The sequence below is a fragment of the Camelus ferus genome, chromosome 6, assembly GCF_009834535.1.
Source record: "Camelus ferus isolate YT-003-E chromosome 6, BCGSAC_Cfer_1.0, whole genome shotgun sequence".
NCBI lineage: Eukaryota > Metazoa > Chordata > Mammalia > Artiodactyla > Camelidae > Camelus > Camelus ferus.
The window spans coordinates 56,889,169-57,033,347 of NC_045701.1; the positions used below are offsets into that span (position 1 = coordinate 56,889,169).

The 144,179-nt window shown below is 35.8% G+C and overlaps 2 protein-coding genes across 3 annotated transcripts; one reads left to right on the forward strand and one right to left on the reverse strand.

The window, feature by feature from the left end:
* Positions 1 to 29,868: 29,868 nt before the first annotated feature.
* EXOC5 (exocyst complex component 5) lies at positions 29,869 to 79,728 on the reverse strand. Of its 2 annotated transcripts, XR_004320722.1 has the most exons (19): positions 79,468 to 79,728; positions 63,136 to 63,230; positions 62,361 to 62,508; positions 60,318 to 60,512; positions 56,888 to 56,952; positions 55,801 to 55,829; positions 54,513 to 54,622; positions 53,149 to 53,193; positions 52,856 to 52,996; positions 51,388 to 51,470; positions 50,219 to 50,428; positions 48,717 to 48,864; positions 44,475 to 44,583; positions 40,527 to 40,647; positions 39,245 to 39,331; positions 36,519 to 36,627; positions 36,109 to 36,324; positions 30,790 to 35,454; positions 29,869 to 30,091 (listed from the first exon to the last, which is right to left on the reverse strand). XR_004320722.1 is itself a non-coding variant. In XM_032482094.1 (18 exons), the coding sequence occupies exons 1-18, from the start codon at positions 79,492 to 79,494 to the stop codon at positions 35,266 to 35,268; spliced, it is 2,127 nt and encodes a 708-aa protein (XP_032337985.1). In that variant the 5' UTR covers positions 79,495 to 79,728; the 3' UTR covers positions 29,869 to 35,265. The 2 variants fall into 2 exon arrangements, 1 of the variants encoding a protein (XP_032337985.1); XM_032482094.1 differs by having other exon boundaries at positions 29,869 to 35,454.
* A 137-nt stretch (positions 79,729 to 79,865) lies between these two features.
* On the forward strand, positions 79,866 to 95,125 carry AP5M1 (adaptor related protein complex 5 subunit mu 1). The gene is made up of 8 exons (XM_006180803.3): positions 79,866 to 80,231; positions 82,800 to 83,445; positions 87,120 to 87,347; positions 87,933 to 88,072; positions 88,791 to 88,876; positions 88,970 to 89,088; positions 91,939 to 92,035; positions 94,429 to 95,125. Exons 1-8 carry the CDS (start codon positions 80,158 to 80,160, stop codon positions 94,509 to 94,511), a joined length of 1,473 nt encoding a protein of 490 aa, XP_006180865.1. The 5' UTR covers positions 79,866 to 80,157; the 3' UTR covers positions 94,512 to 95,125.
* Positions 95,126 to 144,179: the final 49,054 nt, after the last annotated feature.

Here is a 144,179-nt window from a genome sequence, read left to right on the forward strand (position 1 = left end):
TATTTTATTAAATATAGATAATTTATGGAATATGTATATCTTTATTTTATCACACATCTAAACATTGCCAGCCCATCAACCTACACCCAGACATGTGCAATTATAATTAAATTCAGTTGTTTTTTGACATTTTGTCAACTTTCAGTCACATATAAACCATAGCTTCACTCACACTTTTCTATTTTTTAGTATCTTTCTTTTTTGCTTTTTGAATATCTATTGTATTTCAAACACTTTTTTTTTCTCTAAAGATTTTATTTTTAATTTTAATTTTACTTGTTTTTTTGTTTGTTTTGTTTTTGGGGAAGATAGAAGAATTTTTTATTTATTTATTTAAATTATTTTATTTTATTTTATTTTATTTTATTTTATTTTATTTTATTTTATTTTATTTTATTTATTGATGGAAGTACTGGAGATCAAACCCAGAACCTCCTGCATGGTAAGCACGCACTCTACCACTGAGCTATACCCTCCCCCGTCAACACTTTTCTGTTGTCTCATTGTGAAGGTATTATTTGAGCAAAAGGGAACATTTTATTCCATAGATTGTGAGCTCAATCTTTAAAATAACTTTTAAGTATTTAGACATGGGGTGTATGGGCCACTATTATTTTACTCCTGTTCTGGGTCCCTCAAATGATAAGGGCAGGCCTGGATTCCAGAGACATAAAAAAAAGATATGAGGAGCATACAGGGTGTAGGGTATGGGGAGCACAGGAAATGAAGACATTAAGAATAAAAATGATTATGAGCCTGGTTGTCCCACTGACAAGAAGATGGAAGTTGAAGAGGGCAACTTGGATCTACCTCTCTTTTCATAAAGCCTGGTGAGTGTTAGTAGTTGCAATCAGTCAGCAATTGGTCAGGAGTAACAGGAGATATCCTCAGGGCATCATCCCCGGCCGGACACCACTTGTACAGCAGTCCCGGGTGGGCAGTGACTAAACAGCTCTGTTGGGTGGAATTAGATTTCAGTATTTCTACTATGGATAATCGCAGAGTGATTCTTTGGTTGAGATTTCAGAAACATAGGCATTACTTCAGAATTTCTGAGTCATACCATGGGGTTTTTAGAAGCAAATTCTACCAAACGCTGTACTCTGAAAATCACTTCCTTTTCTCTTAAGTGGCCTGTGCACCTGGGCATTGTCTTACATTACATTATGTGGGCTCTGTTGCCCTTATCTTCATGTTTCTACATTTTATATTGAGGCTACATTTTTTTCTTAGGTTGTCTAACACTTTAGAAAAAGGAACCATCCACTGTCTCCTTGGCCTCAGGTCTATGACTTGACTGGTCAATTTTTCTTCCTCTCACATTCACCACCTAAGTGGCCACAGCCAGTGGCTGTGATGGCCTCAGTCCTGCTTGTCTGATTGATCTCAGTCTCCTCTAGCTTTGTCGCACACGAGGCAGGTCTGGATACGGTCTCCACAGATTGCGGTGGAGGAAAAAAGAGGATCTCAGCAAAAAACAATGAGGAAGACTACTCCCACTCAAGCACACAACTTACAACTTATAAGTTATAAACATATAACTTAGCCTTTTCCTTCCTTTCAGATCCCCTTCTCCTCACCCCAACCCTAACCATGACCACAAAAGTCTTCAGGAATCTCCCAGGGTCAAAGCAGTCCTTTGGGCAACTCTGACCCACATAGGACAGTCTTTCAATACTTTTAACCCTTTAATAGACTGTTCTACTCATTTTTGAGGTTAAGATGTAGCATCCCTAATCTACATTCAATTTATGGGGTGTGTGTGTGTGTGTGTGTGTGTGTGTATTTAATTCAGTACAAGTCAATTAACCATTTCTGGGATCAGCCTTATTAACGTGAGTAGTCCCAGTCTCCACCCCCACTCTCTCACCCATACAGACACATACCACCACCCCTCAACCAGCTAAAAGAATGTTGTCCACCTCTCCCCACTCGCTCATCCTCTAAGAATATTTTGGCATTTGCCAAACCAGTTTGGGCTCTTTGCGAGACAGAATTTGAGGAATGAGTAGACAGGAAAAGGACTCAAAGAGGAAAATGGGGAAGAACCTTGCTTCCATTGCTCTCCTTTGTTGTAAAAAATCTAGGGGATGGGAAAAGCTGAAAGGAAATAAATTTTTTTAAAGAAGCATGAACAGTTTAATTGGTCTACACAATATAGAGAAAAAGAGGAGGTACAGAGAAAGAAAACACCACAGTGTGAGGTACGTAGAAATTATTTCTGGGGCAGGGCTGGTAGGTGGGAGTGTCTAGAACTGCTGCGGGGTATGGAGAAGTGAGAAGAAGGGGAAAGGGATCTTTGTCACTGTGGGATATGAAATATACCTCCTAAAATGTTTTTTTTTATAGTGATTTAGGTAAGAATTGGCATTCTTTCAATTTCTTATGGTTGCTGGGCTTCTCAGAATGTAACCCCTCACAGACACCAGGTTCCTTGAGCCTTAGTTAGCATTCAAGTTTCATAATTATAAGCCTCTGGTTAGAAAGGTATTATCAACCCCTTTCTACCATCCACAGGGTGAAGGCTCTCCACGTAGAAGGACGAGCAGGGGCAAAGGCAAAGAAACACGTTCAGGCAACAAGGCAAGTTCTAGCTGGTGTCGAGATGAGTCCTCAACACCTCAACGAACTCAGTTTTCCCCACTGACATACTTTCCTTTTTTTTCTGTCTTAAGAATCTTTCAAAAACCAGCTTCAAATATTTATCTTCTTACTTTTCCAGGAAGAAACATAGAATTTCAAAATGATAGCCTTTTTCTACCAGAAGAATCTTGCTTGCCACATTTTATTCCTTGGCCCGGTGGTAGGTCCACAAATACTAATTGTGATAGATCACTGGACTAACCATTATTTATTTTTGCAGTTTTCTATGGGGGGGGGGTTGTTTCACAACAAAAAAAGCTAAAAATTATTAAAAGCATTTCTTACTGCTGTGTTGGTCACTAATAATTGAAACAACTCAAAATGCTGGGAAAAATGAAAGAGCACCTTTATTCTCCTTGATAATCTGAGGGTTAGGGGAACCACTCCTAAAGCTGGAAACACCTAGCAGATTTTCACTTTCACTGTTCCTCTCTCACCCAGTTGAGAACACCAGAAAAAGACTGACTCATTTTAAAGCTACTGCTTACGCATTTAAAATTGAGGAAAATCCTAGAAATCCTTTACCAAATACTACCCAGCCTCATTTTTGTCACTTCATTACTGAAATGCATATATATTTTTAACTTAATAAGGTGATATAGATATTTGCTTATAACTCTGCCATGTTTATTATTTCAAGAAGTGTGGATTTCCACCTCAGAGAGTTTGAAATCAGATTCCAAAACAGGCCTAACTCTGAACAAGAACCCATGGAAATTGTTAAGACCTATTTTCATGAGGACATAATCCATCCCCAGCAGCAGCCAGGGTCTAAGTATGCCAGATTTGGGGATAAAAATCCCTTTTGGTTTGTGAAGAGGGTTGAGATTTTAATCAGCTATTTTCTAGCTCATAGACTCCCATATGGTGTTGGGTCATTTTGAACCTGGGAACACTCTGATGCTCCATGTCACTTTTGTTCCTCCCCCTAAAGGAAAGCACCTTCTACGTGAGGAGCTGCATTGGGTGGAAGTGACTCCCAAGAGCCCGCTGATATCTGCTGGCAAAGCCACCCGGGCAAGTCACGCGTGACTAGTTTCCTTGCTAATGTTTTGGCATGTCACGGTCATGCACTGCTAAGTCTTTGTCAGGAACAGACCTGTTGCCAGTGTTTGCTGTTCACACCTGTTGTTATCAGTTTTCTTTCTTGCCCTCCCCTATAGCAATCGTGCTCTATTGTAAATGGGAAGGAGAATGAGCAAGGAAGCTAAAGGCTGCTGTCCTTCTACTGGCTTGCAAGAGCAAAGAGAGATGAGTGCAGGAGAGGGAGAGAGGAGTGTATCAAACAGCATCAAGAAAGGGAGCTCACTGGCATGATTTCCTCGGCCTCAAGCAGTTGTGCTCCACCTTGGCTGTGTATTGGAACCCCTGGGGGAGACTTGAAGAGACTGATGCCTGAACCCCCTCATGAGTTGATGCATCTGGGGAAAGACCTAAGTTTTAACTTCTTTTTTAAGCCCACTAGATGATGCTCATGTGAAGTCAAGGCTGAGAACCTCTCTTCTAGACTCAGTGGGTCATCACAGTGATGATCGCTCTTGAATCATTCCTTATCTTCCATTCGGACTCACTGAATTGGACCTTCTCAGTCATCATGGGAACACGTTAAGTTAGAGCCATCCAGGTCTTGCAAGATCAGCTAGCCTTGCCCTCTTCCGAGGCAGCTATGATGCGACAGAAGGAGCACTGAATCTAGGTCCAGGGATTAGACTCTTCTGATCACAGTTACATGAACTATGACACACCTTGAACAATACATGCCATCTCTCCGAGTTTCCTTTTTCTAAGATACTGGACTTTGGGAAATTCAGTGACCATTATGAAGATATCTAACTCAGTTTCAGGCATATGGTAATAATATACATTTGCTCAGTAAATATTTTTGTCTTTGTTTCTCTTTTTATAGATGAGGGCACTGTACCCTAGAGGGATAAAGTAATTGCCCAAAACGCTTTCTGTTATATCTGAGACCATCATCAGTTTTCTTGTTTGGGTATAGATTTTTTTTCTCAATAATTGAACCAAGTGAAAACATACCATTTAACTCTATCCATTAGTCACCCCTCATCCCCTTCCCCTAACAACTCACAAACACATATACTCACAGATGTAGTTCAAGAGGATCTACAATCCAAGAGCAAACAGATATGTTAATGCTGCCTCCGGATTTCTAGGGCTTGGACTGCTCATCAAATCCCAGCTCTGAAAACATTCCACTTTGGAGTCTCAGACAATCTATCTACATCTCCTCTGCTATCTCCTCCATCTACAAAATGGAAAAATTCCACCAGAGATTAATTCTTGCCTGCATGGCACTTTAAAGATTAAAATGCACTACATCAAAAAAGCAAAGCATTAACCATAGGGAGGAATAGGAAAATCACCAAGGGAAGAGGTAGTAGCAAGTGAATCAACCAGAAGGCAAGCCTTTGCTAAGAATGAGCTACACAACTGATATAAACTTAAATTTACTATCTAGATCCCTGGAGTATCTGTAGTTTGCCTGATTGAGACTTAACTGAAATAAAATTTCCAGGCAAGGCTGCTGTGTTTATATAAAGAGCTGTCCCATTTTTAAAACTGGAAAAATCCAGGGTAACTTAATTCTTAGGTGAACATTGGGGCACTTTTCTCTCTCTCCATCTCTCTCTCTCATTGATCTTCACATTCAAACATGTCACAGTCGATGGTGTTTTAAATCACGCATTAGAACAGCTAAACAGCTGCCTGTGAAAAGCAGCTTTTCCACTAGGGCCAGAAGTGCTTAGGAGCCATCAAATATTTTGAAAACAGCAAACACCATCAGACACCAATGTAGACTCTTATCCCTTACTACCACCCAAAAAGACCCCGAAGTTCCCCAAATATATCTCATTTGTTCAAATACATGCTAAATCAGGTACATGTCTTCTAGAAAACTGCAGAATCAGCTAGGAGAATATTCTTTACTTGATACTGTGAAGTTTGTCTTCCCTGACAAACTGCATTTCGCATTTCCATAAAGGTGTGAGCCTAACTTCTTTCAAGAAATCTTTTGCTGCTACAACTTGCATTGGAATAACTCCAAGTTTGTAAAGTTAAAAAAAAAATTTTAAAAAAACCAAAACAGTAAAAGGCACATTTGAATATGACAGGAGCAATGACTGGCTGCCACTGCCTGCCCAGCCCTGTTCTCAAAGATGTTGGTTGGTAGGAAGACAGGCTGCTTGGAAGGGAAAGAGGAAATCATGCAGGTAACCCCATCAGGAAGCAGGGAAGCCAAGGGTGGTCTCCACGTCCGCCGTTTCCCTGGATCAAGCTAATGAAATGAATGCCAACTTTCTGGGAGATTCCTGGAATCACTGCCTCTTTTCTGGAAGTCCCGTCAACCACAGGGCCCAGAATCACCCCATGTATATTTAAGCAGGAGTGGACAACTGCCACCAGGTGGCACCAGACTGCGGCCAGGACCAGGGTGGATTTAGATGGCAAAGACCCCTGAACTCCCAGATGGCTATTTGGGCAACCTCACTCTGGTCATTTCACTAATCTCGCAATATGATGCCAGGTTTCAAGCAAATGAATTTGTTGGCGCATGCTTCTCTCATCATGAAGAAAGTTTTACTCTACTTATTATCGTACTAAACTTTACTGTGTTAACTTAGAGTTTGTATACTTGAACCTCCAGCCAGATGCAAGCTCACAAAAGAGGAGTCATGTTTTCTACCACTCTTTATACCCCGCAGTGTCTAGTGTGGTATGGATGAGGGGTAGATATTCAACAACTGCCAGTTTCATCACGTTGTTGAAGCTTTAGTACCGTGTGAAGTGTCTCAATATAGATTTCTTAACTGCCTCGATATAAACTTCTCTACCGCAGACACTCTTCCCGCAAAAACATTTCCACATACACAGATGGCCCTGACACTTGACTCTTATCATTGGCCAGACTTGCAGGATACAAGCAGTTCATTCCTTTATCAGAGAAGTAAACAAAGGAATGGAATATCCTTATTCAAAATATCTTTGGATCCCATTGCTCAGTTATAAACACAACTTTCTACTTCTGGTTTTGCACGTATGAGCTACTTATCAAATTGCTATGTATTTTTTCCTATCTATGCTTAGTGGCCATGGAAAATAGAATACACACACACACACACACACACACACACACAGAGAGTGTCCTTCTCAGGAGGAGTCACCAGCACAAAAGTCTGGAATGTGCTTGGCTTTGCACCCATCACAGCAAGGCATTAGAAATATTGGATTTAGTGTTGTGTGTCCACAGATATAAAATTAGGCCGACAGAAGTCTGGATCTGGGCCTCACTCCATACTGCTAACTTGCAGCGCCCTGGTAGCCAAGAGGGTTTGGAACGGTTGTCTCTCTACAGATGCTGCCATTCATTTCTGTGGGAACAGGACCACTTACATCTAATTACAGTTTCTGCTTAAATTAACAGGACAGATGACAGCAAAAACTTCTTCAGACTAACTGGTGGGGAGACCTTTAGCTGACACAGCTTATGAAGTAGTTGGCTTGCAGCAAAGTATGTCAATTTTAAAAAGTAATTTAGAATTCACGTGATTTCATCCAGCAATTTGTGGCAGCCGAGAAAAATATGTATGTGGGGGCAGGGCGGGCTGGGCAGCAAAGGAGGCAGGCAGGAGCTCACATCGTTTCAGAAGGAAAAATAGATGATCTTACAGAGTCAACAACTTTAGACAGACTAAGTTATTTCACACAGCACCATTACCAGCTAATCACTGCTGGGGCTGATGTTTGAACCCTGACAGTTGAACTTCAGAGCCCTTGTTTTTAACCTTGACTGCCTCTAAGGATATCTAAAACCCAACTCATGTTGAAAATGCCACTAACAAACAATTAAAAAGAATTCTGTGCTTAATGCTGGTTGGATGACAGTTTTATTGGTCTTCTTTCTGGCCAGTCAACTTCATGCTGTAGGATCCAAGGTGAATTGACCCTAAAGGACTCCACAAATCCCTAAAATGGGTCACTAAATAGCCCAGAGTTCATTCGCTGTTAAAATCAGCCTCGAATCAGCAAAAAGTGCCAGAATGCTCTTGAGAAAGGACATCTTAGCAGATGCCCAAGGCTCAAAGAATTTGCCTCCAAGTTGCCTTCTTGCCTGTTCTACACCATCTCTCTTTTAGTGCCCTGAATCTCTCCTGTCTGTCTACCTAACCTGCCAATTCCAGCCTTCGTCTTTGTAACCTAGGCTCTGATTACCATCCCTCTTTACCTTGATCAAACACTTTGGCACAGGGGAGCCTGAGAGCCACAGGTACCCATACACTTCCCCATGAACAGCTCTCGTCTGGAACAGACCAACTCTGGAATTACTAACAGACATACTGTGGATCTGGGATGCTTGTTTCACTTGGAATCTAGAGAAGGACAAGGAGGGGACCAGTCTTGCTCTTTGTAAAAGTAGTACTAGAAATAAAGTTTGAAAAAGTTGTTGTAGGGTATCACAGCATGCTAGATGTAAGTATAGAAATATTAGATATGAAGATATAAGATATGAATATGTACACAAACATGCACATATATATTTTCATGAGGAATATACCTCATTTAAAAATTGTATTTTAAAACGAAGCACTTAGATTAAGTTCTCTTAATTGCCCATCCTAATTCCTAATGTGAGGACAGGCGGTCCATCATTTAAAGGCATAGTTCTGAAGACTAAACCATAGGAGTCAGAATCATAAAGATTGTCTACAACTGACTGACCTTTTAATTTTTTAATCTGATATAACTTCCTACAGTTCAGAATAACAAATTTATTCCAAGAAGCCCCTAGATCAGAGGTCAGCAAACCACAGCCCTTGAGCCAAATTCTAGCTCACTGTCTGTTTTTGTAAAGAAAAATTTTATCAGAACACAGCCATACCCTTTCATTTACATACTGTCTATAGTGACTTTCACTCTACAATAGCCGAGTTAAGTACTTGCTACAAATCGCATGACCCACTAAGAGAAAACTGCTTCCCTTTTCTATTCATAACACTTCTGACACCAAATGTGTGGGCATTTTTCCCCACACCAACCAATTCTCCAACTCGGTGCCAGCATTAGTGTAGATCCCCAGGTTAAGGGCTCAGTCCCATGAGACTTCCCTCATTTCAGATGCCCATCACAAGTCCCAGGTTGTTACTTATGCTTCTGACCAAGACGTTATAAACTGAGGTTTTCTGCAAACCCTTCCTCAGGTTCAACAATTTGCTATAATGGCTCACAGAACTCAGGGACACACTTAGTTTTTTATATAATAAAGGATACAGATGAACAGCCAGATGAAGAAATACATAGGGTAAGGTCTGAAGGGTCCCAAGCACAGAAACTTCTGTCCCCACGATGTTGATGTGCACCACCCTCCCAGCATGTAGATGTGTTCACCAACCCAGATGTTCTCCAAACCCTGTAGTTTAGAGATTTTTATGGAGTTTTCATCATGAAGCCACGATCAATTATTAACTCAGTTTCCAGCCCCAGAGGATGGAGGGTGGGGCTGAAAGTTCCAAGCTTCTAAACATGGCTTGGTCTTTCTGGTGATCACCCCCATCCTGAAGCTATCTAGAGGCCCCCAGCCACCACCCTCTCATTAGCATACAAAAGGACACTGGTACCACTCCAGAGATTCCAAGGATCTTAGAAGCTCTATCAGAAACTTGAGTCAAAGACCAAATATTAAAACAAAAGATGTTCCTAGCACCCCTGTCACTCAGGAAATTACAAGGCTGTGAGCTCTGTGCCCAGAACTGAGACCAAATACATCTCTTATTATACCACACCTGCAAGACCTGATATACTTACTATTCTGGCCCTTTACAGAAAAAGATTGACACCTGCTCCCCCGCCCCCCCAGCCTAGATGAATAAAACAGGTCAGCTCATTGAATAGCTTTGCAACAACCAAAAAGAAGCCTCTTGGTAGGTCTACTCTAACAAAAACACTGTATCTGATGTCTGAATTCAGAACAAACAGTTTCAAAGAGCTGATTTTTTTAATTCATACACTTCACAGTCAAATCATTAAAAACACAACCTTGAACTTAAATACCAAGACATTTTTTGCCAGTTACTCTCTCCAGGGGGTACTCAAGTTATAAAATTATCATTCTTTATTCACACAGTCTCAGACTAGCAAGGGTACATATTTCCCCGGTTGATTTAAATAATGAAGAGTAACTGAAAAAAAAAAGAAAGCAACTAATAGGGTTAATACAAGAGCTCCATTTCTTTGGAGGTAAAGAAAAAAGAATCGGGCAAACAGTGATAAAATTTTATTTCTCATTAGAGGAAGAAAAATACTGCTTCCATCTAATTTTAAAAAATTATTTAAATAGCATTTGACTGTGTAATAATGAGATAGGTTTGTAAGTTAGTGGTTCCTGCCCCTTTAAAATCTCTTCTAGATATAGAAAATAATTCTAAAACATGCACAATGAAGCAAATAAACTCACTTTTATCTGTGAACTTAAGGAGGACGTAAAGGGAGCTTTCCAAGCCCACACTGTACCAGGGGGGGAGGAGCAGAGCAGTTAGTTCATAAAGCATGTGCTGGGTTCATGACTCCAAAATAAATAAAACCGTCTCCAAAACCTTGGGAACCTGTATTAAAACTGTCCTCTTTTGAGGAAAAAAATTGTCCTTTTTTTTGAGTCTGATTCTCATTTTGTTCATTTTATTCTCTTTTCAAAAGGTGTTTCTGTTTTATTGATACTAGACCCTTGTTTGGATTACTGTTTTGACTGAGGGGCAGGAGAACAAAGTTTGCAGCATCTCAGGTATATGACTGGTATACTAACACTCATTGCTTCAAGGACGGCAGAAAAGGGTTTAGGTTGGAGATCACAAGCACTGATTCGGGTCTCACCCCCACTTCTGTCCAGCAATGTGATCTTAGACCATTTGCCTACTCTGTGCTTCAGGTTCCTCATTTTAAAAATGCAAATCATGAAAAAGGTCCCAACCTACCAGAATGCAAAACTGCAGGAATAAAATGAGGGTAGAAGACAAACAATAATTCTTAAAAAGTTAAAGGTTTAATAAAGATTCAATAAATCTCCCAGGGGTATGGTACCTGTATTTTTAATTTAAGCTATCAAACATATCAAACATAAATTGAACAACTTACCTCCAATGTGCTGACAATCTCAATACAGAAAACCCCAATTAGTTTGGATGTACCAAGATTCACAATTGACTCCTGTCCTCTCCCAGCACTCATTCTCACCTTTTGTGGTATTAAAGTTCTAACCTTTTGTGGGGAGAGGGTGAGGCTTCAAGAGGAAAAACTGGGGAGCTGGGAAGCAAAGGGTGGAACCTTACAATCCCAAATCCTCCCAGCCCAATCTCCCACCCACTATTGGGTCAATGCAAGAAGTAATTATCTGGGAGGTTTCTGGAATTGCTTTCATTGTCTTGTCAGTCCCAGAGAGCTACAAGACCCAGAATTATCCCCACTGATATATAAGTCAGAGTGGAATATTGCCCCTTGTGGTGCCAACCAAAGTTTGGAAAGGAATGGATTTGGATGGTTCATTTTCACCCAGTACCTAGCAGCTAGCTGAACAGGCTTGTCTTCGCCATTTCCTTGTAATACTGCGACTCACATTTCAGCCAGTTAATTTTTTCAGCCTTCATTTGTCACCTTATGATGAGTAATGATGAGAAAAATTGGCTCAATAAAATGCGGGTGAGAGTCAAAGATCACTGGCTCTCCCCTGAAGTATTCAGTGGTGAGAAAATAAAAATAAAGCATATTGGCTTTACTGTGAAAGCTCAGGTGAAGACTGGCTCATCACCACACAGTAGAATCTTGAATTTGTGACCAAAAGAAGAGGGGATCTTATTTAATAGGGGGCCCATCTTACTGAATCTTGGGGCTGAATAACAGAAACCACCATTAAATTTGTAGTCCCTAAATGAGCCTTTCCTATTAGAACCAAGAAACAAACTTTTAGGGCTCAAGACCAAAAACAAGGTAAGGAAAAGATTTTTCCCATGTCTCCCTATTGTGCCTATTCAGATAGGATACCGGTGATTCTATGCAAAACAAGAAAATATACGAAACTAGCTATTGGTAAAAAAACAAATCTAGACAGGTCTCCAGCACATTTTGAAAGCAGAAACTGACACAGACCCTACTTAGAGAGTGAGTATGACCAAGAGTCCCTCAGATAGCCACTCCAGTGGGTAAAGAAAAAGTGATAGAAATGGAAATTTTAGCCTTCAGCACACTGGTACTATCCTCCTTCAGGCCACCAATATGCGTTATGATCAAAGGGAAGGCAATTTAAATTTGTTGGGCAGAATTTTTTTCCCCAGCCTATGGGCAAGGCTGTTTTATTTGCTTGACCCTCTCTAGTCCTAAAACTATTTATGGTCAGATATTACCAAACGTGTGAAGAGCCACAGAACAAAATTACATTTCTTTTAACCAAGGGTATGGGAAATAAGTTAATTTCATGCTATTTCTTGAGGTCAGATAACAAAATGCACATTTACCCAGGAAGAGAAATCATACGCTTTTTTCCCCCCAAATTGTTAGGCCTGAAAGTAAAGGCAGCTGAATCTGGGAAGCTGATGAAGCAAAGCTCTGAGAGAGCAGTTAGCTGGATGGATAACCCAATGCCAGCCAGTCAGGCTGCTTCCAGAGCACAGGGCCATTGATAATGGCTTTTTCACTGGGTGACAACAATGAGGGTACCTAAGAAAAGCATCCTCATTTCTACTTCCAGTGAACCCAGGAGAGAACACAGGTGGTCACAGCTTCCCAGGCAGCTGATTTCTACACTGGCGGTTCTCAGACTTTAGAGAGCATCAGAAATCACTGGTAGGGCTTCTTATAATACAGATTGCTGGGGCCCCACCCCCAGAGTTTCTAATTCAGAAGGTCTGAGGTGGAGCTGGTAATTTCTTTGCATTTTTAACAAGTTCTCTTGGTAATGCTGTTGCTGGTTGGTGGCCTGTGGATTATACTTTGAGAATCACTGTCCTAGACCAAGATAAGGACAGCCTAGAACAGAAGAGGATAAATAAGCCCCTGTATTTCTTACTGAATTGTATTTGCATAGCAAATTCCATCATTCAACATTGATGAACAACCGTAAGTCCTACCCATCAAGCTCTTGCTCAGAGATTGCCTTGGACTGATGCTTTGGGAGAGTACCACACCTCTGAAGAATTATGGACCAAGAAAGGGGCCCTTTAAGTGTTCAGAGGCTGATGGACCCAAAGCTAAGATGATGATCTTGAGACAAAACTCTGGTTCAGTATCCTCAAAGCCCCATGGCTCACTCTGGTTATCACAAACTAAAATGGCTTAATTTAGAGCCCTACCCAAGGTCAGATCCACGAACCCACCAGTCCATACAAAAACTCTCTGATGTCAGATTCTGGGGCAGAGCACCCAATAATGGATGTGTCCAGAGGCTAGTAATGATGGCTGTTGAGCGGTGGCTTCAGGAAGGCCAGGAGAATATCTTAGCACATTTGTTTTGAAATAATACATAGACTAAGAGCAGATGTCTTAAAAATATCCCCTAATAATCCAGCCTCCTTTGATCTTATCTTGAAGAGCTTTGACAAGCCTTTCATGCAGGAAGACAATAGATAGGGGGAAAAAATCACTTGCACAGCATGTTATATAGTTTACAAAGCAATTTTCACATATATTGCCGTTCGAGGCATATAATCCTGCCAGTGTATGAGCATCGTTCCCATTTCACAGATAAGGAAATGGATATCAATAAGGTTTTCCTAAGGTCAAAGACTTGAGATTCAAACCCAGGGAGCACAAGCTCAGTGCATGATACCACACTGCCTCTCAGAGGCCGTGGACCAGATGTACTGCAGCAGCCCTGGAAAATGTTCTAAACAAAAGTCAGGACAGTCAACAGAACTAATTAAAATTCTTCATGCCAAGAAAAATGACACGTGAACGGGGCAAGGGGTGGGGGGCTGTTTGGCTAGCAAACGATGGAGAAGAAAACTAAAGCAAGATAAACTGAATTGGTGTTTAAAAAAGATATTTACAATGTAATTTCACAATAACAAAGTATTTCTCTGAGGGCACACTTCAAGATTCTTACATAAACTATCTTAAAGGATCCTTAAGCAAATACCTCACTCACCACTACTCCCATAGACATATTTTAATACTCAATTTTGCACTAGTTTCTATTTTAGGATTTTCCAGGAAGAATCAGTAGTATAGGAATTTAAAGTGCTTTGTTAGAGGTGGTCAATTTCTAAAACCCAGTTATGTTAAGAATGCTCATTGAGACAGTTTTTAAACATGTATTCATGAAGATGCACTTCTCTCATAAGCTCATTCTCCTCCTCACTTATCTCTCTTATGTCCTGGGTCAGAGCCAGCCCTAGGCAAAACTGACAAATAGAAGTTTATTTACAGCACCACCTCCTCGTTCCTAATCTCTACTATCCCCATCTTCCTATAAAAACCCCAGGTATTTCTTCCTACCTCCCTTTGCCAAAGGACTCAGTTTTCTTTCCTTCCCAATCAAAATCTGCCCTCCAGAAAGGATATGATCAAATTTTTCACATTCTAGACCAGTGATTTCCAACTTTGGCTGCACATTAAAATCACCTTTCATTTTTTAAAAAAATATACTAATGCCTAGGCCCTTCCCTAGACCAAGTGAATCAGAATCTCTGACAATGAAGCTCTGGCTTCAGTATTTAAAAAGAAAACAAACCCCTCTCCAAGTGATTCTAACATGTAGCCAGGGTTGAGAATCACTGTATAGACATTAGTGGGAAGGCTTATTACCCTTTCTAGAGATACTTAGTTGTATTTTATGTCAAATAACAAAGTCTAAATGGTGAGATTTTCAGGCAGGTCATAAGACTGATGCAGAGTAGAGAAAGAACTAGAAAAAGAGAGGACCCCTGTGTTGAAATTGTGGTTCCTTGCCCCACTCCCATGGTTCTCAGATCCACTAATGGGCTTCATGGGGCTGGACACCGGGAGGTCCTTCAGACAGGTGCATTTGGCTCAGGATCACTCCATCTGCCCTTTGGTGTTCACATCTGCACCTAGACCCTTCAGTTATGTCTATTTTCTTTGCAAGCTATCAGATTATTTTCCTTCTTAGGCCTGAGTCAAATACCTGCCCATGCATTCAGCTAAGGGAGTAAGAAGCCCTGATTTATTTAACACGGTAAGTGCTATGGGATGATCTCTGGGTCTTTCTATAAAGGGATGGATTAAAGCTGGCTGCCTTTTTCTGCACAAGTCTCGTGGGGTGGCAATTTGGTAGAGTCACTAAGAAAGCAGGGTCTGGTTCTCAGCTTGGGGGCTCTGCATAACAGTTTTATCATTGCACTTGAGAATTATCAGGCATTAATCTACCGCTCAAATTACAGTACCAACATACTCATTTTTACTGAGAACTCTAATTGCCAAATGGACTACTCCTGTTGGCTAGCCTACACCTTAGCTTAAGAAATTTAACAGGTCAAGAGCTTCTTAGAAAAAAGGTAGCACAAAGGTGCATAACAAAGAAGTGCCTGCACAACATGCTTCCGAGATCCTACCTAGAAATTCTAGAAAACCAGAGATTCCTGCATTTTAGCCATACTCACTGCCTCTCCTCCTCCATGCCTCCTCCATGCCTCCATGCAGAAACAGAGACCTGCTTTCTGAGAGTTAGACTCTGAGAGTGGCAGGAGGGTCAATCCAAGAGGATACCCTTGTTGAAGGGATGTTGCAGAGTCAATTATCCGACATCTGATGTAGTCACTTCAACCAGACCACCGGTTCTCAAATTCTTCTGCATGTTAGAATCTTTTGTGAGCTTTAAAAAATCCTGATACCTAGGTCACACCTCAGACCAATAAGATCAGTGCCCCTAGGGGTGGGAGCCCATGGCATCAATGTATTAGGAGTTCTAAAAATACCACAGAATTGTGCTGCCAGTGAACTCAGGTTATTTTTTAAAACTGCCCTGGGATAAGTCAAAGAAAAGTCGACTTTGTGAACCACTGAACTATATCTGTTACACCAATTAGCATATCCACAATCAGATTCCCTTCTCCCTCAGACAGGGCTGGAAATGAATCACTACCCCCTTTTTGTCTGTTACCCTGCTTAGGAAGGTTCAGGGTAAGGATATTTATATGCCAGACATAGACGAGGTCTTTATATGCTTTGTCTTTTTAGTTCTGGCCATGGGCTGCACATCCCAATCCACAGCGCTGAGCTTCCTAAAAATACATATGTCAACCACAACTCTCCCCAGCTCTCCTTAATCAGAGACTCTTCGATTGGGTGCTGGGAATCTGAAGATTTTTACAACTTCCCAAATGAGCTGATTCAAAACTAGGGTTGAGAATTGCTGAGCCATGGAGATCACCTGGAATTTGTGACATCTTTTGGCATTTGTCATAACAATACCCCTTGTTATACAGAACCAGATCATGGAATGGACCAACCGGACCAATGCCTGTGGCACCAATATATTAGAAGTGTTAAAAATACCACAAAATGTGTTGCCAGTGAACTAGGGTCTCTATACATGCCTGCTAACATAAAGGGCAAAATGTAACATAATCCCATTTCTACTGAAGTAGATAAGCTTTTAGAAAGGGGAAAAAGAAAGCATTCTTGCCAGTGTTGACACCTTCGTCCCCACTAAAAAAATGTTGAACAAGCATTTTCGACATCCACAGTGCTCACATAGATCAAGCCAGCCCTAATTTCGAGTCAGATCTTCATTGATGCTATTTGGGTTGGTTGCTTCACGACAGACCAAATGATGAAACAACACAGCCAATGGCTCGGCCATTTCTTGAGCACTTATACAGCTCACAGGTAAGGGGCAGACAGTACATAAATAGTGGAAACTGGGGGTGATGAGAGCTGCAGTGGAGGTGTGTGTGCCAAGAGCCCTGGCAGTGCAGAAGAAGGCACCAGGGACCTTGCCAGGGGCAGGAGGCAAAGGTTTCATGGCGCAGGAGACATCTGAGCAGCACCTCCAAGGAAAAGTGCAGCCAGTGACGTGAGGGTGTGAGGGAGCGAGGGGAAGAGCATGCCAGGGAGAGAAAAAACCACGTGACAAGATAAGTTTCTGGGATGATAGCCATCGCTGACTGGAGAGGAAGGTCCTTGACTTTTCCCTGGATTTGGCATTCTGAGGGGTTGGGATTCAACTTTTGAGCCTGTAGATTTAGGTCTACCTACTAAACTTCTCAGAAAATCCTCGTTAAGATTGGAAGAGTTAACCCACGCAATTCTTATGAATAAACTGAGCAAAGCTGTAGGCAAGTGGTGTTTTCATTTTCACAATCACTCAATCATTTACTGGCAAGAAACTGAAGGTCCAAAGGCAAAAAAGAAATTTGGGTTTAATAACTGCAATGGATATTCCAATCTGATTTTCATACTATTTTTCTATCACTTGGATTTATTTTATTAGCCTTTAAATATCAAACACATGATTCTCCAGCAAAAAGGGGCCTTTGAAATGTTAACAGAAAGAAGTATTATCAACATTCACTAACGGTTGGAATATATTCTAAACACAAAGGTTCCCATCACTGGGGTTTCTATGGGAAGGAAGCTCTGCTAATGCAGCTACGAAACACAGACCAAACCTGTAGCACTTTGTGTCACTTACCCCACCTCTAGAGGCTGCAAGGGACCCTTTCTGAGTGCTTCTACACTCTCCCAGCAGCCAGGATATCTCCTGGGAGGTATATTTTAGCCCTTAAACCTGGATATTTGCAAGATAAGGGGAAAAAACTGACAACTTTACAAGACAGTGATTGTCTCTGAGAACTGGAGTTGAGGGTAATATTTTCTTTTTATATTTTGCTGTATTTTCCAAATTTTCTGTAATGAATGTGTTTACTTTTTAACCCACCTCCCCAAATTACATAATTAAAAATACAATGAGAACACAGGTCAAACACGAAATCATTTGAGCTTCACATAGAGCTCTCTCTCCCTTCTCATAAGCCCAATTTGCTTTGTTTAATGCAATTGTGACAGAGACATTAACGTTAGAGCTTAAGTGCCTCCGTGAAAACCACTCTTTATTGTTACTGTTGTAAAATTCATCTCTCAAATTTCATTCCTGTGCATTTCCTTTTCTTAGCTGTATCTTGTTTTTGGAGTTTATAACTTAATTATGTTTTAATAATACGTGCTTTAAAAAAATTTATTGCCACAAATGATAAAACAATAGGAATACAACAGCTGAACATTGATCTTTTTCTTACAAAAGCTTCCCTAGAAGCCTTGAAATAGGAGCAGGAGACCTGGAAGTAATTCACTAAAATTTCTCCCAAGAACTTAAAACCACACGAAGCCAGTAATGACAACATTTTAATCATTTGGAAACACCAATGGCTAATACTATATTTTAAGAATCAAATCAGGATTACAATATAATCTTATAGACTGCTTCTTTTCCCAAGAAATTAAATTATAGGGGAAAAACGTCATCTCCTGGTCATAGTCTTACACAGCAAGAAACATTTTAATTGTAAATGTGCCTTTTAGAGCCTTTAAATTTCAAAAAGATGATGAGGAGGACGGATCTTGTGTACTTGCTAATCTGTAAATAGAGTACCAGGCCAGGAATCAATTCTGAAATGCGGCATCAATTGCACAGGCTTCCATTTAGTTTTAGTTGAATAAAAGCCCTACTAGACACGCAAATAACATCAAACTTGCCAGATTAAAGAGAAGCCCCTCATACTCTAAATCATGATTGTCAATCATCACCCAGGATTAAGGGATATATTTTAAAAACCTAAAAGCAAGCGCTTCCTTTTAACTTCTGCCTACTGCGCATTTTGGATTATCGCCCAGAAATAGTATTACTTGAAACAAGACTGCCTCCCTCCTACCATCTATGAGAAGTGCATTGTTACCATCTGCTGTTGTCTGTTTGCAATAAAACTCAGCAAGGCATGCAGCTTAATGTTCAGAGCCCTTCAGCAGACTCTACTTGTGTTTAGAATGCAGCTTCACATTTAAATGGAGCTGATTTTCGGTTTAGTCAGTGTTTCCTCAACTCTGCTATCCTCCCTACCAGAAAGCAGCACATTAGTCTGAGGACTAAGACGGCCACAACATATTCACACTGTAAAGTGGAAACTTCCTTTAAACCCTGCAGTGACCAGCGAAGCCTTACTTGTAAACTCTCCAGGTTTATTCAGGTGAATAATTTTTCCCATTTTGTATTTTCTCATTAGCATTACCCTCTCCAGACATCCGTATTACTTTCACTATTAGAAAATATTTTTTAAAAGACATGTGCTCTTAGTGAATAATACCCCAAAGATGTGATCATCAAAGGGCCTTGAATATAAATATGATAGGGAACTTCTTAGAAGAGTTATAACAGATCTAACAAACAACAGATTTTGTGAATTTGCATGAAAGAGATATGAAAATAATCTCCCTAAAGTATACACAAGAAACTAATCACAGGTTTCTTTAGTTAAAATGAGGGGTGAGGGGAGACAGTCTGGAGCGGGAAAGACTTATTTGTCCATATCATTTTGTGCTTTTTATTTTTAACATGTAAATGTATTAAATATTTTTAATAAACAATAATGTGGTTATTTAAAATTGTGAAAAAGACAGAAAATATATGCTGGTTCTTTACATTTAAAATAAAATCACATTCTAGGACTAATCTAATCAAGAAATAAACTTTTAATAAGATTACTAAAACAAAGTGTTAATTTATGAAAAGTTCAGCATTCTATTAAATTGCTAACAAAACACTGAATGACAACCCAACAGGTTGCTTCATTGAATTCATTCATCCACTCTGGCAAAGACATTCCGAATTTGAACTTAATTAATATTCCTTCTCCTGGTTTCCATAGTTTCTTTTTAAACATGACTACCAGTAGAAACTGGCAGTAACTTTATCCATATTCTCAATAATAACCCCCTGTGGCTGTCACGATGTATGAAAAGGAAATTTTTTTCCATACCCTGAAGAGCCAGCATTTTCATGTCTATTGTTTAAAAATTTGCTGGTAACATTTTTCTCCCTCTTTTTTATTTTGTGTATGCACTTTAACATACTTAACTCTTTCCCTGCCTGTGGTTCTCAGCTGAAAAATGAATGCTCAAGAGTAGAATTGCCATTCTGGATCCAAATAACAGCCTCCTATCCTACCTTCCCAGAACTTCAAAACAGCAGTGGTTGGCGAAACGGGCCTGACAATTAAGTGTTCTGGTAGAAACCAAAGTTGTGGCTTAAAATTTAATTGGGTACAAAAGATTCTTGTTTCTGTTCTGTTCTAACACTTGAATGAAGACCTCCCTTGGCCACTGTAAATGAAAGTTTACAACAAATTGGCCACTTACCAATCCCTTACTGGTAAGAAACTATATCTATATGAATAAACGGCATGTAGTAGGTCCACTAAAGTGGTTTGTTTGGGCACAGCCAAGTCACTATATTCCACATACTTACCCTAAGACCAGGCATTTCCCTATGGCCCAAGGCAGACAGAAGCCATCTCAGACCTAGTCTGGTACCTTCTCTCTGCCTCACCTCCTCTTAGATCTATGCTTGTCCTTGCTGGGCTGATTGTCTTCCTCGAGTCACAATGTCTCCAGCAGTATGCTGCTGGGTTGTAGCTGCATACCAAAACATCTGTGTCCACTTAATTTTAGTCTAGAATGTTCACCTCTTTCTGCCATGAGGCTGTTGCTACTTTTCAGATTTTGCTCTTATTTTACATCTAGCAGCTCCATCTCTGTGCATTCACACATCCTACACTGCTGGTGAAAATACTGATGCTGATTAAACATGTCCGTTGTGATTTACAATGAAAACAAATAAAATTTACAGTCTTCTTGATCTGGGAAGAGCTTCGTTTTCCTTGGTTTGCACAAATCAGGCCTGGACCACACATCACATCAGCCCCTGTGGCCCCTGCTTGTGCTGCTCTTCACACTCAGTCTTCAGTGGCCACTCGTGTCAAAGGTACATAGGTAGACCCTACCCAAGAGGCCATGGGCTTACTGAGCTCTCTGGCTACTCCTCTGTGGCCTTGCTGACAGCCATGGCTATCCCAACAAGTAACACCCAGAGCAGTCTTCTCATGACCAGCTTCACTGATCCCTCTGTTTTTCCCTGAAAGGGATTATTTATTCAATTTCAATGGGTATGAATGAGAAGAATAAACTTGCAAGCGAAGGGTAGTTAGGAATACACATCAGGAAACAAAAGACTGTTTTGTTTCTAGTTGTGTGTTTCTCTAGAACTCTTTTCCTTCTATGATTTTAAGTCAAAAGACAAAATGCTAATTTTTAATATGAAAAAGGTGTGCCTTGCATCAAAACTGCTGTCCCCCCAGAAAAGTCCTAGGAATAAGTTAAAATAGATTTTAAATTCAAATAAATTAAAAAAGAAATGTGCTGACCCTAAGTAGAAAATATCTATATACTATCACTGGAGGACAACAAACCAGATAGAAAAGCATATCATCTTCTTAAATGGAAGGAACCTAATAATCTAAAAATGCCAATTTTCCCCAAATTAATATACCAATGTAATGCAGTTTCAATTAGAATCTCAACAGACATGGAAACCATGCAAATTGTGCATCTCTCCCCTGCTTATACAAATACTCCCTTGTCCCAACAGATTTCACTTAAAAAACCTAAGTTCAAAGATAAAATTAAGAATTTCAAAATGATGTCAGCAGAGTAGCAAACCAAGTGTAATCCCTTCTGAGCACGAGCCTTGTGCAGCTGCACAGATTACACACATAGGAAGCTGACCCTGCCATCCTGACCACATTTAAAATGGAACCTTTCCTGCCAACTTCTTTTCTGTACCCTGATCTAGTTTTATTTTTCCTCAAAGCACTTTCACCTTCTAATGTGCTGTAGAATTTATTAATTAATAACTTATTTATATTTATAACTTAATTTATAATTAATAACTTATTAATAGTATTGATTGGCTTCTGCTGCTAGAAGGTAAGTTCAACATCTGAGACCTTGTTCACTGATGTATCCCATATGCCTAGAATAAAGCCTACTTCATAGTAGGTGTTCAGTAAATATTTATTGAATTGAGTGAATGATAAAATAAACCCTTGAGTCCTTACAGGGCCTTCATCCTAGGCTAATTAGATTCTATGAAGTAGAGTTGTATGGTGATTCATCGCTGGAAAACTGCTGTTTTGACTTCTGAACTTTGGGCATCCTTCCACCCTCCTTCCAAAGGAGACACTGAGGCCTCTCCACTCACATACTTGTATTACTGCTCATTTGCAGGGTTGTTAATTGGGTCAAAGTAACCTTAAAATGAGTCCAGTCGTCTTTCTTGTCCATCTTTGAACTTGGATCAGGCTTTGGGTCTAGCCTAGCCCCAAATTTAGGTAACATTATTACCACCAGGCCTATGAATTCTTACCCATTGGCTCTAAATAAAAGGAAAGGCTCACTCCCTGAACTCTTCATGTTGGTTCAGATATTTTCAACCTCTGCTCATGCTCTAAATGGCCACATCAATGTTCAACTTGCTGCATATTAAGTGTAGAAAAGTATGGATTTCTTTAGCATTAAGAGAAGCTACCCCAACCAAAATACATGGCATGACTACTAACAGAGTGGAGCTCTGGGCAGGATTACTGGGATTTTTCAGTTTTAAATGTGCTGGTTTGTTTTGTGAAATGATCTGGCTTTGGGGGGGTTGCTGGATAGTTTGGATTTCCGTAGTGGTTAAATCCATTATATTCTGAGATGTACCCTTTGGGGAAAATTATCCAGGAGTCTCTTGTTACATGAAATTAATAGTTCATCAGTTGATCTTGGAGAAACACGTGAAGTTGTCAGAAGCTCAAATCCAGATGTTATCATCTGGGCAGCTGGTTGTCCAAGAAATGTAACATAGTGGTTAAGAGTACAGGTGCCAATGGCTGACTGCCTATGTTCAATCCTGGTTCTGCCGTCCCCTACCTGGGTCGATTTGCTTTGGGTTTCTCCATACCTCAACTCTTTCACCCATAAAAAAATGATGACAATATTAATATCTACCTCAGAGAGTTTCTGTGTAGACTGAATGTAAAATCATTAAGATAACATCTGGTATAAAATGTTCCATGAGTGTTAGCTATCATCATATGAGGAGTTCTGTTTAGCAATTACATGTGGTGTTGGCTGTTGATGTGGTGTTGATGTGATGTGGTGTTGAAGCACAGGAGAAATACTTTCCTATATGTATATTTAGATAGGACTCCCAGTGCTCCTCTGTGGTGTTATTAAAATGAACTACCTTGGGCTTTGAGAAGTCCACTCTACTGTGACTGGCCTTTCAGTTCTCTCAATCATTTTAAAGCAGAAAAATGAATGGGCCTTGGAATCAGGAGAGCGAGGGTGGAGCAGAAAGAGCCTCTTTTGAGTCTGGATTTGGAGCATGAAAGTTCTTGAGAGTTTTGTTGATGGGCGTTAAATTAGCCTCAACATCTGGTAGCCTGATAGAAACTCCACAGGGCTCATGAACCTGAGAAAAATCACTACCAATGGCAGAGTAAATCACTTTTGGAACTGTTCTTTAGTTATTCCCCTAAGCATGCAGTAAAGCTTTATTAACCACTACAAACTACGTAGTGGAATGAGGGGAATTCAAGGTGTAGGATTGGAACTGTTAGAATTTTAATATTTTTAAAAAATTGACCTTTTGTAGACCAAGCCAATAAAGCAGTGTATGTATATACATATATATACACCCAATACATATATATACACCCACACAGACTCTCTATTTCTGGTTATACTACACCATATATTTCTGTAATGTCTGTATTTACAGTATGCATACATTCCCTTAGAAATGAGAAAAGAGAAAAAACATTATATATGCACACATGTATTTTAATCCATCTATAGAGAAATTCCTCTAGTAGGTCTTATCCTCTGAGGTCATATGATGTAAATTATTTAACAAAATGAATTAACTCTAAGTTGCTAAGCTTAGCAAGCTGTATATGGTAGTAAGCAGGGAGGAGGGATCAAGATTCATATATTTACTATTCCTCAGCACCAATTTTATCATAAATCAAGTAACCATGATAAGGATTTTATTAAATCTATAGATTTACTTTTCTTCGTGGATAATTGATTTATAATATTGAGTCTCCTGATCCATACATAAGTTTGGCCTTTCATTCCCTTTAATTTCTCTTTGTAATGTTTTATAGAATATGCATAGAGTTCTTACATGTCTTTCTCTAGTTTTATTCTTAGGTATTTGATGTTTTTGTAATAGGTATCATTCGTAAATTTTTTATCTTCAAATTGTTTATTGGTGTAAATAATAATTTGTAATAGTTAATCTGGAGTATACTATGTACACAATCACGACACCTGCAAATAGTGAGATTTATTTCTTCCTTTCTGCCTTATAATTCTTTTTCTTACATTACTGTATCTGCTAGGATCTCCATACAATGTTAAACAAAAGTGGCGATGGCAAGCATTTACTGATCTCAGGAAGACAGCTTTCAGTATTTTATCATTACTAATCAAGGAAGTCATCTGAACCTAAGTTTTCTTCACAGGAAAGTCTTTAATTATGGAATCATTATTTTTAAAAGATATAGAATTGTTAATATTTTCTATTTCACCATATCAGTGTTAAGTTTTTCTATTTTCCCTTATTAGTGTTAAGTTTTTTAAAATTTTTGAAGTATAACCTTAACCCATTTTTTTAAAGTTTATTGGCAAAGAGTTGGTAATATTAACCTTTCGTTCTTTTAACGTCTGCAGAACATGTATAGAATTTCCCTCTTCTTTCCTGAGATACTATTTATGCTCTTTTTTCACTTGATCAGTCTTGCAGAGGTTTATCAGTTTCATTAGTCTTTACAAAAAAATCAAATTTTGTTTTCTTTGATCCTCTTTCCTGTTTCATATTTTATTATTTTGTTATTTTCCTTCTTTCCTATGTGTTTAATATGATGCTCTACTAACTTTTTGAAACATTTAAATAGTTTTTTCCTGCTTTCCTGCTTTTTTAATATATTCACATTTAAGGCTTTGGATGCTTCTCTATGCATTGCTTTAGCTATATCCCACAAGTTCTGATAAAATGTATTTTTACCATTTAGTTCAAATATTTACTAACTTCTGTTATAACTTTTTTGACTCCTGAGTTATTTAGCAATTGATTGTTAAGTTTCCAAGTGTAAGAAAAATTTAGTAAACTTTTATTTCTAACTTAACTCCACTGTGGTCACAAAACATACTCTAAATAATTTCAAATTTTTGAAAATTGTTAGGACATCATAGCCCTAACACATAGTCAATTTTGTAAATTTCCACGTGCACTTGAAATGAATGTGTATTCCCTGGTTATGTGTGTCTATCACTTACTTTTTTATCATCTCCTTTATAGAAAAATAAAAATATTAATATCTATTTTAAAGGCACATATCTCTTTGATGACAGTTAAATATGCATTAAAATTAAAATCTTTACTTGATATATTTTCAAAATTTAAATGAAATTTGTATCCATAATTTTCTTAGTTAATGAAAGTATTCAATATTCTGTAAATGCTCTCTTTTGATCAAAGCCATCAGTAATCACAATGAAGATAATTTTATTTCATTGCATCAATAAAATTACTAAAGCAGAATAGAAGGAATATGAAATATAAAGATGACAATGAGGTTCTTTTTTTTAAGATTCAGAAATAAATTACATCTAGAGGATTCTGCTAATCCTCCAGTTAACTAATAGCCTATTTTAGACAACTCAGTTATGTCAAACTTTCAAAAGATCCAAAAACATGCTTTCAAAACCTGTATATCCATAATTTGTAATTACACTTTCCACATACTATTGCCAAAGAATCATTTTTGCTAACCTGAGATAAACATGTATCCTTTGGGATTACAGTTAAATATGATGGCTGGGAACTATGTTTTAGATCTGCAGTGTCTTTTCAGAAGATACTTGACATTCTCAAGGTTAAAGGTTAAAATTCTGGCTTGGAATTAGGAATCAGGGTGTAAGGCATTTGTAACATGTAAACAGTCCAACTACAGAAGTCATACTTACCAACTTAAATATTCTAGAGGACTGGTGTCATTCCATTTGAGCCCACCCATTATATCTATACACTAAAATGCTAGATTTTTTTTTTTTTTTTTGGTTTAAGTAAAAAAAAAAAAAGCTTAACAACTAGACATTTATCAAAGTATTATTCAAATTTTAAAATAATTCTTTTTCAAAGCTGTACAGAAAGAATAGATTTTTTTCTGCTATAATCCAGTATTTCTGAAAGAATGAAGATTAAGTTTTAAAATTTTTACATGACCTTAACCAAATTCTCCTGGGGAAAAAGCAGATATTCTTCCAACACTCACTGATATTCCCCCAAACCTACTTTTGCTAATGTATATAATGTAAGTCAATAATGTTGGTATTCACCAAGATATGTAAGCTAAGAATTTGGAATCATTTGATTCCTTCTTTTCCTTGCCATCTACATCCAATAAGCAACAATAGATAAGCCCTACTGGCTTAGTCTTCCAAGTGTTTCCTGAGTCCATCACATCCTCTTCATTCCTGTGCTGCTCCCGTAGTTCAGGTCCTCACCATCCAGATTAATGCAGTAGCCCAGTTTCTGCTCTCTTCTGCCCTCTCATCCACTGCACACACTCCTATCAGCCATCTTTTTAAACAGTTGTTCATGTCATTCACCTACTTAATCATTAAACAGTTGGTTCTCTATTATCTTTATGATAAAGCCTAAACAATTAGCACAGCATTAAGACTCAAAAGTAACCCTGACCCAAGTATTACAGCTTTACTTGCCTTTTTGATAGACCACATACCCTGAGCTTTACTCACAGGAGTCCACCCATTCAGTGAATATACCAGTGACTCATGCACCACACCTTTGCAAGCAAGTATGAGTCACTTCTACCTGGAGTGCCCCTCTACATGCTCCATTTCCTGAAATGCTCCTTGCCTTTGAAAAGCCTAGCTGAAATCTAACCTCCGTTTGTGAAATCTCAGAGGTGACAGAACAAAGTGCTTAAAGCGCTGGCTCTGGAAGCCTGAGGTGATAGTCAGAATTCTGACTCTACTATTTTTTAGATATTTAACCTTGGTCAAGTTATGCAACTTCTCTGTGCCTCAGTTTCCTCATTAGTAAAACGGGGATAAAAACAGTACGTATCTCCCACTGTATTAAGCTCAATAACAATAGTACTACTAGTAAGGTGCCTGACATTCAGCAGGTGCTCGATAAAAGGTAACCTTAATAGTTTTAATTACCTACCCTCCCCACCAGCCCACAAATTTAATAATAGCTCCCTGTGGGCTCTCACAGCACCTGGTTCCATGCTACTATCACAGCACTTATTACAGAATACTACAATTGGTTCCATACATCAACTTTCTCACTAGGCTAGCCTCTTGAAGGCAGGATATTTTTATTTATTAATATCCCTAACTTCTAATACAGTACCTGATGAAGGACAGAATTTCAGTAAATGTCAGATGAAAAATGAGTGAATGAGGTGATCCCAATGAGACTATGAACACCTTCAAAAAGCTGACAGAAGTGGTGAGCATTAAAAATGATCACAAATGTCTTCTCCCCACTTTACAACACTTGCACAAGGTCACATAATTAGCAAGTGACAAAGCTAAGATGCACATCTGCCATTTGTCTGATTCAAGAGACTTAGCTCTTGGTCAAAGTGTTGTATGATCACTGCAAGCTGGAAGCGCTGGGGGAAGATCCCCCTCTTAGATATTTTCAGTTGGGCTCACACATGATTTCTTAAGCTAATCTATTTCTAATATCACTAGAAGCTCTTAACAGAATGTCTGCATTTAGAATTATAAAATTTTAGTCGTAGCATGATCATAAAGAACAAGGAAACTGAGAGTTGAGCAATCTACCCATGCACAGGCTCTTACTTCACGCGAAGTTTATTTTAACATGTATTAAATCCAGCCTGTTTCAGACTCCTTTCTTACATAAAGTCTATCTTACTTAAATATATTTTTATTTGTTGGCCTACAGAACAATTTTATGATCATTTTCCTTTGAATTTTATTATAAAAATATCCGATTGGTATTCAGTCCTTAATAGAAAGATTTCCATTCCCCAAATCAGATTCTCTTATGTACTTTATCAGTTAACAACTACTCATAGTAGCAAGGACATGTATATTTCATGATATTTCAAATTTAATTCCTTCAAAATGTAAGTTCCATCTTTTTGGCATAAACGCTTTACCATCCTCAATCCAGCTTTACTAATTTGATCACTACAATAAAAGAAAATACACCAAAATATAGTTGTTTCTGAATGATAAAATTATGAGTGATTTTTTTTAGAATTTAAAAATCTTTACATGTTTTCTGTAATGATTTTCATTCCCCCAACTCTGTCCTAAAACCAAAGTCTCAGAGGCTCAGTGGAGGGAGGAAGCCTTCCTCCTGAGTGCTGGAGAGATACACAATATACGGTATTGGAGCTCAAATAAGGTGAAAAGAGTGTCACACAGGAGAGTGTATGTGTATGTAAATTTAAAACATATACATGTACATACACACATAAAACCTCCTAGCACCATCCACTGAGTAGTAGCGGAGGCACTGACATCCCAATTATAATAAGCACATCTCATGTACAAATTATGGCTTCTAAATACCAATTTCCACTAAAAGGTGGAGAAACAGCTAATTCCAGAGCAGGGGCAGAAAAGTATGAGTGTGGAAAATCCTATGTGCCCAAAAGTAAAATAGTACTCTGAAAATGATGGCAACATATCAAAAAGACACAGACACCAACTTGAAAGGGGCTCCCATTGGCCAAATGTGGGACAATTTGAGATTCAAAATAAGTTAACAGATTATCATCCATTGACTGGAAAACGATGAATTCATACTGCTATTAGTAAATTTTAATTTTGATTAGGAGCAGGATAGATAGCTTCAAACTGCCTTCCCACAAAATACCTACAAAGGGGAAAAGTAACTTTAAAGTGGAGAAGCCTGATAGGTAGTACCTTAAGCAAGTGCTAAAAATGAGCATCACCAGAAATGGGGCAAACTGAAATTGTTCATTACCTCATAGGACACAATAAGGAAACAGAATTGCTTTTGCAACACCCCTGCTAAAAAAAGCGAAACTGGAATCTATTCACGGAGAAACACATAAATCCAAATTTAGGGACATTTGACATAATAACTGGCTTATAACCTACAAAAGTGCCAAGGGTAACAAAGGTCAAGGAAAGCTTGATGGACTGTTTCATAGTGAAAGAAACTACAACCTAAAGCAACATATGATTTTGAAGTGGATCCTTAAAAAACGTTATGGGGACATCTGGTGAAACTTCAATGGGGTCTTAGGATTAGATAGGAGTAATATATCAGTATTAATTTCCTGATTTTGATGGTTGTATTGTGGCTATATAGGAGAATGCCTTCTTTTTGGAAATACAGAAGTACTGCAGGGTGACGGGGCATCATGACAGCAACTTACTCTCAAAGTGGAAAAATTTTATTTGCACAATATTTACAACCTTTCTGTAAGTTTGAGATTGTTCCAAAATTTTTTCTTTAGAAGGCAGAAAGCGGAAAACTAATAAATAGATTCTTATTATTCTTAAAGAACTGATAAAGGAATTCAATGAGATATGTAACTCTAAAAAACAATTTTAATTATGATGAATTCTGTTCAATTCCTGTGTCCACTGTGCACATACATGTTCTTCAAAATTGTTTAGTTTTGTGTCATTAATTCACCCAGAAATTCTTCTCACATGACTTTCAGAATCTTAAACACACACACACACACACACACTCTTCCTATTAGGATAGTGACGTGTTCACAGGTGCTGTTTAATAGAGAGGAGCTATGTGAGTTCTATTTTTTATCAAACAAAAATATAAGTATTACTATAAAAATAACTTCTCCCCCTTGTGGCAAAAACTGAAAATACATTCTACTGAAGAATTCTAATATAGAAGCACTAGTATTACTCCTTATAAAGTATTTTCACACAATTTCATGTGAATCCCCTAAACAGGGTACAGCATTTGCAAACAATATACTTAGAGGTAGTTTCACCGTTCTGTTTAGTTCAGCATTGTTCAGATTCTATTTGGATAATATTCTCTATACCAAAAAAGCTGCAGGTTTGACAGAATGTCACAACAAGATGCCAGAGTTCAAAGAAACCAAATTTACTCACAGTATAAAGATTAAAATAATAGACAGGTAAAAAGGGATGACCCCATTCAAAGGCACTATTAATGATTACAGGGGCATCAAGAAGGCTTCCTACCTCTCAAAGTTTAATCTAAAAAATCTGAAAGTCCACCATTGGAGATTAATTCCTTGGAGCTGGTTCCATCCAGTCTTCAGACTTAGTTTATTAATATGAAGATACTCTGGAAGAAAGACATTTTCCTTCATTTAAGACTGCCAATGTTGAAAACAAAAGGAAGTCACTCATCTGAGCCATAAATTAAACTTAATATACTTATTCCACATTCTTACTCCTATTCTTAAAGGTACCCCTATTCTTAACCCTCCATACTTCTTCCTATTAAATCACCAGTCACTGATAATTCTATATTTTATTGACCTTCCAGTGATTATAAAGTAATTTAAGTGGTTTTTGAAAGTAAACTTAATTCCAGTTTCAGACTTTAAAAGTGGCTCAGCTAGATACTGTCTCTTCAACACAGTAATATAAATATTAGTAATCTTGGCTAAAATGAATTATTGACAATTTTAATACATGTTGCACAGTACATATTAATATAGAAAAATACATGTTATCAGCAGCATAATGTTGACCATGTTCTAATCCATTCCACCTGCTCAAATATTAGTGCAAATAATTATATATTTGTAATGCACCACTGCTGTCTAGAGCAAATTTATGTCTTCTGAATAAATGACTTTTCTCTGAGGCTGTTTGCTGTATGGAGTATGATTGTGATATATTCATATTTAAATTGGCTTTGTATGGTGAAGCAGACTGCAAACTTCTAAACCACTTAGAAAATGAGCTAGTATAGTTAATCACTTGTCCCTCCCTTCAAAAGTATTATTAGTCACAAGAACTGAAGTTTAGTGTTACCTCCCAAGTAACGATGTTAAAGTATACAGGGCCTAGTTTTAAAATATCAATCTTGTTAAGCCCAGGGTTATCAATCTAGCTGCTCCAAATCACCAATTAAAATTCTTGCTCTCTAATGTGTCAAGTTTCTCTCCTATATACATTTGAGGGTTGTTTCTCTCCTAAATTTGGAAAGAGAAAGACTGATCAGTGGTAAGAATAAAAGTTAAGAAGCTAAGGCAATTTTTAAAAGATTAAATATGCAATTTTTAATTAAATGAAAATGATACCTATTGCTAAACACTGAGTATACTTTTCTGTTTTTCATTCCAGCATTAGCCATTTAAAAACTACCAATGCACTAAATAATCAACAGAATTGGCAAACTTATGACATTAAAATGGTCTGTTTTTGAAGGTAGAAATACTGATTTCCTTATATCTTTCAAGGTAGAGTTTTCATTCTCTCCCATGTTACAAAATACCTGGATTCTTTCTGTTGCAAAAATTATTACTGAGAAACAGTATTATGATTATGCAAAATAACACTCACTAAAGAACTTTTTGATGGAAAGATTTCTATTAAGTACAAACTTAACATTCAATTAAAATTTCATGACCACTTATAAAAGTTTAAAAACCAAATTTTAAAAGTAAGATCATACTGGACACATTTTTTAAAAGTCCAATAGTAAATTAGATATTAGCCTTGGCTATCAACTTCATAATCTAAACACTACAAAGAGAACCAAAGAGAAGACATTAGATTAAGCAAAACTAATGAGCCTATCAAACTCAAGGACCTGTTTAATGTTACATAAGGAGAACAGCGTACAGAACATGATGAGTGAGAAAGATTTAGGTTTCAATCTGAGTCTTTTACTTAGCTGTAGACCTTGAGCAGATCTACTTAAACTTTTTGTGCGCTGGGTATCTCCATCTGTCAAATGCAGATAATAGTACTCTACTCCTAGGGCTGCTTTGAAATCAAGTGAGATAAAGTATGCAAAGGACTTAGCACAGTGCATGGGACTTAAGTCAATAAATGTAGCTGTAATTATCTTTATTATGCATCAAAAAATTTTAAATGCCTTTTTCACTTTATGTAGAATTATTTATAGTAACAATATGGACTGTTCTTTTCCTCCAAAGTACACAATGTATTTCAGGACATACTTTCTCAAGCAGAAAGAAATACTACAGGAACTGAATATAGTTAAACTAATTGGATGAAAGCACAGAAGGCGTCATATGTCAAATTCTCCATAACAAATCAGGAGAAATCACTATGCTTCTAGAAAACATTTCACATTTCTGAGTCAAGGGGCAATATATGGGTAATACATAAAACATTTTTGCATTAAAAAAAAAAAGTTAAACTCCCATAAGTGAGTTTTTAAAGTCACTAACAAATTATGTACCAGATGAACCTTGCTTACTTTCACATGTGGTCAAACATGTCTTAAGGGGTTTTGTGGCATTTCAGGAACAAAAATCTCTTTATCTAGATACATGTAAACATTCACCATCACTGATGAGGAAAAGGCATTTTAAGAAAGCAGTAAGTTCTCCACTTCGAATCCATCTACTGGATGATAATTAAATTATTTTACTGCAAGCCAGATATTCAGAGAGTGAAATATTTAAAGTCAAAGGGGAAAGTGGATGTCTAAAATATATAATAAATCAACCTACCTAGAAGCTCTTTTTAAAACAAGAAAGTAGCTGCTAGGGATTGCAACCATGGTGATACTCAAAGTGAGGCTAATAACTGTCTTGGAATAGTCAGATAGTCAACTGTCTAAAGATGCATCCCAGTCATTATTTAATAATTCTTCATAAGAACTATTCATTTATTTTGGTTAACTGTCATTTTCAATATCATTACTTACAGAAGTTAGACTTCCTTCTTAAACTTGTGTTCTGTATTTCACTTTCTGTACCATTTTGTGAAAACACAATACACTCAAGTTTTTTGAGTGTTTCTGCATTTTCTAAAAATGCAGTGTTTCAGAGCACATTTTCAACTTCAAAACATTATCTAAATATTGCATGTGAGCTCATGTGGGAACTATGGAAAATTGTAGATTCTCTTTATTCAAATGTTGACTAAAGTTATTAATATACAAAGTTCCAATTTCACTACCTAAAATTTTACCATGTGCATATGAAAAACATTTTACTTACTGATCATCTCTTTTGAGCCATATATTTTGGGCAAAATTGTGTAGTGTCCAGTAATATGAAAAATACTTAAAAAAAATCAAATACAAAGAATGCATATTGCTTTATACAACAATTTTTTTGTCCTTAGAGAAAGACAATCTGTTCCTAATTTTGGTTATATAGTCAGTATTTTTCTGTTAAAAAGGTAAGTGAGAAGACCTATGCTATGACAAATAAAAATCATCTTAAAAATATAAATATAAATAATTTATAAAATTCAGTATGGACGTCCTTAAAAATGTAAAAATGGAGTGAAATAAAAAAAAAACAATTGCAGGGAATTTGTTTATTGAGCATTAATGTTAACACTTCTAAATTAAGTATTCACTTAGGAGTTTTCTTTGTTATTGTCCTGTCAATGGACATAATGGAAAATATTGCACAGAATTCAAACATGGAAATAATAATTAACAAAATATCTAAGCAACAAGTATATGCTTTACATTTTAAAAATTAATCCAAACAAAATAATTGAAGCTCTTCTCTGATTTGGAAGTCTTAAAATGTTCTCTCACATTTTATTTGATTTTTTTCCCTTTTTTTTTTTTTTTTACAAATTGACACTGTGTACAAAGAGTTCAAGTCGCCAATAAAACTACTGCTTTAAAATTGTTGGCTTTAAGTAACAGAGGTATAATTTGAATTCACATCAGAGCTTTCTAAAATGGCAATAGTACAAGCATATGACTTTCTCTAGCATCCAAAACCTGTTCTGGCTCTCCTTTGGCTAAGGAATAGAAAACTAGACAGCCTTCTAAAGCTGCCACAATTTCCTAAAATGCTTTGATAAAAGTTGGCATACTTCATTTCTCTTGCTTACCTTGATAACACTGGGCTAAACAGAAAATGAAGAAAATCCAGTCAATAGTAACTTAAATAGTAGCTAGTTCTGGACCTGGAAGTTTTGGTAAAGTTGATGAACGCATTCTTAAAAGTAGTTTTCCAAAATTAGGCCAAAAAGTCTACATGTATAAAGGGGAAAAAAGCCAAGAATGAGTTGAACATTAAAGTTTATCTGTTCCTGGAAGGCTATGAACACAACAGAAGCTGAAACACTACATATAGCTAAGAACATATTCTCGCAGAGCAAGTTTATAGTTCTTAGAGTATAGGCCTTTCTAAATTTCCAACTGATGTTTAAAATTTTATAAGTGATTTATTATGTCACCATATTAAGCCAATTCAATTAACTATATTCAGCAGGAATCGCTTCAGAAATGCCTTGAAAAAGGCAATGACAGAAACTATAGATTTAAAAAGCAACTATTACTTACAAAACTCATCTCAAGACTTAGAATATATCGTGCTATCAACTTCCAATTCCTCTGAAAATAGATTTCCTGCATGTTTAGCCATCCCATCTTATTACAGTTTAGCACAAGGGTAGAAATCTTAAAGCACTGCGTTGTTGCTAAACATTGTCAATACTTCTCATATGCACCATTTAGACTATACTTCACTTTTTTACTTCCCTTATAACAGTAAAATAACGAATAAATATGGTCCTTTAAAGGCCCTTCACCTTATCTTAAGTGATATATAAAATAAGGTAGTTTTATTAATTTCTTGTTAGCATTGGCTTAAAATCTGTTTACCAAATAAGAAATTGTAAACTTTCTTAAGTTTTCTTTACCCAGAAAGCAGATGTACTCTGATCCACCACTAATAGCTACATAAAACATTTCATCATTTTAGTTTTGTTTATAACATTTTTCTTGGAATAGTAGTATTGTTGTACCTCAGAAAAAATTCAATCAACTACAGAAATTATGCCCAATTGTTAACCTTCTGAAAGAGGTAAAAAGTTCTTCAGGAAAACCTAAAATAACTTGGTTAACAATTACCAGTGCTGAAAAGGTCATTAAAAATGATAAATAATAAATGCAGTTTTGCTGTATTTTACCCATTATTAGTGCAAAATAGGATGCTGAAATTTTTCAGTGGAATATATTAAAGACATACTGGAACACTGGTAAGGATCTCATTTGCCGTCTAACACCAACATTTTCCAGGATTAAGACAATAACATGTAGTTTAACAGAATCTGAAATTTGTAAGTTCAAAAAGGGAATTAAAATTCAACTTAAGGGAAAAAAGCAAAATATGGTTAGTATTGTCCATATTTCAAATAAAATCTCAAGGGCAAGTATGGCTGCTGTTTTTCCAAACAGTCATTTTTCCATAAAATGTTGGTTGTGTCATAAGAAACCTCCTGTGCTTTCTATCAACAAAGGCCTGCTGAAGTACAACACATTTCCCTTTAAATTCAACCTCAGCTGAAATGTCGAGCAAGGCGGGCAGATCTATAGTCAGCACGAAGTTGTACGAAGGAGTGAAGAATGTTCTTGTCCAGATTAGCAAGTTGTTCTCCTGAGCAGACTTGCTTTAAATTATCTGGGGCAACTACCAGAAGATTGCAAAGTGCATGCAGAGTATCAAAAAGCTGTAATACCAGTGGAATCTGAATTGAGATAAGAGAGGGAAACAAATAACATTGAAACAAAATAATTTCTAGTTTTACAATCAGTTTGTAAATTCTTCTCACTTATATACTGTTAGTCAGGACTTACTAATGTTAGACAGTTCAATATATTAGAATTTTTAAAAGCTCCAGAAGTGTTAAAACTCAAAATACTTCAGATGTTACGTGAACATGCTATAAGCTTTTTGAAAAGATTCATATTACACCAATAATCTTCAATAGTAATAATCATTTATACTTTTGTGGACTAGAACTATTTATCATTAATTTAGCAGTTTTCTTAAATAATTTAAACCTTAAGGGAAACTAATTTCAGAGAGATATACAAGAAGAAAGAACCTATTTTCCTAGTATGTGATATATACAACATTAGTTATGGATGTTAATAAGGTCATTTTGACCATGGAACTGAAATATGGGCTTGTCTAAGATAAAGTTCACAGCAAAATCATGTTAATACTGAAAATATGATTGGAACAACACATTTTCAGTTAGGAAACGTTAGAGCTGTCTCACTACAATGATTACAAAAGTTATAAACTTTTTACTAATGATTATAATTCATACACATTTTTAATGATCTGACTTATGTTCTTGAGCCTATTTACAAGTATGATATTTGTGAATACATACCTTGAAGTCTTTGGCACACTTCCTATATTCAGCTACATCACAAATTGCTAACATGCCACCCATACAACTATAGGAATATTGTTGAAGATGCTCATAAATAAGTCGATGAAAACGTACTCCAAGTTCCATCAAAACTGTGTCCACATTCTTCCCATCCATGGAATTTTTAATCTTCTCCACTTGTTTTCTTACATAAGCACAGACTTTAACACAGGCCTGTAAAATTTTTTCTATACTTATTACATAGAAATGTGTATCAACTTAGCTAAGGAGAAAATACATATAGTTTCTCATTTAATTTCTAAGTGTAAAAGAAAAAAATTTGGAGCATAGTAAGACACATCAAAGAAAATGTTAACAGAAGTATTAAAGCAAATATTCTTACTAGCATATTGAATCATTTTACTCACATTAGTATACTGAATCAAAACATTGTTTTCATCTTCTGGCTTAAAATCTGTTTTCTTTTGTTCTGCAGCCAAGATATGCTTCATTTGTCCAATCATGCAATTTAATGTCCTACAGAATTGAGAATACCACATATTTGATTGCCTTAATTTACTTTATATTTACTTTTATTTATATTATTTATACTAAATTAAATTTAAATTGTTTAATTTCATGGCATCATAAAACTGTTTTACTATTGTTTTACTTTAGATTTTAAATGAAGTAAATTCTGAGGTACTTCTTTTAAAGGTCTTGATATCAAAGAGCTCTTAGTTTTATCAGCTTCCTGCTCAAAATGCAGGGCAAAGATTAATTTGCCCATTATTTTATTTGAGGAAATCTTAAAGATCTTAGAAGCCTGTCACTAATTTATTTCCTTAACAACTATATTTGGAGAACATTCAGGAAGAGGGTAAAATAAAGAGTTTAAGAAGAACGGCCAAAGTTTGGAAGAACATGAGTTTCACAGTCTAAGGACAAGCAGGAGGCTGAACACGTGGTACTGAAGACCCAGCTGAGAAATGGGAGCATGGGTTTGCAACAGCACCAACAATATGTGAGTTATGTGATACTCTCCAACAGCCATCAGCCATCCGGTTACGGGAATAAAAGAGTTTCCGCTGACCCAGAGTTTAGGGCCTGTGAGATAGTTATAGTTAAGGGAAATGAATTCTAGGATAATCTTGAGGGAGTAGTTAAAGATGGACCAAGCAATCTAAGCACAACAATGAATAAAATAAAGCTGGGAAAAGGATAATAGAGTGGCAGAAGACAAAGACACTAAGGGCTAGATTTCCTGCTCAGGTCAGAAAACAGGTATATGGAGTTGGAAGAAAAGGAGGTTGCAGGCACTGAATGTGATATTCAGGCGCAAGGCTTTTGTTACCAATGATATCAAGGTCTAACAGGAAACAGGAGTAGGTAGCGAAGGTGAAGATGATAAAGAAAATGAATGGGTCACACACTTGGAAGTGGGAATACACTAAAACAAGTTTAAAAGAAAAATGATAAGCCAGATGCCCAGATAAATGTAGGGGACTTACATAAATGACTGAGTGACAGTAGCAATAACAAAGGGAAGATGATGTGAGTTTCAAAGGCAAAGGGGTTCTGGCCTAATAGTACATGGACACTGGTCTGAAGATATCAGGAGGGATGCAGGTAAATGCTGACCTCACCTCTTGGCCCCACAGTACACAGGTAAAAGAGAATTAGAAGTTCGGACTCAAGAGACCACCACAGACCACTGTACCTTCAATAAGACAGCTAATGCAAAGACTGAGACTAAGACTTACATGAAATGATGAAAAGAAATTATCTATATATTGAGAAGACAACTAGGAAATACATATTTTCTATACTTTCAAAAATTTAATGTATCCAACCTCCCCACCTCCCAAATATGATTTTCAGGTATTCTGAGGCAAAGAAAGAATACACAATTTAATTAACAAGAGGTATTTAGCTTAGGGATTAAATACATACTTCTTGAAGTGATGATTATAAGGCACACGTTCAAATTATATTAAACAAAGTTCTGACTATGTATAATCTTATGTGGTCCTGACTAAAAAAGGGAGAAACCAGTTTTTCAGATTCTTCTAAGTTTATAAATCTTCAATAAGCCCAGTCTCAGTAATTAATTCTATAACTTTCTTATTTTTTCCAGTTTGATTCTTCAATTTTATTTTTCTTTCTCATATTATCACATACTCTATGGTAGTTCTTAATTTTAGCAAGAAAATAACTGGGAGGTGAGTTGCAAGTTTGTTACTATGTGTAATGTAAAAATTATTTACTTTTTCAGAATTTAGAATGGATTCCAGGTTATCCTTACAACAGCTCTGTAACTAACTTGCATTTGAATATGCTTTCTTGAATAGAAAAGAGAATTACATAAATAAAAAAGGTATGTCCAAAATCTAGTAGCATGGGCTTTGTAATTTGAGTCTCAACTCCACCATTATTAACTGTGTGATCTTGAGGAAACTATCTCATTTCTTTAAGCCTCCATTTCCTCATCTGTAACATGGAAATAGTATTTACTACTTAATAAATGAAATAATACAGGTAAAGATCCTGTATGTACAGACACATAGCAAATGCTTAATAAATAGTAACTATTATCATCATCAATAAATAGATGCCTAGCCTACCATCATCTCAAAAGATGGAGACCCAATGCCCTACATTATAAACAGGTAATTAACTACACTGAACATTACAAAAAATTTTTTAAGTTATTTTTAGAAAATTAGTCTATTTTTTAAAGCATTTCAGATAAAAGACTGACAATTCTAAGTGAAAATAAAGTCCTCCATGTTACATACCATTTTTAAGGAGTTTGGGGGAGAAGAGAGAGAGAGAGAGAGAATGAACAAATCTGTGTGTGTGTGTGTGTGTGTGTGTATGTGTGTAGGGGGCATTTACAAAAAAAGATTTTAAATGGAATCTGGTTTAAACATAAATCTAAACATACTGATTTCTGAAAGTAATAAACCTGGGATCCAATAAAAATAATACTCTAGTAAGGATGAAAGCAGTATGTAAAAATAAAATTGAGCCTTATAGCAGGATGGTGGAATTAAAATACTTTTTTCTTCTCTGAAAATTATTTTCATGTTGCTATAATGGTGTTTCTACAATTTAAAAAAATGCAAGAGAAATAGTAAAACTAACAACTTGCCTATCAATGCCAGTATCCAATTTCATCTCCATTTGCTCAATTATTTCTTTTTTCTTCTGAAGGCATTCAGATAACTTAGGAGAAGAGCTATTGAGTGTTTAAAGGGGAAAAAAAAAATCACGTCAGTCATCTTAGAATTCTAAAAGTTTTTCATATGCATATGTGTATTCTCATATATACATACACACAGATTAATTTGCTCACAAATCCAAGAAGCACATAAATAGTAAAGTAACTATTTAGTATTTACTATGCCCAATTCATTACACTAGTCATGCTAGGAAAAATAAACCAGTTAAAAGAGAAGGAAGAGGAAGATTTAGACTTACTACGTTCATCTCTGAGGAGATATCCCTTTAGAATATAAACATGTGATTTTGAAATTCTGGAATTACTTGGTTTCCTTTTTATTAAATGTAACTAAATTTCTGTATAATAGTAAGAAAACTCAGAGTCTTGAGAATGTAGTAAGTTACACTAATTAAAATTTGGAGACTAATACCCAATCCAGTTGTATTTAGCTTTCCTACATTAAAAAACAAAACAAAACAACCAAAAAAACCTGGTAGTCAAATATGCCTTCTGAATGTTACCTAAATGTCAAAAAATACCCAAAATATTAAGAAATATGCAACCCCAACAGGAATGTGAATTCTTTATGTGTGGCATTAGAGTTTATTTTAAAAAGTAAAATTCAAAATGTGATTCAGGGATCACTAGAGATCTTCATCTTTTAGACTGTTTCTAGACTAATAATTTCTTGGCATACCAATGTTTACAACAAAATGTCTAGAATTTTATCTTTTATGTGAATATTTTCCCTCTTAATAATAGTACTACACATACAATTTTATAAAGCATATTCACATAAACTACCTTATTTAATCCTCACATGCTTTAAAAGTTCACATAAATTGATAGGAAGATATAAACCAAACCTTACTTAATGCCTCATCAAAATCCATCCTACGATCTTATAAAATGTTTGTTGTACCTCTCTTTATTATAACAAGTGGGTAAAAGCTAGAGGTCCTCTTTCATATCAGATTTAGACTTCTGACACATTCAATCTTTTCAAATAAACCAAAATTAATACTATAGTAGGAAAAGAAAATAGGAAGGCAAGGAAGAAGGAAAAGGATTTTTTTTGGCTTTTTATTTCACATCCTCCTGTCCTGTTCGACATTTTAATGAACATGTATTACTTTAAAAATTTAACAAAAAGATATGTAAACTATAATAATCATTAAAATACCAATAAAAATCAGACAATTTGACAAACCTTATTAGCGGCATAAGGTGATCATTAAACTGCTTGTCAAAAAGATGAAAAATAGTATTGGCCTGGTGCACAACATCCAAAAAATAGAGATTTGCATTCCTAGAATCCGAAGAAGGAATTCCTAAAGTTGGAAGGCACGTATATGTTAGAATCATACTTGAAGAAATTCATCTTAGCAACAGAAAACAGAATGTGGTTTTATGTATGTAACATGAAAAAATTAACTGTTGTATCAATTATCTTTATAGACAAAGAGTAAAATTAAGCTTGCTAATAATTTAATAAAATTCATCCAAAGTTTTTACGCCCAATTTTCACCACCTACTCAAGTCTCAATAAACAAACAAACAAAAATCAATAAATGAATCACCTTGGACTATACCTTCTCCTTCCCTTTCCCACCTTCTTATGCCCAATGATTCACATAAGCCATGAATACACTTCTACTATTTTTTCTTATCACTAGGCCTTATTATCTCTGATAACAGTTAAAATAATTTTCTTATTAGCATCCTAGTTCAAATATCCCTATCTTTTATGTTATATATTGTTGCCATAATAATGTAAACTTAACATATTTCATTCACCACATTCTCCACTGTTTCCTCAAAAATATTCAAAGTCTCTTTACTGTTAACAGAATAAATTCCTGATTTTCAGCATTGTATTTAGGTCACTCTACATCCTGACCCCAAAACAGACAGCTGACCTCTCCAGAGTTCAGTTTCCTCTTTTTTTGTAAGAGATTAAACTCTAAGGTCCCTACCAACCAGACGTTTATGTTTCTAGCTAACATTAAAGGGCATGAAGGGCTAGAAAAAATAGTCACAGAAAACGAGAAAATAAAAGTTTAATACGTAGAGCTCTTCACAGGATGGTGATTTTTTCAAAGTTTTAAAAATGGAAAACAAAGGTGTTTTATTTTCCCACAAACGACAAAATCATCAATTGGTAAGAAAATTAAAGGCTCCAACACAAACTTACAAGAGAAAAAAATAAAGTCAATACACACGTAGAAAATACTAATCCTTGCTATATTAATTAAAGACATGAAAAGGCAACAGTTACGAATGTTTTTAACTACTAAATTACTAAAGTTTTTAAAGAATATTAAGTGATGTGCAGAAAAACTAGTACAATCACACATGCCAGTAGCAGTGTAAATCAGTGGGAAAACACCCTTCAGGGAAACAGTTTATACGTATAGAAATTTTCAAAATTTATAACACACTTTAATCTGATAATTCCACTTTCAGAATTTTATCCAAAGAAAATAATTCAAAATAAGAAAAACACTTTAAGCTCTACAATATTCACTGTAGCATTATTTATATCACTAAATTGCTGAAAAGATTCAAGATGTCTAATAATGGGGAATGGTGAACTCTCTAATATATAAGCATGACAGAATTTTATACAATCATTAGAAACAACAGCAGTAAGTACTAACTGAATAGCTGCATGGAAAACACTTACAAGTATACAGGACATTCTCATCCTACCAGAAAATTTCCTAAACCCTTCCAAATTGTGAATACTGCTATTAAAATGAAGAAGCTAAGCTTCCACACTAGCTAAAGAACAAATCCCTCATAACATATGGATTCAAATTCATGTTATTTTTTATCTTCTTCTTTAATCTTCACATCTTTGAGATGGATATTATTATCCCAGTACAAATGACCATAGTGGATTATTTGCAAATGACAAATGTTAAATACTTGATGTCAAGTATCTTCTGTAAGGCGGTGGGGAAGCAGGCTACAAACGCTTATCTACATCATGAGAGCAACTAGGTGAAAAAATGTGTCTAAGAATAAACCACAATGTTACTAAGTTATGGGTAAGTTTGCATCAATGTTAGAAAATGTATGGAATGATGTTACGTATAGTCAAACTTTTTGAGCATCTTCTATGTGCTTCCTAGGTGCTAGACTATAATGGCAATTAAGACAGGTAAGATTCCTACTTCCAAGAACCTACATGCTCTTCTCTCTACTTAAAACATTCTTTCTCCAAATATTCTGTTTATTCCTTCACTTCATTCAGCTCTCTCGTTCATGTCTCCTCAGAGGCCTTCTCTTACCATCCTTTCTTTTCTCTTTTTTATTGAGTTACAGTCAGTTTACAATGTTGTGTCAATTTCCAGTGTAGAGCACAATTTTTCAGTTATACGTGAACATACATACATTCACTGCCACATTCTTTTTCACTGTGAGCTACCACAAGATCTTGTATATATTTCCCTGTGCTATACAGTATAGTCTTGTTTATCTATTCTGCATATGCCTGTCAGCATCTACAAATTTCGAACTTCCAGTCTGTACTTTCCCACCCCCTCCCCCTGGCAACCACAAGTTTGTATTCTATGTCTATGAGTCTGTTTCTGTTTTGTATTTATGTTCATTTGTCTTTTTCTTTCTTTCTTTCTTTCTGATTCCACATATGAACAATCTCATATGGTATTTACTGTCCTTTCTAAAAAGCCCTCTCCCCCTGAATTCCCCATCCTACCTCCTATTACTATTCTCCATTCCTTACTTTTTTTTTTAAATTCATTGTCCTTACTAGTCATTTGTCTATCTTTTCCACAAGAATGTAAGTTCCGTGAGTTCAAGAATAGGCACTTAATAAGTATGTGCAGAAAAAATGAATTCTGGTGAGTGAGGACAACATTAACAGATGAAAGTTTCATTGTAACAAGTGCTGTGAAAAAAAATTAATTCAATGATGAAATAATGAGTAACTAGGCTTGGGAGAGAAGGGTTGCTTAAGTTAGGTCAACCAGCAAAAGTCTCTCTAAAAAGGTGGCACCTTAGTTAACTTTAAGATCAGAAGATTGAAAAGCCAGACATGGAAAGAGCTGAAGGAAAAGGACTGTGGGCGAGGGAAACACCAAGCGCAAAGAGCCTGATACGGTTAAAAGAATGAGGGCCAAAGTGGCTGGGGTAGTGACAGGAAATGCAATATGAGATGAGGATGAATACATAAGAGGATGCCAGATCAAAACCCATGCTTTTGTAAAGAGTTTGTTGTTGTTTTTCCCCAAAGAGTAACTGGAAGCCACGAAAGGGTCTTAAGTAAGAAAATTTAAGACCCTTAGATTTATAATATGACTGTTACATGGAGTCAGTTATCTGGAGAGGCAAGAGCGTACAAAGAGACCAGTCAGAAGTGGAAAGAGATGATGATGTTTAAATCAGGGTGGCATCAGCGGAGCTGGAAAAAAGTAGATGAATTTAAGCTAAGTTTGGAATACAGACAGGATGTGCTGATAGACTGGACATCAGGTTTGATAAAAAGATGAATTATGGCAACTCCTGGGTTTGGGACTTGAGCAAACAGTAAAGCCTTTTAAAGGGAAGAATGGGAGAGGAAGAGGTCTAGGTGGAAGATAAAGAATTTCATTTGGGATATATTAAAATTGAAATGCACACAGAACAGGTGAGAGGTCAAGGGGGCAAATGGATCAATGGGTCTGAAATTTAGGGAAGAAATCATTATTCTATGAATACCAGTAAACCCAAAAGACCAAAAGTGAAAGAAAAAAAATTTTATGAACCTATTCCTTTCCAAGTTTATTTTGAAAGATTTTTCTTTTTAAATCTTACATGACTCAATTGCCTCAACCAGAATTGCCATCAGATTCATTTCTGCCACCTTGACATTTCATAACTTACAGCATTGTACACTACATTCTGCCATACACTGTAGTGACTTAGTAGCTTATCCTGCCCTGTTCAATGTAAGCAATATGAGAACTGTGTCTTTGTTTAGCTTTCAGTATCTGACAAATCCTTGCATTACAGAAGCTCAAAAAGCATTTCACTGCACTGAACTGATTTTTGACACATCAAGTTGAATATATATAAAACATTATGCACACAGTTTAACCAAATAGGATCAAAGGAATTTAACACGAAGTGTAACACAAACAAATATACTCACCAGCAAGTCCTGTTTCCAAGGCATAATCAATATGCTCAATACATAAAAATTCCACAAGAATGGTAAAAATTCTAAAGGCATTCCTTGGTAAATCGGAAGGATCAGAGAGCTTTAAAAACAAAAAACTTCAGTTTACCATTAAAAAAAAGTCACCTTTTTTTTTTTAAGCAGTCAACTTTGTATAAGACATAATCAGAATTCAGCTATCAAAATAATAACTTAAACCTCTTCCGCGCCACTCCAAATGCCTTTATCATATACATATGTTACAATGCTCCGTATTTGTCTACACCTCTCCTGGCTTAGACTGAATCAATGTTTTTCTGACCTGGAATGCAATCCATTAGTGGACTTTGACTAGAAAAAAAGAGAGAAGAGAGAACCAATAGAAAATAAAGTCTAATGTACACATTAAAACCAATGTAGTCTCCCTGAAATACATAAAACATTACACACACACACATATTCGTATAATAAATGCACACTCGACTGCCATGTAAAGTGCATTTCTTATAGTGGGTCAGGGTCAAAGAAGTTTGAGAGCCACCAACTGAACAAAGGCTATTCTAGCAAAACTTAAAACAAAAAAGATCCTTTATTTATTGGAGGGTGGGGATGGGGAAATCAATAATGGATGCACTAAAACATATAACAGGCTCAAATCCCACCTTCATCACTTCTTGGCTGAGTGAACCCTTGAGATGTTATATAACCCCACCAACCCTCAATTTATTCATCTGCAAGGTAGGAATAATATTAATAGTATTTACATCCTAGCCTTGAGGTGAGCATAAAATATGGAAATGCATCTAAAGCATTTTTAGCATGGTGTTTGAGACATAATAGGTTCACAGCAATAAATGTTCATTTTGATGTTAATGTTGCTGTTGCTGATTAATTACTCAGTAAAAGAATCATTAATAGTTATGCTGAGAAAAATAAATCTCTCTTAAAAAGTTAGAAAATCACTCCTCAACTTCTTATATCTGCTTCCTATATTATTTATCAATTGATTGTTGACTATTTGTAGTCTCTATTCATGCACTCTCTCAGAGTAAAGTTATTTGATATACACAGCTGCGGGTTGAAGTGTATAACCCACTTCAAATCCCCTAAATCTTCACTAATTATAAATACTAATTTGGTTTTATTCAATTCCCTTCCTGGTCTTCTTAATACCACCCGAACCTTTACTCTTCATCAGTCTCTCTACCACAACCCTCACACCCCTTCTTTTGCTCACTGATGCTTAACAGATGCCCTTAACAAGCCACAAAGAATAAATTTAATTTTTCACATTCCTCGTCTTTACATCCAAACATGAATGCATAATTGATAAAAAAGGTAGACGAAAAATTGGTAAGGATACAGAAGACACAAACATCAATTTCAATCAACTGGGCCTAACTGACGTTTATAGAATACATGATCCAATAACATCAGGATATACATTCTCTTAAAGTACTCATAAAACATTCACCAAGATGGATCGTATTTGAGCTAAAAAACAAGTCTCAAAAAATTTTAAATGGATTCACATCATACAAAGTATGTTCTCCGATCATAAGAGAATCAAATTTGAATCAATAACAGAAAGATATCTAAAAAATCCCCTAATACCTGAAAATGAAATAACACACTTCTAAACCACTCTTGGGCCAAAAGAAATCAAAAAGGAAATTTAAAGGATTCTGAACTGAATAAAAATAAACACAGCAAATTAAAATTTGTGGTATGCAGCTAAAGCAGTACTTTAAAGGGAAATTTGTAAGACTAAATGCCTATATTAGAAAATAAGAAAGGTCTCTAATCAATGACCTCAGCTTCCACCTTAGAAAAACTAGAAAAAGAGGGGTAAATTAAACTCAAATAAGCAGAAGAAAAAGAAGTAATAAAGAGTAGAAATCAATGAAATACAAACAGAAAAACAGAAAAATCAATAATACCAAAAGCCAATTTTCTGAGAAAGTCAATAAAACCGATAAACTTCTAGCCAGAATAACCAAAAAAAGATACAAATTATCAATATCAAGAATGAATAGGTGATATCACTATAGATTGCATAGATATTAAAAGGATAAGGCAATACCATGAACAATTTAATCCCAATAAATTCAACAATTCTTAAAAGACACAAACCACCAAAGCTCACTTAAAAAGAAACAGATAAATAGCTCTGTATCTACTAAAGAAGTTGAATCTGTACTTAAAAACTCTCACCAAAAAAAACTGCAGGCCCAAATGACTTCACTGGTGAATTCTATCAAACATTTAAGGAAGATATAATACCAATTTTACACAAACTCTTCCAGAAAATTGAAGAGGAAGGAATACTTTCCAACTCATTCTATGAGGCCAACATTACCCTGATACAGAAACTACACTAAGACATTAAAAGGAAAAGAAAAAATATGTATAAGTCAATATCCCTCAGGAACACAACCACAAAAATCCTTAACAAAGTTTAGCAAACCTAATCCAACAATATACAAATAGTAGATGAAAAGATGCTCAACATCACAAATCATCAGAGAAACACAAATCAAAACCATAATGAGATTATCACCTCATACCTCATACAGAATGTCTATCATTAAAAAGTCTACAAACAACAAATGTTGGAAAGGATGTGGAGAAAAGGGAACCCTACTACAATGTTAGTAGGTATGTAAATTGGTACAGTCATTATAGAAAACAGTATGTGGGTTCCTGAAAAAACTAAAAAGAGAAGTACCGTATGATCCAGCAGTTCTACTCCTGGGTATATATCCAAAAACAAAAACACTAATTCGAAAAGATACATGCACCCCAATATTCATAACAGCCTTATTTATAATTGCCAAGATTTGGAAGCAAACTAAGTGTCCTTCAACAGATGAATGGATAAAGAAGATGTGGTATATATATATTTGCCTGAGAAGACAGATCCAAAAAATTATTGCTATAGATGTGTGTGGGTGTGGGTGTGTGTGTGCACAATGGAATACTACCCAGCCATAAAAAAAGAATGAAAATTTGTCATCTGCAGCAACATGGATGAACTTGGAGGGATTATGCTTAGTGAAATAAATAAGACAGACACTTATACATGGAATCTGAAAAAATACAATAAACTAATGAATATAACAAAAAAGAAGCAGAATCACAGATACAGAAAACTGGTGGTTACAGGGCTGGGGAGCAATATAGGGGTGAGCGAGTGGGAGGTACAAACTACTAGGTGTAAAACAGGCTCAGGTATGTACTGTACAACATGTGGAATATATCCAATATTTTGTAATAACTGTAAATGGAAAGTCTTTTTAAAATTGAATAAATTACTTTTAAAATAAAAAAAAAAGAAAACTGGAAACAGAAAGAAAGAAAATATAAGAAGAAATCTTTGTGACATTAGGTTAGGCAAAGATTCTTTAAATATGATACCAAAAATATCACCTGTAACAGAAAAGTGTTAAATTAGGTATCATCAATATTAAGAATTTCTATTCTCTGAAATACTCTTTAGATATGGAAAAGACAAGTCACAAACTGAAAGAAAATGTTTGCAAATCACTTATCTGATAAATGAATTTTAAATAGATACAGAACTATGAAAAAATGAGAAAACAGACAACTCAATTTTTAAAAATGCACACAAAATACACCAAATAATATATACATGGATGGCAAATAAACACATGAAAAGATGCTCATCACTAGTCATTGGGAAAATGCAAACTAAAACCATAATAAGGTATCATTACATACCCTATCAGACTGTCTAAAATTAAAAAGACTGATTATATCAAATGTTGGAAATCATGTGGAACAAATGGAACTCTCTCACACAATGCTGGTGGGAATGTTAAATGAAACCACAACTTTGGAAAACAGTTTGGCAGTTTCTTAAAAAGAATTACCATACGACATCGTATCGTTACTCAGCATATACCCTGGAGAAATTAAAACATATGTCTGTTTCATGAATTTTCACAGCAACTTCATTTGTACTAGTCAAACACTGGAGCCAATCTAAACTGCCATCAATAGGTAAGTTTGATATGCTCAACTTTGAAACTTATATTAAAATATACTTCTAAATAATTTTAAAATAATCCTGTTCCCTAAAACAAAAATCCTATTTTTTAACTAGAATAAATAGCTATTTCTAACCAGAGAGCAGAGTTATACCTTAGTGTAAACAAGGCAAAAATTAAAATATACAACCATATAGAAATTAAATAAATTTACAATTACTCTTACCCTATGACATCTTTCAAAGGCTTGTTTGGTTTCTTGTAAAAGATTAACCACCACTTCTTGGGATAGGAAAGTCTCCCCATGAGTATCGATACTTGGCCCCAGTGGTAAATTGGTACGTTGTCTAATTCTCTCTTTTAAATCTTGAATACTAGTGCATCATACCAACAAATGAAAAAAGAACACTTTACTATACATAGATTTCAATTTCAAGTACTCTCAAACTTAGTATACATGAACTAAGGAAAAAAAAAAAGAAAGAAAAATGGACCAATAGCCAGGAGATCTAAAAATTCTAATTTCAATAAGTAGTTCTGTAAAGTGAAGCAAGCATTCTCTAAACAGAAGACTTTCATTGGAAAAAAATGAGTAGATTTGGAGTTACGATCTCTAAAGTCTCTTTCAGCTCTACAATTCTGACTCAACAGCCAAAACGCCTTGTTTGGTTTCCTTAGGAAGTGGGCTTTTCCAAATAAGTTAATATTCCAAATAACTAAATGGTCCTCATTAAAACAATGTAAAATTTTAAGCCTTTGTAAATATACTAACCATTTAAATATACTGCACATTTCCTCATTATTATTAACAAGATATATTCTATATAATTTAGCTTTTCTCAATGACTGAGGGTCATTAAGGACATTTATTATCTTTAGGTATCTTTAGGCTCAATCTTTTTGTTTCTGGAAATATATAGCTCCAGAGTGTGAACTGATTTTTTAAAAAATTATGACTGTTCTCTAGTTCTTCTCCTTCTTTACCTGCTACTGCCTTTCAAATTTCACTTCTCATTCCTAATTATAATGTATCTACGATCATTATTTAGTATACAAAAAACTGGGAAACAAGAAACTGATCTGGGTATACATGTATGTGAACTGTCAACTCTGATTTTATGGCGCCACAGAAGTCATTCTGCTTCATCCTAGAATCTACCAAGTTCCAGATAGCTGAGTTCTGGATAACCAAGCTGTCACCAACTCTTACAGCAAATTATTTTATTCTAGTATGTGAGTAAATGTAGGTTTTAATGTATTAATTAAATAATTGTATGCCTAAGCCATTAAAAAGCTCAGGGTACCAAAACTGGGAACTGTCTATTTGCTGGTTTGTTTTTTTTTTACACCACACCTGCAACAGCAGCAAGAAAATGATGTACTTCCTAGTTAATAATTTGGAATAATTTACTCAGTCTGAAAGAAAGAAGGGAAGGTAGGAAAGGGAGGGAGAGAGGAGGGGAGGGGGGAGACGAAGGGGAAGGAAGGAACGATCTATAGAACCCTTTATGGTGCTGGTATTCTGCTTTACATTTTAATCATGTTATGTTAGATCATTTCAAGATTTGGCTCAAGATACAGGATTTGATGAACAGTGTAAACAAATTGAATTAAAAAAATTCTTCATAGAAAATTCTAATGACTATCAATATTTCACAAGACTGTCCAAACATAATAAAGTTTTAAATATCTTTAGTTTTAACTATAACATTTAAGAAAAACACTTACCCTCCTGTGCCAATGGATCTCTTTTGATGGTTTTTTGAATCATAATAGCGCTGTAGGATCATAGCACTTCTGCTTTTCAAATATCCAGTCTCCACCTCAATGTAGTTCTCCAAATAGGAAATGAAAATGGACTTGATAAGCTTAGACAAGAAAGTCTGTTTATCAGTACCTAAGTTAAATTCCATCAACTTGCTGGAAAGATTTGTGGTTCTTTTCATGGGAAAGGAGGAAAAAAAGATTAATGTATACTTTAGGTATAGTAACAATGTTAAGGAATAATTACTTTTACAATGTGACTTTTTAATAACTTATGTTAAACCACTATTTTTTAAACCTTGGGAAGTTACCTAGGATGCAGAAATTAGCTGTACAGGGTGATATATATTAACTAGATTGGATATTACAAACCACATTATGGTTTTGAAAACTGCCATAAACTCCTAGAGATGACTTAGGAAACTGAGGCAACCAACTAGTCTAGAAATGGCAACAGTGGCAGAACAGCTTCACGTATGCCATTCATGACATGGAATCCAAGTCAAAAATACTGAGAAGTATACATAGACTTTCCTCCAGTTTTCTGTTTCTTATTGTTGAAGACAGGCTCACAATAGTGCTGTTGCTGAGATGGACTTACTGATTACAGTTACTTTTGAAAACCTTCCCCTCAAAATGATGACACTGAAGAGCAGTTGCAACAGAGTTAGAAAAACACTCCATATGAAGCTTCTGTGAGGCATAACACTGCAATTTACAGAAGCACTGGACAAATTCTCACATCAGACTTAACTCTGAAATTGTCATTTTTAAGAATTTGTCATTCCTTTTTCAATTTCTAAAGTTTTAACCGCAAATAAATGCAATTATACTCGTTCTTAAAGAAAAAAATTAAATAGTGAATTAGCTTACAATTAAAATCAGAAAAAAAAATTCCTGAGTGTCAGTTTAAACAAGGTTTTATGTTTCATTAAAGTACATTAATATAAAGCACAATATTCAATTTCTTAAGTTAACAGATTAAGAATGCCGGTCGTATACAATACTATACAGCCACGTATTTAATGCTAAAAGGTATATTGCTCTCTGACAAACTAATTCAAAAACACCTGAATACTCTGATTTTCTATTTGAAAAAAAAAAGAAAATGTTATTTTCTACTGAAAATGTACCTTGTATATAAATCATAGAGATTTTTGAGATACTGCTCTGCATCGGACTTTCTACATTCTTCTAACTGGTCTTTCACAAAGCTCTGAAATAAAAAATCAACATTCTGTCAATTGAGTAAATATTAAATTATATAGTCAATATTTTTTTTACTAGAATTATTCCACATTCTTTAACTATTCTGACTTAAAATCCAATGGAAAAGGTAATACACAGAAAATAGATCAATATCAACTTATCAAACTGTACATCTTAAAAAGATAATTTTATTACACAGAAAGGATACTTCAAGAAACTGACTTAAAACAAACTTTTTAAAAAGCCACCATCTCTCTCTAACTTTCACTGTTAATTGTGGCCATTTGGTGTACTGAGAATTTGTGTTTGTACTGTAAAAACGAATTCATACTACTTATGGTCACCTGGAATATTCTAAATTCTTATTATTGATGGTATCTTACATTAGACTATCGTATACTCTGCTAGTAGAAAATAAAAATCTGTGGATTCACACAAGAGAGAAAAAGAAAACAGACCAACATAAAAAAATAAGAAAATGTTTTTAATTTTTACTGTTTCTCATATTTACTTGTACATTCACATAAGTGTTGGCAATAAGCATTAAGAATTTCAAAGTATCTTTTCTTTCAACACATAAGTGTTGGCAATAAGCATTAAGAATTTCAAAATATCTTATCTATCTATCATGGCCTATCCTGCCTCATGAAGAACACTGGAAAAAAAGAAAAAGAATCCCAAAACAAAACCTGAGACTACACTGATATAGCCAATTCCTTAAAGTAGCATTTCCCAAACTGTAGTCTGGGTAACACTGGCATCCCTTGAGACATTAACAGGCATTATTACTCTAAAGTTGGGAAACGCTGTACATCACACCTCCACTTCTAGAGAGTCATAATACATATTAGTATCTGTAAAGCCTATTAAACTTCATGGGCTGTTTTAAAAGCAAACATTTATTTAATGTTGCTCCATTGACCAGTAAACAAACTTTAGGAAATGTTGACTTAAAGCACAGAGCTATGGAAGTCAAGGTTGTAACTGGAATTCCAGTGTTTTTTCATTTCAGGCTAGCACCATATTATAAAAAAATTCTACAGATTAAGCTTGCAACTTGTGTTCAATTTCACAAATGCTATCTATTTGTCAAGGTGAGAATGCAATAAAAATCAAATTCTGAGGCTACCCTACCACAACCTGTTACTAATACTACTACTGATACACAAATTTCGCACACTCTGATGATATTTAGTGATTAGCACCTTTTTTCTTGGTGAACAACAACAAAAAATTTTTTAAGCATGACACTGTCATTCCCTTCCCTAACACTGAATAAGTGGATTATTATTCCTAAGGGTATTACACAAGTAAATTAAATTTTAAAAAACTTAAAACAGAGAAAAAAATTACATATTACCTTAAGAACTACTTAGTCATTTTTTAAATTACCTGTAGTTTGAGTTCAAATATATTTTGAATAAGTTTAGCCAGTACTGTTTCTGGATTACTAAAGATATCTCCAACTTGTTTGTTCACCCGTTGACAGAGTATTGCTGCATCTTCAAATATATCATTTCTTAAGTAAGCACCCTAAACAAGAGAAGAATTTTACATAATGAATATATAACTTTTAAATCTTTTTAAAAACACAAATTAGCATAAAATAAAATAAAATAAAATCCAACAAAGTACAATACAGTACAAAATCCAATAAAGTACAATAAAGTACACTGTTATGTTACCTCCTGGCACTGCTTTATATAAACATCAACGCAATGGGAGTAACCCTATGAAGAATAAAGAAATACATATTACTGTTTTAGTTCAATAATAATAACAACAACAACGACAACAGTCTCAATAAACGAGATTATTATACGTAATAAAGCTATGTCTATGCTCCAGTAAATGGCCAATAGTAATTAATAGTGTTGGATTTAAGTAAAATTAATTGTAGAAATCCAATAACCCAAAAAAGAAAAAAAAGAAAAGAAAAGAAAACTAGTAACCTAATATAGGTATCTTCTTTAGTTGCTTTATGAAACCGATCAGCTGGGTCATATCCTTATAGGACTTTAGACTGAAAGAAGAAAACTGAGGTATAATTGAGTTCTTTACAGTCATTTTACCCTACAATCACCTAGCCATCTCCTTCAACTTCAAAACATGTGCACATGCACATAAACAAGCACAGATTCAAGGCCTTAAGAAAAGGTTTTGTGTATATATATCTCCTTCTTTCCTCTCTTGGACTCAAAGCATCTGCCTTTCCTTTCAAGAATCTGGACAGATATGTATTTAATTGGCATTCTGGAAATTTACTTTTAAAATCAAATCCATTTTAATAGCATGTGTTTAAACAAAATAAGCTGTCATAATAAGCTCACTATAATGAGATTTTTGACTACTAACAAAATGATACACAAAAGCAGGTAAGAAATACAAAGTACACTATTATCTCAAGAGCCATTCTATTCAATATTCACTCAGATATGTTACTTAAATGAAAAGTCCAGAAAATGGCTTCTATTTCCTTATTTTGATATAAAGAAACAGACCGAAGGAGCACTGTTTCTTTAAGCACTTTTTGCAGAAATACACTGTCATACATGAAGTCGCTTGCTAATTCAAATTCCAGGAAAAGTTTCATACTACAGTATTCCTTTGTATTACCACCTGAAAGCCTCTGAATTTAATTCTTTTACTAGTCATATTCCATCTACTCTCTGGTTCCTGTAATCCAACAGATACTTAATGTCAAGCCATCTTGCTTTTGACTTATAAAATGTTTGCCTGAAATAAAAAAATACATTAAATACCAAGGAGACAGATAATATGATTTTCTATGTCAAACTATATGAAAATTCAGTGATAAAATATTAGTATTATTGAATATAAGATCCTTATTTAAGTAATATTAAATATCTAAAATTTAACACCATTTCTGAAGAGACACAAAATGTACATTAAAATCATTCCAAACAATGAAAATTACCACTGTGATATACTCATACAACAGAGGAAAATCAGAGGCTATAATATATAGAATTCATATAATCTCCACATTATTAAAGACTAATCTGCATTTTTAACTTTTACTATTTACCTTAAAATGAAGTAAAACTGCTGCTACTTCTCTCATTCTGGAGATTTCACCTCGTCTTTGAGCACTGGTAAACTCTTGAATAAGTTGGCATTCTAAATCATGGTATTTGCCTAAAAATAAAAAGTCATTCAGCTACAATGAGACAGACAAGATATCAAAGATAAGTATATGAATTATTTACAAAAATAATGAGTATAGATCTAACCTTCTTTTGAAAGAACTGCAAAAACCATATGAGATTACAGGCAGTGGTTCTAAACCCTAGAACATACTGTGGTATATAAAGCTATATTTTTAAGACAAAAATGTCTTTCCAAATGGTATAAAAGGTGAGCCTCTATAGTCTAACTGCCATTTACTACTGTTATGTAAAAAAGCAGTTGACTGGGGAAAACCTTCTGGATACCATTTATAATAGCAAGAGACAGGCCAAATTTTAAACCTGAAACTATGGAAAGAGTGGAGAGAACTATGAAACTATTTACTAGAGTTCAGATAGATGCCTCTACCATGAACAATGGTGAACTCAACACCAAATTACATCTTAAGACAACAAGTGGTATTTGATTCACTACATTCCTGAGGATACTACAGTACGCTTTTGATAAAATAGGTGGTCTTTGAACTTCTATGCAATGGCCTCCCAAACAGTGACTAAGAGTACCATGTGAGACTGCAAATATAGTGGCTTTTCCAAAAATTTAGAATGATCTGCTTAAAATATAATCCAAAGATTGGTAAGTATTAAACTAATCATGCAATGCTCATGAGCTTAGTTTTAAGAAAAAAAAGAAATTACAGTATAATGAAAAAGAATATGTATAACTGAATCCCTATGCTGTATACCAGAAACTAATACAACATTGTAAATTAAAAGAATCAAAAATAAAAATAAAGAAAAATAAACAAAACAAACAAAAAAAAGAAACTACATTAGAAATATATGTATGACTACAATCTTCAAGATACATTATTAAATTAAAAACACAAGATATCAAGCTATTTGTATAGTATGCCCCCAATTATTTTAAAATAAATGGGAACAGTAGAACTAAATTCTACACATACATACATGATTTATGTCCTATGCTTGTACAGCCACAGAATACTCTGGAAGAATACCCAAGAAACTGATAACAGTTGTTTCAAGGAAGAGGAATCAAAACTCAGGGATGAGGTAGGAGGATGACACTGTCCCACCACCTCTCTTTTTAGATTATTTTTTTTCTTTTATACAAGTAATTTTATTACCTATTCAAAACTGTTAAATAAATAGAATTTCACTTACTTGCAATTTTGGATTTTACTTCTGAAAATCTGAAAGGAAAAAAACCAATAATGAGGTTCATTAGTTGTGGGAGAAAAAGAGGGACTAAAATAAAAACTGAGTTAAAGAGCCGTTTCCTGTAAGTGACATTAAAAATGATTACTCATAATGCTGGGCAAGTATGAGATTATTTTAAAAGCTAAATGATAGATGATTATTACACTAATCTGTTATGATGACACAAAGTTGAGAATAAAATTAAGATATTTTGGAGGTAGGGAATTCACTTTCACTCTGTGTTTGGGATATAATGGTCAAGACTTAAGTATAGCAATACATTTATATTCTACCTGTACCTTAGGATCTTCAAGTACTAGCAAAAAAATAATATATATCGTCTGTTTTAAAGGAAGACTTTTTTTCAGATACTCAAATGGGTGAACCACTATTAACAATATTTTATTAAGGAATCTGACATTCCACGGACTAAAGGAAATCATGAAAGAATTTCCTTCTCAATGAAGTTTCTTTTAGGATGAAACCATTAATAGCTGACTCATCAATGGCTCTAGGGCCTTGCGTCTAAAGCAGAGGTTCTTAACCTGAAGTCCCTAGGAAGAACCCTCTGGATGGGTTAAAGGGTCTAAAACTCCATGAAATTTATACAACAGTCTGTGTACCTGAATTTTTTTTTTTAAGAAACTGCATAGGTTTCACCGCCTTTTTTCAAAGGTTCAAAAGCTTAAGAACTCTCATCAAGAGACAGAAGAAAGCAGCTCAAGAGCCCCATGTTTAAATGTTCTCTGCCTCCTCCCATCCTATTTATCAAAATTCAAAAAATGAAAATTCAAAATCTCACTCTAGTCAATTTCAAAATTCTCCATTAATTTTTTCAAAAGAAAAACAAAGGATTGAAATTATTTCAAGATATATCATTAAATTTATGAGATCATATTTTTTCGATCAACTCTTACATACTGAATCTTGTAGAAAGGCAGTGTTCAATAAGTTCTTATTGAATTAATAAGCAAAATCATACAGGCAATAGTACAATTTTATTCTACAAATTACACCATATACCCAATTAGCTCTTAAAAAATAAACTTACCTATCAAAAGGTAACTCTTGGGCGATAAGGTGCAACTTCTGAATGATATCTGCTGCCTCCTTTATCTATTAAAAAAATAAAAGCAATAATTTAAAAAATCCTTATACGTGTCAAAAAATAGTTTTATATTTGAAGATAGTAATATACTCCTCCTATGTATACCCATAGACCCTCACCCAAATAATTTTCTTTTAAAAAACACAACAAATAAAATCTTGTGAACGACAGGAATACATCCGGGGTATCACCAATGAGTCAATAAAACATAAACATTTGTCTTTATGATACTGAAATCTTGTGATTTTATAGTGCCACAATTCCTTCTGAATGAAAGGAGAAGTTCAAGTTTACCCTGAAAAAATTCAAATCATCGATTGCTGAAAGCAAGTTTAAGATCTTCTGAGTCTATGAAAGGATAAACAAGATTTACAAAAATAATTCAGACCACACTGCTGCACAGATCCCACTTTAAGTGACTAAAATAACAAAAATGCCTGTCATTTAATGAACATATTAAGTTATAAAACTTGTTCTAAAAGTAAAGTTTAATATGAAGTCTCTTCAATGAAATATGGTACTGAAATGTGTGTACTTATTCAAGTTGTGAAACTAAATGTTTAAAGCAAGGGGTCTAAAATTTTTTAAATGCAGATACTTGTGCTTATTCAAACTAATGTATAGGGGAGTCACATAATGCTTAACTTTTTAAAACACATTTCAAGTAAGTACTGAGTTTATTTTGGCACATCTTCAGTAAATGATTTTATGGTCATTAACTTTCTTCTACACTAAAAAAGAGAGACTCTTACAAACATGAAGAAAGAGCTGAGAACATTAACATAGACCTTTCTGAGTATTCAGTGAAGTCTGGCAAGCAACTATGGAAAACAAAAGCAGGGTCAAACAACATCGTTGTTGCCAAATGATAGTGAATATAGATAGCATTTCTGCTTCAGTTGTCTCTTCTCTCCTAGTCAGCATGTCACTGTCATTTTCAGTTACCAAACACTCACTCTATCCTGTTGCACGTGGCCACAGATACCACTGTATCACTTTTCAACATGCCATTTAGTTATACTAGCAATGCCCATTCTTTTCTCCTTACCAATATCCCCCTTCAGAAAGAACCTGCTTGATACATGCTTTATGCTTCCATCAGGAGTCTGTTCTTCTTTAAGAGACAGAAGTCCTCATTATGCAGTGTTTATAAACTTCACTTAATGTAGTAAGAAGCACAGCAATGAATAACACTTGATTTTATGGAATTTCCACGTATTGTAAAAACTTTCAAGCAAAAGTATCTCTTAAGGTCATCCATCAGTTAAAATATACTGTGAGTACAAAAGCTTTCAAAACTACAACCTAGTAATTTGCTGTTATTGGTGTTAGGGTGAAGTGAGAGACTACCTATGCTAACAGTATTAAAGATAATCAGGGCCATCAGGCATTATCTACATGAAGAACAATAAGCTGTGATTCTAAGGAAAAAACAACTAACATACTTCACAATGACAGAGGTAAGAGGGAATATACACTATGGACATGAAAAAGGTTTTTTTTTTTTGAGAAAACTAAAAGATTCTGAAAAGCAAAGATTAAAAAAACCAAAAATGACTATAGAGCAGGAAGAAAAAAGGAGTAAGATGTGCTGATATTTATCCCATTCTAATTCTTTCCACAACCCCACACCTCCCTAGCTATATGGGTGATTTTCCTTTTCTTTCCATTGAGAAGGTGGCTGGCACAGAGTGCAGAAATTGTTTAAGAAAACAGGAATATACAAGATGAAAGAAAATGTTATATGGAAGAGAGAGAAGCAGAGGAGAGAAAATAAGAATTCGCTTAAACACTATTAGTCTATACTTGCTCCTCAAAAATTAGATGGCTAGTGACTGAGTGAATGAACCAGCAAGAATATAAAGATTCTTTTCTTTCAATCAAAATGTTAAAAATTATGAAACAGTAACCCCAAGAAGTACACAGTTACTTGAGGATAATTAAAATGTTTAAAGAAAGTGTAAAGAACATAATTTCATTATGCAAAACATTGCAAACAGTACAAATCAGGTTACAATATGTGTAATCAGTCAATTTCTAAATATTTATTTTTCTCTAGATTTTAAATGGCTACCTTGAGCTGCATCAAATAAACAGACCAACTCACATTGGGTAAAAATATCCGCATTTTGCTTATAACAAAGCAAAAATACACTACACAATTCAACAGGTATAATCCAAGGTAACTCAAGATATACGACTTGAATTATATATAATTTTTTATATAAAGAATATTTTTATACTATGTTTAAATATATACTTTATATTACAAATATGTATATTTATATTTAGGAAAGCATTCTATAAATTATCCTAAAAGACAGTTCAGTGTTCAAGCCCCATGTGTGTATATGTATATTCTTACACATAACAATCACATAACTGTATAAAAGCTAGGTATTGCCAGTGTTTTACGAACATTAAGTATGACAATGTTCTTAATGTTAATCTTATCGGTTCTACTTTCTATTACAAATTCCTGAAACTTACTCTTTAAAATATTGTCTTTTCTTTAGAGGAATTATCTATACATATGTGACCATTTTTTTTTCAAAGATAAAACTATAAATTCTAGAAGCCTATATAGTTCCTACTTAACGAAAAATGTGCTGCCTAATTCAAGGTAAACTTCAATAATACTTAGCTTTTAACATTCCACTGTCTGAGATTTCCCATGGAGTAAACTTGAAATAATTCTGTAAGAATGCTTTCAACACATTAGTAGATAAGGTTACTATGTGCATATGCTATCCATAAGAATGTATTTTTTCATGCATTTTGATTTTTCCTCTGAGGGGAAGTGAGCTGAATAACCTTCTTTCAAGATTGTAGAGCAGCCAATACCATGCATACTTAGACAAGGATTAAGTGACTAGTGCTATGAAAAAGATTAACATAAACAATTAATTCAGATTTTTCATTCTCTTTGGTCCAAACTATGCTTTAATTCTCTGTAAGAGATCTTTATTCAAGTAATAAAAACTAGAAGCTCTAAATTCCTTGCACAGAAAGATACTTCAGCTTATCAATTATTTAGGTCAGACCACCCCCTCACCCAATGGAATGTAACTACTAAATTCTGTTAATATTAAAAGTCAATTATGAAAAATAAAATACTTATTAACAGTTAACTCAACATTTCTAAACCATATATAATTTCATAAACAAAAATGCCAGACAATCCAATTAAAAATTCAAATATAAATATTTCATCAGCAATCCGTAGGTAAGTGTAGATTTCAGAATAAAAACTTTTAATACGTCAGCTACGCAGTAATTTGAGGTCTAACTCTGGAAAGTAATAATTATAGTTCATAATTAAGGCATTGTTATTAATGCTGTAATTTGCTTTTATCCTTTTGACAGTGCTCACCTTTTCAGAATTTGTAAAAACATCAGATTTTAATTCTCCATCTAGAAACTCATTAAAGTATTTCATCAGTTTCTGAGCCTCTACTGCCCGTTGTCTGGGTGTGTTTACCCCCTCCAACTGGTCTCCAAGGTGACAGACCTTGGTTGCTACATAGCTGATGTGCTCATCCAGTTCTTGGAAATGTTGGAAGGCAACCTAGGAAAAAATGTATACAAGTATAAAATAAAGTCAGAAAACCTAGTCTACAAGTTAATTTGTATCAAAACTAAACTGCCAATCTCATCACTACTCTCTAACTTAGGTAACTAAAGATAATATAAAGCATTGCATGCGAGATGATCTAGAAAAACAATTCATGCCACATGATCTAAAAGTTTTTTAACCAAGTTGCAGACTTTTATACCTTTAACTAGGAAAAGAATCATATTTTATTATGAATACATTTATTAATCAACAAAACAGCAAGCTACCTACTTACTAGCCATCCTAACAAAGTTCCTAATACCATTTAGTCCTAAGTAATGATTCTGAAAACAATAAATTTAAGTATCAAAGGGATCAGGCATCTGAACAACTTGCTTTCTACTACACTAAAATGTAACAGACACTGTCAAAAATATGTAACAGACACTGATTAAAAATAGAGTAACATTTATTTTAAATATTTAAAGAGTAATTCTTATATTATAAATAAGGTAAAATGATTCTTGTCCCATTTTGAAAACAGGAAAGACTTTAACAGTTATTCTGCTGAGGTAAAGGTACATGCTTCCTAGAATATTCTTCCTCTTTTCCAAGGGTACCTGATTGTTCTGGAATAGGTGAAAATTATGTACAATGAATGCCTTGGAATTGTCAATAACAAAACTGCTGATAATTCAGTATATTACTTTTGTTCTAACCTTAAACTGGGGGGTGGGGGAGCTGCAAACATATACTTAAGATTTCCTCTGTGCTAGACACTACTATAAGCATATTACATGTTTTACTTATTTAATCGTTACAACAACCTCTTTTATAGATAAAAAACTGAGGCACAGAGGTTAAACTGCTTGAGATGACAGCTCAAGTGGCACAGCAGACTGGGTCCAGAGCTTTTTTAGATTAACTATTAATACTATTATTATTACCAAGGGGAATCTGCATTAGAAGTGTTTGGGATCTATCACCTTAATTACTTAAAAACATATTTTCTATCCTAGGTAAACTACTGACTTTATTAAATACTTTTTAATAGTCATATATACTTAAGTGAAGGAATCTAAATAAATGAAATCTAAGCAGAAATCATCTTGCTAATCCGTAACACTAAACTACAACCAGGCCCTGGGAGGCAGTAATGATAAACAGCTCCTCTAACTACAGTTAAAAATGGCAAACAAGTTCCATACCAGGCCTAGGTTGTGAAAGAGGGTCAGTGGTTCCAGATCAAGTCTAGGGCTTAAGAATGGCTAAGAAGGTTGGCCTACTTACCCCAGAGTCACTCTGGTGATCTAGTTTTACTCCAAAATGGACTGAGGAAGAGTTCTGCATACACTTTAACCAGTTCCACCAGAATTCTCCTGAGGACACACACCTCATGACTTTTGTGAAACTTCTCAGGCCAGGTTTCCTCTAGGGAAAAACCTGATCCAGGTAATAGTTGATCTGGTAATATTACTTTGCTTTATGATTAAATGAGAATGCAAATATCTAGCTAAATATCCAAGCTAATCATGAGCCCCTAAAAATACAGGTCTGCTCAAGTGTCACTCTTAAAGAGTCTGCATTGTTAGAGGGGATGCAAGGACCACACTGTACTGGATACCACCCCATCCTAAGAAGGGAGTACTGTGATCCCAAACCAACACTCAGTAGCAAGCAAGTGTACCAAGAATGCTGGATAACCATTCATTAACATTTTTATTCCATGACATGGGAGCAGTATAAAGAAACCTTAACAGTTACTGTAATTTGACTAGACTTTTTTAGGAACTTAAAACTGAAAGGAAATAAAAATATTACAGCCTATATAAACTATTTATTATTTAGCTAAATGTTTACCTGATTGCTTTTCTGAAGCTCTTGTACCTTCCTGGCAAATTCCTTAGCTTCTTTCTGACACTGTTGCTCCAGTTTCTCTACTTTCCTTTGAATCCTTTCATCCATTATCTGGAGTTCTTGAATATGATTTACAAATTCTTCTAATAATCTAACAAGGGAAAATTAGAATATGTATCAATCCATCTATAATTGATCATTAGGAACAGATCAGTTCATTTATAATTGTAAATGAAGTATTAATGAGCATTCCTGGAGGTAGGGATGACTCTGTTAATTTCCTCCATAGCATCTTATTAGGGATTATTTCTAACTTAAATGAAAACATCACCTGGAATCTCCATTAACCACCAGAATAGAAATCAATTTTACAGAAATAATCAAAAAGGTAAAATGTACTATATAAAAATAACACTGTGCATTCCAGGGTACTGTGAAGTTCTGTTCCCCCAATTTACAACTATACTTGAAGCAACATATTCAACATGTCTTATTTTAGAGGTATAACCAACCCTTTCTAATTTATTACTAACTAGAGAAAATATTAAATTCTTATAATGCAATCAAATCTCTTCTTCTATATCACTTAAAGTCCTTCTCTAAGATAAAAGAAATATACAAGGAAAAAATAAATACCAAATTTCTAATACTTCTTCCTTTTATTGGCCAGTTGTTAACTCCCTTTATATGAGTGTAGAAAGGAATTTCAACAGTCACCTCTATTTCAGACACAAACTGGTACTAGATTGGTGTATGAAAAAAAATTTTTTTACTTCACCTTTTAGGATCAAAAGCTTCAGGTCCCCCTCTAGAGCCTCCTCCCGGGGTTCTCCATACAAGACGTTCAATATACTCATCTGCCACAAAAGGCTCCTAGTTTACAAAATAAGTGTTCTTTTTAAAAGTTTCATAGTTGATAACACTACTTACACAAATTAAACAGATTATACTATGTGAGAACTTAAAATGAAATGGAATTACTATTTAAATATATCTATATTATTAAAATATACAAGGTTTTTTCAATTAAAAAAACTTCAATAAACAAATTACTTAATGAAAATTAGGATATTAAAATATTAAAGCAGTATTATGAGCAGAAGCATCCCAATGGAAAAACGAGCAAAGGATACAAACAATTCATAGAAGAAATACAAATGGTCAAGAAACATGAAATATATACAGCCTCACGAGTAATCAAATAAGGTCAAGTTATCACTTTTTTTTTTTTACCTCACAAACTGACAAAAGGTTTTTTTTCTTCTTAATTATATTATGTAATAATACAGGAGTGGGTAAGCTGAAACTCAAACTCTCATTATTGTTAAAAATATTAACAGGCACATTATTTTTGGAGGACAATAGGTAACAGTTCGGTAACAAGAATAGTACTACAAATGCTCATACCCTTTAACCCAGTAATTCTACTTTTAAAATTCTAAAGGAAAAGCAGATATGAACACAAAATTTTTGTAATATTATATATAACACTGAAAAAGTATTTACATAAATATTCAACAGTCATTATTGAAAAATTATGAAACTTACAAGATGAAAAATTATGTTCCTATTAAAATCATGTTGTAAAAAAATTTAATGGAATGAGAAAAAATGCTAACATATAATATCTGATTTTTTAAAAGGATAATTTTTTCTGAATTTTCTCAGAAAAAAATAGTAAAAAAGTAATATTAAGAGTGGAAGCCCAATCAAGAAAATAAACATTCAAGTGTTTACCATTAGCTGGTAATGCATTTTTTAGACTAATACACACTGATTTAAATATTTTCCGTATTACCCTCTTTCATGCAAATAGATATATTTATTGCCTCCCATTTAGCATGTAACTTAAACTGGTAGCATCTGGTACCAGTTTAAAATCTTGCATCCATACAATTTTCCACTTGTTAATCATATTTTAAAAGCGTATTTTCACTGATAAACATTCAGTGAACAGTAAAATTTTCAGTGTCAAGCACTTTGCTAGGCTTTGGAATGAAACGATGTATAAAATACACACTGCATCCTTGACAAACTAATAGCCTGAACAGGGAAAAATATCTAAAGAATGCAATAGTATGTGATAAGTAAAATTTAAAATATGTGCACAAACTTCAGTATTAACATTGTTGAGTGAGTTGTTAACTCAATAAATAGTTGAGCAATGGAAATGGGATATTCATTAGTTCAGCAATTAACTGTTTTTTAAACTGTAAACTGTAAAGTTTACTGAACAACTACTCTGTACTGGGCACTGCTGTAGGCACTAAGAAAACAGATATGAATTCAATACATAGGTCCATGCAAGGCCTCACAGAAATGATCTTCTACGTAAAGATGCCAACATCAAACAAGTAATTACAGAAATAACTAATTACAATTGTGATAAATGTGAGAGAAAGAAAAGTACTGAATGCTTGAAGAATATATAATAGCAACAAAGATGATGGGAAAATGGTAAGGGATAGAAGATTGGCAAGAAGTGGGTGCTGCAACAGTCTAACTTTATGAGGACAAAACACTTAAGCTGAAACCAGAAGAAAGAAAAGTCAGCCAGACAAAAATGGAACAAAGAGTTTTCCAGACCTTTACAAAGAGAAGATAGAATTTAATGCATTACTGAGGAACTGAGAAGTAAGTATGGACTAGATCACAAGGACCACATATGGAAGGATGCAGAGAGAGTTGACAGTTAAAACCAATAGATGACAACCTGTCCTTTTATCATCATCATCATCAATTGGAACTCGAGAGAATGGTTTATCAGTCTGATGTGAGAGGAGGACTGAGACGACGAATTTCAGTCAGAGTAAGAATTACTATCAGAATAAGAAGAGGAATACCAAACAAGAATAACAATTCACATAAACACTTTAAACGCATTTTTTCATTCATTACTCTCAATAAGACCTGAAGTCCTATTCTATCCCCAGTTTATAATGAGGAAACTGAGGTTTAGAAAGATTAATTACTTGCCCAAGATAACACAAGTTGTAAATAGCAGAGCTAAGATTTTAAATCACTGTTTCCACTGCTATATGAAACCTAATGGCAACTTTGGAAAACTACAAATAGTCCTTTGTGCCTAAAGTTAGATGGTAGAGATAAGAGGTAGAGCTAAAAAGGTGAAAACTGCCACACGAAGGCATATACACATCATCAATTTTGTCTTTTAAAATTTCTACTTGTATTTATAAACACTCAAGTCATATGACACATCAGTAATGCAAGTCAATGTTATCAGAAATGGGTAAACTGTTACAAGCCTATCTGTACATAAAATCCATTGTCAACTTTCAAACTGGTACATATTTTATAAGAAAACCATACAGCTTTTATGACTGTTAATATCACTAATTGCTAAAAAAGTAAACATCAAGTAGCAAGAACACAAAACAATATAAGTAGGTGTTTAAAAATTTCAAAGACTTTTTATATTTTACTATAAAAGGCTCTTTCATAGTGGTCAAATAACTGAAAAACAGCAGTTATGTTAATGAGTTTCTCTCAAAAGATTTCTATTATAGGAAATATAGCTATCTGATATGATCAAGGCATGAAAAGTAAACAAGATTGCTAGCTACTTAAAAAAAAATTTGCCCAATTAAAAAATGGGCAGAACTAAATAGACATTTTTCCAAAGAGGAAATGCAGATGAAAAGATGCTCAACATGACTAATTATTAGAGAAATGCAAATCAAAACTACAATATGATATCACCTCACCCTTCATGCAGAATGACTAGCATCAAAAAGAACACAAAAAGCAAATGTTGGTGAGGATGTGGAGAAAAGGGAACCCTCATACACTGCTGGTGGGAATGTAAATTGGTGCAGCCATTGTGGAAAACAGTATAGTGGTTTCTCAAAAAACTAAAAAGAGAACTACCTTATGATCCAGCAATTCCATTCCTGGGTATATATCCAAAAACAAAAACAAAAACACTAATTTGAAAAGATACACCCCAATGTTCACAGCAACATTATTTACAATTGCAAAGAGATAGAAGCAACCCAAGTGTCCTTCAACAGATGAATGGATAAAGAAGATGGAGTATACACACACACACACACACACACACACACACACACTCACACACACACAATGGCATACTATTGAGCTACAAAGAAGAACAAAATTTTACCATGTGCAACATGGATAGACTTGGAGGGCATTATGCTAAGTGAAATAAGTCAGACAAAATACCACTTACATGTGGAATCTAAAAAATACTACAAACTGGTGAATGTAACAAAAAAGAAGCAGACTCACAAACACAGAGAACAAACTAGTGGTTACAGGGTAGGGGGAAGAATATAGGAGTGGGAGAGTGGGAGGTACAAACCATTTGGTGTAAGGTAGGCTACAAGGATGTACAACACAGGGAATTTAACCAATACTTTGTAATAACTGTAAAAAAAAAAATGTAAAAAGTAAAAAGTTCAATTCAGCCATATGCTGACATGTGTGGAAATTAAATCCTAAGGATGGGTGAGATATCCTGCAAAGTAAAAACTTTGGCCCTCAGAAATACAATTAACTCATTTAGCAAACATATCATTATTCAGATAATCATACCTCTAGTCTACCTCACTTCCGTTGAAACAGAAGAGTTGACATGTCTAACAATTCTTAATTTACATATATAAATTGGGAAAAATGACGCAAAGAAGTTATGTTATAGTTACTTAGAAATCTGAGTACGTGAAATACTTCTAAATAATGAGAAGACAATGATGACAGCTTTTTATGTGTTTATTATGTGCCAGATATATGCTTAGCACTTTACATACTTAATCTCATTTAATAAGTACTTACAAGTCTATGAGGTTGGTTCTTCTAAAACTGATTCATTTTATACTTGTGAAATTGTGTGATATAAAAAGGTTATTTAATCCAAGGCCACATGCACTTATCTGATTTCAAAAGTCCAAGTCTTCACTTCTGGTAAAAATCAACAGCTTTCTCTTTAAAAAGAGGCTAAATTAATTTATGAAGTAGTCAGCTCTTCAAAAGTCCTCAGTACTTCCACTAAATAACTTTATACAGTAATTGTGTTCCTTTTCCCTGTCATTTTTTTGCTCAAACATAGTTGTGTAAATATAGTTATGTTATTAATTTCATTTATCAGTTATTAGGTAGTTTCAGTTTTCATTTAAACATGTTACACTGTTCATTAATTTCAATATACCAGTTTTATTAAATTATATATGCCCCAAAACTTATAAGTCAACAAATAAATATTACATATATTATATGACATAGGGAAAAATATGCTAGTATTTTTTCACATGAAATATTCTCAATTTTCTCAAAATACAGTATTCCTTCATTCAACAAATACTAATTGAGAGCCTACTACATGCTACATACTGTTCTAAAGACACAGGAAATAGCAGTAAACAAGGCAGGAGAAAAATCTGCTCCAATGGATTTCATGGAGAGTGACGGATAAATGAGCAAATAATGATAAAGCAGTAAGAACTATAAAGAAAACTAAAGAGGATACAGAGTGATGGATAAGAGTGGAATTATTTTTGATAGAAGTGATCAAGCAACACCTCTCTAAGAAAGTAAAATTTGAGCAAAGAACTTAATATAACTAAGAAATAAGCAATTTGGGGAAGGAATGCTCCAAGTAGAGGGAACACGCTTAGTACGCAAGTAATGACATGAGGCCAGTGTGACTAGAGCACAGTGAGTGAAGGGGAAAATAGGTGTGGATAAGGTCAAGAGAGGTAATGAAATTCCAGAGCTTGTACCAAGGTCTTATTGAAAGTACCATGATATATTCCCTGCTGTTGACTGAAGAAAATGCTAGGCTCCCAGGAGGAAGGACTCTGCAATATGTTGGCAAATTTATGCAGTAATGATTCCACTATTCCTTTCCCCTAAAAGAGCTACAACCATTTACTTAAATAACTATATACACAGAGAAGGGGAATACTCAAACATTTTGAGGTCTGTTGTATACAGGGTCCTAGTTGACATTAATAACTGACTGACTCAAAGCACCATGGATTCAAGAGAGTGAGGACATATGGGAATCAAGTAATAAGCAGATTTCTAGCCAAAGTCAAGCTCACCATTGGTTCAATGGGCCATTAGCCCAACTAGCGGCCATTTCCCAAGGCCGCAAACATGTTTTCCGGATAGAAACACTTGATGGCTGATGCACCGACACTGGATCCTTGGTCTATGGAGTTTGGGGAAGTCCAAGTACGAGTCTCTGAAATTGCCGTGCCTACTCAATGTAGTAAACAAGTGGAGAGGCAAAAATCAGTGCCCCTCTTAAAGTTCTAAAGTAAGGATCAGCAAATTTTTTCTTAAAAGACCAGATAGTATTTTAGGCTTAAGGGCCATAGAGTTTGTTACAACCCTTCAATTCTGCTTTTCTAATACAAGTAAAACCATAGACAACACAAAAAGAAGCAGTCATGGCTGTGTATCAATAAAACTTTTAAAACAGGCATCTATCCCACAGGCTATAAGTTTGCCAACCATTGATCTAAAGAAGGTAGGAGTGATGTTACCCATCATTTTTTCATTTAACTCATCAGCCTGGGTTCTGCAAAAACCAGACAAACCCTGGAGGATGACTACTTCAATAATCAACCAAAAAGTAGCCCCAGTACATCTGCCATGCCACATGTAGTATCTCCCAGCCTTATGTGCCCAACGATTTGGTGGATACATTTTTTTTGATCCCTATCAGCAAAGAGACAGTTCATGGTCACATAGAACTGGCAATAGTATACATTTAGTTTTGCTTCAATGCTGTGTGAACCCTCTTACCCCCTATTATAACATGATCTGTACCACATGGACATTCTTCAGAACACCTTGTTGATCCATCATATGAATTAACATCATGTTAATTGGGCTAAATGAGCAAGAATTGGCTAGCACACTGGAGAGGCTTGGTAAGACACATGTGCTCCAGAGATTGAGATACATATCCTACAAAGATTCAAGCAATAAAATTTTTAAAGTAGTCAGGGGATGCTGGGACATCTCATACAAAGTAAAGGACAAATTATGATACCTTGCACCTCCCACCACAAGAAAGGACACACAACACCTGGAAGGCCTTCTCAGATTCTGGAGGCAACATGTTCCACACCCACACTGACACATATATCAAGTGACAGAAAAGCAGAAAATGGCTCTGTCGAAGTAGGGGCCATACAACCTAGCAGACTCTGTAGTATTAAAGAAATTAGTATTTACTAAAATATTAATCAGTGCCAAGAAACAAGGTCATGTGGAGTTATGGCAAGCCCCAGTAGGATAATCACAACACAAATCCCTGGATGGTAAAGCAAGATCATGCCATCTGCAGCAGAGATTATACATCTTTTGAGAACAATTCCTGATGTGGTACTGTAGCCTGGCAGAGATGGCACCTCTGACCACAGGACACAAAGTGACTATGCATCCAGAACTATGTAACAGGAGGTGGGTTCTAACAGACTCCCCAAGTCATTATGTCAAGTGGACCCAGGAACTATCTACCATAAGATGGAAGTGGTAAACCCAGGATCAAACATGACCAGGACCAGAAAGCAAACTACATAAGCAAGTAGCCCAAACGCCTATGTTTTCCACTACTATTGCACCAGCACCCTTCCCTCAATTCACACGTATGGCCTTATGGGAAATCTCTTAAAACCAGCTGACAAAGAAGGAAAAAGCATGAGCTTGGTTTATGAAGAGCTGGCTAAGCATGTGAGTGCCAACTGAAAATGGACAGAAGCTGCAATTACAACCTCACCCAGCAGCTGCCTTGAAACTCAGTGGCAAAAAACAAACAAACAAACAAAAAAACACAAAAAAAAACAAAAAACCCTCCCAAAAAGCAAAGCTTTGAGAAATACACCTGGTCATCCTCTTGGGTGGACAGAAAACTGACCTGAGGTTAGAATATATATGGACTCACAGACAATGGCAGAAGGCCTGGCTATGAGAGGAAAAAGACTGGAAGGAAGAGAACAGGGAAATTTGGGGTAGAAGCATGTGAATGGATACATGAGAGTGGGCAAGAAGTATGAAGATCTTGGTATCACATGTTAATATCCACAAGAAGACATCTACCATGGAGGAAGAAATAAACAACCAAGTAGACAAGATGACTCTGTCAGCTGATACCAGCCAGTCTCTGGCCAGTATTAGCATATTGGGCACATGAACAGAGAACACAGTACAGAGATATTATAGCCCCAAAAGTGTGAGGTCCTACTTACCAAAGCTGATCCAGTTACTATCAAAGCCAAATATCTAGCTTAAGAGTGACAGAGACCAATTCTGAGCCCCTACAATAGTCCCATCCTTTAAGTAGACTCATCAGCCATATGGTAGCAAGTTGACTACACTGGGCCCTTTCCATGTTGGAAAAGTAATTCATTCTAACAAGAATAGAAACATTCCAAATTGGGTTTACCTCTACTCAGAGGAAGTGTCTGTTCCCCTGGCACAGGATCCCACATAACAGACATCCATCCCAAGGACCCACTTTACAGCAAAGGTGGTGACCATGGGATCCACTGGTCATATCACAAACCATACCACAGAGAAGCTGCCAGTCTGACAGAGCATTGGAAGAGCCTACTAAAGTTATAGCTGGAGTACCAGTTCAGAGACAATACGCTATGAAGATGGAGCACTATCGTCCAAGGTGTAGTACACATTCTGAATTAAAAACTTCTATAGCATGCTGTGTCCCCAGAAGGAAAAACACATGAGCCTGGGAACAAGGAGTTAAAGTGGAAGTGGCCCCACTTATCATGACTCCCAATTTATTCTTGCTATTCTTGCAATTCTAAGGTATACAGGGTTAGAGGTCTTAATCTCCACACGGAGAATACTTTTGTCTGAAAACATAGTAAGAGTCCCAGTAAACTGTAACTATGAGTGCTGCCTGGGCACTTTGGCTTATATTCAGGGAATGAAAGACAAGAAGAGGAGTGACCATCTTTGGTCATTATCTGACATTATCAGAAGGAAGCAGGGCCGCTAGTACACACAGATCCCCTTGCAGGGATCTCATGAAACTCCTTGAACCAATTCTTAAAGTGCGTGGACAAGCGTAGCAACCCTAGCCTAAAAGTATGGTAACTGGTTAAGCACCAAGAGCAGCAGAGGTACTAGCTAAAGGTGAGGGGGAGTCAGAATGGAAAGTAAAGGGAAACTGCAACAGTTGCAACCCAAGACCAGGTAGAACAGTAGGGGCCCATAACTCATCCCACTAACCAACTTCTTCTAATTCCCTCCAGGATAAGGACCCCAACTGAAGTGCTGCAGGAGCTAATCCCCAAATGTATACAAAGACATGGAGTCTAGTGGCACAGGGGTGGTCTGTGGTAGACACAGTGATGTGTCACCCAGATCTCCCTTCAAGAAGGGACTTGCCCTAGCTGCTAGCAGCACTGTAAGCAGAGAGCCTTCACCTGACAGTATTTACAGAGATTCCCTCAGCTGCAGAGAACTTCACCCAACAGCATACTTTTCACAACGTGGTCTACATCCAGTGACCATCTGAGATGGGAATATAAAGGCCTTACCAAGTTGGTCAAAAGCAGGACAACTCTGACAGATCATTTTAGTTCCAGAACTCCCACAGGGGCCATCAACACTGTTACTGGGCCAGCATTGTACCTCTACTCCTGAGGCCCAATCTTGCTTCGTCACCCTGCCCTTTCATACACATTCATCCTAAGGGTACTTCCGAATACATATCCTGCACACTAAACTGTCTCAAAGTCTGCTTCTCTGAGAACTCAATCTGCAACACTGTAGTAGTCTAGACAAGAGATACTAACAGATGAAGGTGGCAGTGGAGGGGGTGCTGTAATATGGCCAGGTTCTTGACATTTTAAAGGATGTACTCATACAAAGTGCTGATGGATTGGATGTGGAGAAATATTTTAAAAGGGAATCATGATTACTTATAGAGGTTTGCAGCCTGAATGACTGTGTGAATGGTGGGTGGTGCCATTTATCGAGACAGGGGAAAGACATGGAAAAGGGAGTGGGGAAACAAAAGATTTTTCTGCATATGATATGTTGAATATGTCTACTAAATACAAGTGAAAATGCAGAGCACATAATCAGAAAAATAAGTTTGTATTACAGGGAAGAAACTGGAGCTAGACATAATTTTAGAGTTATTTAAAAACCTCAGAACTAGATGAGATCATCTAGGAAGCAGAAGAGCATGCCAACATTTGGAGATAAGAGGAGGAAAGGGATCCAACAAAAGACAAAGTTAAAAGGGACCAAGAAAGGAAGAGGAAAAATTAGGAAAACAGTATTCTGGACTCCAAGGGCAGATTTTATCCTCAGAGGCAATCAAATTATCACAAGAGTTTAAGATAAATCAGCTACTGATTCCAATGGAATGGAAGTTCCAAAAAAAAAAAAAAACCAAAACAAAACCTTTTCTACTTATAAAACCAAACAAATCCCAGTAACTTACTTTCTAATGCTTAACACTGCTGCAGAGGCATTTTGAATGAGAAAAGGATAGCCAAATTAATTCTAAGAACTCCAAATGACTAAGCCCTCCCAAGAGGACACTCAAAGAATTGTAAACAATTATAAACAACCTGTAAACAGTTCCCAAAATTTAAAATTTCATGAAATTGACAAAGGTATATCTTAACCTCTATGTTACTATAGTAATTAAAAGCAAAAATGGCCAAAACAAGAATCTAAGTAGGCACTCTGACTAAGATACTATATTAAATCCAACTTTACACAATTACTGTGTCGATCTGTTAACTGAGTTCGTATTCTGAATGTTCATAAATGCTACCAATTGTAGTAAAAACATGGGGTTTGTTGTCATTTCTATTAAAAATTAAGACTTCAAGCGCTTGGATAGGAACATAAATCCCTAATTTAACATTGTTTCCTTGAGCAAATTCAACCAAACTTTTATATTTTCTTATAGTATCTTTCCCAAAAATAGATCCAATAAAATATGGTATAGCCACCCACAAACTCAAAGAAACTATATTTTCCCCTAGCCTAGGTAAAATAAATAAGTAAGTAAGTAAGTAGGTAAGGCTTAGAGGATTTCAGAAAGAAGTATTTCTGTGTCCTGTTAAATCAACTAACAACGTGGGTTCAAGTACTACCTATATAAGGTGTTTTTCTCAAATTCATTGTGTATACCACCACCAAACTAATCTTTAAAACACAGTTTCCTTTTAGTAGCAAACTTCCCTATGCAATTCCTAAACTATGACGTTCACTCTTAAGGCTACCCTTCAAAGATCTTCTATTACACTACCTAATCAAATTTCTTTGCACCCCAAAATGAACAGGCACACTATCATCAGCCTATTCTAGCCTTTTCTTCAAATCCATGCTACTTCTGCTTCCTTACCTATGACCAGGTAACTCATCCCACAAGGCTACTCTTTCTCTTCCAATAATTCAAACACATTTATAAAATTACTAAAAGCCCAGCTCAATTCCCACTTTCTCTTTAAAGTGTTCCTTCCCTACATGATCTCCATTAATTTCTTCTCTTAAACAATCCCTATGAGGCTTAAAAATTCAAATCCCAACACAGAACATATTACTGCCATTTTGTCATTTACTGTTTTATAATTACTCTTCTCCAGACTTAAACTGAAAGCAAGGGCAGATTTTGTGATACATTTTTCTTGCTTTCCAGCTGTGGTCAATAGAATAATGTTGGGCACACCATAGGTGCACAATAAATTAAAATACTTATAAAAAGGGCCATGGCCAAATCCCCTGCAAAGGATCTCAAGACTTGCCCCATATACCCAAAACCAAAAAGGCAGAACACTAACACCCTCATGCCAGAAATAAAGAACACACATTCTATGATGCAATAAATCCAAGATCTTAACAGAAACCAAATATGAATTTTATGCAATTCTGGCACTGGAACTAAATGAATTTTACTACATCTGGCTTCGCTTTTTAACCACATTCGATTTGATTTTCAAGAGACTCTATGTGTTTCATGGTGGATTTAAATGAATTACACTTATTGAGTATTGATTCTTTTGAAAAGTACAACAAAATGTTTCATCTTGTCTCAGATTAGCAAAATGGGATTCATTCTACCCACAGAAATGTAGAAAGATAAAGGATACACAAGACAACTAAAGGACTACGTCTAAGGGTTCTAGGAGCATCTCTGTTCTAGTGTTTGGTCTTTGACCCTGGTTCCTGACACAGAGCTCCTAAAACTCTTGTAATTTCCTTAGTGATAAGGCTGATAGCTGCCTACATGAACTCTTAAATACCTTGGAATTTCCTGGATGATAGGAGTGCTTTTTGTTCTACTGAAGCAACTCTTGGTGGGCTCCTGGATGGGGGCTGGTCACCAAAAGACCAAGCATGATCAGAAGCTTGGAACTTTCAGCCTCACCCCCTATCCTCCAGGAAAGGGAAAAGGGCTAGAGATTGAGTTAATAATTGATTATCCCTAAAGTGTGTGGCTCAGAGAACTTTCAGGTTGCTGGACACATCAAGGTGCTGGAAGGGTGGCACTCCCAAGCAGTGCATGAAGTGTTGTACTCCTTCCCCATACCTTGCCTTATGCATCCATCTCACTGTTCCTGAGTTGTATCTTTTTATGATAAACCAGTAATTCAATTAGTAAACTATTTTCCTGAGTTCTGTGAGCCATTCTAGCAATTTACTGAACCTGAAGAGTGGGTCATGAGAATCTCCAATATATGGCTAGTCAGTCAGAAGCACAGGTGACAACCTGGACTGCAACTGGTATCTGAAGTCAGGGCATTCTTGTGGGACAGAGCCTTTAACCTGTGGGATCTGATGCTACCTCCAGGTAGACAGTATCAGAATTAAAGTGAATTATAGAGCGGGGTGAGGGTACAGCTCAATGGTGGAGAGCATGCACAGGTCCTGGGTTCAATCCTCAGCACCTCCATGAAAATAACTAACTAAATAAATAAAAAACCTAATCCCGTTCCCAAATAAATAAATAAAGTGAACTGCAGGAGAGTCAATCAGTTGGAAAACTGACTTCACTTGTGCAAGAAATCCCCACACATTTGGTGTCAGAAGTGGAGTAATACTGAGAGTAGCAGTAGAGTGTTGAGAGAAGGAATAGTACTTTATTTTCTTTCACTCTCCCAACTAGATTTTTAACTGAAAAGAACTTTTAACTCCAGTACCTGGAAAGATTTTTGGCCTAGGGTAGGAAAGGTAAGGTACATGTTTGCTGAATGAGTACATTTTCTCATATACATGATACTGTAATTAGTGGCCAGGTTCCACAAACACTTTATAGCTAATATGGCTAAAACAAGTAGCATTTCAGCACCCTGAAGGTAAAGGAGTGGTCCTTACTTGTATATCTCATGTTCATTAGTGTATGTTTAACTAGTTAACTGAACAAGAGAATAAGCCTTTTTCAATGTCTGCTTAAACAGCGTTTGTAACTGGTAACTTAGTTTGTAAGTCTAAGAGACATACTGTGTTTTTAAGCAAAAATATGTTCGTGGCTATTCAAATTCTAATCTAGAAGTCAAATAGCTACTGACACACAGTCAAATTACCTGACCTCAAATATTATTATCAAGGCACCTACATTTACAAGAAACAAAAATCAAATTCCTAATCCTGATATTTAGGACCACCACAATTAAATCCCAATTACCTTACATGCCACTCCTCTTCTTCATGCATGCTATACTCCAGCTAAAATGAACTCTTTCCTTGTCTCTGGGGTCTACACTTACCTCTCTTTATATCTTGAATTTTTTGTCTGCTTAATTGGAATGTCTCTTCACCCAGTTCCACAAACTCTAATTTATCCTTTATATATCATCCAAATGGCACCTCCTAATCCTTTCCCACTTCTAGAGGTAATCTTTCCATCCTCTCAACTCTTATAGCACATTATCTAGACCTTCTGGACTCCATTTACAACTTTGCTTCAGGAGTATGTAGTTATGTATCTATTTTCCCTACCCCTACTTAACAATTAAGGGCAGGTTCTATAACTAATTCAACATTTTCCAAAGTATGTTCCATGGAATTCACAACATTAACAAATAGTAAAAAATAAAAGTCTCATGGTCAAAAAAGTATGGGAAATAAACATCTCAGAATCTTTTAACATACCTAGGCATACTGTAAATCTCTAATGATACAAAGCATGCCACACCCAAAACTTATTTGGTCTCTGAACTGTATGGGTTTTTAGCAGCACATCTCACAGGACTGATATTTCTATAGCACACCCTTTGAGACACACAGCCTCAGTAACTCAGTAGGTATTCAACAAATACTTGTTGAATAAATGGGTAATTGACCCTACTTGACAAAGAACTCTCCCATAAAGGTAGCCTGTCCAAAAGGAAGGGAAGACTCCAGAAGAATGACAGGAGAGAAAAATAGCAAGAAAGAAGTGCAATGTTCTCACAGCAGCGCAGTGAAAATAAATATTTATGACAACAGAAAAAGAATTTACTATTCCAGCCACTTTTTAGATGTAGAGGACATATTCCAAACCACACAGGAATTCCTGTTTAGAATGTCCCTCTTCGGGTGATCATTTAGAAACACTGCAGGTAGAATCTTTACAGCATTTCTGTCAGCTGAGGAAATATCTTGTACCTTGATTTTGTTGTATGAAAGTGTTTACGTTGAAAAGGAAGTCTCATAGGACCAATAAGATTTTTTAAAAAGTAGGGTCAACACTTATGAAATTTCATGGATTCAAAGCAAAATTTTATATTGATCTAACCTCTTTCTCAATGTGGAAAAATCAAAGCACAATTAAATCTATTAGTGCATTCAAACCAGGATGCATAAAAACTAAATAATCCTCGACTACATCCTGATCTCTGTTTTCCACAGTTCTCCAACTGCCGCTAAGAAAAGGAAGCAAGAGAAAAAGACACTCCCTGATTTGTCCTACATCTTGGGTACTATGGCAGTAGCAACAGGAAATGGCAGCAATGACTGAGGTTTGTTTTTTGTTTTCTTTTTTTCCATCTCCCTCTAAAGAGACCAACTTTTCACTTATGGATAAAAACTTATTCAAGAGTAGAGTCCACTGTATGGTTGAAAAGATAACTGCACTTCTTAATCATAAATATTAACATTTAAATGTAACTATTAAGGTAATATGCTTTTAATTTTGATGAAGTAACAAGCTACATGTGGTCAGGAAAGAGAAAGTCACATGAGTTAAAATCCATAAGCACATTCAAGGTTGCTCTATAAACCCGTTGGACATAGGAGTAGTCTGTCTCTATCACCACTAGTAAGTTAAGTGAATATTACCAGCTGTCATATAACTGGAGTCACTGAGTTCAATTAAACCTTAATTTGGTTTAACCACTTTACCAAATGACTAGACCCTAGAAAGCAAAATATACTATAGATACTTCTCTACTTCCTGTTCTTCCCCCATGTGGATGGGGGACAGAAATTAAATATATTTTCAAGGAAGTTACACGGACTCATGCAAACATTAAAAGAAAAAAAGATATAATATAGTTCAAAACAGAACTGGGAATATCCGGATTCATGAGCTCTAAGGTTACGCCTTATGAACTGTATGACAAAATAACAGTTTTCTACTAACAGCTGGCTGGTCATGTAACCCATTAAGTAAATTAAAGATTTCAACTTCATAAACAGTTTTCTACCTTTATAAAAATGTGAAAAATAAAACAAGGAACTACAGAACTACTTAGCTTCTTGCTCAGGAACACACAGTAAAAGCTTTTAGTAAAAAGAATGTCTCCCTGCTCCTGTGTCGATCAATAAACAGATGGCACAATTTTAGAACTAGAGAACTTAATGTAATATATCTTCCGACACTTGAATCTGAGGAAATGCAATTACTATATCCAAATTTTTTTGTAATTATACCCCTTCACTCACATATTACTATTTTATTACAATTTATTATAACAATGGCACATATTTTTCCTCAACACATTACTATCCAAAAGCTGACAGAAATCCAAAACATAGCTAACAGTAACAAATGAAAAGTTCCCAGTTATAAAAACTGTGGCATTCAAATTTTAAGCCAAAAAACAAGAAACAAAACAAAAAACAAAATCTGCTGCATCTTACGCATAAAAAAGGATCCAATTTTTACTTTTGGAGAAATTCTCTATTGTCAACAGCATTCTCTCGATTATTTCTTATATTGTTACTCAATACGAAACACAAGCACACACGAAAAGGGTCCTTCCTGCCTTCCTGCCTTCCTTCCCCTTTCCATGTCTGTTTTCATTTCTTTCACAAAAGGAGATCCCCTACACGGTTCATTGTTCGGTGGCCCAATTACAATTTTCCTATTCTATTAGCTCAAACATCACGGCTTCTTACACTGGATTTCCCTAAATTTAATTTTAAGTTTCAGAGAATGAAAACACTCCAGAAAACACATTAGAATGTCACTGTCTCACACGTTAAGGATTCCCTAGCTAGCCTTTAGGGAGGGTTTTTAATACACTTCAATTCCTCAAGACCTGAACCCAATTTTAATTTTAGTTTTGCCTCTCTTTAGACTGAAGGGCTTTGTAGGCCTTTATTGTCCTAAAAAAATACTAGTCTTTTCAAATGCAAGGGTAAACTGGCAGGCACGCTGAATGCCACTGCTAATCACTAGCTAACGGAGTCATTAGTCCACGAAGAGAAGCCCCTGTCGTCCCAATCTCAAGGGGAGACCTTAGAATATTACGCGGGGATCCAGGCGACAAGACGGGGCTCGCCCGACCTGGGTCAGGCTCCTCTTTCCGCGCCCTGAGTCAGCCCTTCCCACCCTCATCCGAAGTTCGTCTTCCAACGCCCAAACCCCCGAGGCTCCCTTCCAGCCGTGCGGGCAAAACCGACGCTCCCGGTCCGGACTCCGGGCTCGCTTCCCTGCCCACCTCCCCACCCCGGCCCCCAGTACACCCCTCCCCCATTTCACGCCCCGCCCGCGCCGCCGCCGGAGCCACCCACCCCTTCGCCTTCCCACCTTTCTTCCGAGGGCTGCTCCCGGGCAGCGGCGAACGCCCGCTTCTCCGCCCGCCCACCTCGCTGCCTGCACCCCGGGCCTGCCACTCCTCGAAGAGCCGCGGGGACCCACCTCGAAGAGCTCGGCCGTCGTGGCCATCCCGGCCAGCTGAGAGGCTCGCCTCGCGCTGGATGCCGTCTCGTCTTCACATGCTGCGCCTCAGCGGCGCCGCGCACAGCTCCCCGCTCAGCTCGCCAGCTCCGGCTCCCGGCCGCCGCGGGCTGCCCCGCTCTCCCACAGAGCCCAGGCGGGGCGGGAGAGCGGCCATGAAGCGAAGCCGCAGACGCCTGTCAGCTGCCTCCCGGCGCCGCCCGCGCCGCTCCCATTGTCACCGCCTCGTACGCCGGAAGTGGAGCTGCGCGGGCCCGGGTGGCTGTCGGGAGGGGTTGGCGAAGGGGCGAGCAGCGGGCGAACCGCAGAGAGGCTCGTCGCTCGGGCGAGGGAGGAACCATGATCCTTGCGGGCCACCGTCCCGGAAGTGGACCCGTGAGGAAGAAAGTAACCAGGGTTGCTGGGGATAAATGAGTTTCTGGAAATTTTAACTGCGAATTCACAGAAGATTGTGTGGCGTGTGTTGGCCAGGAGGATCTCAGAGGTTTTAGTCACTTCACCTAAAGGAGCTAGCTTCTCTGGTGGGGCAGAAAGTGGCTCTGGCAGCGTGAGCCTCGGGGCTTCTGGTTAAGAATACGTCTAAGAAAGCCGGTCTGCGCTCTTCCTCGGTGGCTACGTTAAGAGTTGTGCTGATACTTTCGTGGCTTTACTATGGCTCAGCGGGCAGTGTGGCTGATAAGCCACGAACCGGGAACTCCACTTTGTGGCACAGTCAGATTCTCCAGGTAAGTGCAGATCTGAATCCTCATGCATGATGGATTGGACGTATGGATGGTGTAGCAGTTTTGTGATGCTGTGTACCCCTTGGTCCGACACCTGGGCAAGTTACCTAATCGCTGTTTCATCTGTTAAACGGAGATTGTGGTAACACTACCTCCCCATAGTTGTGAGGCCATTTAAAGTTCAAGTCCTTTTCAGACAAGGCCTAGAATAAATCTGAAATGACAGATTGAGTCATCCAACAAAGTATTTATTGAACATATATTGAGTCATTGTCTAAGGTCCCAGATTAGCTTCCTATCTTTACTTTCAGTCATGAAATTCTTACACTTAAGAGAACTTTAATTATCTTCTAGAGGATAACGCTGGACTAGAGTTTAGCCCAGAGTTCTCAACTGTCCTTATCCAGAGACAGAGAAAGAAGTGGCATTCACCTGCTAGGCCGTTACTGGAGGGCTAGCTAATTCTTTCCTTTTCTCAATCAAGAAAATGTATCAGAACTTGAATGAATAAGGTTCACTAATACATGGGTAACTTTGAATGTATTCTAATTTTTCTTTTTAAAATTATTAGTAAACATCAATATTTTATTAGTAGCATTAGTGAATTAATAGGAAAACATTTTGGCTGGATGTGTTCTTGATCTTTGATGAGAACTGCTTATATGTTCTTTAGCCACACTTTTACAAATAAGAAATATGCTTAGGGAAGTTAGGTGGTTTATACAGAAGCTAATAGCCAATAGATGACTTTGTTGTAGACTTTGGAGTAGAGAGATGAGGAATAGGGAAAGTACTTTTTTTTTAATTAGAGAAAATGTGATCTGACATTTTTGTACATGAGCAAAAGCATCTTTCTTCTGTTTCCCTAAAAAAAGGATGAATTAGTAACTTACTGTTCAGCCTGGAGCATGCAAATCATAAAAGATTATTCATATTTTATTCTTTTTATTACCTTATAGTATCTTTCAAGGCCATAAAGATAAACCACTGTTACTAAGATGTTCTTACATATTTTTGCAGGGGTTGACGAGAAAACTCGGGATACCAAGTGTACTCAGGGTACTAGTGAATCCAAAATGTGGAGGATTAAATTGAACCACTTTTTTCGATCCTGCTCTATTAAGATGGAATCAGAGGCAGGGAGAGTATAGCTCAAGTGGTAGAGTTCATGCTTGGCATGCAAGGGGTCCTGGGTTCAATCCCTAGTACCTCCATCAAAAAAAATAAAACCTAATTACCTCCAACCCAACTAAAAAAAAAAACCTAAACTAAACTAAGATGGAATCAGAGTTTAAAAATCCCATAGAGAGAGGGAAAGAAATTTGTGAAGGGGGTCAAAAGGTACACACTTTAAGTTATGAAAGAAGTCATGGGGATGTAATGTTCAGCATGGTGACTAGTTGAATTATACTGTATTGCATATTTAAAAGTTGCTAAGAGAGTAAATCTTAAAAGTTTTTATCACAAGAAAAAAATTTTTAACTGTAAGATGACAGATGTTAACTGACTTATTGGGGGGAGGGTGTAGCTCAGTGGTAGTGTGCCTTCTTAGCATGCATGAGCTCCTGGGTTCAATCCCCAGTACCTCCCTAATAAGTAAATAAATAAACCTAATTAGCTCCCCCAAAAAAGATTTTTAAAAAAAACTGAATTTATTGCGGTGATTATATTGCAATGTATACAAGTACATCAAATCATTATGCTGTACACCTGAAACTAATAGAATGTTATATGTCACTTATACCTCAATTAGAAAGGGAGAGAGGCAGGGAAGGAAGGGAAGGAAAGAGAAGAAAAGAAGAGAAAAAGATCTTTGCATGCTTATCTATAACAACAACAAAAGAAGCAGTGTGTCTACCAGTAAGAGTACAGATAGATTGTAGGTCATTAACTCAGTGGAATGCTGTGCAGCTGTAGCTTTATATATACTGACTTAGAAAATGAAAAAAGTTAAGTTTCACTACAAAATGTATCATTCTGTTTTTAAAAAATGACGGTATGTTTGTGATTCATTTTGCATGTTTATATTTACGCTTTAACAGCATTGAGAAACCTCTAGAAGGATGCACACTAAACTCTGGGTAGTGGTTACTCCTGGAGGTAGGATTGAGTTGGGAGAAAGATGTGCCCTGTGATAAAAGGAGGAGGAGAGGAGGAAATAGAAAAATAAAAGTTAAAGAAAAAAAAGTCCTTATAGATGTGTAAAACATTCATAGATATACATTCCTTGCCTACCGAGTGGGAATCTGAGTGGCCAAGAGACCAGGATTTTGAATTAGAACCAGGCATTCTACCTATTTTAAAAATTAACTAAATTGAATTTTTTTTCAATAATAGATAATGATACTTTATCATTTAGATGTATTAAATTCACAACAGGTAGTTACTATAGTAGGAATTTAACATGTAATACTTTTTTAGTTGTGGTTTTTGTGTACTTGTGTGTGTATGTTATTGTGTGTTTTGTTGTTATTGGTGTTTGCCTTGTATTTTGTGTTTGTTTTTTCATTTTGGACTTCCAGATTTATTTTACTTGGAAGAATTAATTATGTTTTTGTTTCTATAATGCAGACGGTATCCAACTGTTGAAAAAAGAGCCAGAGTCTTCAATGGAGAAAGTTACGTGCCTGTTCCTGAAGATGGTCCCCTCCTTAAAGCACTGCTTTTTGAACTGAGATTATTAGATGATGATAAGGATTTTGCAGAGAGTCGTGATAGCTGTTCACACATCAATAAAACGTCCATTTATGGGCTCCTGGTAGGAGGTAAAGAACTCTGGCCAGTTGTTGCTTTTCTGAAGAATGGCATGATATATGCTTGTGTTCCACTGGTTGAACAAACTTTATCCCCTCGTCCACCATTAATTAGTATTAGTGGAATTTCACAAGGCTTTGAACTTCTTTTTGGGATACAGGATTTTCTTTACTTAGGTCAAAAAAATGACACTGAGCTATATACAAAATTGAGCCAGTTGCCTGACTTGCTTCTACAGGCTTGTCCATTTGGTACTTTGTTAGATGCCAACTTACAGAATTCATTGGACAGTAATAATTTTGCTTCTGTTACTCATCCACAAAAACAGCCAGCCTGGAAAGCTGGAATATACAAAGGAAAACCACAAGTTTCTATTTCTATCACTGAAAAGGTAAAATCCATGCAATACGGTAAACAGGATGTAGCAGACACATGGCAAGTTGTTGGAGCTGTCACTTGTAAGGTGAGATTTTCTCTGGTATTTGTTTTATCATACCATTTAACTTTTATGGAAAAAAATTAAATTTGCCAACTTTATTTTCCATCATTATGGGACATTCTTGATTCTTATTAGAAATTATTAGAAACAGCAGTCAGTAGATATTAGAGTCATGTGAAATTTTATGATGGTATCTTTTTCTTACTAATTGTATTGATTATATGCGGTTGACCCTTGAACAACATAGGGTTGAACTGTGTGGGTCCACTTGTACGTGAAATTTTTTCACTAAATACGTCGAACATTGAGTACTACACTATCTACAGTTGGTTGACTTCACACATGCAGAACTGCAGATATGGAGTGCTGGCTGTACATTTGTACACAGAGTTTTGACTGCACAGAGGGTCAGCATCCCTAACCCTTGCATTGTTCAAGAGTCAGCTGTGTTTCTGTGTAATGACTTGACCTATTACTACAACCAATAAACGTTTATTATCCTCATAGTTTCTATAGGCCAGGACTTCAAGAACAACTTAGCTGGGAGCTTCTAGTGTGGAAGTCTCTCATAAGAGTACAGTCAAGATTTCAGCTGGAGCTATACTCCCCTGAAGGTTTGACTGGAGCTGGAAGATCTACTTGCAATGTGACCCAGTCACATGGCTGGCAAGTTGGTGCTGGTCAATGGTGGGAGATTTCCACGTGGACTTCTCAGCAGGCTGCTTAAGAATATTCTCACAACTTGGTGACTGGCTTCGCTTTGATCAAATGATCAGAGAGACAGAAAGACAACCACCTGAGGCACAGGTGAAAGCTATTTTTATTACCTAAACTGAAAGGTCACATATCATCACTTCTACCACTTTTTATTCACTGGAAGCAGATCGCTAGGTCTGGTCCACATTCAGAGGAGTGAAATTAGGTGCCATCTTTTGAAAAGAGTAGTGTCAAAGAACTTGTGAAAATACTTAAAGTTTCCATACCTGTTTTTCATTTTTCCCTAGGGGGATGAAATGGACCAATCTCTGACTTAATATCTAAAATCATTTTCAAGGGTTCATGTTTTATTTAAACAAGTAAGTAGGTTAATATAGGGTTCTCTGGTTTAAGGTTAGATAATAGGAAAAGACAATGAAAATAACAATACAGTTAGCAGTGATCAATGCCACATTCAATAATGATCAAAAATAAAAACCTCCAAGAGCATGTCTACAAGTGCATATTAATAGTCTAAGATGTCTTTGTTTTTCTGTTATCTTCCATCATTCACTGTGCTTATGAATGGAAGCTTTTTATATATCATATTAATGTTGAATGGCCATGTACAAATCCAGTAGAAAAAAGTAGATTTCAAGAACAGAGAATTAGGACAGTCCTAGCAGACAAATTGGGTCTTTCTTTTCTTTTTTAACCTCGAAGTGACCGACAAGCTTGTGTGTCATTTTAAATTCACTTCTGTCATGATCAAAATTACATTCTAATTATTAATTTTTTTAGAAATAACTATTGTAAATGTCTCCAAAATTAAGCTGTTCATGGATTATGTCATTCATACCTCTTAAAGCTGTTGAATTCACTTTTCTCGTAAGTTCCATGAAATGAAAGTAGGAATATTCACTATCTCTGTTTTTTTCATTTTGTGGCAATAAACAGGGAATATATTACACATAATTTAATACTAATTAATATGATGTTTAAATGTCTCGGTTCATTGATAGGGTGACCCTATTTTATTTCTCCTGGGAATTTTGGATTGGCTCCTATTCTTAGTCTGATACAAATGATCATGATGGAAAAGTTTCTTCTTTAAAAAACTTATTTCTAAAAATAAAAATAGTGAGGGTATTCTAAAACTTATGAACTAAATGTTTCTTTAAGGTTGTATGTAAATAGTGTAACTGTTAGCCAAACTGTTTTTATTTAAAGAAGTTTTATGGTGAGGTCTATTGTAAATGGAAATAATTATCTACACTTTATCTCAATCCTAGTAGGAAACCTGGTAAACCCAAAGCCAGCGGACTGAGGTTCTAATTCTCACTCCACCACTAATTTCTCTGTCTCTGGAAAAGTTACATAATTTATTCCATCTTTTCTCATTTTTAAATTTAGATAAGTACCTAGGTTCCCTTTGTTTTTTTTTTTTTTAGCACTTTTTTATTGAGTTATAGTCATTTTACAATGTTGTGTCAAATTCCAGTGTAGAGCACAATTTTTCAGTTATACATGAACATACATATATTCATTGTCAAATTTTTTTTTTCGCTGTGAGCTACCACAAGATCTTGTATATATTTCCCTGTGCTATACAGTATGGTTCCCTTTGTTTTTATAATTCCTAGTTACTAGTCCAGATTTATGTATGACAAATTGGTTTAAAGGGTGGTACACAGATTTCTTCCAGAATGAATGTCTTCATCCCATAGTAAATAGCTAGTACTCTGGTATTTTAAATGCCTCGATAACAGATAATTTGTTAGTTATTTCCATAATCGTTGCTATTTCTCTGCTTCCTTTAAGAATGTTAGTGTGTTAGAGGATAATTTAATAAGTATAAACTGAATATTTTAAAATTTTAGTACTATTTGCTATTAATATTTGATCATTTATTATCTCAATAAATACCTGCCAGAAAATAAAACTTTTCTTAAATTCTTGCTATTCACATGTAGAGAATAAGGTAGCAGATGATATAAAAAGTTGGAAACACTAAAATATTCTTAAGTTTTGTGGTAGTTATTTGGCATTTTTATTTTCAAATGGGATCGACATTATTCTGTCACTGAAGGACCTTTATAAGTCACTAGTTATATATGGTACTGTTCATAATGCCTGCATGCTCTCTAAATGCTTGCATTATTTAACTGATATATCTATGAATTCACACATATATCAAGTGGTAGATAAAAAAGTAGAACATTACAACCAAAGGTATGGTTTATAATTAGAAAAAGACATCCATTTAATAAATATTCTTTTAGTGTCTCTTATACCAGGCATTAGAAATACAAAGAAAAATAAAACAGTTCTTTCAAAACACTTATAGCCTCAAGAAGGAAACAAACAGACACAGACAAATACCTGTAGAAAGTGGGCCATTAATGCATAATGCAGATTGTGTGTGATATGTATAAAAGCATAGAGGTGTAGGACATGATTTACTCAGGGAACTGCAAGAATCCAGTATGTCGACAGCATAACTTGCAGGGTAGAAAATGATCAAAGAAGTAAATGGGAGCCAAACAGCAAAAGGCTTTAAAAGTAATACAAAACTGAGGGGGGAACTATTGAGAGGTTTTGACATGGATACAATATAATTAGAATTATGTTTTATTAAGATAGCTCTGGCATTGATGGAGGATGGATTGATTAGAGGAAAGCAAGTCTAAATGTACTAAGAGGGCTATGACAGAATTGTAAGGGCTCAAATCAATGTGTTTGTAACAGGAATGGAGAGAAGTAGCTTTTTAAGGGTTTTAAATGTAAACAGAGGGCTCTAGGAAGCCTTTTCTGGTCTCTAGCTTGGGTGTCTTGACAGCATGATAGAACCATTAACCAGGACAAAGAAAGCAAGGAGAACACTACCTTAAGAGAAAAGTAAGTTAAGTTTTGAAAACTGACTCAGATAAATTAAGAAAATCCTCACTTGGAAGATGTACTGCATCGAAGATCTTGATAATATCTGTTTGTTTGTATTGCAGTGTGATTTAGAAGGAAGCATGCCAAATGTTACCATCAGCTTGAGCCTCCCCACCAATGGATCACCACTTCAGGATATCCTGGTTCATCCTTGTGTGACGTCTCTTGACTCTGCCATTCTGACTTCTAGTAGCATTGATGCAATGGATGATTCTGCATTTAGTGGACCTTACAAATTTCCACTCACTCCACCTCTAGAGTCATTCAACTTATGCTACTACACTTCCCAGGTAAACAACCTTGGAGAAGTTGAGACTTTGCTGATCTTCATAGTTATGAATTCTGTTGTAAGCCAATCATCCATACGTTTGGTCCAGACAAGAACTTTTCATGAATTATTTCCAGAAGATTCAGATTGTTTCCCCTCAATCAGTTGTTGATGACCGCTTAAGCTACTGCTGATCTGGCAGCGGTAGGGGGTTGGAAGGGGAGTCATAGATAAAAACAGGGCGGCAGGAACCGTGGGCAAGTGTCATTGATCAGTATGTCTAGTTCACGTTGTATGTTGCAGGTCATAGAGAACCTAGGGGAGGGGAATCTGGACAAGCAATAGTAGGGAAGAGAATGTATTGCACACCTTTTTAAGGCATCTTTCTTACCTCTGGAAGTAGAGAGAGATGGAAGAATCCCTGTCCTTTGAAGGAATGTAGCTCCATCATCTAGCATCAAAACAGCTTGGACTAACCCATTAGTCATTAGATGTGTATCTGCATATAATGACTATATTACAGCAAGGCTTGTTTCTCAATCACCATTGATATTTTAGACCCATTAACCTGAGAATTATATAAAAACATGTTTATGTTTGTTTCCAGGTCCCTGTCCCACCAATTTTGGGTTTTTATCAAGTGAAAGAGGAAGAAATACAATTAAAAATAACAGTTAATTTAAAACTTCATGAAAGCGTGAAAAACAGTTTTGAATTCTGTGAAGCTCATATACCTTTTTACAATAGGTAGGAATAAAATAACATGATGCCATGATTTCTGCCTTCCTTTGTATGTTCCCACTGCCCTATAATAGTCTTAGCTTTTACCTTATTTTTAAGATCTAAAAATTTTGTTATTCAAATGTATGCTGATTCTGAACCAAAACATAATCATAAAAATAATCTCTTTATTTGTAAATGTGTCTTTATTTTTCTGGTTAAGCTTCCTAATGAATTATAAACTTCAGCCAGTGTAGCTTCATCAGGGATTATTTTACTAATGGCTTTATTTCTAGCAATTCCTCTGTACATACACATCAAGCCTCACTTATCAACTACATGGTGAATTAAGCCAATTATATCATAAGATTACTTCCTCGTCAGTTGTACTAAGTTCGTTCTACAGCATACTTCTTTTCAAAAGACACCTAAATATATAGCAAAATCATAGTTTTAATATTGTATCAACCCATGTGCCTATGTTAACACATTCTATATGATTTTGTAGTTACCTTTAGAATTAATAATGAAATGTAGTCATCACCAAAAATGTTTATTGTGTTTTTGTGTATTTTGAGATAAAATATTCATTATTTGTTCTCCTCTATTCTGTAAACTTGAATACAGATCTGCTTCTATATTGTCATTGTATTAAATACCAGTAGCGAGAGTTGATTTAGATCTCTGAAAACTGTTAATATCTGATCATTTTTTCTTTCCATTGTGTACTTTTCTTTTTTTAAAGAGGACCAATCACACATGTGGAATACAAAGTTAGTTTTGGCCAGCTTGAAGTATTTCGAGAAAAAAGCTTATTGATCTGGATTATTGGTAAGCTAGGTATTATTTATTGATTTCTTTTCATTCATTTGCTGTAGAATCTATTTAATTTAGAATAGTTGATTGGTATATTTGTGTTTTTAGGACAAAAGTTCCCCAAATCAATGGAAATTAGTCTTTCTGGAACTGTAACTTTTGGAGCCAAGAGCCATGAAAAGCAACCATTTGACCAGATTTGCATTGGAGGTACAGCATATTTAAAGGTAAATATACTTATATGGCTAACTACATTAGAAATTTTTCCTTTGTTTCTAAGTTGCATATACCTAATTGATTTTTAATGTTTTCTAGCCTTTTTTTTTTTTTTTAACTTCTGTTTTTTTTGTATGTGCTAAGTCCTCTTTTAGGCTTTAGTGAGATTCTTTTTGTTTAGAAATCATTTTCTATTTCACTTTAAAATCTTTAAGGTTAAAGAGTTTCATAAAACCTAAAAATCTCAACTTAACCTAGTTCAACCCAGCTCTTAGGTAACACATTCAAGGTTTGTATCCAAAGAGATGTAAGATGTAGTCTTCTCTAGGGATTTTTTTCAGTGATACACGTCAGTAATCAACCAGTGCTAACTGCTTTTGGTCTTCCAAAGAAGGAGTGAGCACTTTCAACCAAAGTGGTCAAGGAAAGCTTCATTGTAGACATAGAGTTTAAGCAAAACTCTGAGGCCCAGGGAAGCATGAATATGAAGCCTTGAAAATTGACTAACATTTGTTATAGGTAAAGAAATGACTTAATCAAAAGAATAAAGGATAATGAGGCATGCTTAGGAACCTGTGCTAGAAACAGTAGTCACACAGAGGGTGGATAAGTGAGTTAGGGCTGGATTGTAGAGGGTTTGAATCTGGCTTTTATTGCTATGTTAGACAATGTTATACTTTTTTGAGTATGGAAGTGGTCTCAGAAAGTGCTACTGTATGAGAATCAATCTGAAATGGATGTGAGGAAGGTGAGTGAAGAAAAAACTAGAGACAAAGAAACTATTTTTTAGCTGTATTAGTATTCCAGATGAAAGGTGGTAAGTTAATGATGCTGATGAGCTAGTGTCGTGTCACAGAAAGAGAAAGGAGGGGAAGAAAAAGAAAGAGCTGTGAGAAAGGTAAAGCCTTCGATCTCATTAAATAGAGAGATAAGAAATAATTTTAAGTCAAGATGGTGTCATTAAAAATTTTGTGACTTAAACCAGACTTGAAACTCCAAGAGGGCAGAGACTATGTGAGTCTCATTCATTCATTGTTTTACTCCCAGCATCTAGCTCAGTATCTTGCACATAAATATTTGATGGATGAATGTACTTAGAAGAAAGTTCTATTTCTTAGAAGAAATATGGAGAAAGTTGGGAGGGAGTGGGTTTGGTTCATATCATGTATGTTTCTGGTGATAGAAACTTACCCCAGTGTAGGTGTCCAGTAGGTGGCTAAAAACCCAAAGGTAGATTCTCAAGAGAGCTCAACTGTTCATAGGATCTAGGAGTTATCCATGGAGAAGAAAGAGTTGAGACAGTAGAAATGGATAAAGTTAGAAAAAGGTAGGAGAAAATAGGAGGAAGATGAGGAAGAGTCAGTGAGGGAAATTGAAAAGGTGATCAGAAATGGAGCAGGAAAACCTAAATAGAATGGTATCAAAGAAGAGAGGTTGAAACATACACATAAAAGCAACTAGGGGAAATGATGGTGAAGTCAGAAGTACACTAGTGATACTCATTTCTTCTACCTTGCTTTCAACTCTGTCCACAAACTTTGTTTCAATGATTATTATAAAAATTCCCACTTCCAGATGTTTTTCAGAAAAAAAGTGGGAATGTTAACTATACTGTATATTTTGCAAAGGTAGGGATTATGACTTTTCTATTCATTTTCTTCACCTAACCAGTTACAGTCTCATCAAAAGCATATAATATGTATTTGGGTTCACTGAATAGATTTATTTTTATAGTATCTAGTTGTATGGAAATCAACCTCATCATAACTTTCAGCAGCCAGAATTATACCAAACAAGCAAGCAAAAGCCCTTTACTACTGGTTAATTGTAGTTGCAATAGGGAAAAAATTGCTGAGAAGATCTGAAAATCACATCTATGCATGTGATCAGTTAGTTTGGCAATCAAAAGGAGAAAGTTAGGAAATGAGAGAAATTTGCAAGGAAGGGAGAAGGAGAAAAATGTATAGCAAAGCTATCAGGATATTGTAAAATTAAGAGCTTTTAGCAGCAAAGATGAAGGGAATCACAGCAAAAGGAGACCAGAGTTCTGTAAGCATAGACCTTTCACAGGTTATTTGAATATCACCGTGACTCAGAGACAGCCCAGCACTATGCCTTCAGAGAAGGTACTAACGGCCCTCTCTATTAAAGCATAATATATTAATTGGCATTTATACTGATCCTACCACATTATCAATTAAATCCAGGAACTTATGTTCATTCAATGCATTCATGGATTTCAGAAAGGTTAATTCTATGAAAGTTAAATTTCAGTTTTCTGAAAAATTAAGTAGAGCATCTCATTACCTCCAAACACCAAATAAACTGGTGTTTCTATTTTAGTACTTACATTCTTGTATTTTGCTAGAAAATGTGTATGTTTCTGCCTATAAAAAGAATTATGATCTGAAATATATCACAGCCACATAGCCTCAGAGATAGAAGAGAAGATATAGAACACCAAACACCATAGGGGAAGGAGCACCGGCTTTTGTAGTCAGTCAGGTCTGAGTTCTGATGCCAGCTCTACTACTTACCTGCTGGGGTGCTGAGTGCTTCCATCTTTGAACCTCAGTTTCCTCATTGTGAAATAGAAATACCTTGCATTGTAGATTAGAGTTTATATTAGTGAAGGGCCTGTATGTGTTAAGTACTTCATAATGGCATCCTTACAAAGAAACAACCCTAATACAAAGAGGAAAAGGTGAGTATAAATGTGTATACACGTGCACACACACACACATTATTTGTGATTTTTATTTTGTGAACTGTGAAATAATTTCCTAAAATTGTGTCAAGGGAAAAAATGTGACCATCATATTTACCAAGTAATCACCTCAATTTGGTTTCTCTTGTTCTAGCTTCATTTTAGGATCTTAGATTACACACTCACTGGATGTTATGCGGATCAGCATTCAGTTCAAGTTTTTGCATCAGGAAAACCAAAAATAAGTACATGTAAGTTGTGCAGATTCAAACTAACTTGAGGGAATTAACGTGATGTTATGTTAAAAGAAAGTTAACATGTAACAGAAAAAGATCAGAGAATAATTCCAATTTCTAAAAATTGTGGCCTCATCCCATCCTGTTAACAGTGTGTGTACTTTACATTGCCCTCTGTCTTCTCCTATTAATAAAATGGTCTGGATGAACGAGGATTGATATAGAGGTGCACTCTAGTCTAAAGTTGGATTTGCTTTTCTCTGCTTACCATATACTCTCTTACTGGGCAATTTAGTGAAGTTTTAGTTTTCTCATCTATAAAATGGAATTAGTAGCAGCATTTATCTCAGGGTTGTTACGAGGTTTAAATAAAATTATATTGACCAAGCACTTAGCATAATGCTTGGCATATAGCATGGATTCAGTAAATGTTAAATATGATTATTACTTAAAATTTTAAGTATTTTTAGCAAGTGTTATAGTCCATGAGCATTATTTTACCAACAGGAAGGCAGTAGAAAGGATTCCTGCCTTTGGTGAGTTAGTTGGTGATATATATATATAATACAAATTAAAATATAGAGAGAGGAGACAAAGAGCAGTTTTTAAATTAATTTCAAAATTATTTAATTCAGATCAAATACAGATATATGACGTAGAACAAAAAAGTAGCTAGAATAAGGTAGAGTTAGCTTTTGCCTTATGTATTAAGGAGATATAAGCTATTATATTTAGATAAGTATTTCGTAAACTAAGAGTTAGAATCCCTAAAATAGGAAGGATAGGACACGATTTTGTACTTGAAAGTTTCGAAAAATACAGAACTCAGAACTACTGAATTCTAAGCAATTACTTGTGAAAGGTAATAATAAACCAGAATGAGCCATACTCTTTGTCTCCTTAGGCTTTCCCGTAGCTTCCTCCTACATCATTTTTTGGTTGTTTTTTTAAAGAAATTCATGTATATGGAAGAGTCTTCATAATGCTTTTCTTTTTAAATGAAGGGACAATATAGTTGTTTGGGCAAACCATTCGTTTCGTCTAAATGCCAACAGACTGATATTTTAGGTTGTCTATGGAAAGTATGTTATCTCTTTAGATAATGTCTAAAATAATGTAAGTATTCTTATTAATATTAACTAAACGTATTATGATTATTTTCAGACAGCATAATACAGGATGGGATGTTTCAGTAATACACCTGCTTCTTAATATAAAATACATTGAATGAAAGAGGTCATTCTAAATGGATAATTATGACCAATATTTTATTTCCTTCCTCAGTTAGTTTCAGAATATAACTATTACTTTGTGCAACTATGTAAAACCTTTATTTTGCCATCATCTTGACAATAAAATCTGTATTCATAGTATACAGCTTAGTTCTGAAAATAGTTTAGTCACTAATAACAATTTAATTTAATAGCTACTATTTATTGCTTACTATGTGCCAGGCAAACAGTTCTAAGTATTTAATGCGTGTTAATTCATTAATCCTTACAGCACCCTATGTAAGTGTTGTTATCTCCATTTCACAGATGACAATGCTAACAGAACAGAGAGATTAGGGTCACATAGCTAGAAATGGCAGAATTGGGACTCAGATCCAAGCAGTCTGTCTCTAGAGCCTGACCACTTAACCAGTGTGCTATGTTGCCTCTTAGTGTTACGAGGTTCTCAAACTGAACCAAAAAAATTAAAACAACAAGGTAGTATATCCTACCTATATCCTTTTCATTATGAAGAAGGACATGAAGATGGTAGAAAAGGTGGAACTTGATATTCAGTGATAAATGACAGGAGAATTTACATGTGTCTAGCGCCAAATGAGCATTATCATCTCCATTTTACATATCAGAAAACTTAAATTCAAAGAGCTTGTCATTTATCCGAAACAGCAAAGCTATTAAAACAAAAAGCTTAAACTTGATCAGAACTATAAGAAACCACTGAAGCAACCTTTTTAAAATATTACTGGAAAGTTGGGTATGTATTTCTATCTCTGAAAGCTTGGGTAAAGAATAGCAAGATGAGAATCAGAATTGTGGTAAAGAGGTTGCAGAAAGGAAACCAACAAAACTATGTTTATTATTTTTGTAGCTTAAGTAATGGCTTAAACAATTTAGGGAAAATGTGAGGAAAAATGGCAGATTTGGCATAAATGAGAGATATTAGCATAAATTTGGCATACATAAGCTAAAAGATGGATTCATACATTTAATGAATCCATATTTTTTAAAGTGGTGAAAGTTATAATAATGCCTCAAGAAAATTTGAATTAAAATGAATAGTTCAAAGTATTGCCTTCCCTGAAATAATTGTGTTTCACAATTTTAAATATCATGACTCTGCTCTCTCATTGAAGTTTTATTAAGATAATATAATCTTAACTTTTTTTTTCCCCTTAGACCGGAAACTAATTTCTTCTGACTATTACATCTGGAATTCTAAAGCTCCTGCTCCAGTAACATATGGATCATTAGTACTGTAATTGTCTCATGTTAAATGGTACAAATCTAACATAAATTAAGTCATAGTCATTTATTTTTAATGTGTATGCATATAACCTATGAGTGAAAAGCATTGATTTAATTATAAAATGCTCTTGTTCAGTGTTTTTAGTCTGACTTAGTTTGAAAGAACATTTTAAAGATTAATGTACCCAATTGTGTTACCCTTTGATTATACTCAAGTATGATTCAGAGCATAAAATGTAGTGACTTACTTTCAGCTTACTTTAGGCTATTCCTGGGTTACCCTGCCACACGTGTTTCTTCCTGCCCCTGTGGCAGACGTTGCTAATCAGTCACAGCCCTCTTTCTCCACTGAGCCTTCCTGGATATGAGCTCAGGCTCCTTCTCAGCCAAGAGCTGCAGGCAGCCCCTCCCAATGGATCATAGATGATGTGCAAGATAAAAAAAATTATTTGCTCTTCCAACCTAAGTACTCATACAACGTGTTGTTCCAGAATGCCAAAGACCACATTAGAAAATGTAAACCTCTTGAGAAAACAGCCAGTGGAAACAAAGGAAAATTGTTTAAATAGGAACCTGTTTTTAATCAGAACTATCCAGCTGACTAATAAAGAATCTGCATAATTCTGTTTATGGTGTTTATCTCTGTTTTAGAGTTCCTTTTCAGGCAAGCTTATTAATCTGCCACAATAACATTTTGTTTAGGATATCAGTAAGCATTTTAAGAGGGCTGGGATACCTTCAGAAGATGAGCATAGTGTTTTGTGATTACTGAATATCTGCAGCCAAATTTTAAAGATAAATTTAGATATAATGTTGGTTTTCCATGTTTTATTATATTATAATTCATGAATGAATGAGTTCAGATAAAAATTCAAAAGCTATTCGATGGATAGAGAGTATCATTTAATCTTATTTAACTCTCATGTAGCACATTTTCTTTTAAGTTTGTCACCGTTGCTTCCTTACTGGCATCCTCTGGGTTTCTTCAGGAACCATCCAGTCATACTCTTTACTCTCCACTTGTCTTTACAATTATATGTCACATTCTGTTTTCAAAGTAGTTCACTGTCAAGTTGGACTTTAAATGACCATTCAAGAAAAGATGAAATCTCAAGATCCCCAAAACTTAATCCATGTCAAGTTTCATTTTACAGAACAGAATTAGAAGAGTTACAAAAAATATGCATTACAGATTAATATTCAATTAAATTATATCTTGGTTTCTATTTTTTTTAATGAGTCCCTTAAGGAAAAGCTTAGAAAAAGCTGCTAACTCCTTGAAAGAGAGCTATGATAGTTTGAAAGGAGATTGCATATAAATTTAGGATTTGAAATACGATTTTTTTAATTAAGGTCAATCCTACTCATTATAAACTCATTTTCTGCAAGGCATTATCATGGCATAATGTTCTATGTTCAAAATTATCCCAAGTAACAAAGAAAATGGAATAACTTTCGGACCAAGACTTTAACTTGTTATTTCTAGCTTAATCATATGTAATCAGTAGTAAAAACTTCCATTTTGAAAGAGGAAAATCATTCCTCTTAAGTTTTTTGATCTCTGTTAAACTCAAGGAAAGCTTAACATTTCACTTATGTTCATATTAATGGAGCCATTTGGACATCTTGATTGTATAAATGTTAAGTAAAGTGCACTAAGGTAGTTAAGGGGCATTTATCTAGTGAGTAGGTTCAGTATAATAATCCCCTAGGCAAAACTTTCTTATAAGCAGTCAGAAAGACCAGTGAATTTTTGATCCGACATTTCTAGAAACCTGAGGAAAATCTAAGGAGTACTGGAAAAGTGTATGGGGCAATGGGGAACCTGATGCCATCTGTTGCCATTCCGCTCTAACATAACGCTGCAGAACTAAAACCAACTCGTGTTTTCATCCTGTTGAGATCAGCTGGGCACACTGTGATGCTTTTGATTTTGTCTAGAAACCTGTCACTTCAGGATAATTTCTGAAGACAAAGTCTGTTTCCCGTTTGGTAGGTGACCTGTTTAATGTTTTCTCTGTGTCTGGGAACTCCTTAGTGTAATTAGCGACCTTTGAACTCCACAACTAATCCTGAGCTATTTTGTATTCCTTACTCATCTTTAAGGCTGGACCTTTCTTTTCTTCAGAGTCTGCTGCCACAATTAAAGAAGAAACAGCTGCATTTCAAAGGGATTCCGATTCCAGAAGCTTAATCGTGATTGACATGTTCTTATTCTAAGCTATAAGACACTCTAAGAGTCCTTTCTTGGGTTAAAACTTCAATCATTTTCTAAAAAATTATCTCACTATGGATTTTATTCATTTTCTTTGATAACTATTCTTTGCATTTTTTAACTTGAAAGATGCTTTGCATTTGCACTGAATATGAGCACCTACTTCCAGTTAAAGATTTGGATGGTGTCAGACCTACTCTAGATGCAAAATTGCTAAATTCCCTTTTCGTGCCAAAATATGATTATGAAATCTGATGTCTATCATATGGGTAATTATTCTTCAGTAGACCCAAAGTGTACAAAAATGTTAAATTTCTGAAAGTGTACCCAGAAAAGATACTTCATGATTTTGGTAAAACTTTTCTTCATTTTTTTACTAAGCAGTATTTTTAAAACTTTTTAAAGTCAGCAGTACCCTTACTGTGTGAGACAGTCCCCTTACAGTGGTGGGCATTTTTCACCTTTTACTTTTAAAATAATTAATTCAGATGTTGGGTTCGAAGTAAATAGACTTGTCAGGAGTTCTTAAATTACTTGGTTTTTTTTAAATAATTTTAATTCAACATTAGTCTCATAAAATTTAATTTTTTACACCAACTCAGTATTTCTAGTGAGTTAAAATTTTCGTTTTATACCTTGTATGGTTTAAGATATTTCCAAGCACAATTTCATACATAGAACAACTGCTAAGATTTTTCTCCTGGTTTTTATAATAGTATTTCAGATTCCGTTATAGACACTCCTGGACTCCTGCACCACGCCTGGGAGGTAGGTTGGTCCAGTTATCATCCAGAGTCTGCAGGGACTGCTGCCACAGCAGAATGGTTGTTTCTAAGACAAAGGTCAGAAAAGGGATGTTAATAAACAGTCCTCAGGTTTAAGGGACTTTTTTAGGATTACATCTTAAATTCCAACAAATCAGATTTAGGAGTTACTGAAAGTGAAATTGATCCATCCCTCATCCAAACTTTGCAATACTTTCCTGTTCTGACATCATTTAGATAGTTAGCTGTATTATCAGATTAGAAACCATTGTACCAGGCTGCTGAAAGGAAAAGGAGGCAAAAAGCTAAACATGGGATGAATTCTGAACCTTTTAACCTGGCTGAAGTACGTTGGTCCCTGTTATGCAAATACCTTCAATCCTCTGCTAAGTTCAGTGGAAATAATTTTCTTGAATGACAGGTTTATTCAGCAAGGATTCAGTTGGTGATTAATCCCCCTTTGATCTAGGGTATTTCACTTAACTACCAGTTACCTCGTTCTGACAAAGTGCAACTGAGATTAGGGAGATCACTAGAACACTACCAGGGTGTGCATTTATTCTCTATAACCTTTTAAAGCAAGGGCCAAGAATGCAATTTATTTTCAGTATTTGAAGATGTAAAAGTCCTGTCTGCTAAGTTAGAAAGTCAATTGAATACCAAATGAAGTTTATTTCTTACGTAATAGAGCAAACATTTCTTTTTACTTTGCCTAACAAAGATTTCAGGAAACATAGGCTTTGAAGAAAGAAGAAATAAAGACTACATTCTAAGTATATCTTCTAGTTTTGTTTCATGTACTAGAGTGTATACTCATTGGCCCTGAGATAACCCAAAAATTTAACCGGTGGCTACAATTTAGGCTGAGAAAATGCTTCTACTTTATTAAACTGCACAGTTTTTCCCTACCCTCCCCCATTAAAAAATGTCATGGTATGTAGTAAAGAAATCCAATTGAGAAAAACATGTCGTAATACACAATTATTCATCTTAAGAGTTCTGATTTCAAAGCTTCATTTAACTTTGTCCTTTCTTGAGGAAAAAGAGCTCGTCATGTTCCCATCATGAATTGGTAAGTGATGCCATTACCAAAATACTTCAGGGTAATTATTTTAAATTATCAAAATAACCATTTTCCACAGTACTGTTTGCTACTTTCTCCGCCTTTTTCTCATTTAACTGGTACTCTTCTATAACTTTAAACTTTGAAATATTCTATGAAATTTTGCACAATATTTGAATAACAAAATTGTAAAATGTGTTTCATGCTAGATTTCTCAAAGAATTCACTTTTAAAAACTATTATCAGTATCAATGTCAGTATTTATCTTGCATGATATGAATTTGGGGATTTATTTCTCAGTTAGATTTCAAGATGCTTAAAACAGTGATTTGTAACAAAATCACTTGTTTTTATTAAATTATTTTAATGATTAGTTTCATCATAAACAAAGCATTTTTTAAAGTGCTTTATAATTATTCATTATTCTAGTATCAGTTTGTAATGTACTTGGATAATTTTCTTATACTTTCTTTGGCTCAAACTTCTTGTGATCCAGTTTCTAAATTGAAATAGTGATTCAAAAAAGTGCGTATCTAACTTATGTTGGTGCCAAATGAACATCTTTAGTTTCAATTTAGTAACCAAACTGTTTATGAATATCTTTTGATAGCAAGTTACTTAACCATGGCAAAATTGAGGACCAGAAAAAAACATAAGATGGAAGACAGGATCCCCTGACTATGTTGCTAAGAAACTAGTATTTTTAATAATTATGCAATAAATTTTTAGTGAATACAGTGTTGCAATATATTTAGAAATACACCATCAGAGAAAGAATATATTTGTGTATAACATAGATGTTTGTATGTGTTTGTATAATATATGTCAGTGTGTCCAACTTGGTAGATTTCCCTACGAAATATTTCATTATCATGTCAGAGGAAGAATATTTAAAGTCAAATATTCAGATATCTTCCCTCCAAACACAACGTTAGTCAGAAGTAATTAAGAGGTGCATAAAATGAATATTGCCAAAGAAATCTTGAGATTACTCTTACAAAATGGTTAAAAGTCTTATGAGCTGGAAGCTTTTCAACTAGCCTCTAATTTTTTAACCAGCTGTTTTATGGATATGATAACATTATCATCCATATATCCATATATATATGTGGCCTGGAGCAGTGCAATGCCTTATCTGTATTACTAGTTTATTGCCTTATAAACAGGTTACTCTGAAGTCCAGGTTGATTTTTCTCAGGCCCTGGCTAATTTGTGTAATTGATGGCAGTGTGGTGTTCTAGTGTTAATATATGATGCACTGCATTTACAGATTGACAGATGCCAATCTGCCTGATGGGATGGAAACCACCTGCTGAATTGTTTTTTCCAGTAGGTCATGTAAAAATGTATGTATCTTAATAGTCCATTAAACATTTAAAATCAAACTATGTGTTTCATTTAAATGTCTTCTTTTTACATGATAGTTTCTGTGGGGAAAAAATGATTGTTTAGTTAACACACTACTAGTAAATAAAAATGAAAAATTGTCATTATTCCTCTTAATTTTTTTTACTTTTTCTTTCAAGGGACTTGAGTGCCCTCTGCAGGTTATAAAGAGATTACTAATGACTATATTTATTTTTAAACCCTGTGATTTTTCCCTTTTACAAGCATAGCCTGGTAAGTGTGATCCATTTTATTTATATTGTTAACTTTGTTAATTTGCCAGAGACTGAAGCCAGAGTTTCTTTTCTTTGCCAGTTTTATAGTTGTGTTTAGTGTGAAGAATGTAATGCCATTGAATTTTCTAGATTCCTTAACAGGAGCTCTTTAAATGTTAGAGCTATAGTGATACTTGTATCCTCACAGAAAGCAGATTGGGAAAACATTCAGTTATTTTAAAATTTATTGAACATGTGGAGGACAGCTTCATTGTCTCCCATTTCATTTTTAGAATATTATACATTGAAATAAATAAGCCTTTTTCTAATGTGCATCATTAAATTTTAAAAATTACATGAATTCTCTTTCTTAATCCTGTTAACGAGTGATGCTTGTGTTCAAGCTCAAAAAAGCAAGGCTTGTTTAAACAAAGTTAGGATTGGAAAGATAAGGCCTTGGTATTATTGTTGCATATGTCTACTAGCTAGAAAATAATTCTATTTGAAGAACAAAAGGCAAAGGTTTCGTATCTGAATCACTCATTTCAGTGTACCCATCCTTTTTCAATGAGTATAATATTTGTTTCTAAAGGGTACAGGAATTCATTTTGTATATGAAACCATAGAACTGGAGCACCAGTGGCACTTAACTCACTGAAAGCTGCCAGGGAAACTAAGTATGATGAAAACAAGAGGAAAGACTGGGTCAATTTAATAGAAATAGATCTTTTTGCAAGCCATATAATCCTGATCATCAGCCTTGAAAAGTAAATTAGAACAAGCAAATTGCTGTTGAAAAATTCTTTCAGCACTCTGCTGTTGCTACTCAGCTAGTCATGGCTCAGCCAGAGGCAAGGAAAAAATGCACTCAGTTTTACATTAACAAAGGAAACATTATTAAAGTGAATGTTTACATTGTGTTTATTGAAGTGTTCAAAGAATATTTGTTGCATCTTCAAGCAACCTGCTGTTCTCCTATTACAGCGCATGAGTGATAATAAAAATAAGTCATTTGTGCATTTTAGAAAAATAAATAAATAACATTTAACTTAAAGTGTTCCTGAACTTACCTTATTTCAAAATATTTATCAATCTTAACACTTTCTCTTTTAAAGATTTTTGTCCCTAGGAAAAGTATTCTGTTTTTCAAAAATCCATTCACTTGAATTATACCTTCCAGTTATTTCCAACTGCTTTATGTAACTTTCCTCCCAGAATCTAAAATGCATAAGAAATAATAAGCTGAAAAAATGTTTAATGAAAATAATTGTGAAATTACTTAAATGAGTGTACAATTGAATATATAATATGTGCATTGGAGAAATAGCTTGATAATCGTGAGAGCTTTTATGAGCTACATTTATCTTGAAGTACATAAAAACTAAGCTGACAATTAAACAAGACAGAAGTTAAAAGCAGGCATGCCAATCTGACATTTCAAAATTTAATAAGTATTATATGTACTGGTAAAATTGGGGGAAAATCAGTAATTAAAAATTCAGAAAGAAGTTTAGCTTTTATCTGTGGAAAATGAACAGTTTAAATCACTTTTATATTTTAAGAAGTAGAGGTGTAGCATTTAACAGGGACTTAAGGACCATACTTGACTTGATCTTTTAGCAGATGTTATGGAATACAGTTCAGTATTCTATAATCTCTTATGGATTGACTAATTTTTGAAGAACTGTTTTCTTAGATTCACCAACATGAGAAGTTGTCAGTCTTCTGCATTTCAGCCTAAAAAAATCTTTTCTAGCACAGTTAGCAAAGATTATTAGCCCAGGCTATAGGCTCTTTCCCAGATATTTTATTATTTACCATTTCTATAATACATTTACAGATTATCATATATTAAAGTCTAGAAATATTTGATAAAAATTATGTATGAGTTAAACTGGATATTTTATATTTAAAATGAATATTTTAACATTTTCCTAAGGAACTTCAATCTTTGTCCATAATCCAAAAAAAATTTTTTAATCTAAAATAAAACAAATGCCAAGCTTCTAACTCTGCTTTTGCTAAGCAAATAACCAGAAGTGGTTAGTGATACAGCTTGTTAACAAGTAGTAGCAGGAAGACATTTTAACTAATGTGAACACAAGTGACTTGATGCCCATAATTAACATATTTCCCTCATACTAAAATAGTACATGTCACTGTATTTAATGTTAAAGGCCTAAACACAGTTGGACATAAAGTATGATTTGTATTTAAAAACTGCTGAGTAACTTGGTTGAAATTGAGACCTTAATTTAGTCAACAAAAACTCATCATTAATACTAAACTTCTGCTGTGCTCCTGTTATATGCCACTCCAGAATTAGACACAAGGACAAAAAATTGTACCTCATTTTGAATGGTACATTGTAACCCCTGCAATATGTTAGCACTGTAATAATGGAAGACTACTTCTACACATTGTTAGTACAGAAATTGTCCAAAGAGGTGTGATGGTTGAAGTTTACCAGGCAGACAAAGCCAAGAAGGACATCCCAGGAGCAATATCACATCCCTGTAGGACTATCTGACAAAGAGAATCCCAGAGACCTAAGCATCTCATATAGTAAGTATATACATGCAAGGGAGTATTTTTTGCTTCCAAATGTTGCTATTTGGATATATAGATAAATACACATTTCTAAGGAAAGTAATTACTATATTTAATTTCCACCTTAACATACAGACAAATATGAACGCATTCCTATATCCTTAAATATACACTCCCACACTCTGTCTCCTCTTTCTGCCTCCCTTCCTGGCTAATTTTGAATGCAGTTCACATGTGCTAGTATGAGACTTACCTCTGCATTATCAATGAAGAAAATATGATGTATAAATAGGATTATATATATATGTAAGTGAAGAACTGTTACATACTCTGTTGATAATGCTAATATATTATCTTTAGTTGATAAGCTAAATTTTTTAGTTCACATCCAGCAGAACTACCTTGGAACACGTTCTGAGCCTTATTTCATTTCAGTACATCTGTGCACACATACATATATGAGTGTGTGTACGTGTGGAAGCAAAACAGAAATGCAAGCCCTAGAGCGCTGCTCTCACATATTCATTTGCAAACCTTACCCCACCTCCCACACCAATATTTTGAACTTCTTGAGGACAAATGACATTCATCTTCGCATCTGTGTATTCCTAGTGCCAAAAGAAACACAAAAGAAGCTTAGTCTTGATTCACTAACACAGTGAAATGTTAAACATATAATAAAGCAGATTGTCCTCCCACCTAAGATAAATCAATGATGTTGAGTGATTATGGTTTTGCACGTTTGTATAAAAAGTCCATTGTGCAAACAGTGGTTCAGTCCACATGCAGCACAGGTGATTCCTGCCCTGCGACTGCCATCTCTAACGCTCGGGAGGATTTGCCGCTGTTTATAACACTGCACTGTGCAGAGCTTCAGTTCAACCTGTTAGACCAGCGGCAGCAGAGGCCTGCATTGCTGCCCATCATAGGACACATTCTTTGCAGTTATGCTTCAGTGAACCTTAAGGCTTTTGGCCTTCTGGAAATTCCCTTCTGGAGCTCACACTACAATGGCTTTGTGAGCTCCCCACTATTCACCAGAGCAGTGGGTCCTGATTTTGTTCAGTATAATATGACTTGGTGTGCTATGACTCACCTCACCTCATAAAGCCACAGCTTTCAGTGAGTCCCATATACTGGTGAAATAGAGTTGCCAGGACCCAAGAATTCCAAGTGATGATCTTGAACATTTCTATTGATCATAAAGGCTTAAAAGTATAGAGGAAATATATAATATTTGAAGTCATACAGACCTGATTTCAAATCGCAGCTCTGCCATTTGCAAGCTGGTGGTCCTGGATAAATTACTTAACCTCTGTGGTCTTCCCTTTCTGCCAAGCTTCATAGGGTTATTGTGAGCATTGAATGATACAAAGTTCTATGTGCACAGGCATTCAATTAGTGTTCATTCCCTTCTATAGCAAAGATTAAAAATGGTGTTTTCATGTAACTGTCTCTGCCGATAATTAGACAGTTATGCCTTCAGACTCTCAAAATTATATGAATTGGCCTTGGTTTTGAATGTTCAGCTGTATATTATATTGCAGGAGTGCCTACTCTGTTGCCTGAATGGGTCCTTGGGGGTTAAATGGCTGTAGAATTGAGTAGGTATAAGTGTTTTACAAAGTTCGCTAAAGTTTAACAATTCATCATTATTCACAGAAAGACATTTACTCAAATTTCACATATTATAAGGTGACTGAACAGTCATATTCTGCCAAAATGGGGATTGAATGAAAAGAAAATTCATCCACAGGAACACTGAACAAGTGCAGTAATAATGCACAGACTATTAACAGAGCTCAGATTAACTTCTGGAAGGCTTTTCTTTATATTGTCCAAGATACAGTCTATGCCACTCATAACTAATTCCTACATGTGGGAGTCATTTCTTCATAAGGTGAACCAGTGATTAAACCTGGTAAGGAAATAAATACATTCAGAATATTCTGACGTACATTTATTATGCAATATACTGTTCTAGATTCTAGCAAAAAATGTAAAGATGTATAAATATTTAAACAAAGTGTTTGCTTTCCCAGAATTTACAGTCTGAAAGATAGAAATGGTTTAAGTACCAGCTGTTATCTCTTGGATTTCTTGAAATTGTTTTTTGCTAAAAATAACAGAAAAATATTGATTTAATTGACTTGATTTATTGATTTAATGAAACATCATTTGAATTATCAAATTTAGCTTCCTGGAAATCTGAAGTTTTGGAACCAGGGCTCTTAAATCTTAGTAATGCTAAAAAGAGTTGAGAATAATTTATTCTCTTCTCACAGAATAGGGACATTTTGTTTTGTTTTATTCTATTAGCCCTTTTGCCCAAATTAGCTCTATTGAATAAAGTTCTGTGAGTTACAGCTGCAGATTTCTAACATCAGTGGGCATATTCCTTCATCCTCCCTAGGCCTGGGTCTCTAGCACAACACCAAGCCCCCCTGGTGTCTGAAAGTGGGAGAGTGAGTGACATGATACAATAACATGGAGGCCTGCATGTGACCCTCAGGAAACTCCTTTTGAAAGCCACACCCCAAACCCAAGGAGGGAGGAGCTCCCTAACTTCCCAGTCTTGCCCAGGGGGTTCTCTGGGGATGCCCAGTGGGTGGTGCCTGAAAGCTTCCCAGAGGCTGCATGAACCCACATCTTTTAATAGTTATTTCTCCTATGTTTCTATTTCTAGCAAACATACTGGTTTTACATTTTTAATAATGATACAAAGTTTCCTCCTTAAATCTAAATGAAAAATGAATACATACACAGAAAAATATCGAGTAAATAACAGTTCAGGCGGTATATGGCAACAGAAAGGTTGAAACTCAAATGAGTGCACATAAGTTTTCTTTGCATTTTTGAAAATGAAAGATTGACGCTCAGAGGATCTGAAATAGGGATGATGCTCCATTGTGCTACTTAAGATAGTTTATCAGCAAAGCTCTTGGAGGGGTTAGTAAGCAGTGTGGTCAGCAGAGAATATAGTTTGGCTTTCGGGTTACACAAACACAGTTTGAATGCCATCTCTGTTTAAGGAAAGCTTGGACCCAGCATCGTTGATTTTAAAATAGAAATCTCATTTCATAAGATTGGTGTATGAATGAAATGACACAGCACGTATAAAGTGAACAGTACACGGGGTGGTACACATTATTCCCTTTGACTCTCCCTCGAATAACAATATCAGCTGTTTATATTTTCTTAATGTCTTGTGAACTGGAAGTAGGTCACTATTGTTTACATCCCAACTATTTTTTTGTAATGTACTAGCAAAAATATTAAATCCCCACATTTACTGCAGGACAGAGAAATTTAAAGTTTGTGTTAATCTATAGTGAAAAAACAATGTAAAGGAATATACGTATGTATGTGTATGACAAACATTATGCTGTACACCAGAAATTGACACAACATTGTTAACTGACTACAATTAAAAACAAACACACACACACACACACAAACACACACACACACAAGTTTGTGTTAATGGCAAAGTTAGATTTAGATTTTCATCTAGTTAAGCCAACCAGCCACACTGCTTCTCCTTAAACACACACACACACACACACACACACACACACACACAGGAGAGAGAAGGAATTCATACATAAATATATTCTTATTCTTATGACAGATAATTTTCCTCTCTGGCAACTAGGAAGCTGCAAGCTGAAATTCTGACCTTTATTCAAGATGTGCAGAGCTTTTTCATATACATTTTTGGTTACCTTTGTATTGTATCATTTCACTATGCTAACTTTATTTCTCTTTGTCTCAATTTATCTTTCTATCCCACTGTATCCTCTTGTACTACCTTATCCTATGATATTGGTCTTTATTAATATTATATTATTATATCTTTTACTTTTAATTTCCTCAAATCATCTTTGGACTAAGGTTGAGAATAATTACATATACAGAATGGTGTCCTTAATCCACCAGTGATAATGTTCTAGGCAAAATTTAAGAGAAAAAGATTGAAGAAAATTTAATATGATCCTGAAACTCGTTATGACAGACAGTTCCCTGGTGACATCTAACTTTAAGCGTTTTGCTTGTGCTCAACCACAGCTAACTTAGTTATGCCACCAGTCACTGCTTTACATCAAAAGCCATTAGTTCCCATTGGGACTCACATCATCAACAACTCTACCAGCTTCGTGTATTCAAATACACGTTGCCTTTCAAATTAGTCTCCTCTAGAGGTGATTCTAGTGAAGCTATCACAGCGAGAAAAATATTTAGGGGACTTCTCTTTGCAAAAAAAGCCTTTTCAAAGCTAATTTAGAAGCTGCAGAAGAAAAATGAACCTTACGATTGCCTCTTTGTATTAAATAAAAAACCATTTTATCTAGCTTAATCAAGCATCTTATAATCATGGGGCTTAAATTTAAGAAACCAAATATTTGGAAAAATATGCCACATGGTTTAAAAGCTATTCACAAAGAAAAAATAATTCCCAGAGAGATTTGGCACAAAGACAGAAACATGGAAGAAGTGTGCAGTTAACCAAAGACTACTTTGAAGCTCAGTTGCAAATTCTGGTGTGTGTGTTTTTAAATGAATCCCAATAATAAGCACACTCCATACAGCATAATCCTACATGTTTCTAGCAAGGGAAAATATTTTCAATATCAGGATTTATTTGGGTTCTGTTTGTATAAAGCATAAAGACAAATTTTAAAAATAAAAATAATAATTTGGGGGTCTTTTATAGCAAAGATCTATTTTGACAAGAAAAATATAGCAATTTTATTTATATATAGGACTGGGACTGCTTAACATGAAGGGAAAATAAAAGATTATTTGTGCATGTGTTTTCATATTCTTATATGGATACTCTATCAAGAGAAACTAAAAATTATGTTCTATAGGTCATTCTTGTTTTTATGACTTGTTATATTTAATGTTAAATATTTCCTGACATTTTTACTTCAATTATTTTTAGCTATTCACCCACAAATGCAGTAAGGCTGACATAATTACCCCCTTTTAATTCACAAAAGACATGTATTTACCTATTTGTTATAAGGCTTTTCAAGCTCGCATGCCGTTACTGTGACAAGACTACTTTGAACACACAGTAGGTAAAACAATATCTTATACTGTGCAGCAGCCCCAACAGCTGAATGTTAATTTAACCAGTAAAGACAAAATAATTACAATAATAGGAATTTTTATCTTTTGATGGAGTTAAAAATGGAACTCAGATTGTTCTTATGTATTACCCATTGGCTTAGTAATCACTAGAAAAATCAACCGAAGTGCAAAGTATTATTTGCAAAGTTACTGCTAGTTACTAGAGATCGCGGTAGAAGATCTCAGTGTAGTGTCAGTGTGGATATTAGTGGCATACCTAGACTGTTTGACATATGGAGTGAATTATTTTTTAATATCTATCACCTCCATATGACAAAATTATTTTCAGTAATACAAAAGGAACAAGAATGATGGCCAGAAAAGGGGTGCAGACAGTAAAATTGTCTTCTATTAAATATATGTATGTACGTAAATGTATCTCACATATATATATATATCTGCCATATATATAATAATGTCAGTTAAAAAAATGAAATATTACAAAACAAATAAAAATATACTTACTTTGAAATTATATTAATGTATTTTCAAAGGGGGATGAATTTATACCTACGTATCAGTTTGTTACAGTGACACAAAATAACATTACAATAATCGATAAATGAATTTTAATAAAACCAAAAGATACGCAAAAGGTACAATTTAGACAAATCATACCACTGATGTAACATTCTATTTTCTTGTTATTTCTTTCATTTAAAACATGTGATTAACAATGTAAAGTATTATTCAAATTAAGTGAAAGATTTGATGTTTGTAATAAAATTTACATTTCTCAAACAGAAACATTACACCTTAGATTTAGCATGCTGTTTCACTATTGTAATAAAAACTGCCCAGAAAGACTGGGTCAAAGCAGCTTGAATTCTGTGTCTTCATCTTTTGAATGACTGTGCTAAATTGTTAATTTCCAAAAAAAAAAAAAGGACTGCTTAAACACAGGATTATGTAGTACCACAAAGTCTAGAGAGAGAAACTACTTTCCAAGCAAACTTCAACAATCTTCAATTGTTATTACTCTGTAAAGGAAAGGGTGCAGCTGGGTCCATATGTGGGGGCCAACAGTGTAACTGGGAATTCTCCAGATTAAGCTACATGCCAGATAAAATGTTTATTAAAGGATAAATTATCAAAATGGGCTCATTTAAAACTTTTATACGTTTTATGTCAACTCAACAATAACCACAGCAATTGTTTAGAATTTAGACTAAATGAGTTTGGAGGAGGATTATCTCATCACTAACATTATTTATAATTGTTGGCACATGACAATAAAAAGACCAGCTTTTGGTCAGTTTTGCTAATGTGTTTAGCTTCTCTACAGACAAAGCAACCCCTTATTGCCTACACCAGGAGACCACCCTGCCCTCAACACATTACTGCATATGCTCCTCTCTACCCACAAAACCTGTTTGTTTTGTGCCACATACATCAACTTCAGAAAACATCGAGAAATATACAGCACCAATCTCCAGCTTCACCTTACCTGTGCATCAGTATTCACTTAGCGAGGAGATCCAAGGGTGCTCTTGATAAAATTAACAATTAAGTAACTGTGTGTCTCTGCTTCCCAGAACCTCTATACATGATTAGTTCTGCACCATATCCCACCATTAACACTATAAAGGCTTTTTTTTTTCTTACCCATTTAACTGGAGAGGAAATTCAGAGCTGGGCTTCAGTGGGCAGTAGGCCCTCAGCAATTTTGCCTCATCTTAGAGCACATTCCTAGGCTCCACTCCGCCTAGTTCCTTCCCCAATCCTAGAATCTCAGTGCTCCTCTGCTCCTAGATTTCTGGGATCACTTCAAAGTTTCTGTGTCCCCAGTAAAGTATTAGAAACCTGCGTGCTCCACCATTCAGAGGATTTGCTTTACAAATACAATTGCAGAGTGAGTAAAGCTTGGCACAAAGGCCAGTGGTGCAATTTCTGACTTTGGGAGTGTTCTGTATTTGGGGTTATAGGGCCTCCATCCAGCCTCTCAAATCACACCACGTCAACCACTCCCTACTCATCCTCCTCACGTGGTCCATCCAGGTAAAGTGATGTAGCCCAAATCATTACCTCAGGATTCCAAACGGGGGGGGGGGGGGGGGGGGATGGGGTGGAGTTAGGGCTCGTAAGCTTATGGGAGCTTCCATCCTGATGAGGACAGGTTTTCAAATGCTTTTATAAAGTCATATGACTTTTCTACCCCAAAACATAGGCAGTGCGGGTAGCTATGCAATTATGACTACATCACTTATTGTCAGTTTCCTAATCTGAAAAATGTGGGAGCAAGGCAAGGTGACCGAGTGACCTCTAAGCCTCTGTCCCCTGTGTGCTTCTATTACACATACAGACATTTAACATAAACCGAATTTTACTGTTTGTAGCCATGTGATCTTGGGGAAAGAGATAAGACAAATTATTAATAGGAAAAAGCAATGGTGATGAAAATAGTGATAGGGCTCATAGTTAAGAAGGCAAGTTGTGGAATCATAAAAATCTTTTCCTTATAGAATTTTCTAGATTGGGACACACACACACACCATTTTGGTAAATTCCACCTGCAGTTTTTTCTTTAATTCAACTATTCTTGAGTACCTACTATGTGCAGTCATTATATTAGGCATTGGGAATTCAGCAATGAATAAAACAAACCCCTGTCCTCAAGGAGCTTATACTATATTAAGGACAGACAGAAAATAAAGACATAGATAAGCATTGAGAGTTTAGCTAGGCCACCCCATAGCACATATTGCTGCCTTGCTGTCCATTTTCTGTGGCTGCACTGCCTGCCGGGGCTTGAAATGACACCAGCTCCACTTGGATGCATGCCTGGAATCACAAGTAAATGTAAGTTCCTGATATGACTCCTCCAACTGTGATAAGCACTCTCCCCCAGCTCCCAGAGCCTTCTCCTTGTGGGCCCCTTAGAGAAGACCAAAACCCCACTCTGATTTGAACTGACCAACACGACCTTCAGCTGGGAATCCCAAAGCATTCCACCTAAGGATCCTATTAAAGCATGTGCCCAGGTCCTTCCGTGCTCCTTCTCTTCCTGCACCCTGACTTGACCTCTCCTCATAGCCCCTCTGGGTGTATCATGTATCTCATCCAGGACCTGTGAGTAATTAGCTTCTAGTTCACTCTCCTTGGCAGTTTTCGTGGAACCCATCATGGTTCACCATCCAACACCCCAGGGTTCTATTTAACAAATGTTAACAAAGTCACAACAATAAGTAAAATAACATAGTCTGTCAGTAGTAATAAATTCTTTGGAGTTTAAAAAAAACGGGGAAGGAAGAAGGATGCAGAGGTCCGGGGGTAGGGGTGGAAGCGGGGTATAATTTTTACAACATAATGCACAATGGTCGCAGAAACTGAGGGTGGGGGTGGCGGGGGCAAGAGTGAACCTTCCAGTAATCAAGAAAAGATCAGCAAGTGCTGTGAAAAGTAACTTCCACATCATTTAGGAAAGAGGAATGGCCCTGCTTGTCACAAGGACGGGTGAAGCTGTAATTGAGAAGGACTCTGCTTCTCAAACTCAATACCTTGTTACAAACCAAACGATTTTAAAAACAACTGTGGCAATTTCACCAAACACCTAAAGCCTAACTTGCAGTCGCAAACCACCTTCTGAAACACCAGTAAAATCCACAGACACTAAGGATAATAATGCTTGAAACCTATACTCTAGGCAAGACTGTTTCTCAGTGAGATATAGTCTGCTCTTCAACTTGCCCTTTTTCTTTTCAGCTTTCTGTCAGTGACTTTTATTGGAAGTCAGAGGTTGGACATTTGCAATTTAGGAAACCCCTCTGAGGGTGTTTGTAGGGTTTAAACTGAGAAGTTTTTCAGTTCCTGGGAGTGTGGAATCCGGGGAGGGGTGGGGACGGAAGGTTCTGGAATGATCCAGTCCTGATCCAGAGTTACCGAGGCTGACCAGCCAGTACCCTACAGGGCGTGGGGTATAAAACAGAAAGAGACGTACTCTAGTTCAAGCTAGCTCCTAAGAAGGGGGGTTAGCCTTCACCTAAGATCGGCTTTGTCCTGCCCAGAGAGGCCTCCTTGCAGCACGGACAGGGGCCTGCTGGACGTTTTTTAACAGCGCCTCTGTGGGGCAGTAGGAAGCAACAGCAGCAGCGGACTGGTGTTGATCAAGGTCAGCAGTCGGCTTCACTGGGTGGAAGTCCTTGTGTTCTGGATAATGAGGCTTGGGAAGGGGGGGCGTTACTTGCCTGTATTTATCCATATATTTATGGATAATTTGTAGAACAGAATTTCAGAAATATCCTTTACTTCTCCTTAAATTGAGATGAAACCAAGTGAACTGTTCACTCTCTACCACCCAAGTAAAGTTTAAATCTTGGTCTCCAGGAGGGAACGTTGAGCCTATTGATTACCACGCAAACGTTGACTTACGCCATCCCAGTGCATAATGTTCTAGACTGATTCTGAACATAGATAATAACAACCAACATTTGTTAAGCGCTCACTATTGGTTAATCCCTAGGCAGTTTCTCTTTTAATCCTCCCAAGAACCTATGGAGGTCTGGGGTCTCCATTTTGCAAAGGAGGGAAACTGGAGCTTGGTGAGGTTAAGTGGTGGACCAGAACCTGAGCACAGGGCAGCCAGTCTCAGTGGTGCTCTCTTTCTACTACAAAGTCTTCCAGGTGGCAAACCTGGTTCTTTGGCAGCTGTCATCAAAGACGTCACATTCTTTTTTTTTTTTCCCCCTCTTGTGGTCTTCTTCTCAGCACAGGTAACACAGAAGCTAGATTCCTCACATCGAACCAATCCATATTTTCTCGAGTTAAGTCGGTGCGAACATTTCTGTGCTTTAACCTTTCTCAACCTTCCCTTTTACAAACCATGCCGTTCCGCTGACAGGTGTTCTCCAGCCAGCCTGCCAACAATACTTTGTAGTCATCTCTGAAAGGAACTTCCATCCTGACTCCCTCTGTTCCCACAAGCAAATGACTCACTCAAATTTCATCGGCAAGAGGTGAGAGAAATGTAAATATGATTCCTTAAATGTCTCCTTTGGGTTGATGGAACGCACTTTGCCAGGGCTAATTGTCAGGAAGTTTAATTGTTACCCTGCATCTCGAGCTTCCCTCGTGCAGCACCATAGGTTCTAATAGTGGGAAAATTTGACTGCACCTCTGCTGTTCTCTCTTCATTAAGCTAATGGAACATTTTCCTCTCATTTTCTCCCTAGGGTGGCTGTAGGAGTGCAACCTTATAATTGTTGCTCTTACTGTAATTAGAGGTAGTAGGAATATATATAATCTTATTGTCTTTCCTACGTGGTAGTAGTTTATTTATGACCTATTGATAATAGGTCCCAGCCAGCACCAGAAAACTGTGAGTATTACATTAGCATTCCCTCCTAGGAGAGTGACTCCTAAACAAAGACTATTATTAACCAGAAAGCACACATCCTAGGGATGGCCTCTCATACCAAAATAAACGTTGTTACTGCAAAGATGGACCCCTCTGGGTATCACGGGTGTTTTTTTTTTTTTCATTAAAAGTAGTGGAGACTTCATCTTACCTTTCTTTAGTTATATGAACTAAGCTTCATAAGTCTTTGGGAGAGGCTCTTGAAGGCCATCATATACCTTCTTCAAAGTGATGGGGAGATTTTTGGTTACTGAAGTCCTTGGAATATAATGGCCCTGTAGAAAAACTCAAAATTTAGCACCCACAACCCTAATTCAGGGTCACTGGGCTGCACTGAGTACAGTTTGGGACGAGCAGGACCCTCTCCGAAAGAGGGATGCTGAGATGCCCTGGGAATCTGTTAATCCAAATACAAATGAGGAGATCTGCTGAGGCACCAATATCTGTATTGCCACATTCTTGACCTCTTACAACATACTTTGAAGAAATAACCCTTTTCCTATCTTTTACAAGATGTCACATTCTTCAGGACACCAAGTAGTCCCTGAAAATTCTCCACAACTTATGTGTTTCATTTGGTCTTCATGAATGAGTAACTAAAGAGAACTTGCATGTTTACCATTTTGCTGTTTAAAATAGTTCCCTTTAAGGACTGCCCTTCCCTTTTGGACAGAAAATATCTTCTAAAGTCAGTACACAGAGCTCATAAATGTAATATTAGGTTGGTGCCCATGAGAATGTAGCACTATGTATTCTGCCCTCACAAAGATCATGTCTAAGAATTCAATGCTGGGCACGATGCGTAGTCAAATATCTGAATTGTTAAAACTTACAAGCTGCAAATAAGCATTAGTCAAGTGTCTGTTATGTGACAAGCACAATGCTAAGAATCTTCACAGATCTTGTTTCATTTTATACTCTTGTAGTAAGCAGAATAATGGCCTCCAAAGATGTCTACGTCCTCATCCCTGAATCCTGTAAGTATGTTACCATATATGACAAAAGGGACCTTACAGATGTGATTAAATTAAGGATTATGATATGGGAAAGTTACCCTGGATTACCTGGGTGGGCCAAAGTAATCACAAGCACCATGATACCAGGGAGGCAGGAGCATCAGCATCAGAAAATAAGATATGACCACAGAAGCAGAAGTTGGAGTGATAATGGCCATGAGCTAAGGAATGTGGGCAGCCTCTAGAAGCTAGAAAAGGCAAGAAAATGGATTATCCCTCCAGAGACTCCAGAAAGAGTACATCCCTGCTGACCCATTTTGGACTCTTGACTGTCAGAACTGTAGATAATAAATTTGTGTTGTTGTAAGCCACTAAGTTTGTGGTATTTGTTATAGCAGCAATAAGGCACTAATACAACTCCCTGATAGCTTTGCAAAACAAACTTATCCTCTCCATTTGACAGATACGGAGACTGATATTTCAAGGGATTCAAGTGGCTTGGTTCACCCTGCTTCCTCTCACAATGCATAGTGTGTAGAGGTCTTTGAGTGCAGGTGCCTTCTCTCTTCAGGCAGATGGGTTCTCCCAAGGTTTTGAAAAAGCTGCAAGATTCATGAGTTAGGTAACTCACTAACTGGACGTCTACCCTTTTGTCATCAATCATCAGGTTAGATGACTTTTTAATGAGCTTAGCTGAGTCTTTTATTTTCTAAAAATTTGGCAAGGTTGTGAAGATTAATTCAGCATCTCTGAAATCAGAGCTTCTTGCGTTACTCCTTCTTTTAGCAAACATTTTCATTTGTCTCATCATTTAAGTTTAGACTCTAAAATTATTTATATCAAGAGTGAATAAACAGTCTGGGAGGGGAAGGGGCTTGATGGGTTACCCAGTCTGTAGCAGCACCTTTAATCAGGTAGGGTCTTAGAGAAAGATGTCATATTCCAGTTTCAACTTCACAGCCCTCATAAATGGAGAGCATACTTTTATATAGCTAATGGTCATTTTCCAGGTCCCTAGCATCTGCTAGATCACTGAGTTCTGCAGTAAGTCTAGATACAAAGGTCTGAGCCACATAGATTTGGGTTTATTCTGGTTTTAAGCACATTTGGCTCTGCAGTAGATACGTGTTCATAGCCCATCATTCCAGCCTTGGGGAACGATTTCTCCCCTTTCTGTGTGGTTCAAGTGAGGGCAACCTCACCATTCCCATGTGACCTAGGCCTGGCCAGTCAGAGTAGTCTACCTCCTGACCACAATAATTGGTTCTGGGATCAAGAAGACATGTGACCCAAGATGGTCCAGACTTAACTGTCAGAGAAGGAAACATGTTTTCTCTCCCTCCTTGGCAACCTCTCAGAACAATACAAGCCTATGACTCATGCATCTTGTGGCCGGTTTTCCTGGACCTTGAGGGTCAGCCACCTGCTGCAAGAGAGCATGCAGCCAACACCCAGGAGCTGAGACCTGAGAGTCAGAGAACAAAACCCAGAAAGTTCTGATTTATCCAGCCATGCCTTACCCTGCACCTGGACCCTTTCAGTACATAAACCAACAAAACACATTTTTCTAACTTAAGTTACTTGCGTAAGGATTTGTGATGAAGATAGAATATACTTTGAAGTTCGATTTTTCAGAGGTGATAGCGCACCTGAAGAAAAAGATATGTAGTAAAAGCCTCCTCTTCAGATTGGCCCATCTGCCCAGTTCCACCCTGCAGGTTCACCTTCTTAATTGTTTATGTAACCTTACAGATTTACTTCCTGCTTATACAAGCAGCTGTAAAACGATATCTCTATTTTCCTCTATTTCAACACAAAAAATGTATCATATTAGGTATATTGTTCTCCACCTTGCTTTTCACCTAACAATGTATCTTGTCCACCTTTTCCTACCAATGGTTAGAGAGCTTCCCCACTTTTTTATGAGGCTAAATAGTATTACAGGACCCATTTTGATGAGAAGGACCTTGGGTTGGTTTTGAGGAGTTGAGTCAACTCTATATGATAAAACAGCATATAGCTCCTTGGAAAGGTGCATACAGGATTTCTAGGTCCATATTTTCACATCTCCTTTTTTCACATCTTAACAAGCTCACTATTTCCCAAAGAGTAACATCAAACTTAAGGGTTCCATTTGCCATGAAAATTGTGAATAACCTTATATAATCTTGAAAAATGATCCCAGCGCAAATAGAAGATGATAGCGTAAGTTTAAACTGGAGACAAACAACTCAGTTTGGTTCACAAATTCCTTTTCTTTGAATAGTATTTTACAAAGATTTTTAACTACTTGTTAATGCTTAAAAAGTTTCAATGGGGCTCTTTCGTGTTAATATTTTAGTATTTCATTTTTTATATTTCATTGTTCAGTTGTGGATTCATGGATATTTACCTTATGCTGTAGATCATACATCTAACACCACCTTATTTACTTTGTTGCCCACATTGTTCCAGGTTTGCCCACTGGTAGTTCTTCTAGGCTGGCTTTTATTTATCTTTGATAGGCCTCATTTTTTGTTTCTTTTTGTTTTGTGAGCACTTCCTTACTCTCTGGCACTGAAAGATGCTCCAGGTTCATCTTGAATATTCTCTGCCTCAGTCCTCTAGTCAGCCGTTTTCCAAGGTGCCTGGTTCCTTTTACTAGACGATGTCACATGCCCCTAATTTACTGCTGTGATTCTTTTTTTTTTTTTTTTAATGACTCCACCCCTCTGTCAATTTAAGAGCCATTTGGAATAACAAGGAAAGAGAAAAATGTTGATAATTTCCCTCAGGATTAATGTAAACTTTATTTTAACATCTGACTCTAGCTTCTTACAAGACAAAGACCGTATTAGTTGTCACTTATCTTAGAAAAACAGTACTCAAAATTGGAATTTTCAGTCTTAACCTTTTACCCTTAGAAATATTATGTAACTAACATTTTACAGTCCATCTGAAGAATGCTAAACAGGTATTCCAAGAATTAGACTCAGTGATATTAGTGCTTTAAGAGCAAAAGCCCCATAAATATAAGATAGTTAACATTCTTAGTCTTTGCACTTTTATTAGGAATAGTTAACAGACTTTATAAATCCCATACTCTGAGTTATTCAGTGTTTGCATAGCTAGTGTCATTTTTAAAAACTTATCTTAAGGGTGAAAAAAAAAAAGATGTGTTCACTCTACATATAAAATGAATAACCAACACTACACTTCAGAAGGGGCAGTTAAGTTAAATTAGTCTGAAAGCTATACTATACAAATGTGAATTCAAAGTTAATTATATTTTTTTCCAAAAAACTACATTTGTATTTACAGATACAAAGCTCAACTCAACTGTCTGTGTCAAATGACATAATCTGGTTATTAGACTTATGATGGGATTTAAACATTTTAATGAAAGGGAAAAAAATAAAATATTCTTTTGTTTAAGTTAAGTTTTGCAATTCAAAGGATTTGCTCATTTGGGTTTCCGAGTTCTTCCTTTCAACATTAGAGAGTCTTGAAGGTAGTATCTTGGCTTCAAAGGCTTTTGCTTTTGAATCTAACTTTTACGAAACTAACCAGAAAGAAACTAAGTACATCAGAACCATACCTAATCCCCTAGGAGTCAGCATTGCATCAAGTTTATTAAAATTAAAGACTTTCTTTTCCCTCCTCCCCAAGTAGGCATCTGGTAATAAAAGGCAAATCAGCTGGGTTAGGATAAAACAGGCAGTGTTTTTTCTTCACTAGTTCATTTGGAAAAGTCATTTTGCTAATTGAGAAAAATTTAATGAATTTTACTTGTATTAAAATAAAGGTAATTGCTTCATGGCAACAATGTACTCATTTGAGAAAGTCATTACATTTATGTATTGTGTTTTCATGTAAATACTTTTGCCAAAATGTATTAGCAAGGAATATAATATTATGGTTCATGGTTCATGTAGTATCTGAAAAGAATAATTGTATAACTAATCAGTGAAAACAAAGTAAATGTTCCTCTTGGGTTTTACAATAAAAATGGAATTAAAATTATTCAGGCTCAAAAATGCAAATATAATGCATCTCTACCAGCAGGAAAATAAAATTTTAAGGGCAAAACTTGTATATTAAGGCCAGTGTTTCGATTCCTCTGAAAGTCTTAGTTTGATTCTGGAACTGATCTCATCGAAATTCACTTCATGCATTTTTATAAAGCAATCAAATATTTCACTGTTTTTAAAACAATAAAATTAGCATTCATTCTCCTGAAAGAGCTCACTGACATTCAGAACACATTCTGGGGGAAATGCATGCTAATCAGTGCGGTGGCAGCAACCAAAATAGCACTTCAATGTATTAAACAGTAATATAAGATTAAATTCACAGTAAACTCAAGAGTAAATAACCAATATCAATTTAAACAGATTAAATCCTGGGAAAGGGCAAAGGTGAGCAATGATCTGAAGTGATAACCAAATTGTACTGAGAACAATAGGCCTTGTATTAGACAACAGCAACCCCTGCCGGAAGCTTGCCTGGACAGGCATTCTTGGAGTTTGCAAGGAAGGATGTGCAGGGAGACTGGAATTCCTGAAGGTGCTCAGACCTCCACCTGACAGGTGGAGCCGCCATGCAAGTCATGTGCATCGGCCCCCAGATCATTCCTTCTTTAGCATTGCATAATCACAAACCTCATGCTCATCACCAAGAATTTTTGTACTTCTCGACTATAAGTGAGGAAGAAATTGATTCAGAATGTTTTATTAGTAAATATTTAGAGTGCCTTTCTTTTTAAGAAAGCTAAACTTCTATGATAAATACTTGACGTGAAAAAGCATTATTTGCTTAAGGCAATGATTTTAATGGGGCCTCCTTGGAATCTCCCCACAGTGCTCAAAATTGTTCCTGTCCTTAATAGAGAATGTTTCTGAGGGGGCTCTGACACCCCAACAAGCAAACATGGCAGCTATATTTATACAGTTGTGTACAACAACATACATACACACACCCTCTCTAACACACACACCCCATATAGACAGATAGCATATAATCTATGGTTCAAAGTGGAACCTAGAGAAGCCTGGGTAAGAGGGCAAGTCGTCACCATCAATTTGGCCCTTCCTATTCAGGTTTATGGCCTTTTTCCTGTTATTCTTTGGGTGAGTAACCATCCTTAACAATCACAAGAAGAAACATGAAAACTTCTGAGAAATGGTAAAAGGCAATAATCTGAAAAGCCAACTAGCTATCTATAAAACATCCTCTTTTTAAAATTAATGTAAAATGCCCAACAGTATGTTAAATTCAGCAATTCAAACAAATCAAACATTTAAACTGGGTTATGGCACATAACTAAAGGAAACCTCCATCAGGCTGACTTGCTAAACATGTTTAAATGCCGCAGGCAATAAGCACAGTGATCAGAGAAGTGAGCTGAAGAAAAATCAGGAGTGATCATTTTAATAGATAGGGGTAGATTCACAGAATGGAAGAAAGAAGGAAATAGAAGCAAGCACTAACACTAACTAGGTCTGGCTTGAAAAGGAGCCTAAATTATCATGGAAAATGCTTATGGAACCAGCTTTCAGCCCACCACCGCCAGCCCCAAATACTTTAGTTTCATGACTGACTTGTGAATGGTTTTTATAAAAACCTACCAGGGAGGCACATTATCCAACCAGGCAGATCTCATCTCAGACACCACGTTCATGTTCATGGAAGGTGCTTCGTTTAACCCTCCCGCCTGAAATACAGAGTAAAATCATTTCAGAAAGAAGTCAGATGTCTACTGGGAGTGGTCTGCAGCTGGGAGTGTTTATTTCCTGAGGTTAGAAGCTCTCAATGCATTCCTCAAAGAAAAGATCAAAAGTATTTGAAATTACAAGTGCTTATAGAAGGTGGCTTAGTAGCTAGAAAAAACACTGTGTCGGGACAGGGGAGCCCAGGATCCTACCCCAGCTGTGTGTCCTTGAGCATCATTTAACCTCTCTGGCTATTAGTTTCTTCATCTGTAAAAATAAAGACATTTGATGATTTTTCCAGCTTTGATGACAAAAGACACTTTAATGAGGATAGAGGGTTCAGATAAGACATGATCTAGCAGTGCTTCATAGAACCACCATTATTCTAGAAGAGAATGGACTCACAGAATCAAAGAACTAACGTTAGTGATGCATCTTCCTTGAATTCACTCATTCATTTATTCTTCAGTAGGTGTTTATTAAGGATCTATTATATGTCAGACTCCAGACCAAGAAATGGAATACAAATTTGCATAAGACTCAATCTCTTCCCTCAGAGAACTTGCAGTTCAGTGGGGAAGAAAGACAAAGGGACCTATTTTCACAACACAGGACAGCAAGTCCCCTGCTAGCATAAGCCACAGTGTTGCTGTGAGAGCATGTCTGGAAGAGCTCAACCAGGCAGGCAAGGGTGAAAACTGTCACCAAAGGATGCTTAGATCAGGAACACTCAAGTTCCCTCTTAAGTCATGGTCAGGAGTTAGCCACGAAGTAAAAAGAAAAAAAGAGTATTTTAGGCAGAGTGAGCTGCCTTGAGCTAAAGCCTGGAGCAGGGAGAGCACATGGAAGGTTCAGGGAACTGCAAGCTGTTCAGTGAGGCTGGGGAGCAGGAGTGAGATCGGAGAAGGGGCTGCAGGGGGAGCAGGAGTGAGCCCTCAATTGCTGAAGGACAAAGCTCATTCTACCCAATGTGAGGATAGGGGTGGGAATAGGACAGAATGGAGCGGAGGTTTTTAAGACTGGTGGCAAGGAGACCAGTTAAGAACTTCTCATAAAGATCTGTACTAAGGCCACAGCAGTAGAATGAGAGAGAAGGGAAGAAATTTGCAAATATGTTTAAAGTGGAATTAGCAGAGTTTGGTGATTACGTTCAGGGGTGAGGGAGAGGAAGATTTGAGGATGACTTCCTGATGTCTGGCTTGGATGGCTGGTGCCACTGACACCATGGAGGATGGAGATCAGTTTGGGTCAGGGAAAATGAAGAATTCTGTCTGGGGCTTGGGTTAATGAGACATTCAGGGAGGTGATTAGGTCATGAGGTTGGAGCTCTCATTAACGGGGTTAGTGCCCTTATAAGAAGAGGCAAGAGAGCTTGCTCTCCCTTTCTCTCTGCTCTGTGCCATGAATACAATCAGAAGGTGGCCGTCTGCAAACCAAGGAGACACTACCAGCTCTCTCCAGACACTGAATCTGCTGCCACTTGGATCTTGGACTTTCTAATCTCCAGAACTGTGAGAAATAGTAAATATTTGTTGTTTAAGCCACACACTCTACAGTAACTTGTTATACCAGCCCAAGCTAAGACAGTGAAAAACTGGAATTGACCTGAATATTCAACATACGATAATAAAGTACAATCCCAACTGGTAAAAAGACTGAAGAACTACGCATCAAAACATTAACAGCCAGGATAGCCAAGATCAGGTGTCTTTTTTTTTTAATCATCTGCTTTTTTACGTATTTAATTTTTTTTCTATAGCAAATATATTTTGTAATCGAGAGGTTTTCATTCATTGTTAATTCACAGAAAGAAAATTCAACCGTATTGTGTCAAGTCCTCATCATCTTCTTTAGATTTTATCATCTCAAAATCATGTAGGAGTTTTTATAGAGGTTATATTGAATTTTTAGATGAAATACAGTTAGACTCTCTCTTTGGTTTACCAAAGACTTAATTTGTCATTCTGCTTGCTCATATTTGGTTCTTCATTCAAAACAAAACCAAGAGAGCAGCATCAGCCCAATTTTGTTTCATTACCATAGCAACACAATAGTGACAAAGGCACACAGCCCCTTCCCTCCCTGTCACACATGTGACCTGTTACTGTTTCTTTTCCATCTACTTTCATTCATTGCCATTTTCTTCCAACCAGTTTTCTTCCTCTTTTTTCATATGCTGGCTTCCTTCCTCTCCAAAAAGCTTATGTGTGGCAAAGAAAGACTGTATGGGGCTAATCAAGATGCCCTACATTCTAAATGCCAATTTGTTTGCTCTGTTTTATACTCTGTAGGGATCCTCCCAGTCAACCATAAGTAAGGAACAGTTACATTTTCCCTGGGAAGCTTATCTAATTCATACTTCTGAATATAATAATTTCAATATTCAGACTTTATTCAAATGAGCCCTTAGGTAGAAGGAGAGAATTCATATTGGAGGAGCCACTAGCAGTAACAGGGTTTAAATGGACTTTGTTTGATTCCCCTTCTGTCAAGCCCTCACACAAACACAATAAATTCACTATTGATTTTGGCCTTGAGAAGAGATGGGACTATAACAGGAGCCATCACAGACAAACATTTCAGTTGCATTTAAAACATCATCAGGGATGTGGACACTGTTGTACTTCATACAGAGGGTGCGCAGGTGATCCTGCCTACCAAGTTTACTCTGGGCACCCCTTTTCCTACACCCTTTCTTCCTTCATATGAATTCTGACTTCTCTCAGGTGTCTGCCCTCTCCCTGGAAGCCATGTCCTTCAGGAGGGGAAGAGCCTCAGCTATACGCCCAGATGGTGAGTCCTGATTGATGTAAGTTCATTAAAATGGCACCATTCTTTTGCTAGGATTGGCCCAGGTGTGGGCAAGCAATGCTCTTCTAGCCAATAAGACATAAGGGGAAGTCTGCTGGTAGCTTCTGAGAAAGATTGCCGAGGGGTACAAGAATGTGGCAGTGATCCACTCAGCCCATAGTAGGAGAAGGTTTAGCTGGGCACATGGCCATCCAAAACTTAGAATACACTTCTCAGCCTCTTTTGTTGTCCACTGTGGCCTGATATGTTTTGGCCATTAGGATAAAAGCAGAAGTATGGTGTGGTACCCCCTGGGAGTCTTCCTTGCTAGACAACTGACAAGTGCCCACACCTACTCTTTCTTCTCTCCTTGGTACCATTGTCCCCTTCCTAGTAGAATGGATTTCCTGATGCCCACAGCTCAGAAGAGCTGTTTTGGTTTTTTTTTTTTTAAGTGACAGCCTTTGGGTGCTTCTCTTTAATTAATCCTAATGATGCTTATTCTAAGATCACACACTAAGACTGAAAATGAAATTTTAAATATCTTCTATGTTTTGAACTATATGTATATGATTGGTTTTTCTAAATTTGGTGTTTATGTTATTTTAAAAATATTCATTTTATCTATAATAAGGGATAAGGGAACTCAGACAATCCAACACGTAAATAATTCACATTTCTTCTTGTTTTATTACTTGCAAAGCATTTATCTGTCAAAAGTGCAAAACATTTCTGCAGACACCAAACACAATTTTTTAAAGAACCGTCATTTCAGAAGATACCTGTCTGAACAATTCTTAAACTGGGTAGGCATCGTATAGCAACATGTATGCAGATATCTGAACTATTTATAAACTTCAAACATAGCAAACTGAAGGTCATCAAAGTTTAAAAAAAATTATCTTTGGCCTATCACAATTTGCAAGGTGATGGGTTTTTGTCTACTGTAAATGTAACAGAAAGTCTAGAAAATGTTCACAAATGAATACAAATAAAGGAGAATTTCAGGCACAAATAAAAACTGAAAAAGAGTGGAAGTTGTTAGAAAAAAAAAAAATCCTTTACCAATGCATTCATGCTGACAGCACCATCATAAAGTGGTTGAAATGTTTGTTGTGATCAAGAAACTGTGAATCAATGAAAAGCCAAATAGGTACACAGAGAGAGCTTAGCTGCACTGCACTAAGGAGACAACCGACGATCCTGCGGGGAGAGGCAGCGCGCAGGGCAGAGGGCAGGCAGCCAGGGGAGTCTGCTCTCAGGAAGGCCGGGTTGTCACCTAGAAAAACATCATCTCCCTTATTACCCCACCGTGCTTTTCTGCCGCACATCAAACACCAGATGGACAGCCAGCTGTCAGAAAACACTATCTGCCTGCCTCCTAAATGGAAGTCTAGTGTGTGGAAGGCATCGTTTTAGAGTCTTGTACTTTCATGTGAGAAGTGCTTGTAAGGCAGCAGGAGTTCCGGGTAGGGGATACGTGCTGCAAAAATGTCCAGAAACATCAAACATTATGCTCTCTGCAGAAAGGTAGGCTCCAGCTTTAGCTGCTGATTCTTTTGGCTCAAGCTGAGTCAAGCTGTACACAGAGAATAGACAAAAGCCTGCAGACAACTGGCAGTCACCATGGGGTACGACAAACCGGTGACAGCTAACTCCACACATTGTTCCTTCTCTGTGCAAGAGCGGCCGCACCTGCGTCCAGCTAAAGCTTGGCCACATCTCCTCTGGACCTCTGGAAAACTCTCCACAGCAACCAGACAGGGCTCTGGTCACCGAAGGTCCTTGTTTCTGTATATATTTGAATGCTTATTCATATGGAGATTTTCCTCCTCAGGCTTCACTGATTTTAAGCTTGAGCCTTTTTTTTTTTTAATGAACTATAAAACGTGGCATGACACAACTGTTAAAACTAATTTCTTCTTCAATAACCGAATCTGAGTGCAGTCTCCTTTTTCTGGAGGCGTATGGAATTAGCCACACGCCTATAATATTAGCACTTATATCTTCCACATAACCCTCTGACAACCCAAACTAATCACTCTTTCAATTATCCATTTGCTGTTTACTATAATACTAACCCTCACAGTCCACTCTTCTGAGTGTCTTCTGCCAGTTGTCATGTTATATCAACTTTTAAAAACTATCTCTGTTTTCTTCAATAAGAATTAAAAAGAAAAAGCATTTTCTTTCACTGAATATTATGGGTGTCAAGCATAATAAGATATTTATGGATCTTAAGAACTGTATGCCCGTGGGATTCATTTCTCCAATGAACATTTCTTAAACGTGCATAAAACATCTTATTACATAAGAAAGAGTTGCCATTACTCTTTCCACTTTATAGAAAAGGAAATAAAGGCTAGTTGCATGATTTCTGCAGATCCCTACCATGCAGTGGGGACATGAGGAATACCACCCATAAAATGATTTAACGTGTTATTATATTATCATTTGTCAGTGTAGAATCAGTATCAAGAAATCTACACATTTCAAACCTTTATGGAATGCAAAAGTGTGTAAAGAAAAAACACTGTTCATCTCTTCCTCTTCTGGATTTTCTCCTGTGTCATGTAGAATAGGATTGCTAACCACTGTTCACAGTTCCAGTGGGACCCTGGGCATCACAAAGACAGGTGCTTCCTGAGCAGGAGATGTCTAGGGAAGGGTGAAGCCCTCAGCACGTGGAAAAAGCAGACACAAAGAGAACTGGTCTGTCATGTTAAGTTTTCCTTCCTATCTGTAGTTACGTGGTTGGAAGATCCTCCTTTGGTTCAAGTATCTGTCCACTTCTGCACAAGAACATGGCTATTTTTATGTTCACAAAACTCTCTTCAAAAGTTGACCTTCAAATATCCTTGAAGGTAGAAAGGCAAACAAATGTGCTATTGTTCGCTTAGATGACCTGGGGCACCTCCCAATGTTTGCTCTAATCTGCTAATATCCTGCAGCAGGTGGAAACAGTCTAGAGAATCCCCACGAGAGCCATTTTCTCATTTGATCAAGATGGAAATGGCACTGGATTAAGTTCAAATATCGTCTGTGACTATAGCATATAAAGACATTAAAGAAGTTTATAATACTGTGATCTCTATCCCTGCAACTATTACAATCTACAAAAATTCACCCTTATAGTCTATTCTCACAACTTGTTAAGAAAATACAATATTGGAGGGGGGATAAATTGGGAGTTTGGAATTAACAGATACACACTACTATATATAAAATAAATAAACAACAAGAACCTATTGTATGGCACAGGGAACTATATTCAATATCTTTAATAACCTATAATGGAAAAAAATTGGAAGAAGAATATATATATATATATCTGTGTGTATATATATATATATATATATATATATAAAGCTGAATCACTTTGCTGTATACGTGAAACTAATACAACATTGTAAATCAACTATACTTCAATAAAAAGTTGTTTGTTTTGAAAATAAATAAATAAGTAAAAAGAAAATACAGTGTGAAAGGGCGAACAATATGGCTATTTCAGAGTAGATATAGTAATCCACATATATTTTAGCAGTTCATTCACACAGTCTAACTTAAAAAGATAAAACAGGTCAGAATGACACTGTGATTGCTTTCTTTTGGTCAATCACACAATTCCTCAGTATGGACTATGACAGTCATCATGAGACATGCAACGGGCACCAATGGCAGTGGTGGAAGCAAAGGGCTCTGGAATATACAAGTGAATCATTTGCCACAAATAACTGCCATGGAAATTCACAACTGGATCATTCCTATGCAAGATGACATCAAGAATAAAGTAGTAGACAATCTGTTTCTGAGTCCAACTAAACAACTGAAAATGCACAAAAAGAATGCACAAATTTTGAACAACAGATATTATAGTACTGATGAGAGTAAAGGTTCTTATAACATTACAGTCATATCAGCAGGAGATGCAACACAGATGTCCTAAGATTTTATAAACCAGTAATTTGGGGGAAATAACTGATACCACTGTCTCAGTAAAAACATCATAATAAATAAGATTTATTTATCCAGTTTGGGCAGAGGAAAAGTTAAATGAAGGAGCATATAAATAAGTCAAGTAATCATCTTAGTAAGTCTGGTTTCATGTAGACTGGTGACTCACTTTAATGACAATTCAGCAGACAGTATCTTAAGGATATTTCTATGCTAGCAACAAATACTTATTAAGTACATGCTGCTATGTATTTATAGCTTTTTCAACCAAGAGTAGTTGTAATAAAAACATGGAAGTATGGAACATAGTATTTCTGGTGTCTTAAAAGAAATCAGAGCAAACATATAGACTTTATTATATGGCAAACACAACTGATTTTAAACTTGATTCCTTGCTAAATCTTTATTATCTCTGCTTCATGCTATGTTCTGAGTGAAAGGTACAAATTAGGGAAATATGGAAAACAGCCTGAGTAGGACAATACATCTTGAGGCAAAACAATATGATCGGTGCTATAATACAAAGAAGACTGTGACATAATTACTAAGGAAGACTTTAAGTGGTCCAACTCGATGGGAGAAGGAAAGAAAACATAAAGGAATTCTGATCATGAGGATAAAGATCTTCCTGAGGTAGCATTATTCCAGAGAATAAAACAAAGGAAAGTAGAGATAGTGAGACAGAAGTTAACCAAAGGAGCAACATCTGAAAAACAACAGGTTAAAAAAAAAAAAATAGTAGAAGACTCTGTGAATATTTGGTTGGTTTTACTTCAGTGGAAAGAAATTTTTAATTATGTGCCTATGTGTAAAATATAAAAAATTCATTATTTAAAAATTGAGAGTAAAATAATATAGTAAATGTGAAAACACTTTGATAAACAAAAAGAACTAGCCAACTGCAAAGTATTATTTTGCATTTCATGATATTTCCATGATATTCTGTATTCATCAAAATGCTGTTTTGCTATTAATTTATAATTGTCAATAATAATGTGATGCTGTAGTTTATCGACAATAGTGTTTGAACATATGTTTGTCATTGATGTTAAAGTCAATATAAATTTAGTTGTTCTGCTAGAATTATTGAATAAGATATTTTTTCTTTGTATATGCTAAATTATGTACCTATTTTCAGTTTTCCCTCAGAAGGCATATTAATTTCAATTAGCCACTTTTTAAAATTGCTTTTACCTGCTCCATAAGAATGAAACTCTATGACCATAATTGATTAAATTTCTATAGTAGTATAGAGATATTATCTAGCCTAATTTATTATATCCTTTCTTTATCTTAGGAAAATGAATATGGGTAATTGTTCACTGTAAATAATCTATGCATATGAATGGTACTCTTGCTGAAGCAAAGGAACTGGTTGGTGGAGACAGCCAACTGAAAATTCAGATTTTAAAAATTCAGTTAACCAATTAAATAAACCCCATTGCTTTGGTTTACTTGATAGAGACACAGGTATTATTTTTCTTTCAAGGTTGTCTTCAATATCATAACATATTTTTACCTCTCTGAGACTCTGATTTCTTCATCTTGCCATTTTATCAAAAGTTAAAAGTATAAAAAGGATCTTAAATAGCAATATATCTTAAATTTCTCATTTTGACTCCCAACTCAGCTCCTATCTTATAATTTTTAAAATTTATGAAAATGTAGAGACTGTACTACCAAAATATACAATTTCAACACATTTGCACATATTTTTACTTCCAGGTGAGAAGTGAAACAGTATTGCTGAGAAAATTATTAGAAATATAAACTAATCTCAGTTGTGATCACCTTAAAAATCAATATCCTTTTATTGAACAAACAGCAGCAGAATTCATTAAGATAGGATCCTAGCAATTCAGGACACATTACAGCTCAGTTGTGAATTTGTCACATCATTTGCACAAACTTTTGCAGCAATTTCCATTTCTGCCTATTGTTAAGTATAATCAGCACAATCATCCTTGCTGGATGCTGTGACTTTGAAGAACGTGTTTTTGGAAAAACTTTCCAGATTCTTAGGTATCTAATATAAGAGAGGAAAGATGTTATTTACAAAAATATATCTGTCAAGAGGCAAGTTTTTATCTCATATATTTGAAGCCCTGACCTTATCCCTATGTGGGTAGCATTCACAGACAACTTCAGGGGAATGCAGTACTTCATGAAATAAAATCCAGAACAGGCTTTAAAAAATAATAGTTAAAGGTCTTGAGGAATAAAGCAATTGAACTGATTTAATTGCCTGAATCCTGAGGAATCTTTTTATTTATTCCACATAGTGTCCAAAACATGCCAATGCCATAGATTCCTCCGTTGATCTTGTTTTGAGTTCCCCAAGTGAAAAACATACCCAAGAAGCAAAATTCAATTTAGAACTAGCTACAGTGAGAGCCATGGACGTGACTGGTCATGTTAAAACAAGGGCCTGCTTCCGCCTGTTTGCGTGAGCCCCCTGGCCACCCCTCATGGCACCCAGTTGTCCCGGGGATGAGGTTTCCATGGCTATCATCTACCACCTCTCTGTGCGTGCAGCCTGCTAGACAAAAGCCCTCTGCTGTTTCTGAGTAAAAGAGCGTTCGCAAAGCCACATAATTATCTTTCATGGCTTCGATTTCTAAGAATTTGATCACTAGGTAAAACAGTCATGTACTTGTTTTCATAAATCTTTTTTTCCAGTGTTATTGTTCCCAATGGTTTTTCACGTTACTGCATCTGCTACCCTTTCCTGCATAGTGCACGTCCTATTTCCAATAGCTTTTGTCTAAATCTGCCTTAAACCTCAGCTAACAAGATCACCTGTATAGAACTAGCCATTTTTTTCTTAATGTCCTTTAAGAAAGACAAGACCTCATGAAGACACGCAGCTGGCTAAAAGTACACCACCAGGTGATCATACCACAGGCAGAAAACTGCTAAGAAATACCAGAGGTTAAAAGGGAAATTCTGCTTTCGAGACCCAGTAAGGTAAGAACTGTCGGCACAGAATTAGCAGATGTTAAGCCTCAGGTCATGGCTAGAAGATATATTCCAAATCACTGACCTTGGGGAGCTCATCAAATTCACCAGAATATCTTGGTCTTTCAGTTCTGTCCCTAGGAAAAGAAATTAAGTACAGTTTAGGTTTGGAACTAAAAGAGATTTGTAGATTCACAATGCTTTCCTTGTGTCTGACAGCTTAAGTAAGTTTCCTTTTGTTTCAAAGATTATTATTGTGAATATTCAACAATGTTAAATACTTCTTTTTTAAAAATCAGATCTTTTAAAAGGTGCAACATGACATTTATTTATTATTAGAGTACATTTTAAAATTAAAATATTTCTTTTGTAATATTTTTTATTTTTATTTTTATATATATTTAAATGATTTTTCATTTGTGCCTTCAGCTATTCACGTTGTGTTAATATAAACTAGGTAAGTCATTTCTCCTTTCTAGGTATTACAAACTGCTGTGCTCTCAACAGGCCACTTTCTATCACAGAGAATTTGCAGTAAAGTAGATTCCTTTCTCAGGTCCAGACCCACATACTATTTATAAAAATGTATAAACAGAAGTTTTTTTAAGTTGTGTTAGACTGTGTGCATTGACATTAATAGTAGGAAAAGATGAGTAATAAATTCTCCTGATTTATGAAATATTCTCTTAATATTTCTGGAGGATAAAACTAGTTATATGGGGGGAGTCTGTGAGACAAGTTACCTGAAATTTCAATTATCAATCAAAATATCAATTATGACAGTAGCCCTGCAACCAAGGGGGTCTGCTAGTGTGGGTATTCCTTCCTCCAAGTTTCCTGAGAAGGAAGAGGAGGAACTCATACTTACTGATGTACATGTGGGACCCTGCTAGGTACTTTACAGAGTCATTCTGTCACTGAACGCCTATTACAAACCTTACTGTACACTAAGCTCTAGGGATGTAGTGGTAAACTGAATAAAACAAACCAGACAACAAAGGCCACACACTGTATGATCTCATTTGTACTCAATTTAGTTCTTACAACCATCCTGAAAGGCAGATACTGTTAATTCACAGTTACAAATAAAATTATACTATCCAAATATCTTAACCCACATGAAAATATTAAAAATTTAGTCCCTTTACTGTGTGTTTAAAAAGGAAACCTAGTAAGAATATCTTTTTCTATGATGAAAGGAAAGAAAATTTGGATTTTTCCCCCCTATACTGAAATCTGATAATAGTTTCCTTTATTCTTAAATATTGATGCTGTGTGGGTCTAGCTCCTGACAAACTCACAAAATGAAATCATAACAATAAAAAGATAAATAACTCAAGTAAAAAATGGTTAAAGGACTTGGAGAGACATTTCTCCTAAGAAGATATACAAATGGCTAATAAGCACATGAAAAGATGCTCAACGTCATTAGTCATCAGGGATATGAGAATCAAAACCAGGGAGAGATACCATTCCACCCACTAGGATAGCTATAATCAAAAAACAGATAATTGACAAGCACTGGCAAGTATGTGGAGAACTGGGAACTCTCATACATTACTAATATAAATGTAACATGGTGCAGCTGCTATGGAAAACAGTTTAGTAGTTCCTCAAAAAGTTAAACATAAAATTACCATACCACTTCTAGGTATATTCTCAAAAGAATTGAAAACAGATACTCAAATAAATGCTTGTACATGAATATTCATACAGCACTATTCACATAGCCAAGAGGTGGAATCTCTCCAAATGTCCATCAGTTGATGAACTGATAGACAGAATATGGTATATCCATACAATGAAAGTTAGCTATAAACAGCGGTGAAATACTGATATTCCTACACGGATAAACCTTGAAAACATCATGCTAAATAAAATAAGCCAGATAACAAGGGTCAGATATTGTATGATTCCTTTTATATGTAAAGTCCAGAGGAGGCAAATCTATAGGGACAGAAAGCAGATTAGTTGTTGCCAGGGCTTGGGGGCCAGGGCAAGTGACTGCCAGCAGGTATGAGAGTTGTTTTGATGGGGATTAAAATGTTTCAGGATTAGATAGTGGTAATGGTTGCACAACTTTGAATACACAAAGAGATACTAAATTGTATAAGTTAAAAGGGAGAGTTTTATGATACATGAATTATATGTGAATTTTTTAAAAAAAATTAACGTGAGCTGGATCATTGTCTAATATAAATCTTAAGAACACAGTTCCTGTTCCTCTTTATCCCAGAACATGTTGAACACCACTGGCCTCAGTGTAATAATTGTGACAGCACACAGAGCCTCACGCTGCCTCAGCCTGCTTTAGAAATTATTTCACAGCGAAGTTCTGAGTTCAAAGAAAGGCAGCAACATGTAGGGATTTAACTGCGCGCCAGTATTGTAGTTTGAGTTTTAGATTCCTTGGAAACAGCAACTCATATGATTCATGACAACTCAAGTCTAGGAACTTTATATTTTTACTCCAATTCCTACAGATATAAATGGGATTAGTTTTTGAAAAAAGATTTTCCTCTTGGAGACATGTAAGAATATTAAGGATAATTTTACTCAAGTCAGATGAGAAATATCTTGCAATTTCATTTTTAATTAAGAAAAAATGTGATGTATTTGTGTATGAAATAGAATATGGATTTTTTAAGGTTCCATTGGGCTTAAAATGAGATTTAATCAAAATACGAGATGAATGTCCCCAATTCTTAGTATTTCTGGCATTTTTCAGAATCTGGTCCTGTGGGAAGTGAATTTTAAAGGGCGTGATATCTTCTTATTTCTTCATTAATAGATATCAAGTAAATTTTGACTTGTAAAAGGTTTTTTCATCTCTAGGAGTGAGGACTTAGGTTGGAATTAATGTGTTAATTAATTAGGAATTAAGTGGGTTAGGAATTAATTGGTTAAGATCCAGTAAATGTATCAGTTCTTTACACGAGCATCACTTTGCACTACTGAAAGCATCCTTTTCTTTATTCCTAGAATCCTCGGAACCATTTCCAGCTTTCTACTCTGACTTGGACCAGTTGAAGTAAAATTCAGAAATTCTACAGCTAGGTCTTGTCTTTTATTAATCCAGCTCAACCTAGAACAGGCCACGTAAGAATCAGACTTGTAAGAAGAGACTTGTAATAATCTATTAGGAAATTTGAAGCCAATCATAACTCTCAGAACATACATGTACTTTGGAATAAACTATCAAAATAATTATTTGTCATTCTTAACTCAAAGTGAGATGCTCCATTATTACCTTCTCATATATTCAAAACAAAAAGTAAGAAAGAAAAGGAATGCTTGAATTATTATTGAATTATATTCTCTTCTTTGGAAACATGTGGTCCTCTTGAATCTCAATGGCTATATACTAAGAAAAATGTTAAATACAGAGAGAATCTAGACTCAATATAACCTCTGATCCTTTCCCTCCTATGGTTTTTTAAAAATTTCTTTTAGTGTGCCTACTCATAATTTTCCAAGATTTTTCCACTGGTAATGAACTGGGCAAATAGGATTCACATTTTCAGGAATCTTTAAAAGTGCAATATTTATCATTAGCTAGGTTCAATGCAATGTTGATTGTTAACCCTTTTTGGATATTTATTCAACTGAGAAGAAGCTAAAATATGTAAGTATTGAATTTGGAGTAGTGTAACTTTTATAAGATGTCTGATAGACTTTAAAATAAGGTAATATTGAGTAATTTAGTAGATCTATATATGACAGAAGAGAGCTTAAAAAGACAGGATGCTAAATTTTAAAGCTCTACAGCCTCCTGGAGATAGAAGAATAAGAACAGGGCCAATTTGAGTATAGTTACGCTCAGTGTCAAAAGAATGAAACAGATCAATGATTCTATTACTCCAAGACATTGTGATACAGAAAATAAGGTTATAAAAACCTTAACACTCAAGGGAAAAGTGAACCATTCAAAGGGAATAGGATAATTTGGGGCAACTAATAATCCTCCTAAACTTTTCAAATTCCCTGAAGAGACTAAATAGAATAGTGATGCAAATGACTACTCAGAACATAATGATTTAATGTGTTGGGGTTTGCTTTTAGTTTTGCCAGGTTTCAGATTTTTCATATCCTGAGTCGTTAATCCTGGGGAAAAGCTGAGACTATGCCGGTAGCTCTGGGGATGATACTCATCATGATACTTATGGTCTGAGTTAGCAAATGCAAACACCCTCCCTCGAGATCAGTATCTCTAGTTGATCATGATCCTCTGTCCCAGATTTGTCCTCAGAACCTTTTTCAGCACAGTACTGTAGGCAGCCACTAATTTTCCGTGGGATCTACCTCAAGAAAACAAGCTTATTCACCATAGTACAGTCAAGCAGACTGGGGGCAGGGAGTGACTCATTAAGAAGGGGCCCAGGGGAGCGGAGGAAAGAGGAGTCCTGGAGCGCTAAAGAACGCTAAATTTAAGATAAACAAAGAGTTTACCAAATCTAATTGCTCTCTCCCTTTCATAGACAGACACATTGATGCCATATGTGGCTTCTACAAGACTGTAAGTGATGTTATGAAAAAAAAAATACTCTAGACTTGAAGTCAGGAGTTAGGATGCTATTCCTACTTTACCTCAACCAACCACTCTGGTTTAACTGGCATGTAACTTTGAGTTTTCACATGTATTTATTATATATTTAAATATGTGTGTGTGTGTGTGTGTGTGTGTGTGTGTGTGTATTCCTGCTAACAAGAACAGTTTATTCTTATTTTGAAAATTCTACTATTAGTAAAATATATAATAAAGAAAATAAGTAAAGAGCCTCCATAAAACCTCTACTAGGAAAATAACCACTCAGTGATTTTGTGTCTAATTCTCCATATTTTTAAATGCATATTTAGTTTCATCTTTTTAACAGCTGTATAGTATTCTACATTTGAATGTTTCATATTTTATTTAATGAGCCCCCTTACTGAGAGTCTCTGAGTTGGGGACAGTGTTATTCCACTGTAAATAGTGCTGCAGTGAACATCCTAGTACATATGCTTTTGTGTATTTATGCAAGTATTTCTGTAGGGGAAATCCCTAGAAGTAAAATTGCAAGAAGAGAGAATATGAATATTTGAAATTTTAATAGAAATTGTTAAACTGACCTCGAAATACGTTGTATGAGTTTATATTCTCACCAGCAGTGTATTAAACTGCCTGGACTGGTGACCTTTCTAGTGTCTTTTAAGAAACACAAAAAAGATGAGAGAAAATTATTTAAAATTAGACTCATAGTCTTAGGCCACAGTGCTTAATAGGAAAAAAAATGTATCCAAAAGGAGTAATATCACAGCTGCCAGTTATCAGGACAAGCGGATATCACAAATGTGCCTTGTTGGACATTTAATTGATTTCCGAGATTCCTCTGCATTATCAGAATGGAAAAATAAGACAGTACTTATCTGGCTTCACACTCAAGGAGTGAGATAAAAGGGAAGAGTGAAAACTTATTATTATTAGTGGGTTTTTTTTTTTTTGGTTCATCTTCAGTTCCAATACTTTGTCTCAAGATCAAGACAGCACATTATTGAGAATAATATAATATAAACAATTAGGTTCCTAAAAGTGACAGCCTATTTTCTTTACCAAATATCTGTGTTTAGAAAAATCCAGATAAATTTGGGAGGAAAAAAAATACATGCTTTAAAAAAATCACTTCTTGTTTAAACATTTACAACACTGCCTAGCTTTATGTGACATTTTATTACTTAATACAAAAGGAACGGTGAGAAAGTGTAGCTTAAAGGACAATACACTAATTAATAGCAAATACTAGTAACTACTAACATCTTTGAGCACTACCTAGGCACTATGTTAAGTGCTTTACAAGCATTATCACATTTAATCCCTATGATAACCCTATGAGGTAAGACCATTAATATCCCCCAGATCCAATTCATAATTCTTTCTCCCTGATAAAATACTTTAAGCATAGTCACAAATACAGATGCTTTGGATAGTGATTTGTAACAATGGAAAGCTCCTTAAATCTCACCTTCCTTCTATGACTCACTTCTCCCTCATAAGGGGATACTGACTGATTACACCTTCACTTTTCCTACTTTGGGTATTGTGAGGATTAAACATTAGCACAAAAATAGGACATGTAATCCATTCTGGATTTACTTGACAATAAAAGGGTGCTGGATCCTCTCAGTCTGGGTGAGCTGAAGGGGATGGCATCCCATTTGTAGGGTGGCCCTGCTTTCTTTGTTAATGCCCAGGTGGGCAGAACATGGCTCTGCTCTTCTAAAATCTTCTCAACACAGAAGTTCTCAACAAGCAACAAGACTAGATCCTTGGTGCTTATGAATAAGCCATGAGGACAGTTTACCTCACTGATGAATTACTGTTGGACAACTGATGGGTTGCATAATAACATGAGAGCAAAAGAGAAGAAAGCCCCAATGTACAGGAAAACCAAAACTACATTTGACAGGGGAGGGATCCATACAAAAAAAAAAGAAACTTGAAAATTTTGTTAGGTGCATGCTGGGCATAGCATGGGCACTAACTTTTGAGGTTTGTAAAAGAAAAATAGCATCACTGAGATAAAGGAAGAGAGAAACTGATTGAATGCACAAGGGGGTTTAACATTCATTCCACTTCAATACAAAAGTATTTTCTGTTTGTACTGAAATAACAATTTTGAGCAATACTTCATCTGTACTCCAGTCTATTTGTAACAAAGGTGTGGTCCTTAGGGCATACTGAAGAAGTCTCAGAAAATCAGCTGTTATAATTTCCAGAATATACAAACAGCTCATACAATTCAGTAACAAAAAACACACAACCCAATCAAAAAATGGGCAGAAGACCTAAACAGACATTTCTCCAAAGAAGACAAAAAGACATGTGCCAAGAGGCACATGAAAAGATGTTCACTATTACTAATTATCAGAGAAATGCAAATCAAAACCACAATGAAGTATCACCTCACACCGGTCAGAAGGATCATTATTAAAAACTCCACAAACAATAAATGCTGGAGAGGGTGTGGAGAAAAGGGAACCATCCTACATTGCTGGTGGGAATGTAGTTTGGTGTAGCCATTATGGAAAACAGAATGTAGATTCCTTAAAAAACTAGAAATAGACTTACCATATGATCCAGCAACCCCACTCCTGGGCATATATCCAGAGAAAATTCTAATTTGAAAAGATACATGCACCTCAATGTTCACAGCTGCACTATTTACAATAGCCAAGGCATAGAAGCAGCCTAAATGTCCATCAACAGATGACTTGATAAAGAAGATGTGATCAAATTACCCAGGACATATTTCACAGAACTAGAACAAATCATAATAAAATTTATATGGAACCATCAAAGACCTAGAATCACCAAAGCATTACTGAAGAGAAAGAAAGAGGCTGGAGGAATAACTCTCCCAGACATCAGACAATACTATAGAGCTACAGTCATCAAGACAGCATGGTATTGGTACCAAAACAGACATACAGACCAATGGAACAGAATAGAGAGCCCAGAAATGAACCCACAAACTTTTGGTCAACTCATCTTTGACAAAGGAGGCAAGAATATACAATGGAATAAAGACAGTCTCTTCAGCAAATGATGCTGGGAAAACTGGACAGCAGCATGTAAAACAATGAAGCTAGAACACTCCCTTACACCATCTACAAAAATCAACTCAAAATGGATTAAAGACTTAAACATAAGACAAGATACAATAAACCTCCTAGAGGAAAACATAGGCAAAACATTATCTGACATACATTTCAAAAATTTTCTCCTAGAAGAAATAAAAGCAAGAATAAACAAATGGGACCTAATGAAACTTACAAGCTTCTGCACAGCAAAGGAAACCAGAAGTAAAACAAGAAGAAAACCTACGGAATGGGAGAACATTTTTGCAAATGAAACCGACAAAGGCTTGATCTCCAGAATATATAAGCAGCTCATACAACTCAATAAGAAAAAAATAAACAACCCAATCCAAAAATGGGCAGAAGACCTAAACAAGCAATTCTCCAAGGAAGACATACAAATGATCAAAAAGCACATGAAAAAATGCTCCATATCACTAATTATCAGAGAAATGCAAATCAAAACTACAATGAGGTATCACCTCACACCAGTCAGAATGGCCGTCATTCAAAAATCCACAAATGACAAATGCTGGAGAGGCTGTGGAGAAAGGGGAACCCTCCTTCACTGCTGGTGGGAATGCAGTTGGGTGCAGCCACTCTGGAAAACAGTGTGGAGATTCCTCAAAAGACTAGGACTAGACTTACCATATGACTCAGGAATCCCACTCCTGGGCTTGTATCCAGAAGGAAATCTACTTCAGGATGACACCTGCACCCCAATGTTCATAGCAGCACTATTTACAATAGCCAAAACATGGAAACAGCCTAAATGTCCATCAACAGGTGACTGGATAAAGAAGAGGTGGTATATTTATACAATGGAATACTACTCAGCCATAAAAACTGACAACATAATGCCATTTGCAGCAACATGGATGCTCCTGGAGAATGTCATTCTAAGTGAAGTAAGCCAGAAAGAGAAAGAAAAATACCATATGAGATCGCTCATATGTGGAATCTAAAAAACAAAAACAAAAACAAAAAAAAGCGTAAATACAGGACAGAAATAGACTCACAGACAGAGAATACAGACTTGTGGTTGCCAGGGGGGTGGAGGGTGGGGAGGGATAGACTGGGATTTCAAAATTGTAGAATAGATAAACAAGATTATACTGTATAGCACAGGGAAATATACACAAAATGTTATGATAACTCACAGAGAAAAAAATGTGACAATGAGTGTGTATATGTCCATGAATGACTGAAAAATTGTGCTGAACACTGGAATTTGACACAACATTGTAAAATGATTATAAATCAATAAAAAATGTTAAAAAAATAAAAGAAAAAAAGAAAAAAGAAAAAAAAAGATGTGGTATATGCATACACAGTGGAATACTACTCAGCCATAAAAGAGAATGAAATAATGCCATTTGCAGCAGCATGGATGGATCTAGAGATTATCATACTAAATGAAGTAAATCAGAGAAAGACAAATACCATATGATATCACTTATGTGTGGAATCTAAAGAAATGATACAAATGAACTTATTTAAAAAACAGAAACAGATTCATAAACACAGAAAACAAACTTATGGTTACCAAAGGGGGAAGGGGGAAAGAGGAAGGATAAATTAGGAATTTGGGATTACCACATACAAAGTACTATATAAAAAATAGACTGAAAAAAAAAGGTCCTACTATATAGCACAGGGAACTATATTCAATTACTTGTAATAATCTATAATGAAAAGGAATATGGAAAAGAATATATATATATATGTGTGTGTGTGTATGTATAACTGAATCACTATGCTGTACACCAGAAATTAACACAACATTGTAAATCAATTATACTTCAATTTAAAAAAACGAAAAGAAAAGAAGTAGTTAGAGGGAAGATGAGAATGAAGCTGCCTTGATGCCATTTGATTAAAAGTAATGAAAGAGATGGACAGGTGGTGAGTCATCCATGCAACAAAGCCTAAAGAAAGAACATCAGGAGTTACTGGCATAATCTTTGGTATTTAATGCTTTCTCAAATTAGAACCCATCTATGTCTGCCATTCTTCCTTCATTGGAACATTTGTTGTTAATTAAACTCAGTTCCTGAAAAATGTTATGAGTATCCAGTCATGCTTATATCTGAGAAGATTCCCTGAGAAAATGAATTTCTGGGCTTTAGGCTTCAAACTATTCTCCCTTTGAGGGCCTTTAATTGCTTTCTGTCAAACTGGGAAAGTAATCTAGAATGTTTTCAGGAGGCTCAAGTTCTTGCAAGCTTTATACCTAAAGCAGATTCATAGCTGTGCAGAGAACAACCTTTGAAGTTACCATGCTTTGCTAGTATCTCAAATGTTTTGCTTTGATCTGTAGGCACCATTTTTCCTAGGAAACTTTCTTGTGATTGTTGTATTTCCTGTCACTAAGTATTTTTATTCCATAATGTCCATATTTCTTATGAACTATGTGTGACAAAGATGAACAAATATTTTGCCAGTTGTGTTGCGTTTGGTAATATAAAGGTAAGAGAAACAACATCACTGAAGCTATGTGATTTAAGTTCTCATTTTAATGGATTTTGATTAAATAGTAATTTTATATTTTTTTCTACTTTTACCTTCTGGTTTTTGAATAAGAAAGGTGGAGTCATTTGTAAACATTATGTAAAATGAGAAAGAGGCAGAAAAAAGAATCAATTTCTTGATGAGTTTCATTCTTTTATTTGTTACAGGAGTGGGTTTGGAGGAGTTTTTTATTAAAATATTTAATAACTAACATGCATTTAAAATTTAATGAAGAGGTTAATAATTATATTACATATGACACTATGTTTATAAATGTGATGGGGAAAGAGAAGAAGAGTCAAGAGGAAAAAAGAAAAAGTGAAAAAAAAGGAAAATTTAACAAGGGAAGATGAAAGTTAAAAGTGAAAAGAAGTTAAAAGTTTAAAAAAATTAAAAGGAAAATCATAAGAGAGAAGATAGAAGACATACAGGGAGGCAAAAAGGACAAAGGTATAAACATGAAGTGATCATTCTCTGCAAATCTTATTATAATCATTGCTATTACTTTAAAATATCTATACTTCTCTAAATAAAGGTCTTTACTTCCTGAGTACACACAATACTGAGAGAGGTCCTGAATGCTTTTCTTCCCTGTGACTATATTTTAAGGAAAAGAGGTTTTTTTTTTTAAAGTGATCTTTATTTCTCAATGCTCTTGAATACAAGTATAATGTAGTGTGGTAATTATTTATGGTTTAAAAAAGCATTGCTTATGTAGATTTCCCTACCCTGACATTTGCTGTTGAAGTGTTCATATATTTGTTTATTCTAAAAGATAATTAAATAGCCTAGGGAATACTTGAGCTCCCACCAATGAAAGGTGCTAAGAATGTTGAATAAATGAATAAACTGTCTACAAAAGCCACTTCTGTTTTAAAGTCAAATCACTCTCTGAAAAATTGGCGTCTAATTCTTCCGGGGGCAATGAATACATTTGAGGTTAGAATTTATAACATTTAATTAAGAGAATATATAATAATCAAGAGTCACTAATCTTGATACAAACATTTTTAGTGTAGGTTTTGTGTTTTGAGTTCAGCTTTACTCAAGGATTACCTTGCAATTATAAGTGCTATGCTACCAATTAGAACTCAGCCTACTGCGTTCACTCCAGCCTATCTGGGCAATAGCTTTTTGGTCTATTGCACACCTTGGGCACACACATTGGCTACAACGCGTGCCGATAGATGCACAGTGTCTGGCACAACACATAAAGTATCTTAAAAAAAATATTAGCATTGGGATTTGGATCTGAATTTAAGTTGCCTTTTCAGGGTTTCCTCCTTGTAAGATGGTGACCTTTTGAGTATCCACCAGCTATTTGGAACACTGGGCACTCAGGCTAACCCATGTCAGGCTTGTAAAATTTGGCTCTTCTTCGCTACCTGTGTGTTGGCACATTGTGTTATGTTTCAGTAACAGAAGTAGCTAGGCATTAAGCCAATTGGCTACATGACATTGAAAGTCAATTGCTGAGAAAGGTGAAGCCAAGTATAGCCTGTAAAGAAGAGCCAAGAAGATTCTAAATGTATTTGAGGATCTCAAGAGAAACAGCTGCAGATACTGTTAACGCTACTTAGTCTTAGAGGATAGCAGATACTTTATACATACCCAGTTCTTCTTCTCCATGGAGCAGAAAACAGGACATTTTTGAAATGTGCAACAGCCCTGCTCCTGAGTACAAGGGCACCTTTCATCTATTTCTGGTGACTTTTATTTTCTTTTGTTGTTGGATCTCCTACATAATTGCAAATATATCGCAGGCAAGCACAATGGTAAACAGTGGGTGGACGTTTCCTCCTCAGATGCAGACAATATCTGCCTGGCTGGCACTGCTTAATTCAGCCATTAACCCACTTTTATATGCTCTTTTGAGCTAACAGTGCAGAAAAGCTCTTAAGAACTTAAAGGAGAAGACGCTTTTCAAATTTCATTTTCTGATCCAAGATGTTTCGGTGAGTCAGTCTGAAAATGCTAAGAAAAAGGCAGAAAGAAAGGTGTTCCAAAGAGTCATAAACAACCCCAGGACCTCTTTCAGGGTAAGCACCATATGTAGCCTTTGTCAAAGTGCAATACTGCCACTCAAAGCAACCCAGTCAGATGAAGAAATACATGAGTATATTTCAAGCAATTTTTCTGATGGGGCTAGAAGATCCCTCTGGACTGTGGGAACTTTCAAATCACAAGCAAGCAGCCCTTCTGCACCACAGCGGGTGGGTCTGGAGGGTCTGAGGGCAGATGTCCTCACCCACTGTCTTTACAAGGACGTTGTTTGCTGCCTGACCTGAGGCAGCTGCAGTTGTTTCCTCTCTGGCCTTCCTGCCTTCACTGGATTCCCCATCCAATTCAGCCTCCACATAGCTACAGAACAGTCTTCCTAAGGCACCCATGATTGAATCAGGCATTCTTCGACTGAAAGCTTCAGTGGTTGCCTATTTCTTGGAGAATGATGTGCATAAAACCCTCTGCCACAGTTTTATTACTTGCAATATGCTCTCGAAAAATAGGACAAAGTACTTGATATTATCTGGACATGCTCTGTGCTTCCTACTGACAAGTCTTTATCCATTTCATTCTCTTCTCCTAGGATTCCTACCCTCCCCCAGCTGCCTCCCCCTCATTCATCTCTATTGAGGAGAATACTTGTGAATGTGACCTTATTTGGAAATAGGGTCTTTGCAGATGATCACGTTAAATTAAGATGAGGTCATTAGGGTGGGTCCTAATCTAATCTGACTGGTGACCTTATAAAAATGAAATATGGACGCAGATACAGACAGGCACAGGGGAAGACAACATGAAGATGGCAAAGCGACAACAGAGGCAAAGTTTAGATTGTTGTAGCTACGAGCCAAGGAATGCCAGGGACTGATGGCCACCACTAGAAGCTCGGAAAAGGCAAGGAAGGAGTCTACCCCAGGTTTCAGAAGCAGCACTGGCCTGTCAACACCTTAATTTTGGATGTCTAGCATCCAGAACTGTGAGACAATACATTTCTGCTGTTTTAAGCACACAGTTTGTGGTACTTTATTACAGCAGTCCTGGGAAACTAATACATTTATTCAAGGCCCCGTGCATATGGCACCTACTCCATTAAACCTTCCTCGACCTCAATCTGTCTAATCTCTTGTACTTTCCTACAGCCTCATGATATTATTCGAAGAGCATGTCTTTTTGTCTTTTTCTGTATTAAATTGTGAGCTCCTCAAAATAACTCTTTATCCATTTATTCATTTAATCTGTCTCCCCACAGTCTACAACTCTGCATTTGGAACATTTCCCTTAGATGTTTATTGAAATAAGTGGAATGGAATCTATGTTTTTAAAGATATCAATGACAAAAACCTAATTTTAGGTAATGTTCTATTATCATCTGTTAACTCATTTATTATTCTGGAAGAGCTCTTAGGAAAAAATACAGTGAAAAACCAGAAATGGACAGTAACAGGCAATTCTCAGAATAAAATATAAAAAAAATCTAGAAAGATATCACATTACTCATAATTAAAGCAAAACCAATTAAAACAAGTTACCATTTTCCACCTATCAGCTAAATAAAAAAAAATCCAAGTTTGACAATACACCATGTAGGCATGGTTTTAAATAAACTAGCATTCTTATCCATGATTAGTGAGAATGTAAATTAGCACAACTTCTTTTGAGAGTAATTTGAAAAAGATCTACCAAAATTTTAAATGCACATACCTTTTAATTAATGATTCTGCTTCTAGGAATTTGTTCTCTAGGAATACTCACACACATGAACAACTCCCTTCAAGACAGCATCATTTGAAATAGTTTTTAAAAAATTGGAAACATAACTGTTGATAAACAGGGGACTAACTGAACATTTATGGTTCATCCATAAAATAGGGTATTATGCAGTCCAGAGTAAGAATGGAGTCGAACTACATGGGCTGACAGGAAATGACCTCTAATACATATTATCAAGAGAAAGTAAATAAAAATATACAATGTTTCTATTTCTATATAAGAATGTATAAATATATATATGCTTACATATCATACGATGATTCTGTAATGATATATAAGAAAACACTAATTGTAATTGCCTTTGAGAAAAAGACTGGAAGTCTCAGATAAGAGAATGATTACTTTTTACTCCATACTCTTTTTATACTATAGGAAATTTTACTAGAAGCATGTATAATTATTTTCAATTTTAAAAGTTTTCTTAGACCTTCGTACTAAATATATTGTACACAAAATACTATTTGGTGATATCAAACTCATTTTGCTTATTATAATAAATAAATGATTCAGTTAACATAGTTTAATTAAGACTAATTTTATACCTGTTAAAATTTTTAATTTGGAAATGTACTTAAGTACCTGTTTTAAAATCACATATTAAATATGTCTCACAATTTTATTACAAAAGGAAAATATGATTCCTGAAAAAAAACTAGAAAATCAAGACAAAAATAAACATTCTTATTTTTACCACCCAGAGATTATCAGGTAGCAGTTCGATGAGTATCTTTCCAAAATTTATTCTATGCTAAA

Coding starts and splice junctions, on each gene's coding strand:
- EXOC5 (XM_032482094.1), bottom strand. CDS start 79,494: ATGGCCACGACGGCCGAGCTCTTCGAG. Junction 62,509..63,135: donor GAAGCTTTTGATCCTAAAAG/GTGAAGTAAAAA, acceptor TTCCCTTGTTAG/ATTATTAGAAGAATTTGTAA. Junction 39,332..40,526: donor CACCTTATGCCGCTAATAAG/GTTTGTCAAATT, acceptor AACACTCAATAG/CTCTTCTCCTAAGTTATCTG.
- AP5M1 (XM_006180803.3), top strand. CDS start 80,158: ATGGCTCAGCGGGCAGTGTGGCTGATAAGCCACGAACCGGGAACTCCA. Junction 88,877..88,969: donor CTTATTGATCTGGATTATTG/GTAAGCTAGGTA, acceptor TTGTGTTTTTAG/GACAAAAGTTCCCCAAATCA. Junction 89,089..91,938: donor GAGGTACAGCATATTTAAAG/GTAAATATACTT, acceptor CTCTTGTTCTAG/CTTCATTTTAGGATCTTAGA.